The 119,338-nt window shown below is 33.0% G+C and overlaps 6 protein-coding genes across 8 annotated transcripts; 1 reads left to right on the forward strand and 5 right to left on the reverse strand.

Moving 5' to 3' along the window:
- Window positions 1-1,328: 1,328 nt before the first annotated feature.
- Window positions 1,329-27,560, reverse strand: LOC149418501 (uncharacterized). Of its 3 annotated transcripts, none has more exons than XM_089638531.1 (5): window positions 27,480-27,560; window positions 6,011-6,068; window positions 3,633-3,739; window positions 3,113-3,182; window positions 1,329-1,888 (listed from the first exon to the last, which is right to left on the reverse strand). In XM_089638531.1, exons 1-5 carry the CDS (start codon window positions 27,489-27,491, stop codon window positions 1,575-1,577), a joined length of 561 nt encoding a protein of 186 aa, XP_089494657.1. In that variant the 5' UTR covers window positions 27,492-27,560; the 3' UTR covers window positions 1,329-1,574. The 3 variants fall into 3 exon arrangements, with proteins under 3 accessions (XP_089494657.1, XP_089494658.1, XP_089494656.1); XM_089638532.1 differs by lacking the exon at window positions 27,480-27,560 and adding an exon at window positions 9,054-9,130 and having other exon boundaries at window positions 1,329-1,885; XM_089638530.1 differs by lacking the exon at window positions 27,480-27,560 and adding an exon at window positions 9,054-9,130.
- Window positions 9,892-12,850, reverse strand: LOC149418502 (uncharacterized). Its single transcript, XM_089638529.1, has 4 exons — window positions 12,760-12,850; window positions 11,574-11,652; window positions 10,770-10,805; window positions 9,892-10,126 (listed from the first exon to the last, which is right to left on the reverse strand). Exons 1-4 carry the CDS (start codon window positions 12,820-12,822, stop codon window positions 9,942-9,944), a joined length of 363 nt encoding a protein of 120 aa, XP_089494655.1. The 5' UTR covers window positions 12,823-12,850; the 3' UTR covers window positions 9,892-9,941.
- Window positions 27,561-29,570: 2,010 nt separating the features above from the next.
- On the reverse strand, window positions 29,571-32,122 carry LOC149418503 (uncharacterized). The gene is made up of 4 exons (XM_089638533.1): window positions 32,050-32,122; window positions 31,281-31,359; window positions 30,444-30,479; window positions 29,571-29,813 (listed from the first exon to the last, which is right to left on the reverse strand). Exons 1-4 carry the CDS (start codon window positions 32,059-32,061, stop codon window positions 29,623-29,625), a joined length of 318 nt encoding a protein of 105 aa, XP_089494659.1. The 5' UTR covers window positions 32,062-32,122; the 3' UTR covers window positions 29,571-29,622.
- Window positions 32,123-37,251: 5,129 nt separating this feature from the next.
- LOC149418504 (uncharacterized) lies at window positions 37,252-41,708 on the reverse strand. Its single transcript, XM_089638534.1, has 5 exons — window positions 41,621-41,708; window positions 40,620-40,704; window positions 39,324-39,350; window positions 38,241-38,270; window positions 37,252-37,360 (listed from the first exon to the last, which is right to left on the reverse strand). Exons 1-5 carry the CDS (start codon window positions 41,630-41,632, stop codon window positions 37,299-37,301), a joined length of 216 nt encoding a protein of 71 aa, XP_089494660.1. The 5' UTR covers window positions 41,633-41,708; the 3' UTR covers window positions 37,252-37,298.
- A 6,650-nt stretch (window positions 41,709-48,358) lies between these two features.
- Window positions 48,359-53,522, reverse strand: LOC149418505 (uncharacterized). Its single transcript, XM_089638536.1, has 4 exons — window positions 53,444-53,522; window positions 51,062-51,199; window positions 49,763-49,896; window positions 48,359-49,217 (listed from the first exon to the last, which is right to left on the reverse strand). The coding sequence occupies exons 1-4, from the start codon at window positions 53,474-53,476 to the stop codon at window positions 48,887-48,889; spliced, it is 636 nt and encodes a 211-aa protein (XP_089494662.1). The 5' UTR covers window positions 53,477-53,522; the 3' UTR covers window positions 48,359-48,886.
- A 10,948-nt stretch (window positions 53,523-64,470) lies between these two features.
- LOC149418506 (uncharacterized) lies at window positions 64,471-70,628 on the forward strand. Its single transcript, XM_089638537.1, has 2 exons — window positions 64,471-64,816; window positions 67,025-70,628. Exons 1-2 carry the CDS (start codon window positions 64,793-64,795, stop codon window positions 67,577-67,579), a joined length of 579 nt encoding a protein of 192 aa, XP_089494663.1. The 5' UTR covers window positions 64,471-64,792; the 3' UTR covers window positions 67,580-70,628.
- The last annotated feature ends 48,710 nt before the right edge of the window (window positions 70,629-119,338 follow it).

A 119,338-nucleotide genomic window follows, 5' to 3' on the forward strand; every position in this document is an offset into this window, starting at 1 on the left:
TATCTGTGGCTATGTTTATACACGAGGGAGCGCGTCAACTATCTGTGGATATATTTATACACGAGGGAGCGTGTCAACTATCTGTGGATATATTTATACACGAGGGAGCGCGTCAACTATCTGTTGATATATTTATACACGAGGGAGCGCGTCAACTATCTGTGGATATATTTATACACGAGGGAGCGCGTCAACTATCTGTGGATATATTTATACACGAGGGAGCGCGTCAACTATCTGTGGATATGTTTATACACGAGGATGCGCGTCAACTCTCTGCGGTGTGTTCAACCAGCATTTTGTATGACATGCTCGAATTTCAGTCGCTGCAGCTCAGAAGAGAGGGGTATGCCGCTACCCACTAGTGCTGACAGATTACCAACATGACAAGAGAGTGTCATCATTCTATCTCCTGCCTGTAAGACCTGTGGGGAGGAGTATATTGATCCATTGATCTGTTCTGATATCGGCTGTTTAGCGAGAGAGATTCAAAAGAAAAATCCTACTAGTTCTTGAAAGAATCTCGCCTCAGTGACCTGATTTCCACCACTGCCTGCCATACACGGTGTCCGGAAACTCGTAGCACAAGCGGGAAACTCATGATTCTACATCAAATTTGTCGATTTTGTAGAATCATTTTTATTATTTTTATATTTGTAAATCTCTGTAACATTCGTGTTGTATCTTACATAAAATAAGAAATTATTGTCGGAGCGTAGCGAGGTCCTGTTGAAGTCGACCATTTGGCATTTTTTATATCATGATTATAAATATCAATGCCTGTAAACTGTAAACGTTGTCCGGGGACAAATGAATAAGTAAAGAAACCGAAGTTTCAAAATTTTATAAATGCCAAAATTTTTTGTTTTTTTTTGTTTACATGTGATGTAGATTCACCAGTTACTCAATCTTACTACTAGTTTCAGGACACCATGTATAATATGTGGTACATTATAAATATTTATGCTCACGTGGATTTTCCACTACTCGTTGCTTTATAAGATAACACTTGTGTTAGGATTTCATCATATCATCAATATTTAACCTTCAATATTGTGCAAGCTAAAACCCACCATACGTCAGCTGATACTATTTTCGTAATAACCTTCTTATTTTTGAATTATTTTTTTTAAATTGTACCGTTTTACCAGACAATGTGTTTAAATATTTATACAAATCGTATTTACCTATCCTGAGTAGTTTCCCCAAGATAGCTACTTATATTCAGACTTTTTTCTCCTCTCTAATGTTATAAAAATAAATTATAATAATAATGAACGAAAATAATCTTGAATTTTATTATATTTTCCAGCTAAATAAGTTTTTTTTTGTAGTAAAAATAAGTCATGGGAGGTTTTCCTGTAAATAAATACATAACTATGAACTTTTAACTTATACAGTACTATTCCAAAACATAAAAAGGTAAAATAATATATTTGATGGTTCCTGCATTGTCGGCAGTACCTACTCTCCTTTGTGTTTTAGTAATCGGTGCAGTTGAGGAATATACTGTAATTCTTTATGTTCTTGTATCGCATCCACTACCTATTATATAAGTTCTGATAGCTGCTTCATCACCATCGCCATTTACCCCAGTTTCCCCAGCTGCCGCTACCTCCACTGCCTCCACGGCTCACACTGCTACCGCCGCTGCCGCTGCTGCCGCTGCTGCCGCTGCTGCCGCTGCTGCCGCTGCTGCCGCTGCTGCCACTGCTACCGCTGCTGCCGCTGCTGCCGCTGCTGCCACTGCTACCGCTGCTGCCACTGCTGCCGCTGCTGCCGCTACTACCACTGCTTCCGCTGCTATCGCGGTTTCGGTTATTTCCACTGTTAAACCTGGTTACACCCTTTCTTCTGTCTCCATTATCTGTTCTGCTTCCAGCGTCTACTGCAACAATATTCATTACCAGTAGAGTTAAATCATTATAAAGATACCAGAAACCCACTTGTGTAGCGGTGTACTAGATGGATAAAAAAATAATTTATTTTGACAATCATTATTTTTGTTAGGAAGTTGAAATGAAAAAAAAAAACATAAAAATAACATTGTCCATTGAACTTTGGTTGTTTCCTTAATTATCTCATATTCCTCTTTCTATTGATTTTAAGTTAAGAAAAATATTCTGCTGTGAAGAAATTTATAGAAAAGCAACCCGCATAATTGTGTGTAAAAATGGAAAATGGAGGGAAATTCGTGTTTTTTTACCCACACAAACAAGATGGCCGGGAGCGAAAAGGATAACATTATTTGCCTGTCAATTATTACGAATCAAAATAGTTGAAATTTTGTTACAATTTAGAACTTAATCGTCTGACAATAACTAATTCAATTGATGTTTGAAATATAATTTATTACGTGGTAAGTTGAATAGGTTATCGGTAGTAAAAATATATATATTTTCACCGACCAATTTAATTATAAGCACAGTGTGAAATTACTGATGCGATTTGAATGCATCTGCAAACATATTATCTACTTAGTTACTTGTCATTTTAATACATACAACGGCGAATCATGCTTTCACCACGATTTAGTCCATAATATGAAGTTTTTGGCTGATATTATATAATGCTGTACGTCCCAAATTGGTCTGTCAGTGATATAAAGCAGATGGCGACCATTACCATCAAAGCGAACTTGGCTTATAATAAGAATAATTTAAACACCTATTAAACCTTGGTTTAATTCCTAGATGCGATCGAATATTCTTCTGTTTTTCTGTTTCAAATTTTCGTTTGAGAGTCGTTAATATTGTCTTCGATGATTAAATATTACAATGTGAGATTTTACTCATTATGTTATTTAAAAATAAAATATTCATCCTAGTCTAATAGAAAAAATTATTTATTTTTTTTAGAAATATATTAAATAGACTTTTAGAAAAAGTTAATAGATGTCGCACACAAAAATTGGATATATTTATCATAAATAAGAAGAAGAAGCTAATAAAGTTAGTAAAAGTATGATGCAGTTAAATATGACCAATGGGAGATTGGATCGAATTAGCTTAGTGGTAGAGAATAGCCCCGTCAAGGGTGAGTTCCTGGGTTCAATTCAACACTAGGTGAAAGACGCCGATATTGCCTTCAATGATTAAATAAACATAATAACCTGGCAGGATCTCCATAGACCTCCGGTCACAACAAACGACTGCAACAGAGCCAATGTGGTAGCAAATATCCTGAAAAAACACAAGTTCAGTAAACAAATTTTATAAAAAAAACTACATCGTTTTTTTACTCTCTTTTATTGGCCGAATTAATACGCTATGGAGGAAAATCCGAAAACTTCCAGGTTTTGAACCTTTCATAGACGTAAGTACCTACGGGAACTCTTAGGGGCCTTTCGAGTTATACCAAGATATATGAAACAATTCAGTACCTCACAAGGTCTAAATATCTTTCAAATTCGGCGCAAGTAGATACGATTGTGTTTGCTTCTTGGAATGTTGTCGGCTGATGATATTGACTTTTACATGGAAACCAGATAAAATGTCTACGGATATGAGGATCATAATCAAATAAGTACACTAGTAGAGGCGGACTGAGGAAAAGATGGACGCTTGACAAAGGTTGAAAACAAATATTTTATAGCAGAGCTTCACTCGCTTTATTATGTATGTATTACATACCTCTGGAACTGTTCCTGTCATGGCTGCGTCTAATATTGGTTTGCATTTGGAAATATGAACACACTCTCCGGCTGCATCCGTCGACGTCACGGTGCATTGCTGATAATCTAAAAATAAGGTTCGGTTAGGTTACCAATAACAAGCTATTGTGTCAGACCACGAGGATTCCAAGAAGCCAATGAGGAATGAGGAGTCAAGAAACTGCACATTGGTATGAAATTGAGATATTAAGTTTCACAGTTAAAATCCCGAACAAAATACTAACACTTGAAATTTATGGAAAAGTGGATACGTAGAAAATTGAATTATATTTATGTTTAAGAATATTCTAAACAAATAAACAACTGAAATTTAGCCAAACAACTAAGCAAAAAAAACAGGTAGAACAATGTTGCTTTGAAAATCAGCTAAACTCGTTTCACGATTGTTTTAATTAGTTGTTTTTTTTTTGGCCTACATGCCAAATTTTTTGATAGAATGTTCTTAAAACTAAAGATAACGGAATTACAAAAAGATTTCACTTTTAATAATTTTTCTTTTTTTCTCAGTTTCACGCAATTGGTAGATGGATTCAGATGGACAGATTCCAGTACGGAATCACAACTTACTCCCGTTCACCACACAGAATAAGACATATTATATGCAATATAAACTGGTCTCAGTAGAATTTATGTCGGCAAGCAAAACAACAACAAATCTAATCAAACAAACTGCCTAGCTCTGCTTTGACTTATTTAATTTATTTATTATAAATTAAATTTATATCGGCAAGCAAAACAATTTATATCGGCAAGCAAAATAATTTATATCGGCAAGCAAAACAACAAATGTAATCAAACAAACTGCCTAGCTCTGCATTGACTTATTTAATTTATTTATTATTTTCCCATCTTGCATTGTATAGTATTTTGTTTTAATTGTGATGTTTTGTTCATTTAGACGTTATTAATAGTGTTATGTCATTTAGATGTTATTTGTTTAGAAGTTATTTATTATGATAAAAAAATACATGTAAAAGCACAGCTGAGCGCACGGAGAAAACTTACTGACATAAAATACTGTTAATTTATTCAAATTCTGGACAAATTATTGGTTTTCCTGTTTAAAACGGGACTGAAGGCATTTAACGAATGAATTGACAGAGTTCCTAACAAAGTATCAGTTAAAATTAAATGTTTTATCAGGACGACGGAAGACGCGTTCATACAAATATTGAAATTGACATACTGATATTGTCGCATTCGGTCATGATATTCATTAGGAAAAGAACACGTGTTCTCGATATATTCTGAATGACTAATATTTTGTCAGGAAATTGACAGGATATCACTTTTTTAACATGATTATTTTTCTCATTAGTAAAGTTTAAAATAAATAATAATATACTGTGCATGTGTAAATAAACAAATAAATACAATATTAATTCTTATTCTACGGCTTAGCTTAGGGTTATAAATTATTAAACGTCAGTTGCGAACACCTAAACCAGATACACTGTTTGTGTGCTTTGGCGAGGGGGTGCCTTAAAGCTACGCCACTGATCTTAACCAACTTATTTAATGATCCACAATAATTGACCCTCGACCAATAATCTTTTGTTTTAAGCGAAACAAACTAAAAGGCGATTAAAATGTTTTACAATTAATGAAATACACGATAAGACGATTTATTGTATATATCAAATAAAATAAATGCTTGTTACGCATTATGCAAAATTATTTGGAGCACTTTTCCAAAACACATACATCTCATGAACAATTGTCTGCGCATGCGTCGATCTAACTCCACTGTTACTTGCTCACATCATAATACAGGGTTTTCCAATAAGAGGTGTTATTTTGAATAGCCCGCTATTTCGGTAGATGTTACTTTTGAAGCTGTCATTTTTTGACATTTGACAAGTATAAACTACGCCATTAATAAAAATGGAACGATACACGCTTCAACAACGCATTGAAATTATTAAAATTCACTTGAGTTAATCAAAAGCACATCATCTTGAGTGATGAGACTCATTTTCACCTCGGTGGCTTTGTCAACAAGCAAAATTGTCGCATCTGGGGCTCCGAAAACCCAAGAGTTATTGTTGAAAAGCCTCTCTATCCTCAACGTGTGACTGTTTGGTGCGGTTTATGGTCCGGCGGAGTCATTGGACCTTACTTTTTCGAAAATGAGGCTGGAGCAACAGTTACGGTGAATGGATTGCGCTATCGAGAGATGATTAATGATTTTTTATGGCCGGAATTAGATGGTATTGATCTGGACAACGTTTACTTTCAACGAGACGGCGCAACGTGCCACACAAGCAACGAAACATCAACGAATATCAAAATAAAACCTCTTATTGGAAAATCCTGTATAATGTTTTAGGAACATACCCTGAGTTGTCCTACCGCAGGCAAAGGCTAACACCATCGCCAAGCAGGTCGTAAATAACTGAAACATAATCAAAAATATTTATTTGGGTTGTGAGTATGTGATTGTAACTCTCATACAAAGAACTCGAATTTATTTCGAATTTAAGTGTCATTAGTATTTACCTATGTTATAATATTACAGTAAATTATTGTAATTATCATTTTCAAAATTGGAACTCATTTTTAAAGGATTCAGATAAAGGATACAGTACCTACCTACTCTCGACTAGCAATTCTGAGGTCGCGGGTTGAGCAAATCCCGGCCTGAGCAAGTAAAGTTTATTTGATGTTTTTTCGGTGTTTTCCATAAAAAAAACTTATTTAATTATTCTCGAGAACTTTTGAAAAACCACATTTTTTACAGATTTGTAAGAGTTAGTTATAGAGTTGAAAAGTGAAAAAAAACTAAAAAAAATAAAAAACCAACTGATCCCCGCTAATTGATAATTGATTGTATTTTGCAAGGCTGAATATCGTGGGGAGAGGAAGGATATGTGGAAGAGGAAGGTGGGGAAGTACCTGACTATTCAGATCTGGTCTCCAAACACGGCTAAAGTCATTTCAAGCAACAAAAAATTCTATTATTAACTGAGATTATTACACTTTTGCTATAATGCTATTTTATAATAATTAAATTCGAAATAACACAATTAACTTTACTCACGTTCGCCGGGATGTGAACCCGTGACCTCCGGATTCTAACATTATTAGCTGTATGAATTGATTGCAAACAACAATTAGATTAAATTAAATTTACTTGCGTTCTTTGGGATTCGAACCCGCAACCTCGATATGTAGTCGAGGACCTTACCCCTCGACCACGAAGATCGCCGAGTTGTACGATGTAGGAATAAACCAAAAAATGTAGTCATCGTAAACACAAAAATTATAAACGTTTTCCGATTTTTAATTCACTTGTACATCGGAGTCATAAAATGTTTTATATTGGAGATTCCGAATGCATGATGCAACAATATACCAATATGATCTCATTTTTTACGGTAAGGTCAAGTGGAAATTTAACGATTCAAATGCAATTTCGCATTTAATTCATTGTTAAGCTGATTTACATTATTTTATTACCACAGAAGTTTGCATTTCTGAGTAAATGATCTATAAAGAGTATAGTACGAGTATACATCGTTTATAAATTAGAATTAATGAATGCGCGGCCCTTTTCGTATAAAACTTTAATTCGGATTTGAGGACAAAATACTTGACTAAACTGAAAAATTATTTTTTAATCAAAAGGTATAGAAAATATCTAGTAAGTGTATGTGCTACTTCATTTATTTGTGTTTTTAATTATAAAATAGAGACTATTAAATAATTAAATTTTGGGTGATTTTAGAGGTAATTTTAGCTTTTATGGGTTATTTATGTTTTTGGATAGAAATTTAGTTTATTTTCTACCATTTTTTTAATTCATCGTAAATCGGATTAAAAAAATAATTATGTAGTTTGGTTGGGTATTTTGGCATAAAATCCAAAATTAAGTTTTGTATAAAAAAGGCAGCGCAGCCGTTCCCCTTTAGGCGATGCACCACGTCGTGTGACAATCTGGCCTCCAACAATAACACTCCTTATGTAGATGGCGATAAGGTCTAAATTCCCGCTTAGCACACAACTCCCTGATTTGATCTATGCAAAGAAAAAAACATCGCCAAAAAGTGTGTTTTTTTCTTATTTCAGCTACAAATATTTAAATGTTTATTTTTTTAAATATACCATACTATTAAAAAAAAACTATACTTAACCGAAAAAGTATTCTTAAGTTGGAGATTTTGACCTTTGAAGCAGTTTTTATAGGAACAATACTAATTATTTAACCCGATCTAACATATTTCTAAGCGATCTAATATTCAAATCAAAAACACATGATTTAGCACTCCCCATATTGCAGCTATGTTTCATTGAAAATAATTTTTCACAAAACCTAGATTAAATCTATTTTCAACAACCTCTTAATTTAAATCACGATGAAAGAGAAAAGAGGCCTTTTTTGCCCGGAGCTCTGTATGCCATGATTTCAAAAAGTCATTCAGCAATACTTCGTTGTGCTTCGCCTAAAGTATGGGATTAACATGGCAAACATAAATCAGACTTTATTATTATTTTGCTTGCGAATCAATGTTGTGATGGGAAACGAAACAAAAGAGTGGAACGGTATTATAAAAAGAAGAAGATGATGGTTTGAGAATGGCATAAAAATGGCCTAAAATGTGTACAGTTTCAAACCTTAATTTTAAGTCACTTGCTGATAATCTTAGTTAAAAGCCAATAGTTAATAGATTAGCTTAGTGATAGGTTAAATGTACAAATTAGGTTGATAAGCGCCCTTGAAGTGATTTTCTCACGAAAATGGCGCCATAGACATGATCCAATCAGTATTATTATTTATTATTATTGAAATGAAGAAATGTTACTACGAATGTAAGAGAGGTGCGCCATTATAAAAAAAGCGATTTAATTAATGGCGTAAGCGAAAATATTTAATACAGAATGACTTATTTAAAATAGAGAAACATCTCTCGACAAATGTCTTAGTAGAATTTAAAGATACACTGTAATTTTTTCATACCTACAACACGTTAAATAACAGATGATGGAGGGAGAGCGCTTATATAATAAACTGACGTAAGCAACTTTTGTGAAAATATTGAATAAAACACGTCTAATTTAAAATAAAGCAAAAATCCCTCGACAGCATTTAACAAGAAACACACAAACATTTTCGTAGCGTAGATTTTTTTCCAAAGAGGGAATTTCATATAATTATTTTTTCAACTCGGCTATTGTGAGGAGATTATCTTCAAAAATACATAATATATATATATATATACAAATGTAATTTAAAAACAAGTCTTAAACAAGGTAAATATGTTTTAAATCGGTACACATTCGGAATGCGCGTTTAAGAAATCGAGAAATGACACGTAACAAACATATTACTTTGTAAGGTTTGATTTCAATTAAAAGTATTTAAATATTATATGAAACTTACCATTAAATTCATAACGGGTAATAATTTATCTCACCAACAACAAATAATAAGACACGTTTATGTCCAATGGATAGTTTAACTACGTCTGAATATTATTTAAAATATTAAAACATTCTATCACACGTAAATAATATATCTATAATATATCGTCTGAATATTATTGTTTTAATATTTTAAATAACAATAAAATGGTACTTAAATAGTTTATTCTCTCATTTCATACAATAGATTGGGAAGTCTTATCTTCTGAATGTAGTTTTAAAATTATGGATGACAAAACGATTTTGATTATTTTAATAATCTAAAATTTTTTCGTTCGTGATTATGTAGGTAAGTACTTTTTTATTTCTTTTATTTAATCATCAGTACATGTATGGGTTAGTACAAATGTTGAACACCTCTCTAGGAGAACCTTTGCTGAGGTGTTGGCGCGGTTTTTAGGTAATATGTAGACCTGTATGTGTTTTGTGAACACTTTACTAGAAGAACCTTTGCTGATGTGTTGGCATGTTTTTTAGGTATGGTGTAATTATGAAAACACAGCATCGTCCTAAAGATACTCAAGGAGGGTACTGTGGTTCCACCCATGGTGGAAGTATTGGCAGAACGCAATACTATATTTTTAGGCTTCGACATGTTGAGCTTAGAGCTTAGCGTTGGGTATTTATTAAGACATTCGCTGCCAAAAGCTTTGCTATCATTCAATTTAGAAATTATTGATATGCCTATTGGAGTGATTGGCGCTAAACCGGTTATGCTTCGAGCTTCGAGTTTCCAGCTTCGGGCTTCGAAGAGAAGAGGTGGGAAATCAAGGAATTCACACAAAAATGCACAAATGTTTTGTTTAAAAGTACTTATTTATTATTTCTGTGTATTCATCAGAAGACCCTAATGATGACTGTGGTGGTCGCATGCATGTCCGTCGTGACCTTTGTGTCCTTCATGTCCTCCATGATCTCCGTGGCCGGTGAGGGCTCCATGATCATTGTGTCCTCCGTGACCTCCTTGGTCGGTGAGGGCTCCATGATCATTGTGTCCTCCGTGACCCCCATGGCCTACGTTAGGTCCGTGACCTGAGCACGAAAATAAACAAAATTAATCATTAATTGTTGTCAGTTTGACATTTGAAACAGTTTTTGACCAGTGACCAATATTATTTATCACTCTTTGCCAAGTTACAAAAAAAAACAATCTGTTGATAATAGTAGTAGTAAAAAAAACTTGTGGTACCCGTGGAAAAATAAGTAATGCTGATTTATTTAAAATCTCTTAAAATTATTATTAATCCCGTTAAATACGGGACTGCAAGCCGCCTACTGATAAAGTTTTGATAAATTCGGAATACTATCATTAAGACTTTTATAAACTCGTAATCAAGTTAGGACTTTTATAAACACGTGTTCGGGCATCGTGACATAACATTAATACAAGAATTATAGTTTTTCAAGTTAAAGGACATTCGTTAATGTCCCAGAATCCAGTTTTTGACAGGAATACAAAGAATTTGAAGAGATTTTTAATATAAAAGCAACACTTTTTCTGGAAGTTTTCACCGTGTTGTTACATGGTACCGTAACAACAATATAGTGAGATTGTGGAACGATTTAATACTTCATAGAAATTTATGTCATCAACATTAGATTATCATGCGAACTAGTATGGTTTATGCGGTTCATTTTGGCTAGCAATGTTAAAATATAGTATTCATATATTTACCTCCAGCGTGATGTCCTCCGAACTGGGGACCATGATCTTTAAAAACAAAAAATCATTTGTAACAATTATAGTTCAGAACACAACAAAACGGTAACAAAATGGTAATCAAAGCATCTCTAACCATATCAGCTACTAGATGCACTCAATGAATTTATAAAAGCTCAAATTTTTTAAGTTTTTCCTGTGACTGTGTCATTTGTCAGTATTTTTGATGAATCAATTCCTTCTCTAATTTCAAATCAAAATCATGAAATAATTTATGAGTTTTGGTATGTATAAACTACGTAGTAAAGTATAGACACTATAGAACTGGTTTGGAACAACCGCCCGTAGTCCCCTCTTACCCCGAAAATGATACTGGATGCGTAGATACATATAAAAATTTCGTTCTATTTTTTTGTTTCAATCTTCGGCTTCGTTCAATAATTAATAAATGTAATTATTTTTAAATATATCTATTTAAATTTCACTTTCGTTTTCTTTAATTTATGATTGAATGTACTTTACAATATCCGATCGAGCTGAAACTCCGTAGATAGACTAACTGTCGATGAAAATGCATTCTATGAACTTTTGGTGGCAATCACGCATACACACAGGGATATATACGCATTTATCTGAAATTGGATAACATTACAGAAGTTGATATAATAAATAAATGTCGGTCCAACAAATTAAAATATAATTTCAAATGACATTTTAAAAGCACCGATATTAAGAGCGAGTTCCTGGGAGGAAGGTTCAATCCTGATCAAAACAAAAAAATCTGCTTTATACCTAAAAGAGTATTTTACTATATGTTACCGTTCTTGGGGTAGGATTCATGATGTCCGTGAGGGTTGCCGTACACGAATGCTGCCAGCACGAAGAAGGTTATCAAGAACTGTAACATACAATTAAATTATAAATACTATATACGAATGTAAATGAAGCAAGGAATGTGTACCGAGACAGAGTTGTGGGGCGATCTATACTTCCTGTCAACCACTTGTTAGTTAGATAAATTAGTTATTCGAGTAACGTTTCTCTCAACTTAAAGTTATCGAATTTAGTTTAGTTTATCGAATAAGTTTTTTTTAGTTTTAAACATGAAAATGTGAGATAAAATAAAATATTCAAATCACAATATTTACTAAACTAATACGCTTAAGGGTACGTGCAAATATGCGAGTCGAACTGCCGAGCTGAACCACGACTTATGGGAAAGGAACGAAGCAACCGCAAATGGCTTTTCTATACGCAGCATAAGGCGATACCTCACATCGTGTAACATTCATTTTTTTATTTTATGGCAGGTTTAATTTTTTTTTCAATTAAATATTCATCCGTCATCCTATCGTTTTTCATGCTGATTTTTCTTGGTGTTGTTACGCGAGTTTGATCGCGAATTGCAAACGTCAACTACTTTTGGAGTTTTGTGAGCGCAAAACATACGTCCTTGGCCCGAAAAACAATGTGTGAGTTAAACAGTAATTTGACGTTTTCACGGCCAAAAGTACGAGTATTATATTATATGGATTTATTTTTGGGAATTATGCCGTGTTGCAATACCTCCTTCATCAGGGCAGATGTGAAGAATTTCTAATATAAAACAATTTAGGATAATGATAGCTAACTTTCGATAGGAGAAGACTTTGAATTGTTTTAAAAACATGTATTATTGTCGAAACTAGTAGTTCTGTGAACAGTAGATCTCGCGTCCTAAAATTACGGACGAAATGCAAAACGGTCGAGTTTAAACAGACTTCGCTAGGCTCAGTCAATAATATTTTCTCGAATCACTTTGCGTTTTTTAATAAGTGAAGGGCTTTTTCATGATCGTTCAAATTTAAAACCTTTTTTATGAAATTTTCCTAAAATTTTTATAGTTTTCTGTGATATTGATATTAGTGAATAATTTTGAAAAATATGCCTATAGATAAATAATATTAAAAAGTTGTTATTTGTATAAATAAAAATAAAAATTGTAGTAATATTTAAGAAATCTTACCAGGAACTTCATTTTGATTGCTGTCTGTGTGAGTGAAACAAGACTATTCTGACCGAGAGACATGTTGGAGTTTATATACCTGATTCAGCTGTTTATTTGGGACTTTACGTAAGTTTTCTTGAATTACATAGTTTATCACAGATACCCTACTATTATTATGAATTATCCCAAATCCGCGTTAAACAGGGATGGCACAAAAAGCCGATTTAAATTCATCAATTATGGCATGGATGAAAAGCCAAGCCATATTTGAATAACAACGAAATGATTCGAAAAAAGCTCGTCTTGGTTGGAAAAACGGTCCAAAAAACAAGTGCTTTCCACACGATTTTGCTCGTGGGTTTCCATCAGCATTTTGGTCAACCAACGAGCACAAATCTTTGCATACCCCAATTTTCCATTAAAAATCGTTTGTACGGAACAGTTAGTATGGGATCAGAGGGTGATCTTCACGAACTTTATCAAAGATTTCTTCAACTAAGCGTCATCAATTGAGGATCTACTTCCTCTCCTCTCCTCATCATACCCACTCGTTCTACCACACGAAAACTCCACCACCTTCTTTGATTCTGCAGGTTCAAATGACCATAAATGGATGTGAGACGACGATGGATTTCAACAGTGCGAACGTGGTTGATAATGATTGAACGCACATCGCATGCGGCGGGTTTCGATAGTTTAGCGTCCATCTCAAGGGAGCGCAAAGGTCACACTAAAGCAGCTAACAAGCCGTTCTGTTTGCTTTTATCCGTAGATATTTTTATTAAAAATATAAATATATTTCTCCATCACACATCGCCTCTGGATGATTGGGTACAGCTTAGAAGGTCATGTGATACGCACTCTGTCTCGTTCCAGCCGCACGGTAACAGACGAAACAAGTCACCTATCACGTGACAGAAAATTTACTTCTACATTATGCTCAGGGATCGCTAGTTAAAATTCTTCGGGTACGTGCTGTTACACCCCTATAACGGTTATTTAGAAATACCACAATTCGATTTTCGGTATTTGGTGGTTTCGGCCGAAACAAGAACAGAAGCCGAAATTTGGTCTCGGTTTCGGCTGAGAAACATTCTCAGTAAGTAAATTGCGTGATGGTCGGTTTGAAAAAAAAAAAAATATATATATATATATGTTATGGTTAAGGTTTTCACGGGTGTAAGATGTAGAATAATGTTCTCGGTTTACCCGCGTAAAGTAGTCCTTAAAAGGACTTTTTAATTTCTGACGTATCGGACAGATCTCACTGTCCATCTTCAGAGGCCTTATGTCCTGAATTTCGTCTCAAACTGAACGCTTTCGCGTATCTGTTCGGTCTTATTCTACATATATATATATGTAGAATAAGACCGAATATATATATTTATATATATATATATATATATAAATATACTGACAAATAAAACATCGGCAATGATGTTTTATTTGTCAGGCCCTGAAATATAACAATTCGGTAGTTTTGCTATCGAGGGTCAAAGAGGAGCGATTGCTCCACTTACTTGGTAATAAGATTAGTCTACTTACGTCGTACGCAAGAAGTAATTTATTTTTTGTAATAAAAATAAACCCAAATATGGTAAACAACAATATGGCTATCATTCACAGCTTATCTGTTTTGCTAACAGCAGGAAGTAGTTTGGTGTGTTTTGTCTTTAAGTTCTTAAAAATTATCTTAAATAGAATCAATGTTTATATCGCTTGTACAAATGTATAGAGTTAGAAATATCTTTAAAGTAGAAAACATAAAAAGGGTGTACTATGTAATTTATTCTTCAATTAATATTACAATATAGTGTAACAGTGGACCCCGCAATGTTTCGCTATTTATAAAAATATTTAGTCGACAAAAGCATTTTGATACAAATATGTATGGACGAAGGACGGACAAATCTTACTTAGAAAGAGCGACGACTCCCCTATAATACGTATAAAAGATGCAAACGACATACCACTGCAATAAGCATATACTGGAAAAGAAGGAAGAATTTTTATACCCTGTGAAAATGGATCCCACTGACGATTATACTTTAATAGACACAAAGGTATGTGAAGATACTACAGAACTAAAAAACTACATAAGTGAAGGAATTACTGACTTCAACATAATAAATTTAAATATCCGCAGTATTTACAAACATTTTGATGAATTTTGTATCTTCCTCAATTCTCTAGGATTTCAACCAAATGTGATTATACTTACGGAAACGCAAATGCGTGAATTTATCCCTTACTCCATCTCTGATTATATCACTTACTCACTTCCCTCTAAACATACTACGCATGACGGTCTAACGATATTCTATAGTGCACATAAAATAACTGATGTAATAGTAAATATCCCTAAATTTAAGTTTTCAAATGCCATACATTTATCATTTACGCTAAGCAATAAAAAATATTCTATAATTGCTGTTTATCGCTCCCCTTCCTTAGATTCTAAATCTTTTATCACAGAATTAAAATATTACATAAACGAAAATAACTGCAACCAATCAGATTTCTCGTTTATAGTAGGGGATATAAATATTAACATAGAACATTCTATCCTAAGCCCAATTGCAAATGAATATCTTAATGTTATATATAGCGAAGGATATCTATTTTATATAGTCAGCCCTACAAGATACGGTTCTTGTCTTGATCATATATTTCTCAAAACCAATAAAAATTTTATACCTAGATCAGCTGACCTAAAAATTGATATAACCGATCATTTCCCAACTTTTTACGGCTATAGTACCTTAAAGTATCACTATCCAACTAAAGAACAACAAGTGGGAAAAAATAAAATTAACTATCAAACCCTAAACAGTTTTCTAAAAAAAGAAAATTGGAACACATTTTTATCCAATGATGACCCAAATCAATCACTAAACACCTTCTATTCAATATTAAATGATAATATCAAGAATAGTCTTGAACCAACATCAACACCTAGAAAAAAAAATAAAAACATGGATCACGCGTGGATTGATAATTGCAAGCCAACACAGGAATAAACTGTACAAAATTTACAAAAATCATGAGAAGTATTGTATGGCAAAAAATATTCCACCTAATGGAAATTTACGACAGCAATACATCACTTATAGATTTTTTTTCAATATTCTTATAAAAAATGTAAACATGAGTACTATATTAAACAATTACAAAAAGCTGATAATGATTCTAAAAAAACCTGGCACGTCATAAATGAAATAACAAATAGTAAAACATAAAGTAAAAAATTCCCTGAAAAAATTGTTACAGATGATAAGATAGTCATAACGGATAAAAGAAATATTGCAAATAAATTCAATGATTTTTTTACAAATGTTGCCTCAGATATAATAAATAACAACCCCGCATTTCAAAACCATATACATCAACCCACTCAAATGGACGAACACTCTGAAAATTGTCCTAAATTATCTCAATTTAAACCGTTACCGAATCTGAAATAATAAAACACATTGACAATCTTAACACAAATACAGCCAATGGTCCAGATGAATTGAGCGCCATCGCTATCAAGTCTACTAAACAATACATTTCGAAGCCCTTGCAACACATTTTTAATTTCTGCTTTGAAAAAAACGTTTTCCCAGACGCATTTAAGCTCTCCAATATTGTACCAATACATAAATCTGGATCAATCTCTAAACTAGACAATTACAGACCAATATCGCTAATATCCCAACTAGCAAAGATATTAGAAAAAAATATTAAAATACAAGTACTAGAGTTTTTAGAATCAAATGCACTTTTGTCCACAAATCAATATGATTTCAGAACAGGTCTTAGTACAGATGATGCTTTATTTAATCTAACAAAAAATATATACACCAATCTTGACTTAAATATGAAAAGTTTAACAATCTTTTTAGACCTGAAAAAAGCGTTTGATACAGTTAATCATAATAAACTGATTAGAAAACTCAATAATATAGTAATTAAAAATAATTGTCTGTCACTTTTAACAAATTATTTACTTGATCGCAGACAATGTACAAAAATTGGTGATATTATTAGTAAACCAGAATCTGTGAGACATGGGGTTCCACAAGGAACAGTTATCGGTCCGTTATTATTCCTAATCTATATCAATGATCTGTGTAATATCAGTATTCCGGGAAAACTATTCTCGTATGCTGATGATACTGCAATCACATTCGATGGTAAATCTTGGAAAGAAGTCTCTGAAAATGCAAATAAGTGCACATCCATTGTCAAAGAATGGCTAAACCAAAACCTTCTAACCCTGAACTGTGAAAAAACTATTTATATTCCATTTTATAATACCAAAAAGGACGGCACCCTTAACTCACCTAAATATAAGGTTTCATAACAATACTTGCAACCCTGTTTCGTGTTCTAACTGTGTAGAAATGAATTCGGGGAACACAGTTAAATACCTAGGAATTACCATAAACAGCCAACTAAAATGGACAAGTCACGTAGAAAAGCTTGTAAATAAACTTAGGTATTTAAATTACATTTTTAAACGATTAAATAACATAGTTGATATCAAAAGAATGAAACTGGTCTATCATGCATTGGTACAATCATCAATATCTTATGGGAGTCACCGAACCTCGGAAGTGTGCAGTCGTGTTTAACAGTGCTCTGTGTTTGACGGCTTACTGACGGCGGCGCGGCGTACAGATAAGATTTATTTATTGTTACCTTTTCGTATTCATTATTTTTGTTTGTGTTATTGGTTTGCGACGAAGTTGCGTATATTATTTCTATCATTTATTATTTCTAAAATAATAATTATTGTTTAATTTTTTTTTAATTTGTTGAAATTGAGGAAGATGAAAATCGACCTCCAGACCCTGAGCACATTTCTAATATTGTAGACGACTACGATTCTGATGATACCCAGACTTCTGTAACCATTCCTTCCCGAAAACGTCGACCTCCGCTTTGCCTTAATATACCTCCTAAAATTAAATCTCTTTCACAATCAAACGTAGCCCCAATCTCTCATGGAAGTTATAATGATACCATTCCTCCAGAAGCAAAAGCCATTAAGCTTATGTATTCTATTTCATCTTCAGCTCCATTTATTGTCAATGTCCAAAGGACTGAACAGGGGAAAATAATTCATCCCCTGGATTTTGGTAAATTTATTTTTAGCTCAAAACTCAATAACCTCGGTATTATAAATGGATCAATAAAACCGGAAAGTCGATACAAACTATCCATAAAATTTAAATCAGCCATATTAGCTAATGATTTTGTTAAAAAAATAGGTTCTCTTTCAAATAATAAATTTAAATCTTTCATTCCTACTTTCAATTTAACCAGAATGGGCAGAGTAAGAGGTATCCCAACCGATCTATCAGAAACAGAAATAGTAGACGCTCTTAATGACTCTCAATTAACTCCAAAAGTTTTAAAAGCACGTCGTTTGAATTTCAAGGATACTTCCACCGGCACCACTATATGGAAACCTTCCCAATCCGTTGTTATTACTTTCGAAGGTCAAACATTACCATCCCGTGTATTTATTTATTATAACGCTCTTCCCGTTGAAGTATACAGATTCCCGACTATCCAATGTTTCAACTGTTGCTGTTTTGGCCATTCAAAACCTATTTTTCGTTCCCCTCCTCGTTGTTTCCATTGCGGAGAGGATCATCCCTTTGAACAGTGTCAAAATATAACGAATAACCCTATTTGTATTTATTGTAAGGGCAACCACACTGCTGTTAGTGTGGCCTGTCCAGAGTTATCTAGACAGAGAAATATCAAACAGTGAATGGCTGTAGACAACATTTCCTACTTTCAGGCCTCTAAATTATTCCCTCCTACAAAAAAATCTTTTGCAGAGATAACGTTTAACGCTTCTCTCTTTCATTTTTCTTCCCCTAAATCCCCTCTATCATAAAATATATATAAAATAAATATAGATAAAATCTAATCCAAAATTTATTCCTTCTTTCGATAAAAAACTACATAATGAACTTTTACTTAACCCGAATGGGAATAAAAAATCCCAGGCTCCCAATGGGACTGCCTTAAAAAACTGTTCCACTTCCGATATCTTCTCTAAAGTCACGATTGAAAATTCTTCTTTTATTCAAACTTTAATTACCCTATTAATTACGATCCTTTCAAATAACAATAAAGTACCGTCCAACGCTGCCGATTATATGAAATCTTTACTCTCTAGCCTTCCCGATGTATCCGCAACTGAGCAAAATACTTCAATGGAATAGTAGAAGTCTATTCGCCAACAAAATTGATCTTGTACAGTTACTTGATGAACATAATATTTCAGTTGCTGCCATCTGCGAAACGTGGTTAAAACCCTCATACCAATTTAAGATTCCTGGATATCATTGTCTAAGACATGATAGACTGGATGGCAAAGGTGGCACTGCTCTTATTATACATAATTCTATCCCTTTTAAACAAATTATTTTCCACACTCTCTCCAATAATTTTCAGATAGTAGCTGCTGTTATATCTGATATTACATTACTATCAATATATATCCCTCCCTCTACAATTTTTGTTGAAAACGAATGGTCAACATTTATATCTCAGATTCGTCCCCCGTATATGATACTTGGGAACTTCAATGCTCATTCTCCTTCTTGGGGCAGTGAGTTAACAAACCGTTCTGGCCATAATCTATTAGATTTTATGGATACCTATAATTTATGTATACTAAATGACGGATCTCCAACTCGTTTCACTGCCCCTCAACATCGGAAAAGTGCAGTCGATTTATCTCTTTGCTCATCTTCGGTGATTCCCATATGTTCTTGGAACATTCTTAAAGATCCCCTTTCCAGTGACCATTTTCCTATAATAATAATTATTTATATAAATAATTACCTTCCACCATCTATCTTCCACGCATTCCTTTTCGATAAACAATAGCTTTAAATTCAAAACGAAAGACGCGAATTGGTGAATTTTTTCTTCAGAATTAGACTCCATTGTTCAAGCATCGAAGTCTTCCCTTGTCAACACTAGTTTACAATGTGAATTATTTCCTAACATGATAATAAAAGCTGCAGAAAAAACATTTCAAAAACGTAATGTTAACATTAAGATAAAACATTCCACCCCATGGTGGGATGAAGAATGCACTAGTGTCGTTAAATCCAGAAGAGAAGCAATTTCCATTTTCCGTAAATGTATGTCTTTCGAAAATTACCTTTCTGAGAAACGCGCCCAGGCAGAAGCGAAACGCGTTTTGAAAAACAAAAAGCGGTCTGGATGGCGAAAATTCTGTGAACGCTTGTCTCCTGAATCTCCCCAGTCATCCGTATGGTCCAATTTAAAAAAATTCGGTTCGTCATATACTCCGCAGCGTTCTAAACATATTCCAGAAGAAATTATTATAGGTTTTGCTGATAAGATAGCTCCTCCGTCAGTTGCCAGATGTGAGGAAATGCCTTCCTTTATTTCTTATCCATCTCACTCTAGCTGGCTGGACTCTCCTTTCTCAGTAAGTGAATTAAATCGAGTAATCAATTCCCTTCCGGACTCTTCTCCTGGCCCTGATGGAATCTTATATAGTTTCATTAAAGCATTCTCAGACATGTCGGTTGAATATTTTTTATCCCTAATTAATTACATGTTCGAAACGGGATTTATTCCGGAAGTCTGGAAAGTTCCAAAAATCCTTCCGATTTTAAAACCAGGCAAAAATCCATCTGAAATCTCATCCTATCGTCCTATTGCTCTATCGTCATGTTTAATGAAAGTAGCAGGAAAGTAAAGAATCGATTGGAATGGTTTGTTGAAAATCACAGAATTATCTCTCCTAATCAATATGGCTTCCGGAAAAAGAAATCAACCATGGATAATTTAAGTGTGTTAACAACAGACATCCGTATATCTCAGTCCCTTAATTCTTGCACTCTGGCCACATTTCTTGATCTTTCGTCAGCTTACGACGATGTATTAACTAACATTTTGAAAGAAAAATTAATTAAAATAAAAATTCCCTTAAAACTAGTTCAATTTATTATTAATTTACTAACAGACAGATCCATTATCCACTTTTCCTCAAAAACGATAGATCGCAAACTATGGAAGGGGTTACCTCAGGGGTCCGTAATCAGTCCATTATTATTTAATATATAGATAAGTGATTTAGACAGTGTAATTCCTTCATCTATCAAGCGAATTTATTTTGCTGATGATTTCCTTTTATATTTATCACACAAAAATCTATCGCGTGCTGCGAAGGAATTGAATTTGGCTTTACATAATATTAAAATTTGGTTGTTGACAAATGGGATGAATTTAGCTACGTCTAAAACCAAAGTAGTGGCCTTTACGCGCAAAAGAAAAATACCCCCCTTTTCTATCTGCTTTGATAATGTCCCTCTTCAAATCGTTAAGCAAATTAAATTTCTTGGACTGCTTTTGGATCATAAACTTTCCTGGCTCCCGCATATTCAGAACATTTCGGCTAAGGGTGAAAAGGGGCTAAATATTATGCGAGCTGTTTCCAGAGTGTGGTGGGGATCTCATCCTACTACTCTTAAATTAATGTATGGTGCTCTAGTGCGAAGCCATTTGGATTATGGAACATTTCTTTTTGATCCTCTTCCTAAATATTTGGACAAAAAACTTGAAAGAATTCAGTCCAAAGCGCTCAGAATAATTATTGGAGCGATGAAATCTTCTCCAATTAATTCTCTCCAGGTAGAATGTGTTGATCCCCCCTTAATTTTAAGGAGACAATTCCTGGCTGATAAATATATTTTTAAATCTTTTTCTATATCGCGTCACTCTTTAGAACAAAGCCTTGATTATTTGTTCAATAACTTAAACAACGAAAAAAGATCGACAGATAAAAATCGACTTCCTCTCCTTCTAAAAAGTTTTCTTTCATTCAAATCTCTGTCTTCTTCCCTCCAAAATCTACAAAAAGATCCTATCCTTCCTATTTTCTCCATCCCATTTGATTCTATCAATTATATCCCCAACGTTATAACTTCAGAATTCCGAACTGATATTTTAACCTCATCTAATCAAAATGTTGAGGAAAAATTTAAAAACATTACATCTTCTAAGTTTCCAGAATTTTCACTCATTTACACAGATGGTTCTAAGTCTTATAACAAAGATTGTGGAGCTGCGGTACACATTCCCGAATTCGATTTAGATTTGTCTTATAAATTGCCTAAAGAAATTTCTATATTTACTGCAGAATGCTTCGCAATTGAACAAGCTTTGAGCCAAATCCAGCTTTTCAATATTCGACGAGCCTTACTGTGCACTGACTCATTTAGCGCAGTGTTGAAAATTTCCTCAAATATTCATAAACCAGAAGACTATATTATTTATAATATCAGAAATACACTTAAATCTTTAAATTAATTAAATTTCGAGACAATATTGGTTTGGGTCCCTGGCCATTTAGGAATTGAGGGTAACGAGAAAGCCAATTCCTAATTCCAACCTTTCAAAGGCATTTATCGTTTACTTATAAAAATCACCCACCAATCTCCCCTTAGTATTCCTTATTTACTTTCTCTCAACAATTCTCGCATTTTCTCAGTTCTATACAAGTTCATAGACTTGAATGACTTCAATATTTGAGATTTTCTATTCCCGTATAGATTTCCCATAAAATTATAACCATTTCTCTTAACTTTAACGGCACATAGCACTCTCTTTGGGGTGAATTGCCTAATACAAAAAAAATATATATATCTTATGGAATAATTGGATGGGAGGGTATCTATAATAACCACATTAAGCCGCTAGAAACAGCCCAAAAATTAATACTAAAAATAATGATGCAAAAAGATGTTACCTACCCCTCCTTGCAATTATTTAAAGAAGCTAAACTCTTAGATATAAGAAAAATTTACTTTATGCAATGTCTGAAATATATATTTTCACGAAATGTACATTTTACAAAAAACGAAAATCGTTCTAGCAGTAGAGTAAATAATTCATAAATATGAGGTTCCACCATGCAAAACTAGGCTTGCGCAGAGACATGCTTTTTTCATTTCCCCAAAAATCTACAATGCACTCTATCAGACTATAGAAATTAGATCTAAAAATATATCGTCTTACAGCATATAAAAAAATGTAATAAAGACTTGGATCACTACCATTGACACAAATACTTACCTGCTATAACATCCTACCTTTTGTAAATTTACAAATCCTTAATTTTTCAATTTTTTAACCTTTTTTTCTTAATTATAATTTTGTAAAAACGGAATTATTTGTTTTATAAACTGCACTAAACAAAATAAGTATACCCACGAACTGGCGATGCCTATGTGGGATTTTTTTTTGGTATATATGCATACTATTCTATTATATTTTTTATTTAATTGTATCATTTTATTTTTCTTATCTTAATGCTACCTTTTTTATTTTTTATAGTACCTTATTTACCTGTGAACTCTTAATGAAATGCTTTTTGTAATACTATAATAATTTTAATAATGTAATACTTGTTTTTGTAATACTTGATTTTTGTAATTATATTTTTATGCATGTAACAAAAGAAAATTATTAATAAAAAAAAATAAAAAAATGTCTTTCTCCACAATTCACTACTGTACACCACAATGTTAGTGTTAAAAACTAAATTACATCGACTTTAATTCCACTCCGTATCTTATACCAGTGCAGAGATTTTGCAGTGAGTATTCTTGGTGCGTCCCCGACTTCTACCATTCAAATCACTGTCTAAACACTTCTGGCACAAATAGAAACAAACAACAGTATAGTTTATAATACATTTGTCTAATAAAATATGTTTTCTTTGTTGTTGTTACCTTATCCCAATTTAGTTCAGTGACGAAAAAACGTAAGGTGAGCCTTTTAAAAAACTTTTTCATGTTTGATTTAAAAATTTTAATATTTAAAAAACTAGGTATATTTTTATTTTTAATAATACAATTTGACAAGTGTATTTTATCTCCTTTCAAAAATAGTTTCTTCTATCCCATTTATTTGGATTGTATTGAGAAGCGAAAAACCACATTAACTCTCCGACTTTCTGACAGAATCTTTTAGAAATATAGCGGTCAATATGCCAGAGGCCTGAAGGATTAACATAATCCAAAGATTGAATAATGTCATCTTGAAATAAAAAAACATCAACGATTTCTACTGAAACCCTCTAGAGAATATTTAATGTACCTACAGTAAATAAAATGTTTAAAAAATATTCAAAATTTAAATAAAAAAACATTGAAATCCCAAAATTTAAACGAAAACATACGAAAATCCCAAAATTTAACTCAAAGCGTACTCAAAATATCTACCTCCGTCTACTCCGTCTAACGAGTTTCATCTAAAAATTATAGAAAATAAAAATTTCAGTTTAATTGTATATGTTACCTCCATATACTGTAGCAGTCCTGTACTGTTATTATTAATTGACAATAACGCATTAATAATAATAATATTTAGATAATTTGTATGGCGCCGGGCGTTATATAACATATTATGAAGACAATATTAGCGATTCCTAAACGAAAATCTGAAACAGAAAAAATCAGAAAAAGATTCGGTCACATCTAGGAAATCAGGACCCTTGCCTTGCTGGAGCACCGTTCTACCACTGAGCTAATAGGACCTTATCTCCTTCGGTCATATTTAACTGTATCATACTTCGAATAAGAACTACCAACATTGCTATCAACCCGATGCTAATACTGTCTTCAATAATTTAATATTATAATTTGATGCTTTACTCACTCAGTTATTCCAAAAAATAAATAAACTTATATTTTGAGTTCCTAGGCTCTATCTAATTTTATTTAACACAAGTTTTTTTCGTTTACAAATATTTATTACTATCCCATATTTTACAGAAATATATCGTATTTTTTTCTACTGTATTTTAAAAACATTTTCTCATCATATGATTTTATTATTTGAATGAAATTATATCGACTATTTATAGTGAAGAACAGCTATGATGTCTCCTGCGAACTTTTCCACAAACATTACTTCAAACATTACCAAAAACATTGGCTGGTAAGGGGGCGTACATCCACATTTTTGGTCGAAAACGCAATGTTTGTGTTTTCCGTGGCCAATGGAAAATATTCTCCTTGCATTCGAAAAAGGAAAAACAGGGGAGGGGATTATTACATTTGCGGTTTTTGCGGTCTGTCACGGAGCATAAATCGTACGAGTTTTTGAGGTTATGTGCACCGAGCGAGCTTAATAATTATGAGTTTAATAAATTGTAAATAAATAATGTCATAATGGATGATTGTTTCTATCATGAAGTCACCTTTAAATAAAGTCTTTTAAGTCTATTGTAGAGGGCCCGAAAGAATTTTTGACAGCTGCTGTTTACCTCGGAAATAGGTAGGGAGACTGTTGTATAGGTCTCGCAAGTTAAGTTGGCTTCATCACAGTACTCACACAGATGCAAAACTTACATACAGCGTGTTTCGATTTAAGATTGAAAAAAAAAACAATTGATGATTATTTCAAAATTGAGAACTCTAAAGCCAAAGCGTGTTGAAGTCGGTCACATAAAACTTATTTTGTTTTACGACATCGTTATTGAAATATTGAAGTTCATCATTTTTTTTTCTAAACTGATGTGATAATTTTCAGGATTGAATTCAAATGGGTAGGTATTCTTAAAAAAGACAATGGTATTGCTAACAATTCTTAGTCATTTATGTAAGAATGCTGTACATAACAAACTTCCATCGATAATGACCCTAATTCACGGAAATTACGGCAATTGGAATTTATACCTAATTGTTTTTCGGGGAATAATTATTATTCTGACCAGAAATATTTATTTTACAAAGCATGTTTAATGTTAATTTGATATATTTCCTAGAAGTATAATTAACCCACATTTCCAAAATTTTATCGTTTCCTAGAATATTTATTTATCTATTTTAACGAAGGGATGGTTTCTTTATGTCTTTGAAAGAATCGCAAAGATGTGATTTTTTTTACAGGGTCATTTCGGAAAACATCAATAATTGCATTCAGAGTGAATGAGTGGTTTCTTCAGTGAGATCATAAGTAGGAGATTCTTTCCATACCATTTTTTAGAGAACATTTATAATTGTATAATTAGAATGTACACATTTATAAACCAATATATTTATGACATATGAGTTCCCAATGTTTATATGACTAGATATTTAATTTTAAATAAAGTACTATAATTTTTAGAATTTCTTAAGTAGTAGATTTTACACATTTATAAACCAAGTATATGACAAATGATTTTTTTTTCAAGCTCGTTTTGGAGAACATTAATTTGTTAGTTGTTTCTTTATTTATTTTGTTTTGCGCCCAGAGGGCTTTTACATAAATAATAAAGGCAGTACATATTAACATGATAAAATACTTTAACATGAGAAAAAAATAGTATAAATAAAGTTATGATGGAGATAAAAAGTATATAAATGAAATGAAAATATAAGCAACAAAATTTTTAAGAACAGTGAGATAATATCAATAATTTACGATAAAAACTATCCCACTGGACCTTTAGCACATTAGTCAGAATCATCTAAAAGTTCACCTATACCACTTATTTCCCCACTGATTGAAGATCCCAAAGATGATCCAACGGAGGTATCTTCATCTGATTCCCCAAGATGTATTGTGAATTCATCAGTGTAAGTATCGATCTTGGGTTCTAATTTTTCGTATTTATTTTACATTTATTTTATTTTACAGGTGTTTGGAGGGAAATCTATCATGCCGCGAAGCAAAGAAGGAAAGAAAAGAGCTCCGGTAGACGAAGTTTCTTTGAAAAAGGCTATTGAGGCTGTAATCTCAAATGACCCAGAAAAGAAAATGTCCTACAAGGGCTAAAAGTGCTGAGGGGCAATTTTATATGATTTGGCGATAGGCATTACTTGATGTTATTATGTTATTGATATATTATGCTATGCACAAAACATTGTCTTTTAAACATTAGTTTATCATTAAAAAATATATATATATATATATATATATATATTTTACAAGTCAAAAATATTTAACCGATAAATGAAGATATAAAATGTCTCGACGCCATCTTGTGAGAAATTTAGCACTAACAAAGCCTTTCCTACAAAAATAAAGTTGGTTGTTTACAGGTGGAAAAAATATAATAAGCAGTAATTGTTGATTGAGGTACTAGTACATATTGAATCATTTTTTAGCGAGTTGGAAATAAGCCGACATAGCTCAGTGGTTACAGAGCACCTGAAAAGACATTAAAAGGCACGGTTTCAATTCCCGTTGGCGGCATGTATTATTACTCGGGAGATATTTTCAATTTGTATTGGTATTTCAGGAGACTAATTATTGCTTATAATTATTTGTTATCCTTTATGCTATGCATGAAACCTTGACTTATAAACATTAGTTTATCATTAAAAACAAAAATAATTACTTGATGTGTTGTATCATACAAAATTAATAAAACACGTATAATTTAAAATAAAGCAAAAATCTCTCGACAGCATTTAACAAGAAACACACAAACATTTTCGTAGGGTAGATTTTTTTCCAAAGAGGGAATTTCATATAATTACTTTTTCAACTCGGCTATTGTGAGGAGATTATCTTCAAAAATACAACTTATATAGATTACAATTAAAATTTAAAAACCAGTGTTAAACAAGGTAAATATGTTTTGAATCGGTAGACATTTGGAATGCGCATTTTAATAAATCTGACATTAATAAACAAACATTACTTTGTAAGGTTTGATTTCAATTAAAAGTATTTAAATATTATATGAAACTTACCATTAAATTCATTACGGGTAATAATTTATCTCACCAACAACAAATAATAAGATACTTACGTTTATGTCCAATGGACAGTTTATACGTTACGGATTTGAGTTCATTTATACCGGGGAATTATACATCATCAGCAGCGCAGAATGTTGATATTCCTAACATCACTATGATAAATCACTAAATCTGATATGTTAGCTGCAGTTAAAAACTCAAAGCGAAAACATCATTTGGACCTGATTTTATTCCGTCATTTTTATTAAAGGGTTGTATATAGCATTTATTGATACCCCTACTTTACATTTTTATTTTTTCTCTTAGCACGGGAACATTTCCTAATTTGTGGAAGATTTCTAAGGTTACACCACTGTATAAGGATGGGGATAAATATTTGGTCTCTAACTACAGACCAGTAGCGATCCTCTTCTCTCCGGCTAAATTGTTCGAACAATAATTCATAAATATTTCTACGCCCAAGTAGAACCTTATTTAATAGACGAAAAACATGGTTTTAGATCTGGCAGATCGACTGTGACAAATCTGATAGTCTTTACGGAATATGTATCTCAAGCTCTTGACGGTAACAACCAAGTTGACGTATCATACAATGACTTCGCAAAGGCATTTTATACCGTAGACCAGCTGATACTCTTAAATAAATTAGATCGTTTTGGATTCTCGGTAAAATTTTTAAATTTATTTGTGAGCTATTTATCATGTAGACAGCAATACGTAACGTATGGTATTTCTAACTCGACGTACTTTCCCACAAACTCTGGGGTTCCTCAAGGTTCTAATCTTGGTCCTTTACTTTTTTCCCTTTTTACTAATGACATTCATCATGCCATAAAGTTTGCGAAATTTTTGTTATTTGCAGATGACTTGAAGCTATTTTTAAGAATCCGGACCTTAAAAAACTGCGCACAGCTCCAGAGAGAACTTTAAGAAATGCGTAATAATGTGCTTTACTAGAGCAAACACTGTGATTTACTTTGACTATAGGATGTCCCAATGTTCTCTTAAACATATTTCTGAACCGAAAGATCTGGGAATAACCTTTGACCCACACTTAACATTTCACGTTCATATTGAAACGATATGCAGCAGGGCTTTGAGAATGTTTAGATTTGTGCTATGTAACTCCAGGCATTTTTGCAGCGCTGCCGTGGTTCGCTTGCTATATTTTAGCCTAGTACGTAGTATTTTGGAAATTGGCTCAATAATATGGGGACCCGGTGATGCAACGTACACTTCAATGGTAGAGAATGTTCAAAAGAAGTTTCTACGTTATCTTTATCTTAGAAACTTCGGGTACTATCCCTATTTATAACCATCAGCCTTCCTTTCTGGAATGCAAGGTATCGATAGTGTTGTTAACAGGCGGAAAACTGCGTTGCTGATGATGGCCTATAACTTGTTGAACGGTCATATCAACAATCCCGAAATTTTGAATAAAATTTTATTTTACGTCCCTGTTAACTTCGCAAGAGCGCGTAGACACAAACTATTCATTCTTCCGAGATGTAGGACTAACTTACCATTAGCAATGCCTCTCGGAAGAATGATAGTCCTTCTAAACTCACTAGCCTCTGACATCGACATTTTCCACCTGAGCATTTATAAATTAAAATCCATAATTAGGCAATTATGATTGTGTATTTGTATAATGTATCTTTGTTATTGGAATTTTTTATTCTGTAAATATGCATTTAAAACATAAATAAATATAAAAGTGTTGAACACCTATCTAGGAGAACCTTTGCTGAGGTGTTGGCATGTTTTTTAGGTATGGTGTAATTATGAAAACACAGCATCGTCCTAAAGAAACTCAAGGAGGGTACTGTGGTTCCACCCATGGTGGAAGTATTGGCAGAACGCAATACTATTTTTTAAGGCATCGACATGTTGAGCTTAGAGCTTAGCGTTGGGTATTTATTAAGGCATTCGCTGCCAAAAGCTTTGCTATCATTCAAATTACAAATTATTGGTATGCCTATTGGAGTGATTGGCGCTGAACCGGTTATGCTTCGAGTTTCCAGCTTCGGGCTTCGAAGAGAAGAGGTGGGAAATCAAGGAATTCACATAAACATACACAAATTTTTTGTTTGAAAGTACTAATTTATTATTTCGGTGTATTCATCAGAAGACCCTAATGATGACCGTGGTGGTCGCGTGCCTGCCAGCCGTGGCCTCCCTGACCATGTCCGCTGTGACCTCCGTGTCCTCCATGTTCTCCGTGGCCGGTGAGGGCTCCATGATCATTGTGTCCTCCGTGGCCGGTGAGGGCTCCATGATCATTATGTCCTCCGTGACCCCCATGGCCTATGTTAGGTCCGTGACCTGAGCACGAAAATAAACAAAATTAATTATTAATTGTTGTCAGTTTGTATCTACGGTTCCTGCTTTGACCCTTAAAACATTTTTTGACCAGTGACCAATATTATTTTTCACTTTTTGTCCAGTTACAAAAAAAAATATCTGTTGAGTAGTAGTAAAAAAACTTGTGGTACTTATGCATTCACTGAGAAAAATAAGTAATACTGATTTATTTAAAATCTCTTAAAATTATTATTCATCCTGTTAAATACGGGACTGCATGCCGCTTACTGATAAAGTTTTGGTAAATTCGTAATACTATCATAACACGTGTTCATCCACCTACGTTGAATATCATGACGAAATGCAAAGAAGTTAGGTCTTTTATAAACATGTGTTCGGACATCGTGACAAAACATTAATACAAGAATTAAAGATTTTCACGTTAAAGGACATTCGTTAATGTCCCAGAATCCAGTTTTTAACAGGAATACAAATAATTTGAAGAGATTTTTAATAAAAAAGTGAGATTGTGGAACGATTTACTACTTCATAGAAATTTATGTCATCAACATTAGATTATCATGCGAACTAGTATGGTTTATGCGGTTCATTTGGGCTAGCAATGTTAAAATATAGTATTCATATATTTACCTCCAGCGTGATGTCCTCCGAACTGGGGACCATGATCTATAAAAACAAAAAATCATTTATAACAATTATAGTTCAGAGCCCACAAAATGGTAATCAAAGCATCTCAAACCATATCAGCTATTAGATGCACTCAATGACTTTATAAAAGCTCAAATTTTTAAAGTTTTCCCTTTGACTATGTCATTTGTCAGTATTTTTGATTAATCAATTCCTTCTCTAATTTCAAATCAAAAACATGAAATAATTTATGAGTTTTGGTATGTATAAACTACGAAGTAAAGTATAGACACTATAGAACTGGTTTGGAACAACCGCCCGTAGTCCCCTCTTACCCCGAAAATGATACTGGATGCGTAGATACATCTAAAAATTACGTTCTTTTTTTTTGTTTCAATCTTCGGCTTCATTCAATAATTAATAAATGTAATTATTTTTAAATATATCTATTTAAATTTCACTTTCGTTTTCTTTAATTTATGATTGAATGTACTTTACAAGATCCGATCGAGCTGAAACTCCGTAGATAGACTAACTGTCGATGACAATGCATTCTATGAATCTACGCATTTATCTGAAATTGGATAACATTACAGAAGTTGATATATTAAATAAATGTCGGTCCCACCCAAATGGGATTCGGCTCAGATAGTAGCGCAGTTGATTCCAAACCCGGGGGAGGAAGTTTCAATCCTCAGTTAAACCAACAAATTAAAATAAAATTTTAAATGACATTTTGAAAGCACTGGAATTAAGAGCCAGTTCCTGGGAGGAAGGTTCAATCCTGATCAAAACAAAAAAATCTGCTTATACCTAAAAGAGTATTTTATTATATGTTACCGTTCTTGGGGTAGGATTCATGATGTCCGTGAGGGTTGCCGTACACGAATGCTGCCAGCACGAAGAAGGTTATCAAGAACTGTAAAATACAATTAAATTATAAATACTTTATACGAATGTGAATGAAGTAAGGAATGTGTACCGAGACAAAGTTGTGGGGCGGTCTATCCTCCCTGTCAACCGCTGCGGGGAAACGGAATTTTGGTTAGTTAGATAAATTAGTTATTCGAGTAACTAAAAGTTTCTCTCAACTAAAAGTTTACAAGGATTCATTATGTCTATTGTAGGATTCGAAAAAGAATGTCAATTTTATCGAATAAGTTTTTTAGAAAAATTAAAATGTTCAAATCACAATAGATATAAACTAGGGTATGTACTTTTACGAGTCGAACTGCCGAGCTGAACCACGACTTATGGGAAAGGAATGAAGCCACCGCAAATGGCTTTTCTATACGCAGCATAAGGCGATATACATCGTGTGACATTCGGATTCGGGCAGGTTTTTTATTTTTTTTCAATTAAATATTCATTCGCCATCCTATCGTTTTCCATGCTGATTTTATGGTATTTATTGCCGGACGTATGCTTTTTCATGATCGTTCAAATTTAAAACCTTTTTTTTGAAATTTTATTAAAATTTTTATTGTTTTCTGTGATATTGATATTAGTGAATAATTTTGAAAAATATGCCTATAAATAAATAACATTAAAAAAGTTGTTATTTGTTTAAATAAAAATAAAAATAGTAGTAATATTTAAGAAATCTTACCAGGAACTTCATTTTGATTGCTGTCTATGAGAGTGAAACAAGACTATTCTGACTGAGAGACATGTTGGAGTTTATATACCTGATTCAGCTGTTTATTTGGGACTTTACGTAAGCTTCCTTGAATTACATAGTTTATCATGAATACCCTACTATTATTATGAAATATCCCAAATTCGCGTTAAACAGGGATGGCACAAAAAGCCGATTAAAATTCATCAATTATGGCATGGAAGAAAAGCCAAGCAATATTTGAATAACAACGAAATGCGTTACAAAGCTGCGATTCAATTAGTTTGGCCCTGTGTACATAGATAATTATCATAAATTCCCAACAATGTTTTTGTTTTTGTCTTAAATTTCTAGATCAACTATTTTCTACTCGCGATGTTAACTCACACGAGTTATGGATCTATTAACCAAAGTTCATAGAATCCAAAAAAGCTCGTCTTGGTTGGAATAACGATCCAAAAAACAAGTGCTTTCCACACGATTTTGCTCGTGGGTTTCCATCAGCGTTTTGGTCAACCAACGAGCACACATCTTTGCTTACCCCAATTTTACCTTAAAAATCGTTTCTACGGAACACTTAGGACGGGTTGTTTCGGAGTATTTGAACAATTCATCAAATTTCAACGTTCATTTTCAAGGTCTGTGAAAGATTTTTTCAAGTTCTGTTTTTATTTCAGTTTTGTCAAGCAATTAGCCTATAATGATATAATAACAGAACTTGAATTGGACTTTCACAGATCCCAGAAATGAACGTTGAAATTTGATGAATTGTTCAAATACTCTGAAACAACCCGTCCTTAGTCTGGGATTAGAGGGCGATCTTCACGAACTTTATCGAAGATTTCTTCAACTTAGCGTCATCAATTGAGTGTCTACTTTCTCTCCTCTCCTCATCATACACACTCGTTCTACCACACGAAAACTCCATCACCTTCTTAGATTCTGCAGGTTCAAATGACCATAAATGGATGTGAGACGACGATGGATTTCAACAGTGCGAACCTGGTTGAGAATAATTGAACGCACCTCGCATGCGGCGGGTTTTGATAGTCTAGCGTCCATCTCAAGGGAGCGCAAAGGTCACACTAAAGCAGCTAACAAGCCGTACTGTTTGCAGCTATGTAACATATGCGTAGATATTTTTATTAAAAATAAAAATATATTTCTCCATCACACATCGCTACTGGATGATTGGGTACAGTTTAGGAGATTACGTGATACGCACTCTGTCTCGTTCCAGCCGCACGGTAACAGACGAGACAAGTCACCTATCACGTGACAGCAAATTTACTTCTACATTATGCTCAGGAATCGCTAGTTAAAATCCTTCGGGTACGTGCTGTTACACCCTTATAACGGTTATTTAGAAGTACCACAATTTCGGTATTTGGTGGTTTCGGCCGAAACAAGAACAGAAGCCGAATTTTGGTTTCAGTTTCGGCTGAAAAACGTTCTTAGTAAGTAAATTGCGTGATGGTAGGATAGTAGGCAATGATGTTTTATTTGTCAGGCCCTGAAATATAACAATTCGGTAGTTTTGCTATCGAGGGTCAAAGAGGAGCGATTGCTCCACAAATATATGGTCTACTTACGTACGCAAGAAGTAATTTATTTTTTGTAATAAAAATAAACCCAAATATGGTAAACAACAATATGGCTATCATACACAGCTTATCTGTCTTGCTAACAGCAGGAAGTAGTTTGGTGTGTTTTGTCTTTAAGTTCTTAAAAATTATCTTAAATAGAATCAATGTTTATATCGCTTGTACAAATGTATAGAGTAAGAAATATCTTTAAACTAGAAAACGTAAAAAGGGTGTACTATGTAATTTATTCTTCAATTAATATTACAATATACTGTAACAGTGGACCCCGCAATATTTCGCTATTGATAATGTCATTCTCCACAATTCACTACTGTACACCACAATGTGTATCTCCATATCTCATACCAGTGCAGAGATTTTGCAGTGAGTATTCTTGTTGCGTCCCCGACTTCTTCTATCATTCAAATCACTGTATAAACACTTCTGACACAAATAGACACAAACTTTGAATGTTTGCGAGCGCAAAAGTACGCATGACGATTTTTTTATATATTACGTTTGGCTAGGAAGGTACTTCAAAATATTTGGACTAATTTCTCCGGTTTTGGGAACTAACAGCTATTACACCAAGAGTCAATTTGTTCGCTGTTCAGCTCATATGGTCTCATAGAAATCGTTTGTGTCTCCCTTACCGTCAATGTTAGAAATATGAACATATTCAAATATAGAAACCGTTGTGTCTCCCTTACCGTCAATGTTAGAAATATGAACATATTCAAATATAGAAATCGTTGTGTCTCCCTTACAGTCAAAGTTAGAAATATGAACATATTCAAATATAGAAACCGTTGTGTCTCCCTTACCGTCAATGTTAGAAATATGAACATATTCAAATATAGAAATCGTTGTGTCTCCCTTACAGTCAAAGTTAGAAATATGAACATATTCAAATATAGAAATCGTTGTGTCTCCCTTACCGTCAAAGTTAGAAATACGAACATATTCAAATATAGAAATCGTTGTGTCTCTCTTATAGTCAAAGTTAGAAATATGAACATATTCAAATATAGAAATCGTTGTGTCTCCCTTACAGTCAAAGTTAGAAATATGAACATATTCAAATATAGAAACCGTTGTGTCTCCCTTACCGTCAATGTTAGAAATATGAACATATTCAAATATAGAAATCGTTGTGTCTCCCTTACAGTCAAAGTTAGAAATATGAACATATTCAAATATAGAAATCGTTGTGTCTCCCTTACCGTCAAAGTTAGAAATACGAACATATTCAAATATAGAAATCGTTGTGTCTCTCTTATAGTCAAAGTTAGAAATATGAACATATTCAAATATAGAAATCGTTGTATCTCCCTTACCGTCAATGTTAGAAATATGAACATATTCAAATATAGAAATCGTTGTGTCTCCCTTACCGTCAAAGTTAGAAATACGAACATATTCAAATATAGAAATCGTTGTGTCTCTCTTATAGTCAAAGTTAGAAATATGAACATATTCAAATATAGAAATCGTTGTGTCTCCCTTACAGTCAAAGTTAGAAATATGAACATATTCAAATATAGAAATTAACCACAGAATAATTCAAATGTGTACCTCTAAGAAACCGAGCGCAATTTGAGAAATATTAAAAAACTTTGTGAATAATTATTTTTATATGAAACGACAAAAGTGAGATGCCAGTAAAGTTTATAATACATTTGTCTAATAAAATATGTTTTTTTGTTGTTGTTATCTTATCCCAATTTAGTTCAGTGTTAAGACGAAAAAACGTAAGGTGAGCCATTTAAAAAACTTTTTCATGTTTGATTTCAAAATAATAATATTTAAAAATCTACATTTTTATTTCTTATAATACAATTTGATAAGTGTATTTTATCTACTTTCAATAATTGTTTTTATTTTTATCCCATTTATTTGGATTTTTTTGAGAAGCGGAAAACCAAATTTTGACATCATCTTTAAGAAATATAGCGGTCAATATGCCAGAGGCCTGAAGGGTTAAAATAATCCGAAGATTGAATAATGTCATCTTGAAATAAATAAAAACATCAACGTCTTCTATTGAAACACTTTACAGAATATTTAATTATTAAAAATTGAAATAAAAACACATTGAAATCCCAAAATTTAAACGAAAAACATGAAAATCCCAAAATTAAACTCAAAGCGTACTCAAAATATGTTCCTACGAATAGTCTGTCTAGGAATAACTTATTTCATCTAAAAAAAAAAATTATAGCAAAATAAATTTTCATTTTAATTTTAATATCTATTGACTATAACGTTTCAATAATAATAATAATAATTAGATAATTTGTATGGCTCCGGGCGCTATACAACGTATTATGAGTTCCTAGGCTATATCTAATTTTATTTAACACAAGTTTTTTTCGTTTAAAAATATTTATTATTATTCCAAATTTTACAGAAATGCATCGTATTTTTATCTACTGTATTGTAAAAACATTTTCTCATCATATGATTTTATTATTTGAAAGAAATAACCTCGACTATTTATGGTGAAGAACAGCTATGATGTCTCCTGCGACCTTTTCCACAAACATTACTTCAAACATTACCACAAACATTGGCTGGCAAGGGGGCGTACATTATGTTTGTTGGAAAATGCAATGTTTGAGTTTTCCGTGGCCGATGGAAAACATTCTTCTTGCATTCGAAGAACGAAAAACAGGGGAGGGGATTATTACATTTGCGGTTTGTGCGGTCTGTCACGGAGCATAAATCGTACGAGTTTTTGAGGTTATGTGCACCGAGCGAGCTTAATAATTATGAGTTTAATAAATTGTAAATAAATAATGTCATAAAGGATGATTGTTTCTATCATGAAGTCACCTTTAAATAAAGTCTTTTATGTCTATTGTAGAGGGCGCAACAAATTTCCGAAAGAATTTTTGACAGCTGCTGTTTACCTCGGAAATAGGTACGTTCAGTTATATTCCAATCCATTGCCGTTTCTAAAAGCGTAATGAGGTAATAGCTGACTGGGATAGCACTATCTCCCCAGTCCTACTGGATTAAAAACTTATATAAAAAATAAAACGAAAATTCGGGAGACGTTTCATTTTTTCGTCCCCACTGATTTGTAACGTGGGCAATATCGCCCACCAGTGAGCGTTTTCACCAGCTTGTGCGGCGATCAATGGCTAAAAGTGTTGAGGGGCGATTTTATATGATTTGGTGGGCGATAGGCATTACTTGATGTTTTGTATCATACATAATTCCCAAATGTATACATTATAACTCAACAAATATTTCAATATTTTGCTACAGAAAACCGTATTTTATATAGGGTTTTCCAATAAGAGGTGTTATTTTGAATAGCCCGCTATTTCGGTAGATGTTACTTTTGAAGCTGTCATTTTTAATTTAAATACATAATAAAATAAAAGAAGTGATAAGAAAGTGATAAGTGATAAGAAGTGATGTGTATTTTGTGGCAAGTGTGAGTTTATGAATATAAAATAAATAAAAATTTAATTTATATACAAAATAAAATAACACCTCTTATTGGAAAACCCTATAGAACCTTGAAATATTTTTCCATATTTTTAAGAAGAGCTGACGAAATTAAGGAATAGGAATGGCATAAGAAAAAGTCATAGTGTTTTGGTAAAAAACTTATTTATTAGATTTTAGCTTTTTCAGAAGACCCTAATGGTGACCATGGTGATCGCGTGGCTGCCAGCCGTGGGCGCCTCCGTGTCCTGGCTGGCCTGTAGATAAACAAAGTGAAGGTTATTTACAATGATATTTTTTAAGAATGGTTCTACCACAGAGACCTCCGCTGTAGCTTCTCTGTTGCGTGCGTCGATTGTAAGAAATATGGAGAGGTTACAATTACAATGAATACCAGTCGTATATCTTTTAAAACGGGACTGCAGAACTGACGAAAGAATTGACAGATGTCCTAATAAACTATCAGTAAAACACAATTTTGTTTTGGCGATAGCGAAACACGTGTTCATAAAAATTAAAATATTTCCGGGTTTCGTCATTATACTCGGTTATAACAGGATAAACGCAGCTGCACAAAAACGTATTCCGATAAATTATGAAAGTACTAATAGTTAATAATATTAAGAAATGGCCTGCTGTCACAATTTAATAGGATTTTAATAAATCAGCAATACTCATTTTACTTCATTTTTCTCCGTGTATTTATGTTAATTTTATGAAAACTTTTAAAAAGATTTTTTTTAAAACTGTGTTTAACTTGTTCTATGTTAAATCAAGTGTTTTTAGTAATATTAATGTGCTTTCGAAGTAAATAAACTTTGAAGTTGTTTGTACAACTCGACATTCACATTATATCTTCTAAATCTCTACATACTCGTACATTGGATCAATGTTCCACCAAATATTCGTACATTGGCTCAATGTTCCACTTAATACTCGTACATTGGATCAATGTTCCACTAAATACTCGTACATTGGATCAATGTTCCACTAAATACTCGTACATTGGATCAATGTTCCACTTAATACTAGTACATTGGATAAATGTTCCACTAAAATACTAGATTTTTAAGGCGTGAATCTTGTGTCATTTTTGCCATTAATCAAGAAAAGCAATATCAAAATAAGAAAATTTACCTCCACCGTGGCCACCGTGGGATCCGTGTTCTGTAAAAACAAACACACATTATTTTTAAACTACAAGTTCATAAGCTCCAAAATAGACTAAGCGTTGGAGTAAATACCATAACAATGTTCGGATAAAACAAGTTTTAGTCATTCAACATCTTTCTCTTAACGAAAATATGAAACAAATAAAGACACAGAAAATAAAAATGTAACGGTCGGAACTGGGACTTGAACCCCGGTCCTCTTGTCTAACTGTCTCTACCAATTGACCTATTGAGACCTTATAACGTATTACATTCAGTCATTTTAATCGACCTCATTTTAAGAATTACTATCATAATACTCAATTAATTCCCTTATTTTTTGACTGTCATGTTTTTGGCATAATTGGAAAGTTCTGCCAAAATATATTTACAATCTAGGTGGTGTCTCCGATACACCTATCCGATTTCATTTATATGTGATATCTTTTGACTTTTCTGTATGTCTAGATTTTAAATATGTAAAATTGGTTAGTTAAAAATATGAGTTTGCCTCAGATTTAATACTTTAAGGGAAACAGAATAAGTCACAACATTGACAAAATATAACATGATAAAGTTATTATACTAGTCCATAAGGCTAAGTTAGGTGTTTTATTTTTGCGGTATTATGCCGTCTTGCACTACCTCCTTCTTTAGCCAACGTTTCGGACAGCGTTATAGTGTCCATCCTAAGGACAGATGTGTAAAGTTTTCTTTTTCTAGTATTTCATGATGTGGTGAATCATTTGAATTTACTGAATTTAAAGTTAATGTTAACACTAAAATACTTTTTGGCCATTAAAACCTGAAATCTTACTTAGGTTAGATTCGTTTACGTTAGTTATTCATTTATTATGGCGTAATTTTAAGATGACAGAATTAGTGTTTTAATAACGTAGAAAAGAAATTGTAGGTACGGCTTGACATGTCTGTATCGTCCAAATCTATATATTATATTCGTACATTGGATGAATGTTAGATAAAATTTTCAAGGAGTGAGACTTGTAGCTTTTAGTCAATTTATTAAAAATGGCCAAAATGTTTATTAAAATACGGAAAAGTGTGTTACCTCCACCGTGGACAACAGCACCGTGTCCTGTAAAAACAAACACACATTATTTTATAACCATGTCAGTTCACAGGTTCCAAAATATACTTTGATTTCGAATTAATTTTACCAGTTTCAGATAAAAGAATATAAAATCAATATTAACAGATAAAACAAGGAAATGGTCGCAACTTGTACTTGCAACCAGACCCTCAAGTAATACATATACCATCGTCTATACCAAAAGAGTGATCCTCATTACATTCGGTCATTTTTATAAATTTCATATTTCAATTTAAGAATAACAAAATAAATTGTTTCCATGTTTTTTGGCTACCATCTTATCGGTGTGATTGCAAAGTTCCACCGGAATATATTTGCAACCTAGACGGTGTCTCGTATACACCTACACGAATTTATTTATTTGGAACATCTGTTGAATTTTGCGTAAGTCTAGATTGTAAACAGTGGAGAGTTTTTGATCCACATTTAAACCGAATAAAAAAGAACATGTTGGTTATATTAGGTAAGGTTAGGTTTTTAAAAAATTTACCGAAAGAAAAGGTCTCAAAATTGCAAGAATTTCACATAAGTATATAGTGAAATGTCACCAGTGATTTTTAGTAAATATAAAAGTAGAAAAATTTGAGCTGTGCTTAATAGATGGACAGTCAATTAGGACGGGTCGGTTCACAGAATTTGAACAATTCATCAATTTTCAAAGTTGATTTTTAAGTTTTATTCAAGTTCTATTATTATTTCATTTTTTTAAACAATTGGTCAATTATGATATAATAACAAAACATGAATAGAACCTTCACAGAACTTGAAAATCAAACTTTGAAATTTGATGAATTGTTTAAATTCTCAGAAACAACCCGTCCTGAAAGGATGAGTTTATCATTATAGGTTGGTTGCTTGACAGTATTTAATCTTAAGTAATGCTTGACAGAACTAAAATGATAACAGAACTTGAAAAAATCTTTCACAGAACTTGAAAATTAACTTTTAAATTTGAAGAGTCGTTCAAATTAAGTAAACTGTACCTATTTCCTAAAAATAAATTTATCTCCATAACTTTAGATTATTGTAGAAATATATTCAATTGATTGTCGTGTGACAGCTTTGTATATCTTCCTATTATTGTGAACGATAAATAATATTCATGGAATTATGTTTGTTTCTTTGTACGAATACAAAAATTAGTTTAAATAAGGTTTGATTAGGTAAGATTAGGTTAAGTATGTTTATTTCACTTTTCTTCAATGCACTTTTTTGAAATGGGACCATAGATAAGACAGAAGGCTGATTTCTTACCACTCTTGGCGTGAGGGTCATGGTGTCCATGCTGGGGAGGATTGGCGAACACGAATGCGGCCATCATGAAGAAGGTAATCAGGAACTGTAATAGTCATCAAAAAAATATTAACACTATTATTATAAGGCATTGTTGAGTTTCCAAGTAACAATCCAAGATTGTTTATTCATATGTATATTTTAAATTAGTACAAAAAAACGGATCGTGAAATCGAAAAAAAAAATATGCTTTCAAACGTAACATAGAAAAAAGTAGTAAATCGTGATTTACATTAAATTTAAACCAAAATAGAAAATATACAGATATAAATAATATTTAATGTAAGAATATTTTTTTTATTTAATAAAATAATAAGTTATAATGTATTATTCCCAGTGAGTTTACAAATTATTTCGGAAAAAACAACATTATTTATTTATTTTATTTTACGCCTATTAAGGCTTTTACATACATTTATAACAATATTTAAGAAATTAAACTCGTAAATAGTGCAGGAAATGACTATATATATGTAAATAAAAATATTGTTGAATTTGATCCTCACAGTGTGTAGGTACAAAATATAAAAATAAAAAATGTAAAATAATTTTTTTCTTTCAGCCGAAAAAATACTGTTATCGTGCAAAATACTGTCAATTTAAATAGCTTTACCAAAATATTCCCCTACTTGATAAAAAAAACTTCAATAAGGTATGCTTATATAAAGAAATTGATGTACTAAAAATATCAACAACATCGGAGTATTTGTTTCCTAGCTGTTGATTATATATTAAAGACAAGACAACATAGAAACCGGTTTGCATCTATACGAATATTAAAGACATTTTGATTTATAAAGGGGCGTTTAAGAATTGAAGGGTTTTCATATTTTTTTAAATCTTAGATTTTTTAACTTGTTTTTTTTAGAATATTTAAAAAAACAATTATTATAATGTTTTTAAGTTAAAAAATATTATTGAATATTTTTAAAAAAATTAAGAAGAATATTATAAAATCTTACCAGGAACTTCATTTTGAATGCTGTCTTTGTCAATGAAATAGCAAGAAAGACTGTGCTGAATGAGAGATATGGAGGAGTTTATATACCTGATTCGGCAAATGTATAATTTGGGAATTTACGTAAGTTTCCTTGAATAACAGTGTTATCGGAGATTCACCAAAATACGTAAAATTATTAATAAAACAGGGTTGATAAAACACGTCGATAATTATTTATTAATAATATACATTAAGTACTGTATTTGCGGCATGTTTAAATCTGAAATATACTCTCAGTATCACCCTGATGTAAGATCACTATCCCCATATAGGGAAATACTACTATAATCAATCTTAAACAAGTCCAAGTTATACAAAACGCAATTGTAAAATTACTAGTCGTCCCTAATATTTTCAAACAGAGACATAATACACCGTTGCTGTTTCAGAGTGCCAAAATTTTACCTGTTAAGGCCATACCATGGCAAAAAATCATAATTCATCATATATTTACCCCGCAGCATAAAGAAAAATTAGAACATAAATACAGTAATTTAATAATAAATACGGACAGAGAATGTTTAAGATATTTAATTTATTACCTGACACTGAAGCAATGTAAGTCTATGAATAAGGTTAAATATATGGTGAAAAATTGAATCGGAAAAAAACATTTACTTTAATTTGTATGAAAAAATATTGATTCTGTAGATATAAGATGTAAATTATAACTTATAAAAATGTATATGTAACTAAACTTTCCAAGCCAATTCAATTGGCTTAGCAGGACTTGTTTGTTGATATGTATTAACTATTTATTCAATAAAAAAAATAAAAAAAGAATTGAAACATTGCTTGAAATAGCTTTACCCGTGTTCGGTGACCAGATCTGAATAGTCAGGAACTTCCTCTTCCCCTTTTATTTCCCCTCCCCACTACCTTCAGCCTCACAACATCCATTTGAGGATGCCATAGTCTCACTAGTTCCTGATGGTTGGAAGCAGTTGCGCAGTATTCGCATAAACAGAAGAAAAAAAATTGAAGGCTGAACATCTACATAATGTTTAATATCTAATTCTGTGGCCTTATAAGCATTATGAAACCTTTACAGGGTATCGGGGGGTAAAGTGCGTTAACTTAGGGGGTGATTCTACATGATTAAAGATGATAGAAGTAAAAACGATGATTAACTTTTTTCGGGATTTCAACGTTTTACGGTAGTTCTTTATTTCTACCATCATGTAGAATCACCTCCCGAAGTTAGCACACTTTACCCACGGACACCCTTTTTAAATATATTTAAAAAAAAGATATTATATTCTAATAAGCAAATGGTTTTCCGTAAATCTAATCATTTAAAATGTACGACCTACCTTGTGTTGAACGATTTTATTTTTTAATATATGTTTCATTGTATTTCAACAGAAGGTTGTTAAAGGTTATTTTTTTAAGTTACCTCTAAAATCGTAAAAAATGAATTCTTAAATGGCCTATACTTTCTAATTTAAATCACAAATAAATAAAGCAGCCCATATCAGTACTAGATATTTGCTGTACCTTTAAATTTAAAAAATAATTAGTTAGTTTGGTCAAGTATTTTGGCCTCAAGTCCAATTTTCTATAATGGGACATTTTCAAAAACTACGGATACCGTTAAAAACGTGTGGAAGATTCAAACATGTTTTTTCTTATTATGTTTATCGTACTAAAAATATGTGATTTTAATATTTACATTCAATTATTGATTAAAAAAAACCATCTAAAACCGCACATTCCCAAACTGTTCCAACTGGCTACAACGTCATTATAACAGAAAACGCCAATGTCTGGTAAGACTGCTGTTACCCAAGCCGTGCGGTGTGAATTTACGAATATTTCGTTTGGGCGGTAAACCGAAAATGACACATTTTAAAACGTTTTAGAAAATTTATTCGTCAACATAAAAATAAAACAAAAATGCCTAATTTTTTTCATGACTTATTTATGTCCTCACTTACGTGAGAACTGTCCAGTTACAAAAACTTAAGTTAAGTTACTCAAAAAAAAAAACCGGAGCAAATGCGATTTCGGGAGTAGCAGAGATTTTAATTTTAGGGAAGTTCGTCTAAAATAATACAACCCCATTGCTATTTATTAACAATATTATTTATTTATTTTGAAAAGATACATTACATTATAACTATTATAAGGACTGTCCAACTTGGACGGTTTCCCGTTTTAGGACAGTCAAATTAACAGGTTTTAAATTATCATACATGTACACAATTACAATTACATAATAGTAACATTATATTTGGCTAATTTATACAACGCCGTTTTCGTGAGAAATCACATCAAGGGCGCTGGGCGTGGGCACAAAATACATAATAGTAACACAATTACATAATAGTAACACAATTACATAATAGTAACACAATTACATAATAGTAATACAATTACATAATAGTAACACAATTACATAATAGTAACACAATTACATAATAGTAACACAATTACATAATAGTAACACAATTGCACAATAGTAACACAATTACATAATAGTAACACAATTACATAATAGTAACACTATCTTGTTGAATAATATGGCAAGCAAATTGAGTAGGTAATACACTAATGGCGAATATAAGAAAAATAAAATATTGGTTAAAATTTAAAATTTAAGAGAAAATAAGTATGCAAAAGCTAAGATACAACTACGCGTTCGTGATAAATAATTATCAGATTACATTTTTGAGTAATATTTCGGAATCAGTCCTGCCTACATCTAATAACCATTTTGTTATTTTTGGACCGAAGGATGACAATTCACACAGTTTCAGCTGTGAAGGGATTTTGTTATATATTTTAGGACCGAGATATGAGAATAGTTTTTGATAGTCGCTCTGTTGGTTGTTGGAATGGAAAGGTCATTTCTTCCCTCACTTCTGGCTTGATGTTTGTGTTCGGTTGTTTTCATTTTGGTTTTATTTTTATAAACGTGGATTACTATATTTTTATATAACACTGTCGGACATCTAGTAAATTCAATTCCTCGAAGAGAGCGTCGCTCGAATATCTGAAAGGTTTCTTCATAATAACACGTAAAATAGATTTCTGTGCCTTCAATGACGGGTTTAATGTTGTTCTTCCTGTACCTCCCCACCTAATGCAACCGTAGGTTATGATTGAGTTACACAGCCCTTAAATTTAACACACTCGAGGGCTTACATGGAGATTTATTATTTTCAAAGTTACAGTTAATTTTATGTATTGTAAGGTGGTGAAGTGTTTGGGGTTGCCCTGCTATAGTAGAGCTGAATGTTGGGTATTTGGTTTTTGATACGTTTAATGTAAGCAAAATGATGTCCAGCCATTGTTTCACTCTGTTTATACCAGTGTTAGCAAGGTGGTGTGTTTCCTTCCAATCATCTCCTTCAAACAATATAACGGTATCATCTGCGAACGTAATAATTTTCCCACCTATATTTGTTTACAAATATAAATCTGTGTCCATTGAAAAGCTTTTCCCGTTATTCCTATACTTTTCAGTCTTCGTGGGAGTATTTTATGAGATATTGTGTCGAAAGCCTTGGTCAGGTCCAGGAATAAGGCAATGGTTTTCTTGCCACATGCATTACAACATGATTGCCACATGGTATTATCGATACGATAATTATGTACACACGGAGAAAATTTATGAAATGAAATATTCCTGATTTATTAAAAATCTCTTCAAATTATACGTATTCCCAGAACCGACACTATGCGGGCGCAATTGGAGCAGTCTGCTCCGGCGCCTAACTATCAAGGCGCCAAGGCGTTGATAATACCTAACACTTAACAGTCCTAACACATCGCCCTCGATATTATTTTTCATAAGAACGGCGCTACACAAAAATACAAATCATTTGAATATTATTGATATCACCTACCTAGGCTTCTACGGGTCGAAAAACAGTGTTCGTAAAAATTAAAATATTTTTGCATTTCGTCATCATACTCGTATAATAACAGAATAAACGCAGCTGCATGAACACGTATTCTGATAGATTATTATGGTAATAATAGGTTATTAGGTAATGACCTGCTATCACCTTTTTATCAGGATTTTAATAAATCAGCAATACTCTTTTTTCTCCATGTACGCGGTTTCCAAAAACTCGTAGCTGAAGTTTGTGACGTCATATTTGATTTCGTGTCGATTTTGTGGGTTGATTTGTGTTTTATTTTTCGAGTAAATCAAGCCCGAATGTGAAATTTTTCTGTAAAAACTGCCGCTGTAGAGTATTTTTTTAAATATGTTGAAGCGTAACTCCGTTCCAGAAGTTTTTTTATACGTTTAATTGGCGAAAAAAGAAACATAAGTTTTTTTGGGTTATCTGCGTTATGAAGATTCCCCAGTTTCCCGCTTGTACTACAAGCTTCCGGACACCGTGAATATACATTTTGAGAAGTGTGATATTATTATATTGCCAAGGTCGAATACTAGAACTTGTTAGTGTTTTCAATGTTAAAAAAAAACTAGAACTTGTTTTCATCCATAAATATTTTCGGTAGGTATGTAACTACTTATACAAAAATGGTTTACGTGACAAACTCACAGATAACGAAAAACCCAGAAAAAATAAAGAGCTGAACTGCTGAATTCATATTTTGACCTCTGTGACGTAGCTTGATTAATTAATCCAAACTGAATGCGATATATTACTATTATCAATAGCGGACTTTTTACGTACACTTTGGTCTACGTGTCACACCACACTTCGTTCCAATACGTGCTCCGAAATGTACGTATAATAGCAGTCGACCGCAGTCTGTACAGTCAGTTTACCAGTCAGTCCGATCTGTGCGATGCTGCAGCTGTTGGCCGGTTGAACAATTATGGGGCTGACAGATTAAGCTATAAGTTTCATGACAATCCCAATGGGATGTATGAAATAGGCCAAGCCACGAGAATATTGCGCGCTTATAGCGTGGTCTGTCATATGCTAAACACGTTTTAGCGCACGTTTCGCATCAGATGTCTTCGAAATGTTTGGTTTATTTGTTTATGGAAAATCAAAAGTAATGAATTAATATATTATCTACTATCACACCAAAATAAACGCAAAATGTAGCATATAATAATATGACGACCTTTGTAAAGGAATTGTTTTTTTTCCATATTTTTAAAAAAAATTCTATGAGAACCGGAATTTGTTGGCAGAAAAAAAATTTCTTCCAAGCAGCTGCATCATAAATTGCTTTGCACGTTTCTGGAAAAAATAGTATTGGTAGTTATTACTGATAAAGAAATACCGGTACTAAATTTAAAATCTTCCAAATAACAACAAAAAATTAATGTGACCGTGTGTATTGTGAGCTAATTAATTTATATCTTCTTATAACAGAATGAGTTGATTTTTTAACAAATGATTATCGAAATTTTATGAGGCAATTCTTTCAAAATTGGTAAATGGTTCTCTTAGTGAATTGTTCGCGAAACACAATAATATATTTTTAATTCAAACAGTACACATTTTAGGACGGATGCTGGACAATAAGTAGGAATAAAATTATCTGCTATAAAATGTACAGACTAGACCACGAACAAGATGTAATTACTGCAGCCCCCTTACTCATAAACGTATTTTGAATATTACACTACTGATGAACCACCATACATTAATGGTTGTACGAAATATAGTTATAAGAAGGCTATAATAACATACCTCAAACACAATAATCAATGTCAGGAATGATAATATTCTTGTACATGGATCCTTGACATCTTATAGTATTAACTAACATAAAAATTATTATTGTTAATTTATAAGTATCATTGAATCGCTGACAGTCCTGAATGTTGCGATGCCTACTCGGCTATTCCAAGTAAAATTAATTTTGTAGGTAACAATAAACTCACTACTGACTATTATCATAGACACCTCATACTTCGAAATAAGACAGGTCTTATAAAAACCTAGCATAAAGTAGTTCAACTATTGTTACACTGGTGTATATTTCTTTTCAATTATGCATTATCTTACAGCACTTATATTAATAACTGCATCACTTGCATTAGTGTTTTTGTTTACACATAATTGTTCTTTAATTTACCTATTGCTATTATTATCCTGTTTACCACTGTACGCTTGTAATTTCTTCTAGACACAAGCGCCAGCTTCTATAGAAGAGGAACATTAAAAAATCAAAAGCAGTAAAACTAATTGTACGAATTATTTTAGCTAACATTATTGATTATACTCTGTAAATCGACTAATTATTTAATAAATATTTAATAAAATTAAAATAAAATGAAATAAAAAATTTAATTATTACTGTATTGTAAAAGCCATTGTATGGCGTTTGAATAAATAAATAAATAACAGTTGTGTAATATTTAAAATACGTTTGTTAGTAAGGCCCCAAATATATAACTTTCAACTCAATAAATCACTTTAAGGGGTCAAACATTGATTGATTAGGTTAACATATGATAAACATTATTTCATTTTTACTTTACGCAGTAAAATAAGCAAGTCAAAGAAATGCCATATCTTTTTTTAAAACAGTACCCACTTTCATGTTTTGTCAAACTTTCTTTTTCGAATGATTTTCAAAGTATTTTTAAAGTATTGCTTATTTTACCAAAATGCGACCCTTATGTTGCCTGCGTGGGTAAATGGAAAATATAAAAAAAGATAAAATAAAATAATTTTGATTTTTAATTAAAAAGTTAAGAAATTAAAAAAAAACATGATTTATTTTACTTCTAAATAAATACTTAATAATATTGACGAGAAGCAGAGATGATGTCAATGCTATGGTAAAACCCTTGGGAATATCTGAAATACCTACATAGCGCTCATTAAGTGAGGCATTATAATAATGTTTTTAAAATGCAATTAAAAAACATTGTCAAAGACAAAACATCACCGGAATTCATGTTGGGAAGCGGAGCAATTCGGGATCACCATTCTTAGATAAGAAAACAAGTAGTCAGATTTGGACAAGTTCAGTGAGGTTAAGTTGATTATCACAATATTTGACAATTTGCTTTCTTATCGAACACAAAAACACATTATTTGTATCGTTAAAGATTCTGGAAAAGTTTCTCACAACCTACAGTATTTTATTTCAAGTGGGTTAATTAACATCTTGGTTTCTTATCCTAATTGCAAGTTTTTTTAATGCATACCATTTTGCAGACACGGAAAAACATTCACGTACCAAAAAACATAAACAAAGCTATCATAATGTTATATTCTGTGGTGTCTCCTGCACAAAATTTAACAGTCCGTCATGTTTACTTTTCAGTGAAGGGCGATTATGCGGAATATGGTGCAAATTCCGCGCCTGGGGAACCGGGACCATCTTGATTGCTTTCTTGGGGTTGGGGGTACGGATACGGTACGTTATACTCCTGATGTGGTACGGGTGCTGCGGGAGCCGGAGGGTAGGGCAGAATAGATGCTGGCGGGTAGGGGTGCGGCTCAACCGGTACTGGGTAAGGCTTATGCCCGTCAAAAGATTCAGGGATCCTCTCAACGAATACCGTAGGGAACTCCAAGGGGATTTGAGGATCCACGATCGCATGCTCCTGTGTCGGGTAGTACTGCACCTTCTTGTAGTGAGAGAATCCTAAAGATGGCCACACCCTACAAAAACAAATTAGTTTTAGATTACACTCTACTATCATAGATATCATAAACAAATATGACCTTGTCTGCGTTCCGCATACGATTCTCTGTTGTGTTTTGAGAGTCGCTAAACTGGTTAATTTAAATAAATATAATAGTTCTACAACATTCGGAAAACAGGTTTTGATTTATATGCAGATAGATGAGACTAGATAAGGATAAGCAAGTAGGATGATGTGAAAGGGTTTCTATTTTGAAATTAATTTTGTTTTTTATTATTATCTGGTCGTTTTGTGTTTTCTCTTTCGTTCGGGGTTTTAAAATAGTTTTTTTTTATTTGTTCCGAAAAAAAAAATTATAGTACATTCTCACAATTATTGTAAATACATATTATATTTAAGAAATGCCTAGAATCCCTGCATTTTTCCCACAAAAAGGTTCTCCCCGCAAAATACCCAATTCTTGAAAATTTTTAAATTCTACGTAATTTGGGAAATTCCCCAAGAATTGGCAACCCTGGATATAAAGCATATAATGATATACAACATCTTATGTGAACGTACCTATAGTCTGCAACTGGAACCGGAGCGGGAGCAAACTTCTTGGTGAATATCTTCTTCAGTGGAACGATGGTATTGTCTTTTACTTGACTCCACAACTTAACGATCTGGCCGGGCTCATCATTGATAGATTGTACCTAAGAATAAAATAAACAATGATTATCTTCCGTTAGCTTTTTTGCAAAACGAGTTTTGATTATCAACAATTAATATCATTCGATTATTGAAATATTTTGACAAAATCCATCAGCAAGTTGATTACTAATGGAATAAAAAAATCGATTTTCTTTTAAACAGCCAATGGGCGCTTTCATAATTCTTACGGGAATGTCACGGCAACAGCATAAATCCACTCATTATACAGGGTGTATCGGCACGTACCCGAAAAACTTTAACCAGCTATTCCTTAGCATATTTGGAGTAAAAAATCTTATGTGCACTTTGCTGTCCGGTAACGTTTTTTTTTAATAAAAAATTTACTAATCATATTTTCACCACATGTCACCACTGTTTTATCCTTTTTCAAAGTTTGAAAACTCATCTGGCAATATTTTATTCGAATTCCGTTGAATAATGTACGAGTGTACCTATATTGGCGCGCTTTTACAATCACAACGAAATGGCACGGCACCATTCGTCTCATTTTTAACTATTATTATTTAATGTGTGCAAAAGAGCGAAGACGCTTTTCGACATACTTGCTTATAACAGCTGTTAAACACGAAAAGCAATGCCAATGACAGTGATGTAGTGTGGAAATTTTTAATTTTTTTGTTTTTAATTGAAAAAAAAATGCTACCGGCCCATAACATTTTTTACTCCAAATGTGCTAAGGAATAGCTGGTTAAAGTTTGTCGGGTTAGTGCCGATACACCCTGTATATACACATATGACACCAATCGCTTGTGTGGATAAAGCATGAAACACCCGTTCTTCATCACAATAACGCTGCAGCTCTTTCAAACACACTAAATAATAACGTGTAAGAAAGAGCCGTTGAAAATGAGACAAACGAAGTGGATTAGAAAAATAAACTACATTAACTCCACAAAGGAAGCCCTGAGGAATATAATTTCCATTAGGGCCTATGTCATTTTTGGAGATGCTGTGTTGATGGTCTAGATAGGCTAGTGAATGTTATAAAGGGTATCTTATGTTATATGGGTATGTCTCCTCTCCCAAAGGAAAAATCCAATCATTATCATAAAACTCTCGTTGTCTCTGCCGTCGCCGTGTGAATTATGAAACCTCCCGATCAATATCAATTAGCGGAAAATAATTAATAATGAAGTTAACCCTTACCTGAGCTTGTTCCACGTGGTGCACGTGCTGGACTGGCTGCACGGTCTGCAGTTGTATGGGAACTACCACTACACCTTTGTCCTTGGCGTTCCACTTATGCCACAGCGCGCTGCCGGGCGCGACAGCTAGCGCTAGCACCTGAGAAAAAAACTATTATATTTTATTCCGCCTTTCAATAATTTCTCGTACAACGATCGTCGTGGTCATTTCTGAAATATCTCGCGTGAACAACGATAAATCGTTTGCTGGCGTCCAAAAGGTTATATTTTGAAACAATAAGGAATTCGACTGAAAATTATTATGACTTTAAAAACGTGTTCTTACAGATTCACAGACGCTTAAACATGATTATGTATAAATATCCGTCGAATTAATAAATATTTACAGAAAAACGCTTTAAACCATGATATCGTGTTGCGACGGTTTTTTTTTTAATTCTTGCAAATTATTTATTTTGAAATTTGAGAATTTCATGGTGACCCGTGTGGGAATAGCCTTACTGTTAACCGACGACCTTACTGTTATGTCGGGGTATGACGTCAAGCGTACCTAGTCAGATTATTGGTCGTTTTGGCTGGATTTGAAAAGTTTAAATAATTCAATCACATAGCAACTTTTTTTTTCAATTTACTAGAGTTCTAATCATTCTAAAATGATACATTTATGCAAACTTATTCAAATAGATTGTATTTAAGCCCCCAGCTAAACATTTGACTGTTTAAAAAAATATATTTAAATTAAAGTTAAATTCATGATTTTATTTTTTGAAATTACACTAACAATATTTATTTTTTAAAGATTTGGGTGCTACCGAGAATCGAACATGAAACTTGTAAGATAATTTCCCATCGTAGAAAGACAATTTCTCAAGACAGCAAAACAAAACAAAAAAAGAATTGCTGTTGCTTTTGTACACTGTAAACTATGTTTTTGTTTAATACTTATTATAAAATCAAAAACATGTTTTTCATCATACCACTCGAGTGATTTTTGGCATATTGCTTGCCATAATTTGCCAAATTTATAAAACCAAAAAATATGGGATAGGCGGTGAAATTTAGGAGAATTCATTGGCTTTAAACCGCAGTAATCAGTTTTATATGTTTCTGTGTTAATATGTTGAGGAATAGAATTAATTAAATAATATTGTAAATGTAAATATATGACACAAATCGCTCGAGTGGGTAAACGGATTGTTATTATTTACTATCGTGTTTTCACTAAAACTGGCTCACATTTTAGATAAAATAGATCAGAAATATCAACTGATTTTTACCTACTTTTAGATAAAATAGATCAGAAATATCTACTGATTTGTACCTGCGTCCAAAAATGGCCGCACATTAAACAGAAAACGTATATTTTAATTTATTTATTGTTATTAAGTTTAATTTGTAGAACTCCATTTTATTATTTTATTTTTTATAAACCCAATAACAATATTATTGAATATATAAAAAATAAAAATAAAAATAAATAAATAAAAAAGTATATTTTAATGCTGTTCAAACCAGCTAAAAAAGACCTGATTGTGACTTAATTTGTAACGATTTTAACTTTTTTTTATATAGGTAAGGCTTATAGAAATTTAAATACTAGAGTTAAGGGACACCTAAGATATTTAAATAATAATAATTACTCTGGATTTTCCTAGCACATTTTTGAAATAAATCATTATTTTGATATAAAAAAGGTTTACAATTTTTACATACTGAGTTCACAATCTTTGAAATTTTAGAAAACAGAGAAAGTGTTTATGGTTGACTAAATATTATTAATAACCAAATTTTTTTTAAAAGAGTCACCCTTAAAATTTATTTTAATATTATACCCATATGGACAATGATAGATGTTTTGTTATTTAGACATCTCAGAAACTACTTGAATCTCTTGTGTTAATTTATATATACTCGTTCATACCAATATTATAATAATTTTATTAATTTCATGAAATTGTTTTTTTTTAAATTATAGTAACTAATCATCGCTCAATGTAATTTTTTGTTATAGTAACTAATCACCGCTCAATTATTTTTTTATTATAGTAACTAATCACCGCTTAATGTAATATTGAAACCATTGGATATGATTTGAGATTTTTACGGCCAAAAGCATTATAGTGATTTTTTGGGTATTACGCCGTGTTGCGCTATCTCTTTCTTTAGCCAACATTTCGGACAGCATTACAGAGTCTATCATCAGGGCAGATGTGTGATCACACATTTCCGAAATGTTAGCTAAAGAATACCCCACAAATAAATCACTATTATCACTAATCGCCTTTTAGCGTACGACCCTCGATATTAAAATGGAATTCCACCATTAATTAACTCTTTCAAAATTAGAAATAACACTATTATTGTCTATCAAAATTACACTCACCGCAAACACGACGGAATATTTAAAGTTGTTCATGTTGAGATAATATGTAGTTTGTATGTCAATATGATCCGATGCACTAGTGAACTGACACTGATGATTTCTAGAAAAGGGTGTTCCCTTTTATATTTTGGACGCTCGATCATTTGCGAAAGAGCTGTCAAAAGTAATTACAAAATGTCAAAAATTTAAGGTGGTTCAATCGAATGTGTCTCAAGCGGGGAAGACTGCTAGCGATTACTTTGTATTATTAATTTCAAATATAACAATGCGTAACGGATTAAAAATATTACAGTAGCAGTGCTTCTGCACGGAGATAAATGAGTATTGCTAATTTATTAAGAATCTCTTCAAATTATTGGTAATCAGGATTGCAGGCCGTTTCCTGATATAATTTTCAGTTTTATGAATTTTTAAGAACACGTGTTCTGACATCGTGATAATACATTCGTATTTTACCAGGAAACGTTAACTATTCGTTAAGGGCCTTCAATCCCGATTTTAGCCGGATTACGCATAATTTGAAGAGATTCTTGATAAATTAGCAATGATAATTTTTCTCCGTGTGTTAAATATAGATAATAACCAATGTTATTATCGTGCCTTCTCAAATTTACCAAAATTGTGATTTTATTTTTAAATTTATTCTGATGATGTGTACCGCCGATATAATAAAAAAAATCTTTCCGTTCTGTTAGAAATGCGTCAAGGTAGGGGGAGCCATTTAATCTCTCTTACAGGACTTTCTCGACACCTACTGAAAGAGATGGACTTATATTATATATACCGTTGGAAGAGTTCCCACATCTCATACCATTTTTCTTTCCCAAAACTTCCTCCAAAGTATCCCCAATTATGATATAGGCCCTGAAATAAATTATTTTCCTCAGGGCGTGCTGTGTACTGTTTGCTTTAAAAAAATGTGTCATATTCAATATTTCAGTCGTATAAATTTATTCTGATAGTGTGTACATTGACGTGAGCTGTAAATTTGATGGCCTCCGTCTTCGAAGGGTAAGGCTCTCGACCAGCAAGTCGGAGGTCGCGGGTTAAAATCCCAGCGAGCGCAAGCAAATTTTATTTGACTAATTTGTGTTATTTCGCAATTAACTATTTTTAAATAATATATAGTATATCTGAGGCACATTCCAGAGTAGAAGTATAGCCCTGGTGTAAGACCGACTTTCAGAATAGAAACGATGCTTGAAATGGCTTTTGCCGTGTTTTGTGACCAGATTTGAATAGCCAGATACTTCCCCACCTTCCTCTTTCCCATCTCCTACCCATCACCATTACCTTCTGTCTTACAACATACCCCAATTGGGGATGCCATAGTCTCACTGGCACCAGTCGGTTGACAGCAATCGGGACTATTGCGCGGTTTCAAATTAAATAAAAATTACTGATAAAGTTGTACACTTTACAGAATCTATTAAATATTATGAGTTCCGACGCAGATTCTAATGATTTAATGATTTGGAACATAAATTCATAATACCATGCAAAAAATTGAATTACTAACAAATAAATAACATGTAGGTATGTACTTATCGTTAGTATTTCTCCACCGGGCGGTTCGAATTCAATGGTTAATAATAAATAAGTTAATGTTATTATGAAATATTTCCATTATCGGTTAATGACAAAGAAAGTATGAATGTATCCGCATACTATATGCGTAATTAGAAATTATATGCTACTAATAAAACTATTGGGACATTATGAAGACGTCTGAAACGGATGTTGGGATTTAAACACCAGTATGTCGTTCTGTGACTCACCCGTTATGATATTTCTTAATTATACGTAAAACTATCGACCTGAACCAACGGGCCTGGCGCGAGTAAAAATTTTACTCCTCTTGTTGTGGTGTTAGGTATAATTCGGCGCCCGGAGCTGACTAATCTAATTGCGTCAGAGTAGGTACAGTTATAATGTATATTTATAAATAAAATTGTAGAGTGGGTCTGGAGGTTTTTTTAAAAAATAATGTATTGTTTGCCATCGGTAATCATATTTTTTGTTCATGAGCATATTTTTTTGCGATAGTGAACAATATACCCAATAAAATTGGTTAAAATTAATTGAAAGTGTGTTTTCTTCTTAAACAATAAAATTTTTTTTGCCAGTTAAATTAGTTTTTCTAAGCTGAATGCTTGTGATCACATTGGTGTACCGTGAAATTTTTTTAAAGTTTTTTTTAAATTTTTTTTTTGGAGTGTGTTTGAAGGTTTGCCTATTTTCGTTTATTGAAATATAATTCTTACATTTTCATAGAAAAAAAGAAAGTAACATTATTAGAAGAACGATTAGGTAATATAAAAATAAATAAAATAAAATAAAACAGAAATGCAAGACATATAAGCAATGCAAAAAAAAAACAAGTTCTATGCTGTAAATTTTATTAACACCCCCCTAATTGAGGGGTTAAATGGACTTATTAAGGACCACAAAGAAAATGTTGTACAAATTTCATCACACCAATCCTTACTCTTGTTTTACAATAGCTCCACACAGTAGGCCCTGAAGTAAAAAAAAACCTCCAGGGCCTATGTCATCTTTGGGGATGCTGTGTAGAATTTATTTTTAGAGAAAGAAAGGAGATGAAGTTCTGGGAAGGAATTATGTACGAGGTGTGGGTAGGAATCTGAAATTCAATGTGTCCAGGAGTGACGGACGTCTGGATCCATCCTTCATATTGCGGTGCAGAGCGATGGGTCGAGAGAGTCCTGTTGGAGAGGTCAAAAGTCCTCAACCAGTCTCTCCCGATGCGACCCGCCGATTTACAGATTTATAAAATCCATCCATTCTATGTAGTTAGTTGAACACAATCATCATCAACAAATAAAATTATTATTATAAAACTATCCATAAGTAACGAAAATGACTTATTATCTATTTTTATATACTTATCATATTGTTTTAACACTATGTTGTTGTTTATTTCGTTATCCGTATGTTCAGGAAAACATTTTTCATAAAAATCATAACAGTTCTAACTGTAGCCTCCTAACTTGTTTTGGATTCTATTTTTGTAGTAGATAACCTACTCTCCAAATAATTGGTTTGTTTATGTTTGATAAGTACACCTAGATAAAGTATTCCCTAAAATATTTGTAGTAAATTTAAGTTCATTGTGGCAGGTCAAAGTGCATTATATATAAAAGCGATGTTTAATAAATCCAGACAAATTTATTTTGAGGTCCACTATCTTACACTTAAAATAAATATTTTGCACATATTTTGATAGATTTATGTACCAATCTTAAGAAATAATATTATTATCATCGGTCAAAGAGGTCATTATGTTTTTAATTGCGGCTAAATGGTAAATTGAACTACAATATTATAACTTCAGTAGTCAAATACTCAGAATAAATAATTGGATAGTGTTACTGCCTGACTTTAAACGAATTTTAACATTATTTTTCTTATTGCCAACTTGGTATGATAATAAAAATTCATTTTATTGCCGAATGTGGGGAGATTAGTGCGATCCCACACATCATATAAATTATAAAGAAAGTAAAAATAGGATATAAAAAACGAAGTTAATGGTCTGTAGCATTATTCGAGATTGGTGGAGCCAGTTTCTTCAGTGTTCTTCGATGCTGAGATCTGGACTCTGGACTCTGGACTCTTGACTGGCAGGATTCTATAAGGTGTTGAGGGACGAACTTGACTAACTTTAACCAGTGATTCCTGACATTATTTGGAGTAAAAAAATTAGAATGAAATTATATAATCCTGCCACCCGGGCTCTTATGAGGCTGCAAAACCGGGTACTCGTCCCTTCGTAAGTATGTAGAAGCACTGAAAATTACCTATCATCTAGGCATCTCATATGTTTTTATTTTTATCTGCGATTATGAAAAAAGTTACTAAAAACAAAAATAAATTATATTCTTTCGTTCGTTTCTCTTTTGACCGCCTGCAAAGATATTTTTGAAAATCTAAATAGATGTGCAAACTTATCTGTGGAGTCTGGGACGACGACACTATCGATACAGTGCTAAATAATAGCGTTCGAACGTTCCACTTTTGGCCGTCTACACAGAAAAGTTGATTTTCACTAACTGTTTTTTTTTTATGTTACGGTCATAAACGTACAATAAATTAATTTTCCACCGATTTCAGTAAATACCTGCATTATATTTCTTGAACATTTTAAGAAAAATGTATGGGCAGCCTACAAGATTCGAGTTAATTAAGGTCTCACCTCAATGTTTAAGATTGTTGATATACGGAGAAAATTAATACGGATTTTTGTATTATCAAGATACTGTTAAAATGTGACTGCATAACCATTTACAAATAAAATGATAGTCATTCAGAATATATCTGAACACGTGTTCACACAGGTGTTATAGTCCGAATAAATATAATGGATGAGATGCGTCAATATTATTATTTTTAAGAACACGTGTTCCGACTTTCTCATAACATACTCGTACTTTGCTGATAGTTTGTTATGAAATTTGTCAAAACATTCGTTATTGGCCTCGATTCAGGTTTTAATAGGAAAAAAATAATTTGACCAGATTTTTAATAAATTAACAATATTTCATAAGAGTAATTACTCGTAAGAATTGATAGTGCGTTATGCTTGATATGGAGAAATACATATTTGTTGAATGAGCATCGCGAATTACTGTTCGCACTCGACCACTTTGCATTTTGTCTGTCTGTAAATTTGTTCGTGTTTTCCGGGTCCGACCAATCCTTCCGTGACCTGTGAAATCGAAGTATTCAATATTACGCAATGTCACCGAACTACATATTATCTGCGTTACTGCATCATTTATAAAATTATGACTTTATATGGCACATTTATATTTATTTGCGTACTTAGGTTACTTTTGTGGTTAACCACTTTTTTATCAGAAAAAAAGAAACATTTGCAAAAGAGGAAATACATCCGAATTTACCCATTTTTGTTTGACGTTCCGCGTAAACCCTTTCAGACCTGAATTAAAACTGGCAGTGGTAATGCATATTTTTACCGCGTTAACCATTTCAGACCTGAATAAAACTGGCAGTGGTAATGCATATTTTTACCGCGTTAACCATTTCAGACGTGAATAAAACTGGCAGTGGTAATGCATATTTATACTGTATTTAACACTTTTAAACGTGAATTACAACTTTGGTAATTACATAATTTTCCAAAGAAATTATTATTTTAAATTTTCTTCAGGCCGGTAGGTACCTACCACTATATTTTTTATTCCAATTTGACAGCTCGCAGCAGGAACTACGATTATGCGTACATTTACACATTTATACCACCTCCCTGAAACCATTTATTGGATAACCAACACTTCTGCCATAGATTACCCCAAATAAAAGTTTATTAGGAAACCTATCAATTCATTCGTTAAGGGCTTGCAATCTCGTTTCTAACCGGATTACGAAAATTCAGAAGAGATTCTTAATACATTAGCAATATTCATTAATTTATTCATATTCAGTCATTGTTCTGGCGGGATAAAATGGTACTATACATTACGGGACCATCTTGAACCGGAACAGGAACGTAACAAATCTGACAGAAGAAATGCCAATTGGTCGAGTTAAAACAGGATCTCGGTATGATGAGTCAAAAAACATGTACCTAGTTAACATTCAGTTAACAAGAAAACCAAAGGTTCTTAGAAACTATGGTTAGAAATTATAGTTTTTATGTCTGTATGAGGAAGAAGAGATGTAAGAGAAAGGTTGAAGCTTAGTAGTTACTTTTACGAATCCCAAGCATCCCATATATTTTTTTGTATTTATTAATTTTCGTAATTTGTACATTTACGTTTACAAATTACTAATTAATTTGTTACATATAAATATACTGTATTTTTTCTTGCTTGATGTGCTTCCTACACAACATCTTGAACTTTCCAATTGGGGCAGACTTTAGGTTTTCCGGCAGCGCATTATAGTATTTCATCCCTTTATATAGTATACTGTTCTGAGTATTTGCCTTGTCCTTTTTTGGTAGCCTGATTTCATTGCACGTCCTTGTTTTATGTTTGTGTATGTCCTTGTTGTATACAATTTTATTTGAAAAATATTTGGGTAGCAGGTTGTTTATTATTTTGTGAACAAATATCATCGTGTTCTGTTTCACCGTTAGCCAATTTAGTTCCTTTAACATTTTATTTACTTTTGAATATCTATTTCGTCTGAGTATGTATATATAACACACCTTTGGGATTGCATTATAATCATGGCTTAAGCAATTGCTCGATAAATAACTATGATTCATTTCCTCAAGAAGGAACGTACGTAGGTACCGATGATTATAAATAAAATATTAAGCCTTGAATTTATTCTAGAAGCTCTAAACCAGAGTCATCAGTTATCACCGGAAGTGATTATTCATAATGTCAAAGAATGCAGAACGCAGAATGCAATTTATCTGTACCTACGTGTATTATGCATGTGAATCAAAATGTACAGTGGGGCGTATAAGTGTACATTACTTGTTTGAGAATTTTCATATAAAAACCTAGCAGAAACCAAATAGAAGATTAAACATTACTACAATTTTGTTCATCTTCTTTAGGATTTGTTGGGTTGGTTAGATTAGGTTAGGTAAGGTTAAGTTGTGTTGGAAACTGCACACGGAGAAAAATGAGTATATTTGATTTTTTTTTAAATTGTCCTGTTGATATAAATACAATAACGAAATGCGAAATTTTATGATTTTTATGAACACGTGTTCCGACGTCGCGAGTAAGTAAGGCTACCTAGTAAGAGTTCAAAGATGGTTTTAAAGGTAGAAATGTAAATACGAATGTTAGAGGGAGCAAAAATCTCTTGACAAATGCTAAAGTTGCGTTTAAAGATACCTATGATTTTTTTCATTCCTATAACATATAATAATTAACAGAACTAAACGTGTTTTTAATAATTTTAATTTTTCTCTCGAGAGTAATTCATATAATTACCGCTTCGGCTTTACAAATGTATAAATATTATCTTAAAAAATAACATATATTTTTTAAAGAACTTAAAACTTAAAGTGTTAAATAGAAATACGTTATAAATCGGTAGAAATTCGGAATGCGAGGGCTTAATACATTCCATTTTTACTGAATGTTTAACATGAAACCTATCAATTCATTTATTCAGTTCAGGGCCTGCAGTCCCGTTTTTAACAGGATTACAAATAATTTGAACAGATTTTTAATAAAGTAGCAATATCCATGCAGTGATTCTGTATTTGTAGATTTCCAGTGTTAGGTATAATGTAATATATATTTATTTGCAATTAACGACACAAGTGCCATTATTATAAGTGATAGTTATTGCCAGTCAAATTACAATACAGAAAAAATAAAGAAATGAAAATTTATAAGATTTTATAAGTAAACAAGATAAAAGATAAGGACAGGATAAACATTAGTTCAAAGCTAATTGAAGAAATGAAAAACAAACAAAAACCTATTGTTCAGTTACCTCCTCAAAATATGCACTGTTAAAATGTTTGATTTGTACAGCTTTATACTTCAATAGATTAGCATATTAAAAACATCAGCTAACATAGCATAAGAGTTATTAATAGTGTGTAACCGATTTTGTGAGGCTGAAGATAGTGGGGATGAGAAGAAGATGGGAAATTAAATAAGTAAATTAATATAACATTATCGTCAAAAGGCTAATTATCGCCTTTTTAATTTTTTATATCAAGAGTCCCAAAAGCACCCAACCGTCTACCGTGAGACTATGGCATCTTCAATTGATGTATGTTGTGAGGATAAAGGTAGTGGAGAGAGGAAATAGATGAGTAAGAGGAAGGTGGAGGAGTGTCCGGCTATTCAGATCTGGTCACCAAACATGGCTAAAGTCATGTCAAGCAACGTTTCAGTTCTGAATGGTGGTCTTACACTAGGGTGATACTGAGATTATCTTCTACTTAATATGTATTATTTTATATGAGTGAATTGGAAATAACACAAATCAATAAAAGTGTGTTCAATTCGTTGGCCTGCAAATTTTTCCGCTTAATGGGATGGTAGTAGGAGATTTTAAAATATTGTCACGTTATTCGTAACCTGGGAATGTGTGTTTCTTAAAAAATATAAAAATAATAATCAATAAAATTGCCTTGCGCATGCCGGGATTTGAACCCGGTATATCCGGCTTGAGAGCCTTATTCGCCCTTATGAGCACTATGCTGCAATATTTTTTGTGCAATAATGCCAAAACAATATTTTTCTATAATGATACACAAGGCATATGAATCCGTAATAGTCGGATAAAATATTAAACACCCACAATATGAGATATATAATATATCTCATATTGTGTAATACACAATATATAAAATTGTGAGGTTAAGTAAGTAAGTAAGAAAAAGATAAAAATCTAAATTTGGTACCTATATTTTATAACGATACTACGAAATCATAGCCGTAATTTTATCATACAAAACCCCATAAGGAAAACATTGACGATACATTGGTATTGTGAGATTCTATTAAAATTCAGGTACACATTATTAATTGGTGCCACACAAGAGGGGCTATTCTGCCGCTCAGTGCTTCGCTGTTAACTTTCTAAAGATGAAGAGGTTTTAACGAAGCTATCAGGGGTAAAGGCAGGTATTTACTTTAAAAAATCTATATACATACATATGATTTTCTATGTTGTTTTCTTGAATCAATCAATAAGTGAATGAAAGAAATGGATTCTTGGAAATGGAAATTAACCGACTTCCTGAAATCCGATTGAGCTGAAACTCGGCAAATATACTCGTTGGAAATGAAAATGAATTCTATTAACTTTTTGTGGCACTCATGTAGGCATACGCGCGCCCACACCCATTTTTCCCAAATTGGATGACTTTGTATTTAAAAATTTACAGCAAATAATATACTAAATAAATGTGTCTACTATCCAATTAGGATTTGACTTAGGTGTTAGCGGTGTTGACTTCAGGGGAGGAAGGTTTAATTCTCAGTCAAACAAAAAAAACCGAAATAGTTTAAACTCTCTTTTTTACGGGTAATTTTAGCCAATAGCGAGTTATCAAAATAAATTTAAAATGATGTATTATTCTTCGCGGCTATCAAATTAATGACACAGTTGCAGATGGATGACGTTATCAATGTTTTATTTTGAATTGCTTTGACCCAAAAAAATAATAATATTTTGTTTATGAATAATGATGACATCACGTAGGTACAAATGTCGGCCAAAACAAAGTGATTATACGTTGACTTTTTAGAGAACATTAATAATACTTATTTATCTAATATATTATTTTCCTAATATTGTCAATATTATGATGAACATACATAAATAATATTCTAAATTCTCGATTTTGACTATGATTTCAGACAAACGTGACTTGAAAATAATAGTTTTAAAAAAGTTTATGTATCTGCTTGGTTTATGTTTCAATTTCTAATTTTATTTAAAGACAGTCTGTCAAAAATTACATTTTGTCACTCGAACATATACTTTTTAAATAATCTATTGGTGTATAAGCCTCAAAAATTCCGATAACAAATGTGTATTGTAACATTCCTGTTGATTATGTGAATCGCACGTTGCTATTTCATTATTATATGCAATTATGCGTAATGCGTTACTAATTGCATATTAGCAGTGGCGTAATGTCAAACTCCCTATTCCCGGCCAAGATTGTAATCCTCCATTTGTTTTTGTCGTAGATATATAAAAAAATAAACTTAATGTGATTGGTTTCTACAAAAAAATATATTTATGTAAATTAAAAAATTAAAAAATATATAGTAAAAAAAAATATATATATTATTATATATAGTTTACATTTAAGAATCTAAGTAAGAATCGTGGCTCCCTTCTCAGGCACAAGAGCTCCTCTTTTCTGATAAGGTATACATGACCAATTATGAACCTAAATATTATATTTTGCAAAATATGTATGTATTAATGTAACCCATATAATCTATATTAAAAAAATATGTGTATATGTAGCTATTGTGCTAATACGAATGTTATTGTTTGTATTTGTTTTGTACAATGTATTTTATCGCTTCATATACCGTGAATAGTGTGTCGTTAAGAATTAAATTCTATTTAAATGATAAAATATTAAGATCAATCATCAATATCACTCAATATTAGCTGAAATATTTGTATACATTAATAGCAGGTCCAAATTATGATGGACTTAAAATATTTTAAAATATAACCCGATAAAAACGACATACCCAGAGACCGGAGTCAATCGCGCAACCGACCCTGCCAAAACATATATGTCAGCTTTAGTGTAATTGATTGATACCAACAGTATTGACAACGAATCTACCAGAAGAGTTTCAGCACGATCGGATATCGGGAAGCGGCTTAATTTCCACTTCCAAGATTTGCATTCATTAATTTATTCATTTTTTCCCGAAAACAAAGATGAAATTCAAATAGACGTATTTGAAAATTGCTGTATTAGATTCATACTAAAAAAAACATAAACTAAATTGGTAACTTTCAGATTCAGAGTTAAATTTAAAAAAATGGATTTAAAAAGGGAACAAAAATACGAGGCATAATATAAGGCTACGAAACTGATTGATGGAAGTCTGGTGAAGGAATACACTTCACCTCTTGGCTGGTACGACAGCAGCTTTAAGCTGTAACCTACAGAATAAACATTGACCTGGATAAAAGTCAGCCTCATTAGAACACCAAAAAACTGAATCGTGATAAACTTTCATGTTAAATATATATTTTATAAAAGAGAACAGCGAGAAAACAGATAACGATAAATCAATAGGTTAGATAAGGTTAGGTGTGTGTGTTTTTTTCCTTCACTTATCTTCTCTTTTCTTCCCCTTTCTATTATGTCAAGGAACCAAATATTTTATATAAACTATGATCCACGAATCACGGCGGGCCCCTTTAGTATCCGATTCCTCGTCCGGCTGCCTGTTTTGCCCAGACCGTCGCTACGCCACTACAGATTAGGTATCTCAGATTTCACAGCTCGCCGCTGATCTTCGTAAGAAAACGTGTCGAGTAAGTGCTAAATTCCGTTTACCCTTGTCACTTGAGATGATTATTTGTGTACAAACATGACTTTAAAGCACACATGAGTGATATTGTGCTAGTGTGATAATTTCACATGGCGGTGTCGAATCTTTTTTAATCCATTCACCGGATATTCCAAGTACTTAATGGTAGCCGCTAAGCTTATAAATATGGAAGTAAGAATTCCAGAAGGTTAGTGTCTATAAAGTTTTGTGTCAATACACACTCGAATGCGTCACATCAAGTCCTTAATCTTTTCAAGGAAACCGCAGTCCGAAATTCTTAAATTCCTCGTATTTCCGCGAACATAACACAGGAATATCAATTATCAAAGCCCCTACAATGAACACGTTTTGGACTCTCGTGGTAAGTGTTTTGCAAATAAAAATGCTGTTGGCTTAATAACAATATCAAACACCTCTATTGGTTCATATTTGATATTTATTCGAAATTTTGCACCTCAATACACTGTGTACAGTAATTAGCAAGAAAATGTCATTTCACTGATTTCTATTCTGATAATGCTCGACGCGTTTTGAAAAAAAATAAGGAGCGTTTTCACTACGACAAATTTCTTCCCCAAACGGTTTTATTTTATTTTTTTTTATTTTGTATTCTTATTTTCCATGTCTAATATAATGGCTAAAAATAATATATTTACATGCATTTATTTCTACAAAAATATTATATATATATTCTACAACATCTACATATCTACATATATCTCAAACTGGGTAGTTAATTGAGTTTATTATCTAAAAGTGGGTAGTTAATATATTTCTTAATCTAAAAGTGAGATAACTGGATAGTTAATATATTTTATAATCTAAAAGTCAGATAACTGGGTAGTTAATATATTTTATAATCTACAAGTGAGATAACTGGGTAGTTAATATATTTTATAATCTTAAAGTGGGATAACTGGGTTGTCAATATATTTTATAATCTAAAAGTGGGATAACTGGGTAGTCAATATATTTTATAATCTAAAAGTGGAATAACTGGGTAGTCAATATATTTTATAATCTAAAAGTGGGATAACTGGGTAGTTAATATATTTTATAATCTAAATGTGAGATAACTGGGTAGTTAATATATTTTATAATCTAAAGGTGGGATAACTGGGTAGTCAATATATTTTATAATGAAGATCCATTATTATTCTTATTTAATGTATCTGAGTAGGCCCCCGGTTATATGAGTATGATCCCATCAAAATGTTTGCTAGATATTACGCGTTACAATACAATTAGGGAGGCGGGTTTGGGTACCGCCGCCCCGGGAACCATTTATTAGATAACCAACACCTCTGCTGTAGGTCAACCCAAGTGGTCCGCTACGCTTATTTTTCAAATTCATACATAAATATTTCTCTTGCAAAAATCTGACTTCAACTTCAACAAAAAAAACTTTCAACTTCTTTTAAAAAAAATATGGCTTTTCTAAAATGTATTGAGTATTTTTATAACTCATCAGTTAATTGAATGTACATCATCAAATTAAATTAAAAAGCATGGGAAGAAATGACCTTTCCGTTCCAACGAGCAACAGAGCGGCTTATCAAAAAATATTCTCATATCTCGGTCCTACAATATATAATAAAATCCCCTCTCAGCTGAAACTGTGTGAATTGTCATCCTTCGGTCCAAGAGTGACAAAATGGTTGTTGGATCTAGGCAGGAATGATTCCGAAATGTTACTAAAAAATGTAATTTGATTATTATTTATCACGAACGCCTTTATGTATCTTTTTATGTATCTTTTATGTATCTTCGTTTTAACATACTTATTTTATCTAGTCTTAAATCCTGTATTCGTCTAGGATAACTTGAAACCTGTAAATTTGACTGTCTGAAACGGGAATTCTTCCTAGTTGGACAGTCAAAAGCATAAAATGAAATCCATATATTAATATATTAACCCCGAGGATTATTCAATTAAAACTGTCTAAAAAAACCTTGTAGATATTATTTCTCTGCGAGAAAACACTCCTCAAATAATATGTGCTGACGGATAAGCAAAGCAGAACAATAATTCATTGGAATAACATTATTCTATTGTAATTACTTGTAATTTTATTATTTATAATAAAACGAAAATGCGGTCCAAATTAAAAAAATATATAAATGCATTACCCTGAGATGAGTGGGTACATCGCATCTCCACATAGCATAACATTGTTTTTTCACATTTTTTTCTCATAACTATGTACGCATCAACTTTGTACCAAGAAAGATTATCAATGTAATAATAAATTATTGTAAATGACACTCGTGCCGTGGAATTTTAAATGCGTAAATAAAATTGATTTACGCATGAAATTTCAATAATAATTAAATATAATGAATAATCATTTTAAATTTTCCATTCATCATTTATAGGTAGATATATTATTTATTTGAGGATTTTGGATTATCCCAGAACTTACTTATTTACATAAAAATACTCTCCACACAGCATCCCAACAAAATGATATAGGAGGCCTTTTGGTGATGCGTTTAGGGTCCCCAAATGGTTAAATTAGCACCTTTATGTATTTGTGTTCATTGCATTATTAAAATTGATTTTTTACAGGTGTTTGCTGTGATCCAAGGATTGTTGAACGTCCATACGCAGCAATTACGACAAGAAGATATCGACGACGTATTCAATCCGGGACGGGCTCAGGATGACTCTGACTTAAGTTACAGATCGATGGACAAAACCATCAGAATCATACCTAGAGGACGAGAAGACAACACGGCAAATGATGAGAACCTCAATTCTATCTCAAAAGAAGATAACGTACCGGAGCGGCCATCATTTAGGAATATACAAAATGGTGATGACACCGATGACGCAGTCGCAATCATTCAAGTCTCGGGGAAAAGTGTACTCGGTGATGAAGATTACTCGGACCCTGATGATGACATGGAAACTGCAGAAACCATCGTCTTCCGGCCTCTGTTCCGATACGGGAAGAAGAGTATAGCTAAAAAGAGGGTGTTCAAAGACAGTACTGGAAAAGTGTACGCCAAGCCTTCTCTTGTGTCAGATGCACCTCTAGCTCATAAGAGGAATCCTCCTGCAATCTTAGTCTACGACAGAGTTACGGGTGGTTATTATCCCGTTAAAAGCTACAATAATTAATCAATATAATATAGTGATTTTTTTGGTTATTATGTCGTGTTACGCTTCCTCCTTCTTGAGCCAAAGTTTGCCACAGTTTGTTACAGAATCTATCATTTGCCCTGATGATTGACACTATAACTCTCTCATAATACGGCATAATAACTCAAAAAATAATAATAATCATTCTTTTGTCCGTGAAAATCATAAATCAAACTCATAATCAGATATTTTTAATTTTTTTATTAATTTAATAATATTATTACTTAGTGTTTCTAAAACAAACTGTCTGTTCAGCGATGTATTTACTATTTTTACGCATGACAGCTGTTTCGCCTTCCGAAGGCATCTAACTAAATAAGAATATTATTAAATATAAATAACTTAAAATAAAAATAGAGTTCCACCAATTAAACTGGACAACAATAAGTAATGTTTTTAAAAGTCAGTTTCATTTTAACTTGCCAATTAGATGTGATTTTATGTTATCCTGCACCTGTAATAAGTTCACGTTTTAGTAATAATTTATTTAACAAGTTAATTTAACTAACAAAACTATAGGATAAACATTAGATTTTTAGATGTTAATCTGATTAACGCATCCATTTAAGATAATGTACCTAAATAGTTTTCTCTTATTCACAAAATCCTGTTTTTATAAATTTATTTTTCTCTTTTCAAAACCAGCCAATGCCGACATCAATTTATCTTTTAAGGCGACATAAAACTTTAATAACGGGGTGTCGAGCAAACGACAGTCACATTTGATTTGTTTTTGGTGAACGTATTACTAAAATCTCAAATGTTTCTAGAGGGATCCCTACGGATGTATGTAATTCATATTTAAGATTAATAAAAACAGGACCTTACAATACAAATATTTTATTTAAAACGGTTTGAAATTTTTATAAAACGTCTTTCAACTATAAAATTAGCGGTAAGTACCAGATTTTAATTTTTTCGACGATGAGTTAGTAACTTCCCGAGGTATCCCTCTAGAAACATTTGAGATTTCAGTAATACGTTTATCCGAAATAATTAAAATAAACCCCACGGATAGATCGATTTTCTAGGCCTGCTAAGGCAACGTCCACCGTAGGTCAGTCGATTACGCAGAGTCGCGCGACGTATATTGTTTTTACACGGCTTCATCAGTTATGAAGTTAAGATTCTTACTTTATTTTAGAGATTTGATAGAGAAAATTCAACTGTAGGTCTGTCCAATACACAGGGCCGCGCGTCACATATTTTTGTGCACGGCTGCTTCACTTACGTCGTTAAGATTCTGGCTTTATTTTCTGGGTATTGTCTTGTCTTAATATTCTCTTCGGTTGACTTATTTGTGATTATATGTATAACTAATGATAACATATTTGTTGGACAATCAAAGAGATAAACAAATATATTTTGGGTACTACATACGAGTAGTACATAATGACTGAAATTTTTTAAAGATTATTGTTTTGAACGCTTATGTACTAGAACTTATTACCGAACTAAAAAATGTAAATTTTATTAAATTTATATGAAAATTGGAGACGAAAATGTTTATATACCCCTTTATTTATTTTAGTTTAATTTTCGTACATTTTTTTTTGTAATAAAATGTATCAATTTATTAAAAGTTTTATTTTATTTTATGAACCTGCTCTCAATCTTCATTTTTATTGATATTTTTTTTCGTTACTATTAAAAATAACAAACAATATTGCGTCATTTTTTACTGCTACACGGATATTTCAAACTCTATAGCTCACGACTGAAATGAGTTTGCGAGCTGAAAATTGCAATAACCTATACATTTCAGACGGAAAAAAAATGTGCAAAATTTTTCACATCAACAATAGATGAAAACAAGCTCTAAGAAATAGTTTGAGATTTGTTGCTGCTTTAAAACAAACAGACTAACAGATATTCTAATTCATAATAAATATATATTATTTTAACTTCTTATTTACCTAAATTTAATATAATGTGAAGATCCTCTTTTGTTAATTCCACAGTAGTTTGATGTTTAGTGAAAGGAGGAAATTGTTTTCAGTACTATGTGTTCGCACTTGTGGACAAACAATTATTTGCAGAAAATTTCCCGTTAAATGTTCTGTTATTTCACGTACTACTTTTCCACCCATTCTGCTTTCTCTTGTTTTTAATATAAACTGCAAGACGCTATTCCGATAAGTCATTCATCTCGTAATACCTTCAAAGTAACCTTGCTGATTTGCCAATACTAAACCATCATGTTTTTGACCCGAGTATTAGCCGTAGTGTTAAGTGTTTGTTATTTGGCGGTGTCATTGCCAGTAGCTGATGAAATCACAACAGAAGAAATTTCAGGCAATCTTCTGAAATCAAACCAATCGGTAAATGTTTTAAACTTGAATCAATCATTAAACGATTTGAACTCGAACCAATCAGTGAATGATTTCAACTCCAACCAAACTATTTTAGAATTAGAATACCCAGACAACGTGCAATCGAATATTTCTAAAATTGATATAAAAGATACAAGTGAACCAGAGATATTGACAAGTTATTTCGAAGATATTATAAATGCCGAAATAGATGACATCATTACTCCAATGTACACTTCACAGCTAGAAACCCAACCTGTTGAAATAGGTATAAGTAATAATATTATAAGTGAAGTGAAAGCAGATACTACATATTACGACTTATATAATGACGATGATGATGACGAAATTGAAGATGACCAAATTGAAGTTGGTGAAATATTGACTGCTGCTGAAAACGGCGTGGTATTCACGCCATCTCTGATTTTCAAAAAAAAGCAAACACTGAAGAAAAAGCGGCGAAGACATCAAACGACTACTGCAAAACCCAGCAATACTGTCACAAGCAAACCCATCAAACCCATAAAACCCATGAAACCCACCAAACCCGTCAAATCTTCCAAACCTGTCAAGTTTGTCCAACCAATGTACATCTACTATTATTACCCCAGTTATTATCCATATAGTTCGTCGTATTATCGCAGGTATTCTTACAGAGATTTCGATGAAAGAAATGGAGTTTTATTTAGTGTTGTCAATTGATGAAATAAGATAAATCAAACCTTATTATGTTTATATTTTACAAATAAAAATATGTATTATTTTACATACATTGTAATTATTTTTTAACTCATTTTATAAATCTATTCCATCAATGACAGTAGGTAAACAAGTTGAAGACTTCATGGAGAAAAAATTATAAAATCCGATTAAAAACGCTATTGAAGGCCCTTGACGAATGAATGGTTTCTTAACAAACTTTTAGTTACTATCAAGATGTCGGAACACGTGTTCATAAAAATCCTAATATTTTCGCATTTCGTCGTTATATATTATCAATGCAAGTGCAAGTGAGGAATTTACTAAAAGTTTACTAGGAAACGGCCTGCCATCCCGTTTTTGACTGGATTATTGACCAATAATTTGTAGAAATTCTGATTTTTCTCCGTGTGGTCTTAAACTTGTTTACCTACTGTATGAGATTAATGTGAATGAGGATGTATGAATCAATATGAATGTGAATCAGGCAAGGAGTGTGTGCCAAGACCGGTACGTCCTCTCTGTCTACCTCTGCGGGAACTTAGTAAACAGTATATAACTACTGTCAGTTAGAGTTGGGGCACTAATTATTACAAAATATTAGGTATACAACTTGTTAATCAAAAATACTAATTTCGGTTGTCTGTGAATGCTTGCGTGATGTGACATATTCCGGCGTAATGCATAAAATAATTCATTTTTAAAAATTGGAGCTGTTTAGGGCTTGAGATCACAAAGTCGCGTAGCCTATGAAACGGTTTCCCAAACTATAAAAATGGTAATAGAATATGTTCTCATATATTTTTAATTCATATAAAATATAATATAATGATATTCACATAATTGATATTAATTTTTTTTAGGAAAATTTCTAAATACCGATTTTTGTGAAATATGAAACTGACAACTGAATGCGATAGATAATGAGATTTATGAATGAGGAAAGAAATTAATATCACGAAGGGTTTGAAATGTTAAAATGAAATGTTAAATGAGTGTCAGAAGAAGGTTTCATCGGAATCAGAATCGGGTCATGCCAACAGACAGTATAACAACATAGTATGGGCCAAGAAAAATTTGTGTAGCGGTCTATTCTCTTTGCGTACCCTTGTAGGGAAATGACACTGTATATATACGGTATTCGGAAACATGTAGTACAATCGGGAAACTGATGAATTTAGAAAGAGAACCCAGACAAAATAGATCTGTGCACTTAAATATTTATATATTTTTACTTTTTTCAAATATTTTTGGAATCTAAAGAGTTCAATAAAACTGTATATGATAAGTCGCATTTTAAAAGACACTAAAACAGCTGATATTATAGATTTTTTTCAAATTTGATTGAAAAATGAACAAAAGTTATCCTAAAAAATCGACTCAAATATGACGTAGATTCACCAGTTTCACGCTTGTGGCGCGAATTTCCGGACACCATGTAAATACATATGTTGCGTGATGATATGAAATGATGGAAATCCTAGTTTTGTTGAAGAAATGGGCCAAAACGTAAAAACAGTAACTATAAAATTATGAAAACTCCCGGCTTGTCGGGATTGAAATGGACGATAAGAAACCTCATTCTCCAGTCATGCTATTCAAGGATTTATTTTCCGCTTCGATAGTCATCTTTATTTATGAAACGATTCCTGCAAATTAAATAAAAAGGACACAAAAATATTTAATTTTTTTTTATTAAATATTTTTAAATATAATAATTTAACATAATAAATATTTACAGTGTACACAAAGTTAACATACAAATACTATACAAAGCAATGCTTAGGTCAGATGTCATAAAAAATTTTTTTTTGTTCTTTATTTCATTTCTACGCCATAAATAAGTTTTATTATTTCACAAAATCTACTCATCACAATATCTTTTGTTGATTAACGATCGTGGATCCATTTAAAAAATAATAATATAAAGTAATTAGAATAGATAATTAATTCGGTGAGTTTATAGTTGTCTCGGGAATTTAAAGCACCATTTTACCACGGCGAATAAGCGGGTAGTTATCCTAAGAAAGCTGGAAGAACCCTGATACGTCTGTTCCTTCCTTCCAAAGCGATATCATCTCCAAATGCTGAGTTTTCCTGCTCTCCTGGGGATGGAAGAAGATCATCGTGGAGATTGATGTTTACGTCTCTGACTTTAATGGAATGCTGGACTGGAGCCACTGGAGCAACGGGCTTCTGGACACTGGAAACTTTGGTCTTCTGTCCAACAACTGGTTTTCTGACTTCAGTAGGGGGGAGTTTAGCTTCGAGGGTCTTAACTGGAGAAACTGCTGCAACAGCTGGAACTTGAGCTTGATGGATCTTATGGTCGTTTTCCGGAGCGATGAATGTTCCAGGGTTGGCAGCTGGCTGAAGGGGGTGTTGTTCAGACATGGCTAATAGCGTTGTCACAAAAACAAACGTGATCATTGAAATCATTTTGGTTGATTTGTCAAAACACTTTTAAATCACAAATAGAACTGTTTGATAGCTTTGTCACTGGGTGTATCTGATCGATGTTGCACAGTTGGAATGTTTGTAAGGATTTCATTTTTGTCCTGGCATTTATACGGATTGTTCTGATTACTTAAGGAATTAGGTTCACCACTTCATTGTCAGCAGGTCCCGTGATAACAATTTACTTTGGCAAATTCAATTAACAAGTATCATAATGGGTGGAGGTGTGTTCGAAAACAATCAGTGTGTAGGATGCGTCGAGTTCAAAAACATTTCTTAATAATATTTACGCATTCCGAATAATTCTCTTTATTTTGCCAATTATATAATTTGTACATGCAAATGAAATAGCTACATACTAAATACACACCCAGACATATATATTTTACATACATTCTGGATTTTCATGATATTTTGTTTACATTTGCACTATCTCCAAATTTCTTAAAATTTGAATGACAGAATTTAAAAAAATTAATAAAAATGTTAATTTCGATTGTGATTCCATCTGTCTGCCTGAATCTCCGGTTCAATGGACTTTAGATCGTTTGCTTTGAATTTAGTTGTTATCTGTTTATGTGTTAGGTGTTTAGAAGAACTGAGCGCACAAACAGATAGACGCTGATGGCGACTTTATTTTATGCTATTTAGAGATTATCGATAAGATATCAAAAAGAATAGCTGTAAATTTAATGTTGCTAAGAGAAATAAAAGAAAAAATAAATCCATGGATTAATGTATATTTTGCTTAAATTTGGGTTTCTTGATAATTTAGATTTTTTGCAACTTATTGCTTAGTTCGTTGATTTATTCATTAAAGCTTCATGAAATTGGTCATTGGTATGGAGGGCCGTTCGTTTTCAGAGATTCCGTTTCATTTCAGACCATATATATGTAAATCAAATAATACAGTTAATTTCAAACGCATCCGCCGCCAAGACCTAGATAGACCTAACTTCATGAACTCGGGCACCCCTGCTAAGTCACCAAACTTAACAAACCACTTTGGGTGACCACGATAGAAATGGGATAGTGAACTGAAAATATTTCATCAAGAAATTCTGTGAAAAGCTGTGAATATACGCCGAAACACATCGTTCTTGATTTTTACTGTCTCAGAAAAGAACACAAATAAATATTCCGCTTTGAATGAATGTTTACCTGCAACCGAATTGATTTAAATATGTATATACATACCCATTCGCAAACATTTCGTATATTTTCCTTATTAATTTATTCCAAGAATTCATCACCTTGCAAACAAACGCTGTGATCTTATTGATATATTTGGTGGTAATAATTGTGTGGGTTTCAAACGGCCACTAATTTCAGACTTATTATTTCTTGTCTTTTTTTAATCATGTATACCTACTCGTTTTTAATTTTATTAGTTTTTAACATACATATGAACGACTGAATGCATGTACGAACATACTTGATTTGTATATTATACTTTAATTATTTTACCATTACTTAGTTATTTTAAGATGACTTATTAATTAGATACAACTGATATTATTTTTCTTCTTTTTTTAATTTTTCTCTTTTTTATTATTAATATATACCTTGTTTTCAGTTTTACTGGTTCCCTCAATATTCAGGGACACTATTTTAATTGTTCCCCGATATTTCTTATATTCTTAGAGTTACTTTGGACAGGATCTTGAACTACCGGCAACACATGGAAACAGTGGGTAAAAAAACTAGAACAAGGCTTAACTTAGTTAATAAGCTAGCTGGAACTAGCTGGGGATGTGACGCCAACACGCTCAGAACAGCATCAACGGCTGAATACTGTGCTCCAGTATGGGCTAGAAGCGTCCATACTTCCATGGTAGACGTTCAGCTTAATGCCACAATGCGAACCATCAGCGGGACTTTAAAATCTACTCCTCTCCCTTGGCTCCCCGTACTTGCAAACATAACCCCGCCATGAGGCGAGAAATTGCAACACTGAGGGAATGCAAGAAGGCGCTGCAAAAAAGCGCAATACCTTTGCACGGAGATGTCGTCTCCCACCCGGCATGCCGCTTGAAGTCCCGAAAGCCGTTCTGGGTAGAGGGAGAGAGGCTCCTCCGATTACCTCTCACCCAGAAGATAGGTGGAAACTTGTGTGGCAAACGGCCAACGTGATAAATGCCCATCTCATACAGGACCCCACCGAGAGACAGCCTGGGTTCTCATTGCCTCGCAAAACCTGTTCCGCCATCAATAGGTTAAGGTGCTCCCATAGCCGCTGTGCCCACATGATGCACAGATGGGGCCTTAAAGAGTAGGCGATGTGTGAATGTGGTGCGGTTCAGACCACCGAACATGTGGTCAACGAATGCCCGCTCCATTCATTCATTCATTTACAATATCAGGTGGGTTATTTTTTGGATGTGATGTTAATCACAGTATTAGTAAGTATTTTAATTATTTTGTTTATATAGTTAAGCTATTATCCTATCCTGTTACACATGAATTCATAAATTGTCAAATTGTAAAAGCCCTAAAAAAGGCGCTTATGAATAATAAATAAATAAATAATTATAAAATTTCCTATCTCATGATGATCGTACGGAGTACAAAGTATTTATTGACGTATACCTACAACATAAGTTGACAAATTCATTGCTCACGTTTAGCATAATTCTTGGCAACAATATATTAACTGCAAACTTCATCACGACCTTCATCATGAACTTCAATGCTAGCTTCAGATGCTAATCCAATTAACATATTCTCAAAATAGTATAAAATAAAGTCGACATCCTTGTCTGTCTGTTTGTGCGCTTAGTTCTTCTAAACTACACAACGGATTTTGTGAGCGTTTTCACCATCATTTAGAGATTTTTTTCGGAAGTTTGTCATATCAATAATACATGTATATCATACTTATATAAAATAGAGAAAAGTCGATGTTTTGTATTCAAGTCGTAAAATAAAATACTTTCGGGCGCTTATTGCTAACCCTGGATAAAAGCCTTGTGATCTGTATCTACATAATATAATAATAATAATATGGCATTTATATAGCGCAGTTTAGTGTCATTTCACTTCAAGTGCTAATAATAATGTACGACGGAGTTGTATATCTTGAAAAGGCATACCTAAAGAAAAATTCGCCATGGCATATGTCTATCTCCTAAGGGGTTCCATGGTAACTCAACACAGTGACTATTCAACACACCTTTAAAAGTGATATAAAGTCATTAAAAATTATGAAAAAAAATAATTTTACCTAACCTAACCTAACCTACTTAACCCAGTTAATAAAGTTTTTGTTTCATCACTTTCCATGACTTTATATAACTTTTTAAAGATGTGATTTATTATCATTTTGATGATTTATCCCAAGGCTGCCCAACCCCAGGCCCGCGGGCCACAATGTGGCCCGAACGAATTATAAGTGGCCCGCGTGAACCATTTTCAAAAAACCCGCCAATTTGAAAAAGTGTCGCGGGCCCGCGGTAAAACAAACATTGCAGCTTGCGCGCGGTCACCAGTGTTGCCAACGAAGGCGATTTATTAAATATTTGATTTCGCGTCCGAAATGGAATCTTGTAGCCACCCCCCCCCCCCCCCCCTCCCATGGAATTCGAAAAATTGTTGTGGGGAATCACACATGATGGTTTTGGGTGCGCGGAATTTTATTTTGTGGGGAGCACTCATTTTGAATTTTTTTTGTGGGGAATTATGTTTTATAGAAATTCTCTAACAACCCCCCCCCCCCCATGGAAATAGGAACCGTCAGGTATTCAGTGGCCCGCCAGTGATTAAAAATCGTCAATTTGGCCCAACTGTTAAAAAGGTTGGGCAGCCTTGATTTATCCGGTCACCCTCCTAAGGATAGCCCACAGCAACGCCGGGTACGCGTCAGATAGTAATATATAAAAATTCCGCCTGCATATGTTTGTGCTCGCAAAACTCGAAAAGTAGTCAACCGATATCGCTGAAAATTTCAAATTTTGCTGTTATTAGTGCCAGAAATGTTTAGAGAGTGGTTTGAGTGATAGAAGTAGTCGGGAACGCCCGAGGAATACTTAATGCGATATCTTTGCACCGGAATGAGATGAGGAGTAGAATTAAGTCGATATAAAGTAGTATCTTTAAACAGTAACCTTGTGGTATACGGTAGTGAATTGTCGAAGAGACGCCCGAGAAAGACTTTATGAAGGTTCTATTTTTTATTTATTAGCCCCAACAGGCTTCAATATCCTTATCAGTCTTTTCACCTCTCGAAAACATACTTCCCAAATACTTTTTTTTCTTAATATGAAACTCCATTATTATTATTTATATAGCCGCGTTCTCTTCAGGGCAGTAGGTAACAAAGTGTACCCTTTTTATAAGAATTTCTAACGAATTACGAATAACCTGACAAAGTTCTCATTCCTCCTTCTACCATCATTATAGATGGAAAATATTCTCGTTTACTGAAGGAGGACTTGGCTGGAAGAGAATTGAACCCGTGCCTTGAAAAACATGATCAAACCAAGGCATCTACTTTGATTTTTTACAGTTTATCCATAGCTCGAGATGAAAAAAATAGAAGCCTAGAAAATCCAGGGTAAATTTTGTGAGGCCAGATATTTTGCAGCTTTATCATGAAGATATTATATTATCATTCATCTGACTTTAAAAAATCATGTTTTATTGATAAGTTGCGTATTTTTCGTCAATTCGCCAATTTCGTTTTATGAGTACGTTTTATTGTTTGGGAGGCGGGTATGCCGGGAACTACCTATTGCATAACCTACACCACTGTGATAGGTCACCCAGAGTGGTTCGCTACGTTTGGTGACTTAGCAGGGGTTTGTCTAGGTCTTGGCGATGGATGCGTTTACCCACCTACTGCGTACAGGGCGGGATCAGGAGAGAGTGTTTGAGGGAGACCTTTTGACCTCTCCAACCGGACTCTCTCGACCCATCGTCCTGCATCGCTGTGGGATGGATTGATTAATACTCCTGAACACGGAGAAAAATGAGCAGTGCTTATTTATTAATCTCTTCAAATTATCCGTAATCCGGTTAAAGACGGGGTTGCAGGCCCTTTGATGAATTAATTGATAGGTTTCCTGTTAAACGTTACTCCTGTACTACTGTTTACTCCTGTTAGTAAAAGAGGAATGTACTATCACGACGGTAGAATATGTGTTCATAAAATCATAGTAATATGTATTATACAAGGCAAATGCAGGTGCATGAACACGTCTTTGGAATTTACTAAAAATTTATCAGGGAACGGCCTACAATCCCGTTTTTGACAGGATTACGAATAATTTGATGAGATTTATAATAAATCAGCAATACTAATTTTTGTCCGTGCTCTGACCCCAGATTCCTACCCACCCATCATACCTTTTTTCCCAGGGTCGGATTGAGCCAAACGGCATTTGGTGATAGTAAAAACCTTAAGGGTGCTGTGTTATATCTTATGTTATTATTAGCGCCTTGGTTCTTTGGCTCCTTGGGAAGTTGGCGCCTGGAGCGGACTACTCTAATTGCGCCTTTTTCCTTCCCAGAACTTGCTCTCCAGAGTTTTCTCAGGACAGGGTAAGTTAATGTACATTTCTATCATTATCTGATAGGTATATTCCTTATTTTATTATACAGGATGTATCAACACGTACCCGACAAATTTTAACCTGCGATTCCTGAGCATATATGGTGTAAAAAAAAATAAAGCCACTTTGCTGATCGGTAACGTTTTTTTTTAATAAAAATTTATTATTTATTATTCATATTTTCACCACATGTCACCACTGTTTTATCCTTTTTCAAAGTTTGAAAACCCATCTGGCAATATTTTATTCGAGTTTCGTTGAATAATATACGTATGTACCTACATTGGCGTGCTTTTACAATCACAACGAAATGGCACGACACCATTCGTCTCATTTTTAACTATTTAGTGTGTACGAAAGAGCGAGAGCGCTCTTCGACATACTCGCTAATAACAGCTGTTGAACACGAGAAGCAATGCCGATGACAGTGACGGAGTGTGGAAATTTTTTATTTTTTTGTTTTTAATTGAAAAAAAAATGCTACCGGACAGCAAAGTGCCAATAACATTTTTTACTCCTAATGTGCTAAGGAATAGCTGGTTAAAGTTTGTCAGGTGCTTACCGATACACCCTGTATAATGTCCAACCACAAAGTGATAATCTTCAAAGAAAATGATTATTTGAGTGTTACACCACAAAGTTGCTATTCTGATGTCATTGTTAAAAGGTTTAGCCAGCGTAAGCAATATAAGCGGGCGAAAATATACAGCCCGATCACAAAACATCGACTTTTCTCTACTTTCTATTAGTATAATATGCATGTTGTACACATATTTAAACCTTCTGCAAAAATTTTTCTAAATGATGGTGAAAACCCTACCAAAATCCGTTGCTTAGTTTAGAAGAACTAAGCGCACAAACAGACAGACGCTGATAGCGAATTTGTTTTATACTATTTAGAGATTATAGGTAAGTTTTCAGGAGACCAATAATAACAGCCTTACAAAAATACCTTACAAAAATAAACATGAACAGTTTGTTGTAAAGCATATTTATATTTAGCAAACCTTTATTTCGCCAGATTGGGTATTTTATCCAACGTCCTAAATTATCCATAAAACACAAAATATGAAAGAAATATTAAAACAAATTATATTCGTTTTTCTTGTGCTGTGAAATAAAATTGTGTGTATACCCCAAAAAAATTCCAAGTGCCCAGAGCCTGCGTGACAAAGTCATCCCTATTTGGGTATGTTGCGAAGATAAAGGGAATAATGGTATTTCTAAAACAAAATAAATAAAAATGAGTATTCTTTTTAAATATGTTTAAATTTTAAATGGTCCTTCTTTACCAAATTTAATAAATAAAAATGTATTTTTAATTCCAAACATCGAATAACAAAATAGTAAGACATTGGCACTATTATAGGTCTAGACAACAAAATAATAAATTAATTTATGAAAACTTACATTAAATGAATTCTTGTTTGTTTACAAACAGTTAAGTAATCTATGTTGGGTTTTTACCGGTGACATAATATTAATTATTTAGATGTGTGTAATGTTGTTGTTATTTAATGTCTACATAATTACTATGCCATTAAACTTGTTGTTTTAAATTTTTAGTATTGTTAGTTTTTATAGTGCTCGTATGAATAACATGTTATTTTGTTGAACGTCTGATGTTTTTTTAACTTTTTGGAACAAAAATTAAATAACGGTTGTTGACACGATCTGGTTTAAAATTATGTAAATTACGCAATATATTAACTTATATAATATACTTTACTATAAATTATTACATGTTACATAATCAATTTAAAAACATTAACTATTTATGTAGCGATGTATTTCTTCAAATGTTTCGGTAACCATTTTTGGAGCATATATTTACTTAATTTAATTGTTTACGAATTCTTTCTAATCCAATACTAATACTACTGCCTTAAATTAATATTAATCCATATTATAAGGAAAATTTAAAAGAAATAAAGTATAGGTATAAGGTATAGGTATTAGGTACAAGGTATAGATGTAAGGTGAAGGTGTGAGATAGGTATTAAATATGGGTATGGTATGTTATAAGTTGTATGTTTAAGGGATTGGTATAGTGTATAGGTTTAAGGTAAAGGTATCAGGTATAGGTACGAGGTATAAGGTAAGGTTTATCAGGTGCAAGTATAAAGTATAGGGTATAGATATATGTATAAGGTATAGATGTGAGGTGTAGGTGTAAGGTATATGTTTAAGGGTCAGGCATAAGTATAGGTGTAGGTATAATGTATAGGTATATAATATAGATGTAAGGTGTAGGTGTAAGGTAGGTATAATGTATATGTATAAATAAAAGGTACAATTTATGGGTATAATGTATAGGTAAAAGATATAGGTATAAGCGTAGTGAGTAGGTGTAAGTATAGGTATAAGGACAGAACTTATTTTATTAATACTCTACAATTATACTCCTATCTACATATATCATATACTTATTATATTAAATACAATATTTTGCCCATTTGTATAAAATGTTATGATTTTTATATGACATTCCACTGTTGTACAAATTTTTAAGTTTTATTTTTAGTTTTAAGAAATAAAAATAATAAAAAATACAATAACAAAAAAAACTACAAGGCTGCTGGTCGGCAGACCAAGAAATTCTTTCCTTTGGGATAATCTAGACTACTGTTTTTCGTTGGTTTCATTCGTGTACTCGATGACGTAAAATTTAATTATTTTTATTTAACTTTAAATCCGGTTGCCTGGCAATGCTAACAATCTACTAATCGACCCCAATCGTATGAAATCATTCCCGTTCATGTTCCTTGTGATGTAATTTTAACGAAAAAAATCGTCCACAATTTCCATGACTGCGACGAACCCTCTAAGAGCGCAACGGCAGACGAACTTTTTTAAGGATTACTAAATGTCTATTCTCACTACAAAGTAGTTTCATCTGTGTACTCGATGACGTGTTTGTTGTATCGGGATCTTAAACTACCAGTAATACCACAAATTTCAACAGCAAAAAACCCGTAAACAAATCCATACCTACTTAATATTCATTTATCACATGACCAGTTGATAACAAAGTTACGTTCATACCATCTCGCGACAGATCAGAGAACTATTGACAACAGAATGTTGTTTATCATAAAAAAAACGTTCTAGGTATTTAAATTTAGACTGCTAGGTATATGATTTACATAATAATGCTGCAAAGGATAATGCGAGGGCGCCAATGGCAATATTATGTGTCCATCAGTTGACAATATCGGCAACAATCAACCATTGTAATGATATCATACAAGAGTTTGCACAGGGATCGGGGGAGGTAATGGAAAAGGGGATATGAAGGTTGGGAAGAGTTTGGTTAGTCAGATCACGAATGCAAACAATACGATTCTGAATGGTTAATGGCGGTCTCTCACTCTCACCAGGATATTCTGGAATGAGGTTTAAATGTAGGTACACGAAGAAAACTTACTGATATAAAATATTGCTAATTTATTAAAAAATCTGGTAAAATTATTCGTATTCCTGTTAAAAACGGGACTGCAGGCCTTAAACGAATAGTTAATTAATAAAAAAAAGTAATTGACAGGTTTCCTAAAAAATGTCGTTAAACACGAATATGTTATTAGGATGTTGGAACACGTATTCATAAAAAATATTATATTTATCAGTAGCACCTACATGGACACGTATTCATACATATTCTGAATGGACAAATATTTTATTAGGAAATTAATTGCAATCACGTTTTTAACTGGATTTCAATAAATCAGCAATACTTATTTTTCTCCATGTATATGTGTAACTTTTACATAACTTAAATTGTATCTTTATTACGAGTTAACTGATATAACTGAAATACTATTTAACTTACATCATATTTATCTATCTATTGTAGTCAGTGAATGCCTGAAATTTAATTCAATTGAAATGAATGAATTTAAAACGATTTTTAATTTAAAAATGTGATTACGTATATCTGAATAAAGATATAGCAGCGTCGGGTATTTCAACCATAGGATCTTCTACTAACCGGATGACTAATCTAAACCACCAAGTTATCAAGCAACCTTCTTTATTGTTGTGGTCAAAACACATATTATTTAAAAAACTTAAATCTTAAACATTGTTTTATATTTGGGTTGCTTCACTCTAGCGGCATTGGTATTATAAAAATTATACTAGAAGAATGTTTCTAATTTTCTATTATTTAATAAATAATAACTAGAATTTCCTTTGAAATCATAAGATTTGTAAGTAGGTACTTAAATACCTACCTATTCATATTATGTTATATTTTTGTAGAGGAAATATATTTCCTACAAATTGTGAATTTAGCCGTTCGCGTTCCGAGTTACCGATAAAGCAGAACTTTTGAACTGACAGATGATATACTACGTGGAAAATAAAACAAAATGAAAATGTGAGTGGTTTATTTATGACGAAAATCAATATGGCGGTATTGTATCAAATTTTTTACACGGTTAAAGTAACCAAACGTGAATGGTTTATTTATGAACAAAACCGATTGTTAAAAAGAAACTGATTTAATAAACTTCAATGACGTCACATCGTTTTTACAGAGCGACACAAGTGTTTTATTCAATCAATTGAAAAGGAATTAAAGTTAAATGTTATATATTGTACAATTTGTCCAAAGAAATGTCAATATCTCAACAACACTAAAATTGTTTTTCTAACATTCTTCAGGCAGGTAGGTACCATAAAATTGAAAAGCAATCAATCAAAGTTATCCATCTAGCCAAAGTAAGATTTGCTTGAATAATAAAGTGGATGCAGGAGATTTTCGATTTTGGAAACGGAACGTACAAAAAAAATTACAGACATATTTGCCTCGCTCAGTCAATAAGTATAGCTGACGGTGAAGGGTCTATCACAGTTTCAAAATCAACTTTGACGTTACCGACTGAAAAAGCACATTTCAAAATGGTGACCTTCGATGCTATGTTTAGGTTTTAAATATGTTTGTGTTGTATTTATAGTAGGTATTGGATGAATAGATCTGAAAGATTGAACTTTATATATTTTGATGCAATACCCAGATACCAGTAGTTGCTGCGGATCTTTAAGCCGAGACTCGAGAACACGTGGAACAAACAATATGGTATAGTTATTTTTAGATATAAATAGTTACTCTTTTCAAAGCTCATCAGAAAAGCTGTGTAATTTTATACATTACATTAGATACCTACCTTCGAAAGTCGTCATTTTGGACGTGATAATAATCCCAGAAAATGCTCTGAGGTTCTTTTTAATTCCCTCCTAATTGGGGCGTAACATACTACATTTTTGTGTTTGTCAAAACCCAACTTTCTATGGGAAGTGTAGGTATTTCGTTGATAACATTCACAGAAAATTGAATTCGATATTTCACATAAATTTAAAAAAAAAATAGAATTCTTGAATACATCACATCTGATGGCGCTACTCCCTGGTAGGTATTTGACGTGTTCCACAAAATCTTTCCATCTAGCTATCAACATCCAGTCCTCATTTCAGATCTTCCCATCCTGCCCCAATCCTTTTCCACGGAGTCCATCCACCTAGGGCCGGACCTGAGCCAGACGACTCCTGGCGCTAGTGAAATCCTCAAGGGCGCTGTATTAGGAGTTATCAGCGCCTTGGCTTCTCGTCTCATTGATGCCTTAGCAAGTCGGCGCCGGGAGAAGACTGCTCCAATTGCACCTCCACATGGCCGGCCCGGCATCCACCTCTTGGTTTGCTTGATATAAAACGCATTACACATACAAAGTGCAATAATAATAATACTAACAAGGTACCCTACGGTGTATTTTTATAGCGGGATTTATGATTTAGTCGATAACACGCAAATTAATTTTGCACGAAAAGTAACATTTCCTCTAATTCTAATAAAGTGCAGTCAACTTGCCACCGGATCTGGGGATCAAGGTGTTCTCCATGCGCTTAACAAATGTCAAGATCTCAATGATATTAATAATGGAAACAAATGGAGGGTTCTTGAAGTCCAACTAATTTATTGAGTCAACTAAGGAGATAAACTTTGTGGAGTTAATCAATTTGTTTTGGCCGAACCGGTCCGCTCGCATTTTCAGGAGCGTGCAAATATGTTGTCTAAACAAGTCACGCGCGAATTTTCACGTATTTTCCTACCATTGCTTGAGTGTGTTGAAATAAAGTTTCTGAATCTGCAAACAAGTGTGTTCATCCTACACTATATAAGATAATTTCTTATATGAATGTGTTGAAGTGTTTTCTTACCACTGCTAAAGTAAGTTGGCTTTTGAGTAAATTGTATATTTGACAAATTTGCTGAAAATCGTGGAAAACTTCTGTGAAAGTTAACCAAAATATTGCGAATATATTTTAAACAATAAGAACTTGATAAATTAACGTTTTCATTGCAAAACGTGAATCGCGAAAGACAATCTAAACAAAATGTCGAGAAGATCTTCAGTGAGTTTGATATTTGTGACCCTCTTGAGGTCTTCCGTGCAAATGCCCTCTGGACCGTTGAACACCTTCCAGGAAGACACAGATGCAAATTTGAGACAAATTGAACTAGTTCAACTGAACTCTGACGCCCTTCTCTCAAACCTGAAAGAAATCAACTACGTAGCTGTTCCAGATGATAACCGCACAGAAAGCAGAGAAGAAAACAACAACGATCTGGTCGAATATCCAATCGAAGAAACTTTTGTCCCGAATCAACCAGATTTGAGTGACGGGATAAACATTGGACTTTTTGGTGCAAACGATTTCATTGTTCCAAAAAGAGATATAGATATCTATCACAGAATTCACAAACGCCAATCAGATGACCTAGAAGGCTTGGATTACAATTTTGATCTAATTAGTGACTCTGAAAAGACCTTTGATCCTTATTATTCTTATTTCGCTGGAAGGAAGAGGATAAGAAGGCCATTGCCCGTTTTCGGTGGATAATCTCAAGTGATTATATGCTTCGTGAGAAAACAAGCTATCACGAATCGCTATAGCAAAGATAGGACGCTGTGTGAAGCTGTCGAATATACGCACTGCTTTTACTGAAGATACGATGTTAATTTAAAATGATGAAAAGATGGACAGATTTAAAGAGGTGGGACAAAGACTGAAACAGCCAACCAAGCAAAGCAGTACCTTCGAGTTCACAAATGAAATTGCTTGTAATGCATTGATAATTTTAATATTCACTGTATCATTAAAAGCCAAATTATTTAGCACCAGAAGTTAAAAATATTTACGGTTTTAATCGAGGGTTACGTAAATTCAGCTATTATTGGTTATATAATGTCATTTGTAAGTAGGGACTTTCTATGTACCTTTAAACGAGAAATATTAATGGCATAATTTCTCTCAATTATACTTATTTACCTTTCTAAATGTTTGATAAATTGAGCATATAAATTTAATTAAGTTTAAACAAATATTTGATTTTTATTAATTGTTCTTAAAAATTATTATCCTGTTAAATTGCAATTAAGAAGTTTTTCAACATAATGAATACGTTTATATTATTATACTAATTATAAATATACAGTAGTTATGACTAACATATCTAGGGAAATTAATACTAATATTATGAAACTATACCTATCTACATATTACGTTAAATTAAAGATATTGGTGGGAAACAAAGTAGAATAACATGCATTGCATTAGAAAACAAACAGAAATGTTTCAACTCAACAGACGGGATTTTATAAAGTTTGCGCCGCAGCGGGGACCGTCCACCCAAATGCGGACTCCGGCAGTCAATTCCAAGTACGGGATCGCCACAGGGATGAAGAATTTTCATCCCTTATTCCTAGCCGCTAACTAATAGTCGATAACAAAATATTATGGATTTTGATTTGATTTGATTTTATGGATTCTTTCATAATCCTCTAACTAGCTAGGGCTTATAACAATACCCTTTCATGTTTTTAACTAACTAGTACTGCGGCTCATTTGACCTTATTACTATTACCATTTGATGGTTGTATTTACTTGACTGATTTGAAATGAATGTGTTTTATGAGGAAAAACTCTTAGTTGGATAAAAAAACTACATACAAATGACAGGGAAAACAAAAATAATAAGTTCTGAACTTTTTACTCAATTTTTAAATATTAGATTTTTATATGTAAATATAAATAAATATGTAAATTTTAAATATTAGATTTTTATATGTAAATATATATAAATATAAATATGTAAATATTAGATTTTTGCATCGTTGGGCTGCATCCTTTTCGCTTTGGTAGTCCTGCTGCACCTACATATCTGTGTTTACTTGCATATCTACCTGTTGGGAGAAAACAGTTTATAACATGTTACATTTTCTATAAAAAAACAGTACCTAAATTACCATTATTTTTTTGTAAAAAAGGATACAATACACAGGTCTGCGACTTTTTTCTTTGAAATAAGAAGTAATTCCCATGTACTTTTGGTTGCTGAATTCGGAAAAATTATCAAAAAAATTCCATCACGTAAGGTTTTTCCGCAAAACGCAAAATACTGTGGGATTGCCTATCTTAATGCGCAAAACGGGGTTTATTGCCGAATGTTATGTTTTATAGACTGAAACAAAACATTTATTATAAATAAATGAAGTAAAAATAATTATTCTTTGAATGAATACCTTACATAAATTAAATACCTCGGTTTTTTTATTTTTATTTACACACATTTGTTAACATTTAATTGTTGGGTTATGGAATATAATGTGTATTTTTTGGGTTAGCTGGAAGAAATAGGATGTAACCTATAAGCTATACCCTTTGTACTCAGTATTTTTGTGCAATCAATATTTTTATGAATTTTGAATTTTTTAGTAACTCATAACGATAAAATTAGTAAGCGTTGAATCATATATATCGGTATTTTCTATAGTAAGTATGATGAGAGAATGCCGGAATTCCCAAGGTGCCCACTCCCTTCAATTTATTTATTTCTGTTGCAACTTTCGTAAAGTGCGTTTCAAAAATGACTTCAAGAGGTTGTGTAAATTCTTCTGAGAGTTTTTGTTATATTTGTGGGGTGAATTTGTAGTGATTTTATTAAAAAGGTGTATTTTGCGTATTTTGGTGTGAATATAGGGGACCAGGACAAATCTTGGGCCCCGCATGGAGTTTTTTCAGGGTGTGTTGAAGGACTTAGAATGTGGTCAAAAGGTAAAGTTAAATCTTTTCGTTTTGGTGTTTCCGTGATCCGGAGAGAGCCTCGAAACCACTGCGATGACTGCTACTTTTGTTCGTGCAATGTGCAAGGGTATAGTACCAAAAATAAAAAAATAAACAAATTTGCTACTCAAACATGGGCTTTTGTACTGTGGTCTTAAGAAGTCATTTTTTGAAAAACTTATTTTGGTATCAACAATGTAATTTTTCAGAATAGCCTCATTCACTTCCCCTCTACCTTCAGACGCAGAACATACCCCCTTAGGGATGCCATTCTCTCACTGGTTCCAGATGGTTGGAAATCTTTTGCGGTTTCACATAAAATTCTCTTATATCTCTCAATCTGGGCACCAACTTGGCAATTTCAATTTTTTTAGAACAAATAAGGTATGCTTGACGAGAAGTCTGTACTATTATCACAAGTAAAATAGTACAAAAATGCCCAAAATATATGACAAAATTCGTGCTTTTATGAAATGTTGCTTATAAATTCTTCTTCACAGTAAAAATGAAGATCTGCAGAATTCGCCCAAAAAAAGGTAGGGGTAGGAGAAATGGTAGAATACTTGAAAAATACATGTTTACAAACTAGGTCGAGTGAGGTATCGTTTACTATGTGTACATTCACGCTGAATCCAATGAGACCACTTTCAAATCGATAAAACAACATTTTCACATTCAATCAATAAATCTAAATATTTTTCATTTGTTCTTAGTTCAGTTTACTAAATGTATATTGGAGAAATTGAAATCAAATTGTTAATTACGTGCCCTCTCCCACTGCTGTGTGTAAGATATCCAAGATATCTCAGTTATTTTCATTTAAGTGTTTTTTAGTAATCTTGGTACTATTTTACTTGTACGTAGAGCGTAAGCGCTAGTTATTAGGGGACAGGAATTCATTTAATTTGTTAGGACATTAGTACCAAGTAGTTTAATCTGTCTACTCTATGACGTAGTGTTTGTTATATTGGGATTCTAGGCTACCAGTAAAACCACAAATTTCAACACCAAAAAAAAACCCGTAAAAAAATCCATACCTACTCAATATTCATTTATCGCATAACCAGTTTTTTTTTTCTTTTATTTTATAGATTTTTAAACATTAAAATTTACAACTACCATAGTTGGCTTATTACCGTGTTGTGGTAGCCATAATAATAATAATAATAATTGGATGACTTGTATAGCGCCGTTTTTGTGCAAAATCACCTCAAGGGCGCTGTACAAACTTATAATACATTTCTACCGTGAACTATGTTATTAGTTAACTGTTTATGGAGACAATATACAGTACAATACTTACCTGGTAGGTCACTTGAGATTAACACTATCTAATTGGTTATTAGCGAAATTTATATAAGGATTTAGGACATAATTGTAAAATTGAATATAACTGGACTTTCTCTTAGGAATGGTATATTTAATTTAAGGGTACGACAGCTTAAAAAGGTAAGTCTTTAGTTTAGACCTGAATTCTGTTGGACTTGTTATGGATCTTAGTTCCGGAGGGAGTTTATTCCAAGCCTTCGGCCCAGATACTCCGAAAGCGCGATCACCAAACTTAGTATTTGGCTTGCGCATAGGTTCTATCAGTCTGCCTACAGCTGCTGATGTTGCTGATCTAAGCGTTGACTGCCTCAGACCAGTGTTTTCCGGGAAACATAGTTCAGAGATGTAGGGTGGGGCCATTTCATTGATGGATTTAAACACCATCCAGCACAGTTTGTACTGGATTCTTTCGGGGCACTTAAGCCAGTGAAGGTTACGAAGGTGTTCTGAAATGTGCGAATATTTTGAAACCCCGGTTATGAGCCGTGCTGCTGCATTAAACACTGATTTAAGTTTGTCAATTTGATATTTTGGAAGGCTGGCATAAATGCCGTTGCAGTAATCGAGACGTGAGACTACGTAAGAGTTGATTTATTTGACTTTTAAACGAAAAGTCTGAATCTAAATTGACACCGAGAAGTTTCACTGTGCAAATAATATAATTTGAAAAATAATATATATATAGGTGAAGATATATATTTTTAAATAGTTTTTGGAAGTCTTTAGAAATTCTTTGAAGAATTCACGCCCCTTACAAATATTCAACGTTGAACATTATTTTGGAATCATTAGTAAATGTAAGTCTGTTATGTCTTCCATTTTTTGGTTTTTTGCTGTCCATTAATTATTAATAGTCAAGGTGATAAGATTTCTTCCCAGTGTCCAGTAAATATTTACTATTATGGTATATCGTTTGCATTCCTAATTCGTATTATCCTCGTGCGGGAGTCATCGCTCTTTCTTAGCAATTTTGTCCGTCCATACAAATTTGTATCCCAAATCTTTTGTCGACTTTGCCAACCACAGAAGCTGCTTATTTTGTGGGGTTAGCTTGTCATTGATGAAGATTTTCTGCGTTGACTCCAAGTATTTAATTTCTTTAGGGGTGAGAATTCCTTTATTTGTTTTTGTTTAATGACCTTCTCCTTTGCTTCTTTTGAATTGAATTGTATCATTTTTCTTCACTTCGATTCCTTGTATTTCGATAGAATATTCAAGCGCGCTCTGTTGAATATGATTTACAGATAGTTTGAGGATTTTAAAAGGTTTTTTTTGTAACAGAGTTACGTTCATCCCATCTAGCGACAGTTCGGAGAACTATTGACAACAGAATGTTGTTTATCATAACAAAAAACGTTCTAGGTATTTAAATTTAGATTGCTAGTTAAATGATTTACATAATAATGCTGCACATGACAATGTGAGGGTATCAATGGCAATATTATGTGTGATTTTTAAAAATGTGAATGGATATATCTGAATAAAGATATGGCAGAGTCCGGTATTTCAACGCTAGGATCTTCTACTAAATGGTTGACTAATCTAAACCACTAAGTTATCAAGCAACCTTATCTACCGTTGTGGTCATAAATAAACCACTCACGTTGTGGTCAATCTAGCGGCATTGGTATTATAAATTATACTAGAACATATAGTGTCTCACATTCAAAATTAATTAATAAAGTAAATAATATAGGAATTACTGGCAAAGCTAAAACATGGTTAAAAAGTTATCTCTATCAAAGAACTCAACAGGTTAAAGTAAACAACGAATTAAGTGAAATAGAAAATATAGATTTTGGAATTCCACAAGGAACTATTTTGGGACCTTTACTTTTTATATTATATGTTAATGAACTTTTTCAACTCCCAATCATTGGAAACATCATATCTTACGCAGATGATACAGTTATAATTATTGAAGGAAATTCATGGAATGAGGTCGTAGTATCAGCTAATAATGCAATAAATATCGTTAAACTATGGTTTGACGAAAATTTATTGACACTGAATGTCGAAAAAACCCATTTTATACCTTATAGCCTAACAGGGAATAACTCAAATGTAAATCTAAACATAAAAATTCACGAAAGAAATTGCCTCCTTAAATTCGCACCCTGTAATTCAAACTGTATAAACATTAGTAGTAAAAAAGAAATAAAATATCTTGGAATAATTATTGATAATAACATTAAATGGAAAAGTCAAATAAATTCCACAGTAGACAGAATGAGAAAACAAATCTATATATTTTTTAGACTAAGAAATATTGTATCATTAAAAATACTAAAAGATATTTATTATGCACTGGCGCACTCTGTCCTACAATATGGAATCGTAGCTTGGGGGGGTGCATATAAATCATCCCTACTCCCACTGGAAACTATTCAAAAAATACCAATAAAAATCATCTTAAAAAAGCCATATTACTACCCAACTATAAATGTTTTTCAAGATTTCCCGGTTCCCCCACTTACAAAAATTTATGACAAAATTGCACTTCTACAAATACATAAAGATTTCTTTAGTAAAAATAATTTACCACAATTGAATATTAGCAAAAGAATAATATCTGTTGGAGGACTAACCGTACCACTAGCACGAACCACAACAGCACAACATCACTATATATTCAAGGGTGTAAAATTATTTAATAAATTACCCCTTGATATACGATCGGAAGAAAACTACGAAAAATATAAAAAAAAAATTAAATTAAAATACTCTTGTACCACCTCATAACTTTACTTATTGTTTAGAAATATGTTTTTGCCTTTTAAATTCTTTGAATCATTTATTAACTAACCTATATTTTTATTACTTTTATTGTTATTTTTTGTGTTATTTTTTGTTTTATTACTAATATTTTTTGTTTAATTTAAACAAATGTAAACATATTTTTGTTGTCCTCTCCTAAACACAAGCAGCTGCTTTATCAGGAGAGTGATTGATATATTGGTGTTTATATTGTTAAAAAAATTGTAACCTTGTTTAAAAAAAAAAAAAAAATAAAAAAAATAAAAAAATAAAAAAAAATAAAATAATAATAATAATAATATACTAGAAGTTCTATGAATCGTAAACCTCGGGTCCAAAAAGTATGTTTCTAATTTTCTCTTATTTAATAAATCAAAATTAGAATTTCCTTTGAAATCAAAATTAATACTTGCTTGAATAATAAAGTGAATGCAGAAGATTTTCGATTTTGGAAACGGAACGTACAAACAAATTTACATACAGATTTGATTTAGTCAATAAGAATAGCTGACGGCGAAGGGTCTACCACAGTTTCATAATCACCTTTGACGTTACCGAGAGAAAAAGGACAGTTCAAGATGGTGCCCTTCGATGTTATTCGAAGGTATTTTCTGGAGGTAACTTCGTCATGTGTTGTATTTATCGTAGGTATTTTATGAATATGTCTGAAGGTTTGACCTTATTTATTTTTATGTAATACCAGATACAAGTTGCTGCTGCCGATCTTTGTCTGGGTCCTGAGACTCGAGAACACATATAATAAACAATGTAATATCATGATTTTTGGGTAGAAATAGGTACACTTTTCAAAGCATCAAAGTATTTTCATTAGTAATCTGTGTATTTTTCATAACGCCAGAAATCATTATTAGAGATAAGTTTGCAGATATGTTTTTATCTGTTTTAAACCCACCTAGTTAATATGATAATTTTTTTGAGTGAAGTAACAGCTTTCCTAAAAAAATTGAAAAAAATTATATCTTTTAGGTACTTTTAAAAAAAAACTTGACCATAATAGTCAGGAAAACCTAGGTTAAAGGGTCTCATAATTTTCAAAGTATTATTTTTGTAATGCATACCCTCTCATTTTTATCGTTTTTTGTCAAAACACTCTTAGAAAAAATTTCACTAACTTTGGACTTCGGAAACCCGTGCTGATTTGCATCGAAATATGTCATTACATGATTACTTAGATGAGCGCGCTCTTACAAGCAGATTTTTATTTTATTTACCTTTTTTTCTATAAAATATGTATTGTTTTGAATTTAAATAAAGTCAGTGACAATGCAAAGCTAATAAGGGTATATTGGGTTACGTGAAACATCAAATTGATAAATGGGTCAAAATTTCCTTCTAAAGGAGAAGTTCTCGCGGTTTTTTTTTATAAAATTCGAAAAATGGGATTAACTGTTAATGAAATCAGCTGTTGCACTTCAATTAATGACAATATAAGAAGATAAGCCCTTTGTGCAGCGTCAGAGAGAACCAGATCAACCTGGTTATCTGTCTAGAGCAGGATGGCATTCTGTAGGATGACTTGAATTTCTGGTGAAAGTATGGACTTACAAGAAGAATTATCCTCAATTATCAAAAAGAAAATTTCTGTAACATAGAACATACAATCTTAGACCACAAGAGGAAAAAGGAAATATTTCATTACTCCAAAATTGGTTGTAGCTTTAGACAGGTGTCAGATAAGTATGAGAGAATCTGTGTTGATTATTCAAGCTACTATTGAAGCACTTTGACTTAATTTTGACGAATTTTCAATATAACGTGAAGATTCTGTGTTGTGATACCACAGCTTCGAACACAGGTCATATAAATGGTGACCATTGGTTCCATGTCTAGTTTTGTCCACTAGAACAAAACTAGACATGGAATTGCTTATTTTTTATGGTGACCCTCATGTTTTTGAACTGGTGTTAAAAGACGTATTTCAGGCAAAAATCAAATATGTAACCGCTCTTTCAAAGGTTTTAAGTAAATTTTAAGCTGCAGGGAAGTCGTGGAAAAACATTAAAACATCTTCGATATTGAAACTCTGTTTATTTTTCACCGTGAAGAGTTGAAAAAAACAATTATGCGGCATGACTATCGAGAGATGGGAGAGCTTTCAATCATATTTTTGGTTGGAGGGGCGAAAAGGAAATTCAAAATAAGGATTCCAGGTGCTCTGCACCAAGCCGGATGGATGGCAACAGAGATCTATGGGAATTGGTAGTGAGACAGTAAAATATGATGTTGTTGTCACAGTGTTTATTGAGAGTCAAGATAATACATTAATTGAGTTGCTCAGTTGGGAGATGGGAGATGGCTCTGGGTCGAGGATGATGATGACACCAGGCGCAGTCGGCGATGAATGCGGTAGAATGGTTGAGATGCGGGTCAGTGGGTCGACACCGCATTGATGGAGATCGGACTCGTAGACTGATGATAGCGCTGATGAAGGCGAAGAGTCTTCTGGGTACTTCGGCGTGAACGAGGTAGCCGAAGGTGCGATGGACCTGGTCGGCAGATGAGCGGGAGGTACAGGCTAGCGACGATGGTCGCGGAGCCGAGGCGCAGACGGCGATGAGCTGGTCGCCGGGTCTAGGCGCGTGAGGTTAGCGCTGGCCAGGAATGATACCCAGGGCCAGGGCGTTGAGGTGAAGAAGGATCGAAGCGTGACGCGGGGGGAACCGGCCATGATGGCCGATTCCTCCACTACGCCGAGTCGGAGATCTCGAGTAGGATGATGTCGCGTCGAACTTGTTGACTGGAGTGATGTGGAATGATGACTGACGTACTTAGGTCCTCCACCGCTTATATAGCTGCTGATTCCTTTGTTCTCGTCTGCCACGGGTTGGAGTAGCGTCTGGACATTGAACCCGCAGGACCGCTGACTCGGTTTATTGTATGAGCGTTTGCATCACCCTGTATGCAAATCAGCAGTTTACGTATTGTGGTACCGATATTTTTATTCAATGTTTCGTAAGACTGATTGCTGTCTCAGCTGTTTGACTCGAGCAGTCTGGTTATGAATTGATGACCCTAGGAGCGGTGACATAACCGCTACAGATCTATTCCCTGAAAATATCGTTACTCAGTTCTCGGTTCAAAATTATCAAAAAAGAAAAGATATCTCTGCTTATTCATTATGACCCGCCATGTCAAGCCATGGTTTCAGTCTATACTGGCTCTAACATCACTGTAATGGCTCTAAATTCACCGAAATCTTACGAAAATGTGAACCAAATTATCCCTAAAGCAGTTCTGCAAAAGTTTAACCTGCTCCTGAGGTATTTAGTGAAGAAGCAGCTACCTTGTCACTAGTCGATGAGGAGGTTGACAAGGAAACAAAACTAAAAGTGGTGAAAATTTTTATCAAAAGACAACATAACGAACTCTGGTAAACGATACATCTCATCAAAAGAGGAACTTGGTTGTTCATTGCAGATACGGTAAGTCTGATTGTTAATGGTATTTACTGCTTTTTAAGTATCTGATTAGATTTTATGCTTTCTATTCTTTCTTTTGCTTCAGAGAAAAATGTTGACGATTTCATTTCGAGCAAGAAATTGTTCTCTCGCCTCAAAAACAGTTTCTTCACGGGTGTACTTCTTCATGGAAAACTAATGCCTCGTTTCTTGCAAATTATCTTAGGCTGTAAACGATAAAGCTGAAATGACCGTTTGGTTGATGCAGGACTTTCACCGTTTGATCACGAAGAACAAAAACAGTCTTTGTTTAGCTGTGTGCAGGAACACAAAAATATGTATCCTGACTGCAAAAAAGAATCTTTGAAGAGAAAATATTCACTTGGGTATTTTTAATTGTAATAAGGATAGTAAAAACCTTAAATTGAACAAAATTTTGTGGAGATATTTCATTGATAATATTCACAGAAAATCAAAATAGATATTTATTTATATATCAAAGTTTTTGAATCGGCTTAATTTATCAACGGCTTTTACATAAAGATCACAACATAAATTTAAAACCACAATAAAACACAAAGAATAAAACATAAAATAAAGTTAACTTAAACTAAGTTACTATCACAATTAACCTTAAAAGAAACTTTTTAAATTTATATACGTGTAATACAAAATAAAAATTAAAATTAAATTATGATGATCTACTCGTTATTTACATGATCCGAAAATTGCTGAACTGATTTGGATTTGTACGGGTCTAGAATTAGAACAAAAATATCAGCGACATCTATAAACTCATTGCCCAGCCTATGTACCCTCTCGATAACTGAATTGAATACAAAGTTAGTGTCGTGAAATAAAATATTCCATCTAGTATGTTTGGGAGGTTCGTGTAGTGACAGCAAATTTATAATGTCAGGGCTGTCAAACATGGAATTAATAATTTTATACAATAAAAGAAGATCAAATATTTTTCGCCTTTCTGATAATTTAGATAAATTTAGTTAACTTCATAAGTTTGCATAAGTGTTTTATTTTTATTTTATTATCTATATTACACGCCCATAGTGGCTTTTACAAACATGTGATATAATTATAATAAGTTAGCACTAATATAACAAAAGCTAACATTAATATTTATTTATGAGGTATGTTATTATAGTCTTCTTGTAACTACATTCCGTGCAGTTGAACACAGCAACTATTTCTGAGAAAACATTGCCAACTGCATGCAATCTAGATACAAGCGAGTATTTAAATGACTCAGTCCTGATAATGATTTTGTTGTAATAAAAAAGAATTTTATATCGACTAGTTCTTGCAGGTATATATATATATATATATTTTTTTTTTTATTTTTTTTTTTTTTATTATTTTTTTAGTTAGTTACATTTTTTATATTATAATTTTACTGGTCTTCCATTAAAAGCCTTAGCTTGTGGATGGAAGAAGAGTTAACATTTCACATATTATGTACAAATAAAGTCACGTGTACAGTTAATACAATGCAGTTAATACAGTTAATACATTTCATATAATTATAATTACTATTTACTATAATCATGTATTTCAATATATATGTTTGTGTAGGTATTATAGACACATGGCAATCAGACCCGTTAACTAAAATATGTAAACATATATGTATTCAGTAAGAAGAAAAACAAGTAAGATTTTTAGTGTGACATTCTCTAAAATACTTTTTGATGGAGTTCAACAATTGAATTTTGTTCCTAATGCTTCTGATTTCTATTGGTAGGTTATTGAAAAAGAATTTTCCTTGGTGAGTATAATGGTGTTGTGCAAAAGAAGTGTTTAATTTGGGGCACACAAATACATGTTTAAGTCTAGTACGATTTTCAGTTATAAATGCGTATTTATCTTTTTCTTTTATAATTTGTATAATTGAATTTTTTATAAATAAATTCATCAAAATTTTGAAACATACTACGAATATTTTGGTGTAATATGAATAGACCGTTAAATTTGTGTGGGAAAAATTCATTACATGTCTCTGTGCTTGCACATTCGTATTCATGGATTTTGTAGAAATTTTCTATTTGGCTAGCTATAAAATCATCCATTTAAAATTAATTTTAATTCATTTAGAGCAATTGATAGCACATACATCCATAAGCTTGCCAAAACTATGAAGAATTAAATTAAAAGAATTACGCTCCGTTATTATAATTATATCGGTATCGTGTCTATTAGTGAATAAAGTGTACTTATATCTGTTGCGAATGTATAACATGAGCATATAAATAATACATAACATAAGCATATAAATAATATAAAATATAAGCATAAAGAGAAAATAAAACATGAGCTTAAAGAGATTAAAAAACATAAGCATATAAAGAAAATAAAACATAAGCATATAAAGTATACCAGTGATATATGGATTTGGTTGTTGCGGATATTTAACATAAGCGTGAAAAGTATGCATAACATTGGCATAAGTATACAGAGTATGCATATAGTTGTTGCGAGTATATATCACGAGCATATAAAGCATAAGCATATAAAGCATATAAAATATAAGTATATAGAGAAAATAAAACATAAGCATAAGCATGTAAAGTACATAGGTGTTATAGGGATTTAGTTGTTGTAAGTATTTTACATAATTATAGCAGGCATATAGTGTAACTATGAATTGAAGATACATAGTACAAGATTTATATTGGTTAATGCTAAAACTAAATGTAGTGTTTGGGTAAAGAGATAAAAGAAAACTAGAGAAATACAAATTAAATAATTTAAATTCCCCTGTAACCATATACCTGTGCCCTTCTGTTTCATATAATAGGTTGAGATTAATAGTTAAAATAGTGATGTTAATGAATTTTGAGTAAAGTAAAAAATATTTTATAAACATAAATACAATAGTTACAGTTCTTTTACAAGTTATTGGGTGTGTGAGATAAGATGTGTTTGTTTTTTTCATTGATAATAATGACTGGTGTTCCAATATCTCTACGGACGTACACTTGCCCTCCACGGGTCCAGGCGAATTTATATAAGTTTTCCCGTGTAGCCTTACGTGCAAGGAACCATAAGTGTTTCGCACGAAACGTCAGGTGTTCCGAGACGTATATGTGAGAGCGAGGTCCTGCAATTCCGACGAGGGTGGTGTTGAGTTTTTCTTCTCTATTGTTAGCTTGTTTGTTGAACTTTTTTATGTCTGACAGGAAAACATCACGGTCAATACTGGTTTTAAATGATATGATTATGGGCCTACATTGGTCTTTAGGTATTTTTTGGGAGATGCGGTAAGCTGCGTCAATCTTGTTCATTTCCACGTTTGAATTAGTAGTTTTTTGGATATTGAATATGAGGTTATTTAAGTTTTCCCCATTATTTTCCGGGATCCCCCTGATTTCAGCGTTTTTAGACCTATTTAGCCTGTCTATTTGCTCCATTTGGTTTTCTAATACTTCAATTCTTGCTTCGAGACCGGTGTTCTTTTTCTCAAGCTTGTTATTAGTGTCCTCAAGCTCGTGGACGCGAAGAAGAATGTCTTCATATTGCTTGCTCATCCCCGCTAGAGTGGCAAGAATTTGCGTGTTTTGTTCGAGTAGTTTGGCGAGTAGTTCACTATCAATAAGTGAACTGCCACTGGGTTTGACAGTCGGTGTGACACAAATGCATTGTTTACATTTTATGAGGGCACGCCGCTCCTTAGAGAGGCGACGGTAGGTACTTTCCGTCACACCTCCACATTGCAGATGGAATGTCTCCTTGCAGGTTACGCACACAAAAATAGACTCGTCTGAAAGTGTTGGTTCGGAACATTTTTGACAGGTATTATTCATGTTGATGATGTATGATATGTTGATGATGTTTCACTGTTATTTTATGTTATTTGTAATAGGCAGTAAAAGTTTTGCTATAAGCAGTCACAGTTCTTAGCACAGATAAACACTGGATTGAACTGTCACTGTCAAATGTCACTTGATCGAAAATTAAGAAACTTGTAATCGCTGTAGAATTAATGAATTATAACCAAGTTTGAAGTTTGTACACTAAATGTGACCCAAGGAATCACCTCCAATACATTTAATTTTCAATATGACGGTTTTAAATATAGATTTTATGATTTTATCGGTAGAGCAAATATCGTGGTATACACTGTTTATTGTTGTATTGTTTACTCGAAATGAAAGGTAATTTGACGCAATAAATCAGGGCTGTCTATAATACCATCAACAATTTTATAAATAAAAATCATTTCAATCATTGTTGAATACCTCCCATCTGATGGCGCTACATTACAGGCTGGGCCTCCACAAACTCTTTGCACTGGCTCCGGTATCTAGCCATCAACTTCCGATCCTCAGTTCAGACCTTCCCGTCCGGCTCCAATCCTTCTCCACGCAGTGCATCCACCCAGGGCCGGCCCTGGGAGCAAAACGGCTCCTGGCGCCAGTAAAACATCAAGGGCGCTGTGTTAGAAGTTATGTATTGTCAGTGCCTCGGCTTCTTGTCTCATTGATGCCTTAGCAAGTCGGCGCCAGGAGAGGACTGCTCCAATTGCACCTCCAAGGGTCGGCCCTGCATCAACCTCTTGGTTTGCTGGATATAAAACGCATTACACATAATATTATGCCTACAAAACGAGTGCTTACAATACCCATAAAAGTGCAATGATAATAATAATACCAAGCGGTGTATTCTTATGGCGGGATATGTGAAAATTTGTGTTCGAAAACTCACAAATCAATTTTAGATGGAAAATAAAATTTCCTCTAATTCTAATAAAGTACAGTCAACTTGTCACCGGATCTGGGGATCAAGGTGTTTTCTACGCGTCTAACAAATATTCAATGTTAAGAACTCAATGATGTTAATATCGGAAACAAACGGACGCCACATACGTAGATTTTAATGATTTAGACGGCCAAAAGTATTTTTTTTTAAATCAATATAATGGTAAGGTATGTATTTAATTGGCGAGTCAACAGTTCTATGTACAATATAACATCCCCTCCCCCCTCCCTGGAAGCGCGGGAGTCGACTTTGATCAGTCGGAATTCGATAGTGAACAAGTGTGTACGTGTCGGGTCTCGGCGCTCTCCTAAACTTATAACTTTCCAAACGTGCATTATTCATTTCAAGCTAATATTTCCCTTTTAACTGTGATGGATTGCGATAATACAGGTAAGAACAATTTGTTTTCGTTACAGAAAAAATTAATTAACATTCTCTGTCATTCATTTTTAAAACGACAAACATCACTCTGTCAAAATTTTTTTTTTTTTAATATTTTTAAATTTGAGTGCCTTTTTAATGTACTTATGAGTCCGTCCCTGTATTAATTTTCATTATACTATATAGTGCATATATGTAACTAACTAATTCCATAAGAAATAGCCGCGCAAAATCGCGCTTTTTTGAGCTAAGCCCTTTTGAAAGGCTCTTTGTCAAATATAGGAAATATTGAGTGTGCGATATTTTGTATTAAAATTGTTTTTATATTTGTTTCAGGTCTACCTACTACCTCGGGTACTAAAGTAGTGACTCGTCAATACATATTTGACCAACTACAGAGTCAAAATTTACCAACTTTAAATGAAAAAATTGACTATTTTGAGAATTTTCTCCTTATGCGCTATGGGCACAACAAAGAGGCTAAAGAAGACTTTAAAAAAAGATTTTCTTATGTAAAATCACATATTAAGCAACGATGGGTAAAGGCAAATAAACACCAAGATGTTTTCCTGAAAATAAACCAATCATGGTTAGAGGGAACATTGGAGATTCCCATTGAATCAGCCTCCTCGCAAGGTCGACCACCCAAGTCTTTTGGAGAACTAAGTGAGCGTAGTAAAAGAAGAAAAACGGAAGAAATAAGGGCCTCCGCAGGTGATGAAGTTATTGTTCACGCTGCTACATCTGTGTTGCAGACAACGGGACATAGGACGCCTCGAAAGTGCTTAAAGATATTACGAACTCCCCAACACGGGCTAGTAAATATAGAAAAGCCTACAGTAGAGTTACCAACAACGATGAGGTACCTCAATTGACGCCTCTGCAAGCACTTAAGATGTTCGTTGAAGCTGATGTTACGAGACGACAGTATGAGATAGTAAGGGCAACAAATCCACAACATTTTCCTTGCTATGATCTTGTTTTGAAAGCAAAACAAGAGTGCTATCCGCCGAAAGAATCCCTAAGAATTACGGCTACTTGCGCGGAAAGTAATCTACAGTGCTTAATGGATCTAACCGTAACACGATTATCAAAATACCTAGAAGATGTGATAATCCAGCTTAACGAGCAAGAAAGGAAGTCGTTAATGATAATCTGCAAATGGGGTTGTGACGGTTCTCAGCAATACAAATTTAAACAAATTTACGATAATGAGACTGATTCCGATGCCAACATTTTTATGAGTTCCTTTGTGCCTTTGCGCATTGTTTGTGGAAAAGAAGGCAGTAAAATTGTTTGGCAGAATCCAACTCCTTCTTCGTCAAGGTTTTGCCGTCCGATTCGATTCCGATTTGTAAAAGAAACAACGGACATAACTAAAGAAGAGATAAAATGTGTGCAGGAGTCCATTAAGCAACTGAACAAAACAGTTGTTACGTTGAATGAAGAGGAGTTTTCGTTTGGGCACCAACTCAAAATGACTATGATTGACGGAAAGGTGTGTAACGCAGCCACAGACACAAAGTCAACATCCCAGTGCTACATCTGTGGAGCTACTTCGAAAACCTTTAATGATCCGCATTTTTCGCATGGATCCGCATTTTCGAAAGCATTATACACCTTTCGTATAAACTGCCAGTAAAAAAAAACAGGGAAAGAAAAACCGAAGAAGATAAGGCATTAGAAGCCCAAAAAAAGTTGGAAATTCAGGAGAGGTTTCGAAATGAAACCGGTTTGCTTATTGACATGCCAAAGGCCAACTTTGGCAACACCAATGATGGCAACACAAGCCGGAGGTTTTTTGAAAACCCCGAATTGGCTTCAGCCATCACAGGTATTAACTTTGAACTGATTTACAGATTCAAGGTTATTTTAGAAACTATTTCTAATGGCCATAAAATTGATGCTGAAAAATATGATAAGTATGCGTACGACACAGCAAAATTGTACGTAGAACAGTATGGTTGGCACCCAATGACGCCAACTATGCACAAGATATTGGTACATGGAAGCCAAATCATAAAAAGTTCGGGGCTCCTTCCAATTGGACAGCTATCGGAAGAAGCTGCAGAAGCCCGGAACAAGCATTTCCGATCGTACCGGCTAAACTTTGCCAGAAAGTTTTCTAGGGAAGAATGTAACTTAGATGTATATTATAGGCTTTTGTTAAGTTCAGATCCCTTCATTAGTTGCTTGAGACAAATAAGAAAACCTTCACGTAACGCATTTCTACCTGAAACGGTTAAACTTTTATTACCTGGTGACCCAAACACAGAGTCAGTAGAGACATCTGGACCTGAAGATACCGATTTTTAATGTAATTTTATATTTAAAGAAAACTTGTTAAATTCTGTTTCCATTCATTTGTATTTTTTAGTGAATTTAGCTCTGTTATATATTACTGTTCTTTATAACCTGACAAATATATGCATGTTTTTATAAATATATACCTTTTCTTTATTTTAATTGAACTTAGAACTAAAATAACCCCAAAAATAATTTTGGCCGCCTAAATCATTAAAATCTATCTATGTGGGACGGTTCTTGAAGTCCAACTAATTAATTGAGTCAACCAAGGAGATAAACATTGTGGAGTTAATCAATTTGTTTTTGCCGAACGGGTCCGCTCCCATTTTTGGAAGCTTGCAAATATGTTGTCTACACAAGTCACGCGCGAATTTTTACCTATTTTTCTACAATTCCTTGAGTGTGTTGAAATTTTTTTGACTCTGTAAACAAGTGTGTTCATTCTCCACTATATAAGATCATTGCATATATGAATGAGTTTAAGTGTTTTCTTCGCAGTGTCAAAGTATGTTGGCTTTTGAGCAATTTTTATATTTGACAAATTTGCTGAAAATAGTGAAAATCTTCTGTGAAAGTTAACTAAGAGATTGAGAATATATTTTGAACAAAACGAACTTAATAAACTAACATTTTATAGCAAAACCTGAATCGTGAAAGACAATCGTATCAAAATGTCAAGAAGATCTTCAGTGAGTTTAATATTTGTGACCCTCTTGGGGTCTTCCGTGCAAAAGCCCTCTGGGCCGTTGAACACCTTCCAGGAAGACACAGATGCAAATTTGAGACAAATTGAACTAGTTCAACTGAACTCTGACGCCCTTCTCTCAAACCTGAAAGAAATCAACTACGTAGCTGTTCCAGATGACAACCGCACAGAAAGCAGAGAAGAAAACAACAGCGATCTCGTCGAATATCCAATTGAAGAAACTTTTGTCCCGAATCAACCAGATTTGAGTGACGGGATAAACACAGGACTTTTTGATGCAAACGAATTCATTGTTCCAAAAAGAACTGGAGATATAGAAATCTATCACAGGATTCACAAACGCCAATTAGATGACCTAGAAGGCTTTGATTACAATTTGGATCTGATTAGTGACTCTGAGAAGACTTTTAATCCCTTTTATTCTTATTTCGTTGGAAGAGAGAGGATCAGAAGGCCATTGCTCGTTATATGCGGATAATTTCAAGTGATTATTTGCTTCGTGAGGAAACGAACCACTACGAATCGGAACAGCGAAGATAGGTCGCTGTGTGGAGCAGTCGAATATATGCGCTGCTTTCACTGAAGAAACATTTAAAAAAATTTAATTCGTTACCAACGTTAATTTCAAATTATGAAAAGATGGACAAATTTTACAAGGTGGGCAAAGCCTGAAACATGAAAATCAAGTGAAACAGTGCCTACGAGAACACCAATGAAATTGGTTATATAGCACTGATAATTTTAATGTTCATTATACCATTAAAAATTAAGTCATTTAGCCCTAGAAGTAATTTTTTTTTACGGATTTTATGGAATGTTCCGTAAATCCAATTAATGGATGCGAATACGTCATGTGTAAATAGGAACTACAGTTCTATGTTTGTACCTGTAAATGGGATACATTAATGGAAACGTTTCACTGAATTATAACTATTAACCATTTCAAATGTTGTATAAATTGAGCATAAAAGCTTATTTTTTACATTAATTTTTTGTTTGTTTGTAACTTATTATCCCACGGTTTGTCATGTTGTTGTTGTCATGGTTTCAGCAAGTATGAAAAATGAGCTTTATAACAACAAACGTATAACAAAAAATCCTGAAATTCTAAATTATGATTTTTTTATTTTACTGCCTGACTCGGCCGAGTCCTCGGTAGGTTTACCGAAAAAAAATTTCAAAGCAATCGGCGAAGAACTTTTGGAGATTTAAGATTTCGAACAGTGAACTTATTCACATAGAATATGTTGGTAGATTATAGAATACAATTCAAAAATTAATCATAAAGACCATACCGAAAGTATCGATAAGAACGATTTTGAATTTTCAAATGTTTAAACGTACCAAATCTACAACAAATATGTGCCAAAAGTATACAATTGAAACTATTCAAAACTACGAAATCCTATACTAGACCATGTATCAGTTTCAATTTGAGTGGCGGGTTTGGGTAACCATTTATTGGATAACCAACACCTCTGCCATAGTTCATTCCATGTGGTTAGCCACGTTTGGTGACTTAGCAGGGGTGCCCGGGTGAAGTGTGTTCAGGGTGCGACTGCCCACCAGCTGCGTGGCGTGTCATATCGGGGGAGGCAGGTTTGCCTCTCCAACTGGTCACTGGACCCATCGCATCGCCTTGCGCCGCAGTGGGAGGGATATATTCATATGTCCGTCACACCGGGACACACTGATCCCTAGATTCCTGCCCAACCTTCATACCATTTACATTCCCATAACTCTTCTTATTTTCCAAAAAAGACCCTGCACGCAGCATCCCAAAATATGACATTTTACTCAGGGCCTCTTGTGTATGGCTAATGTAAAAAAAAAACCATCACACAAGATGGATTCAAAATGACATAAAAACCTTCCGAGAAGGAAACTAAATTTTGTTACAAACCTCCACAAAATCCTTCCCCCAGATATAAAACTACCAGAATAGATTAATGAGTACAATTCAAAAATTAAAATCTGGTTGGAAGAGGTCCTAAACATAGAAGTAAAAAAGAACATTGAAGACGCACCTAATTAGATGAAATTAAATAAGTTTCACCGGACGCACTAGTGAGGAGCGCTATGAAACATCATTGTTATACCTACTTAAATACACCATTACATTTTGTATGTTCACATGTTTTATACAGTCGCTAAAAAAAGTTATGTTACTGACACATCAAATGAAATTTATACTAATATTATTGTATCATATTCTATATTGAATAAAAACCACAGATTGACGGGAAACAAAGTAGAACAAAACGTATTGTATCATGGTAAGTATGCATTTGCGAACTGAAACGCGAGCCGAGCCTCGACTTGCAAGAATCACGCCATTTGCGGTTGCTTTGTTCCTTTCCCGTATGTTCCGCTACCATTAGAAAACACATTTTGACACAGCAATTTTTATATATGAATACTAATTTTAATATGAGTCATGATTAAAATTACATTTTATACAGTACTTTAAAGCGGCGGGGATTCATTCGTCCACCCATTTCCGCACTCAAGTCAAATTCTAATATGGAAATCCCACGGGAAGAAAGACTTGCCGACTTTTAAGGAGAACCCCATATACCTAACCGCTAATAATATTCGAAGTGAGGTGAAATTAGAAATATATGGAGCCATGTTCAGCGAAAATGACATAGAAGTAGAAACATTCGCATTGTCACTTTTCCTCTCTGCTGCGATACTTTGCATTGGAGTTGATCTATGATTGAATTATTTCCACCAATAAATAACCTTTTGTCTCTTTTGATTAGTAATTAGTGATTATTTTCAAGGTTTATAGCTCTCAAACAAACAATAATAATAAATAATCATATGCTACTTCCAAGGTTCTACAGTGCCTCCTCGATGTTCACAGAAGGGAAGGTGCACTCATTCCCAGCGTTACTTCGCCACCGACTAGCCAGCTTCTGGGGTAGGACTCGGAAATGAACCAACGTCATTGTCGTGGCAGGATCCGAGTGGTTCAGCTCTCCGCTCAATAAGCTATGGATGCAGATGGTGCGGCAACTTCCCCCGAAGGAGGTTCCATTAATTTATGTAATGTTTTTACGTTATCTTATCTTTTTTTTCATAAATTAACATTGTAACAATTTAGTATAACTCATGCAATATGGGATTTCAGTATCCTCCCAGTCCTTCTGGGTTAAAACATTAATAAACATGAAAATCGCACTCATGTATTTTTAAACTATAATATTATAAACAACATTGTTTTCATACTGCAACAGGTATATAGGATACTTACGCTTTTAAAAATAAACTATCAACATTTCTCTAATTATTCTCTACTAAATAATCTTCGATGCTGAACATCTTGGTTTGTGTTGTTTTTCTATATCTTGCGTTTGAATGTTCTATATACCTTAAGAGGAGACAATACCCGAAAATAATCGGGTCGGATCTTAACGACGTAAGTAAAGAAGCCATGCATGAAAATATGTGACGCGCGGCCCTGGTGTGTTGGACAGACCTGCAGTTGAATCTGCCCTAGCATAATAAAGTGGGAATATATAGACCAAATCTCTATAATAAAATAGGAATCTTAACGACATAAGTGATGAAGTCGTGTACAAACAATATTCGGCGCGCGGCCCGGAGTAATGGACGAACATACGGTCGAATTTGCCCTATAATTTGGCCTGCGCCTAGAAAATTGATTTTTCCGTTTATTTTAATTATTTATGATGAACGAATTACTAAAGTCTCAGATGTTTATATGGGAATCCTTCGGAAAGTTACAAATTCATCGTCTAGAAAAATAAAATCTGGTGCTTACCTTTAATTTTATAGCTAAAAAATGTTTTATAATATTTTCAAACCGTTTTACGTAAAATATTTTAATTATAAGGTGCCGTTTAATTAATTTTATATATAAATAAATGACGTCCGTAAAGATTGCTCTAATATATATTATCGTTACGAAATCTATGAAATTAGTTAAAATGTGAACCTCGTGCAAACCCCTGTTATCAGAGTCGTGTGTCGCCTTAACTGTTATATTATTATAAGTTAATAATAATACTCTTCTGTGTAAGATCTGGAGAGGACTGTGTAAGATTTGGAAAGTTAACAGCTTCCCTTGTATTCTCTTGTACTGTGGACTTAGCAAGTTGTTTTTTTTATACTCATTTTGGTATTATAAATCTTTTTGTTTTTCAGAATACTTACAATATTTCCATATTCACCCCCTTCCCCTCCCTACTACCTTAAACCTCACAACATACTCCAATTGGGGATGCCACCGGCTCCAGATGGTTGGGAGCAGTTGGGACTCGTGTGTGGTTTTAATTTTTTTTTAAATATCATATTTCTATATGAAATTGATCCATTTCGAACAAATCTCTTAAATTGTCTCAAAACTCACAGTGGGTGCCAACGTGGTAATTTACTCTTTTTGTGAACAAGTAAGGTATGCTTTCTGAGAAGTTTGAGCTAGTAGTACAAGTAAAATAGTACCAATAATGTACAACAATCGTACATTCATGAAATGAAGATATGCAGAGTCCGCCCAACTGGAACACTCTCGGTAGGGGAAAGGGAAAAGGGATAAATAAACATCTAAAAAACATGTTTGTGAACATGTTTTTTTACATCGTTTACCATGTTTTAATTCGTGCTGAATGGAATGAGACCAATTCCAAGTCGATATAATCAATATTTGGCTAGATTTTCAAAGGATTTTAATAAAGAAACATGATCATAACAAGGGTTAAATCCCGTAGAGGGGTGTTCCATACCTTTATTTTGGTCGAACTCTGCAGATCTTAATTTATACTGTTAAGATGAATGTATGACCAAAGTTTCATGAATGTTATTTATTGAACCCTATTGTAACTGTACTACATCAAGTTTTTCCCTAAAATGTAGCTTATTTTTAATTTAATAACACGTTTCTGATTCAGGCCCCGTAGTAAGCGTTCAAAGATGGTTTGAAAGGGAGATATATAAATACGAATGTTAGAGGGAGAGAAGTAATATTAAAAACATAATAAATTAAGCGAAAATGATGACAATATTTGATAAAACACGACTCGTTTGTAATAGAGCGAAAATCTCTCGACAAAAGCTTTAGTTGCATTGAAAGATACACCGCGCATTTTTTCATGTCTGTAACATTTTAAATAACAGCACAAAACGTGCTTTAATAATTTTCGGAGCTTACTTTTCGGTTTTTTTCTATCGAGGGAATTTCATATAGGTAATTAACGTTTCGGCATGACAAATGAATAGATATTATTTTCAAAATTAATATTAATAGCCTACAAAATGTTTTCCAACTGACTATTCAGGTGGCATAATAGACCTAATTAAATATTCATTACCATAATAATAATTTTAAAAATAATAGTAATAATAATACTTGGATGACTTGTATAGCGCCGTTTTTGTGCAAAAACACCTCAAGGGCGCTGAAAACCTAAAAAATATCGTCCAAATTAATTGGTTATTGAGCCTTCTATGATTTCATTAGATTTGCAGCTGACATGTGTAATATCAATTTTTTAAATTCCCTTACGAGTCCTCCAAACACAGCACCAAAACAATTAGTGGCTCTGGTACTAATTCTTATTAACCGAATGGTCCTAATGCACTACATTGTTTGTTTTTCATATTTCATTCGTTTATTTATGAGAAATATGGAAAACAAGTGTATTTTTTGAGGTAATTGTGATTAACACGGCTAAAAATACAAAAAAACATCGAAAACGTATAAATATAAACATTCCCTTTGAAGTATATCAAGCAGTACATGTGTCGAATCTTAACACAGCAGACGTTCAAACTGAGTTCCTGAATATAAAGCAATATTATAGTTTATTTCTCTGAAAATAAAATTAAAACCTACATAATAATCTTCATGCTATCATGAAATAAATAAAACTTTTATTTTGTTAAGAAAATTTATTAACCGATTTAAACCTGATTAAAAATAAATTGTGACATAATGGTGAGTTAATATTTTTGTTTAATCAATAAAAACAATTGAAAATAGAATAATATAGTGAAATAAAAAGATTTTATATCTGCCGTTTTTAGAATGATTACAAAAATTATGAAAAAATAATTGAAGATAATGTTAGCTAATTGAAGATCGATATAAATGACTGAATATAATTAGGTATCGTAGCTCAATTGATGGAGTGTTGGTCCTAGTAGACTAGACGATCTGGGTTCGAATCCCAGTTGCAACCGTTATCCTTTTATTTTCGGTGCTTATTCTATTTTAAAGTTTTTATTAAGAACTGTAATATTATTTTCATTAGTATATGAAGTTTCTTCAATAAGTTAATCCTAAAAAAATAACTATTTTTACAGCGAATGTGATTCCGATTATTTTTTATTGATGTAATTTACATTTGAATTGTTTTTTTTTTCAGATTACAAATCTAAAACTGTTGTTCCTTTTTAGTATTAGTTATTGCGAGATCTCATGCCACGTACTGTCAAAAGTTCTCAATCAAAATGATACATCAGCAATACAAGACAAAGAATTGGCTTTAGATCCGGAGAAAAATGATGAACTCAAAGAGAATGAGCAGTTTAAAAACAAAACAAGTGAATTTAAACGATTGATACCACCGAATACGACTGAAGAACATTTTTCATTGATAACGACTATTATAGAAAAAAATGGCGCTGAGAAAACTATAATAATTGATGAAATATTGCAGACCGCCGAAGACAATGTGTTCAGGCCACTTTTCCTTTATAGACTGATAAAAAAGAGAGAAAATGAAAGACGAAACAGAAGACAAAAACTTAAACTGCTAAATGGTGGACGAGTGACGAGAAGTGAAGAAGAGGATTATTTATACAAATATTACCCATATTTAACACTGTTTGCAGAAAAAAACTTCGACTACCTATAAGTCATTAGTCATCATCATACTTTGAAGGCTCTTAATCGCCTCTGGGAAACGCTTCCATTCCTGCCAATCACCGCTGTTTCTTTAACAATTATTTATGCCCTGGCTGTACATTCTGTACAAGGCCAGTGTTCAGCAAAGTGATCAAATGGCTATTAATGTTATTATACTTACCACTAAAACTCAAACGGTGCTCTCAATTGAAATGTCACTAAACACTGGCCTCTTGTAAACAGGCCATTGGGATCATCCTAGTTTTCAAAACCCTAATCACTAAAATGTTTGTAATATCATTAATGTATTATATTTAGATGAGACGTGAAGCAAAAAAAATAGGTTCCAATTTTTACCTCCAACGCTCTCTAACTCTATCTATCGAATCCACATTTAATAATACACATCTTGACGAGATATTATTAATTAGTTCGCAATAGCGCCTCTAATTATGTAGCTCTATGTGTAATATGAGCTTCGTACAATTATGAATCATTTTGTGAACAATAATGAATAAAAATGTTAAAATTGACACGTTCCTGTTATATTATGACTCTCTGTTATATTATGAAAAGGTTTTTTGGAGTGGGGGGAGGGGAGGGGGTTAGATTAAATATATTTCATATGAATAAGAAGCTAATACTAAAAAAATCTAAACGAAACATGAAACAGAACAAGACACAGAAAAATAAAAAGACAACGGTCACAACTAGTAATTGAACCCAGGATATCTTATCTTACCAGGACAGGCGTCGTAAACCACTCGTTCATTGGGACCTATTTATTAAGCGCCATTTTTGTCGATATCGTATTTCAAACTCAGAATTAAAATGTCATCATGCAAGTAATTTTTGTTCGAGTCGAGTGTAGAAATAAGACAAGAGATCCAGTATAGTAAATTAAGGATGTTTCCAGAAGGTTTCTCTCAAGGTTCCCTCGACGCCTATTTCCTCTTTGGGGAAGCTGAGCAGAGGATCTGTTTAAGAAGCGAAAGGAGTGAACCTGTATCATAAAGAGTCCTCTTCGATATAAATAATAATTAAATAATATCATTATCTACATCATCACGTCTACACAATGCATTACAAAAACAAACCGCAAGATTTTTGGCTTTACCGGGTTACTAAGGAGATTCCGCTATTTAAACATCGATAAAATATGCATACATTATTCTCATTACACAAAAAATGGAATAATTGTATAGATAAAATACCTACCTGAATTTAAGGTTTCCTTCCTTTCCCGATGCTCTTTATTAAATTAATTACATTAAATTAATCCATGGTTTCCTCTCTATAAAAGTCACTTAAACATAATAACTTTAATATATTTGAGTGTGACTTATTTGCATACTTCACTGAGGTGTAAAATTTGCAGCCAACAGAGGCCTTATATGCGTTTTAAGGTGCCAAAATGCCCAATTACCATACAAGTGAAAAATTAACACTTCGGAACATCTCATAATATCCTTGTATATAAAATACGTTACAATGCTAATCGGCTCAAAGATCCATTTGAGTTGCCTGCAGATACAGTAAAGTTTATCAAACGTACGTTAAAGCTTTAAAAACATCCCCTTTAGATAAAATAATTATATTATAAAAATCTCTAAAAATTCATTAAAGAAAATTAATATTGTCTTCTCTCAATAACTAAATATGAAGGTAAGAAATGATTTTATGCTCATAAATTATATTTCCATTGCTTGCTATAATAATTTGAAACACTTTGCTTTAAGCAACTAAATTTATTTCCACTGTACACTGGATTCGGATAAACTTTCCTTAGTAAGAAACTAATGTTACCTAATATATTATAACCGATGTCCTGATTGGGGTAGGTTCTTCGGAACATAGTCGTTTAAACTTCGAATTGTTTTACAATATCTAATAGCAATCAAATTAATTTATATGCGTGTGGAATTTTGTTGTAATATTCATGTATATTCACGTATACACTGCGTTCCACGGGGATGATTTTTAGTGAAAAGCTTATCAAAAAATGTATACTTTTTTTTCATTACTGCTCAAATAAAAAAGTTTACGAAAAAAATTATAATTTTTGTGGGGTTTAAAAAGTGTTTGTGTAAACACACCTTTATAATTATTATTTCTTCGCGCTCGGTCAGCTGTTCTATTTAAGATTTGAAATGTTAAGGTAGCCATTTTGTTAACTGAATGCGTGCATTACTCGCAAAAGTAGAGCGACGATTACTTTGCTTTGATTAAAACTTTATTAAGATTTCTTTTTTAGATTATCGTGAATAACCAACCCCCAAAGTTTTGCGGTATGAGCTTTGAACACAATATAGATATAAAACCATGTGCTTAATCGTTTTTTCTATTTATTTCAGCAATTAAAATTTGCATGGAGCATTTTATATTTGGTTCATTGTGCTTTTTCAAAACCAACAGAAACCATTATATCTGATAGTTCTGAAATATCTTCGGAAGGTTCTGTGATCGCTGACACCTACGACATAATATTGGAAGAAATCAATGTAACTAACTTGCGAAATAACGAAGAACAATTCAACTATTTGGAAAGTGGTGTTGGAAATGCCGATAGTGACGAAATATTAGAAACGGCAGAAGACAACATTGTCTTCAGACCTTTATTTGCTTACAGGCGCTTACAGCAGAGGAGACTTGCTTATAGATCGAAAACACGACCTAATAATAACGGTAACAGCTATCAACAAAGTTATGAACCAAAGAGAAGACTCCCGCAGTATTGGTTTTACGATTTCTAGATATTATAGTGATTATATTTCGATCGTTTATACATTATTTTATTTATTTTTGTATGTAAACACCCCAAGATCATTTTACGGATGATATTATTTATAATATAGGCTTTTCACGATGGACTTAAACTATTTTCTGTAAAATTTTTTTTGTTTGTTTTTGTTTTTAACTTTAACCCAACACAGGAGACCCTGAGGAAAATAACTTCCTTCAGAACCTATGTCATCTTTGGGGATACTGTGTGGACAGTATTTTTAAGGAAAATAAGAAAAATAAGTTTTAGTAAAAAGGCATAAGGGGTGAGTAGGAATCTTGGGATCAGTGTGTTCAGGAGTGACGGACTATCCCTTAAATCTATCATATAAATCTATATGATAGATTTAAGTGCAATGCTGCTGCTGTGCAATGCCAAGAAAGAACAGTTAGAGAGGTCAAAGGGTCTCCCCAAACCAACCTCTCGCGAACTGGCACGAAAACGCAGATGGTGGACAGGCGCATCATTCGCCCAATGAACCCGGGCACCCCTTCTAAATCACCAATCGTAGCGAACCACTTGGAACCTATGGCAGAGGTGTTAGTTATATATGGCGGTACCCAAAACCGCAATTAAAGCACATTAACTTTGTGTGAATCACTAAATTATTTTATGATAAAATTTGTCGCCTACCTGTTCTGTTTCTACCAAAATTTCATCTGGTTGTATTATTACATATAATCCATATAAATAAAAATGTTAATGTTCGTTTGTTCAAAATCTTAAGTCTCCGATAGTTCTTCAACTATTGCGTTGAAATTATGACACAACTTTGCATTCGAAAACGCGTGTGTTTTTACCGATATTATATAGAAATCACCTGCGACTGGTAAAAACATAATTTTTTGAAAGCAACACGCTCTATTTTGTCTCTATCTGCACAGACAGACTGAGCCACAGCAACGCGTGGCGGGGTACAGCTAGTAAAGAATAACAGAAGAAGTGCCTTGTGGGTGAGTTCCGTAAAAACACTATTTGCCTAAATGAACTAAATGGGGGCTAAACGGAACATTCCATTCAAATTTTATTTTTATATTATGTAACCACTTAAGCTAACAAGAATAAGCGATATATAATAAAAATAATAGTATAGGTACCTACTTTGGACCTAATCCATACTCTTAGATACCTATGTAAGCATTAAATAGTGCCACAGATTAAAAATTATAGTATACCTGCTTTGGACCTAATCCATACTCTTAGATACCTACGCATTAAATAGAGCCACAAAGTAAAAATTGGCACCGCTGGGCGACAAAACTTAATACCTATGAATAAATTAATGGTTCAAGTAAAGCGATTATTTTACATAATTACCCATTGATGTCTAACCACAAAGTGACTGTCACTAAGAAAATATTTGATTGTGGTTTATTATAGCTTTTATCATTATATAATTTTTTTGCGGTACTTTACTTACTTGCGTCAACCAGTGAATTTTCCACCAGTAATATTTATTTACAAAAATATGGCAATCGTAAATGATTAAAAATGGAAAAAAAAATTTGAGAGTAAAACTGAAAAAATTATTTATTTATTCATTGTTAATAATTGAACACCTAGGCTTAGGTTGTGTGTTCGCGAAACACTATAATATTTTTTAGGCCCGAATACCCAATTTCTACCTATTGATAACAAGTTTCTCGCTAACTCTTTAAGTTTTTAAGTTCCAAAAAAAATATATGTAATTTTTGAGAAAAATATCCATACATTTGTTATGCTGAATGGTTAATTATATGAAATTCCCTCAACAGAAAACAATCGAAAAATAAGCTCCGAAAATTATTAAAAACACGTTTTGTTCTGTTATTTAATATGTTATAGGCATGAAAAAATTCACAGAGTATCTTTAAATGCAACTAAAGATCTGTAGAGAGATTTTTGCTCTATTTCAAACGAGTCGTGTTTTATTAAATATTTTCACAATTTTCGCTTAATTACCGTTTTTTAATATTAGCGCGCTCCCTCTAACATTCGTATTTAAAATTCTCCCTTTGAAACCATCTTTGAACGCTTACTACGGGGCCTTAAGCCATTTACAGTAGATAACCATATCATCTATCTCTATTTCTGTTGTCTTTCGTATAACGTCTTATAACATTATTTGACATAATTATGTAATCGTTGCACCACAATATACTACTAACAAAAAATGTGAACACCTCAGAACAGGTTCATCTAGCAAGGTATTCATGTAACACTAAAATACTTAAATTATTTACAGAAAATATCGTTCTTAGTTTTATAATATTAGGTTACAAAATCTATGTACATATAATATATGTGTAACGAAATGTTAATATAATTTTTTACATGTAGCAAACACTTTGTGGATATACAAAATTATAATAAAATAACTTTGTTTTTAATACCACTTTATTGTATATATTTGTAATATATGCAATAAATTGGTATTAAAAACAAATTAATTGTATTCTAAGTTTATATAATTATTATATGTAATTGAAATAATTTAATTGTTGAAGACAATATTAGCGATTTTTAAACAAAAAACTGAAACAGAAAAATCAGAAAAGGATACGGTCACATCTAGGACTCGAACCCAGGACCCTTGCCTTGCCGGAGCACCGCTCTACCACTGAGCTAATGGGACCCTATCTCCTTCGGTCACATTTAACTGTATCATACTTCCGTAGAGCGGTGCCCCGGTAGCCTTGGTAGAGCGGTGACCCGGCAAGGCAGGGGTCCTGGGTTCGAGTCCTAGATGTGACCGTATCCTTTTCTGATTTTTCTGTTTCAGATTTGAAGAAAAGAAATAATTTAACCGTCCAATAAATAGAAATAAAATAATCTAGCTTATATGAAACACTGCGTAATTAAAACAAATTATAAATGCATATATACGAGTACTTGAAGCAAGTATATCAAAATAATACAACAAAATAATGTAAAGAAAGTGATAAATAAACAAAATTAAAATAATTTGGAGGAAATGTATATAAATATAATATGTATGTAGTCATTATTAATAATTAATTAGTCGGTGCTTATAATTAATCCATCAATAAAAGGCAATAATTATTCAAATGATGAAATTGGACACACTCTGAACCTTTCTCCTTTAGAAGACCATGGGAAAAAATTGATCTCATCTGTCTCCTCAAAATTATTAATTGTATTATAGATTTACCTAGTTTACCACAACTCGTCCCTCTCAATATACCCTCTCGTAGACTCAGAAATAATGAACTGCTCTTGCTCAAACAACAATCAACATTGACTATTATCCAGAATGTATAGACTGGTCAACTCAAGTCAAGACCTCGAATTTTTGCTATAAGTCTAATTTTTATGTCACTAAGCAAGTGAAGAAATATTATAATTATCATGTCTTCTAGCGAGGTAATGACTTCAATTGCCACTTCTATTTTCTTGTAATGTTTTTTGTCTTTACTTTCGTATGCCATCCATTACTCTTGTAATTGGTATTTTAAATTTTTATTTCATGTTAGGTTAGGCTAGGTTTTGATCTTGCAAATTGGACGTAAGTCCGTTAGTTAATAAATTAACAATAATTATTTTCACTCTTCATAAACTTGTTCACAATATTGTCCCCATTTCCTAGAAGGCTTAAAGAATCAAGGTAGCCATTGAAAAACCTTCAGTTTCCCATAGATAACATGATGTGTATGGGTTTTCTGTACTTGATCATTAATATAGCTTGACCCAGGAGTGGGGTGAAAGTTCAAGAGATCAATGGAAAAGTGTTGATGGAAAATGAAAAACAAATACTTATATACGACCGGTCGGTGGCTGACTTAACATCGCGTTTGAGTACCACCCAGGCGTAGTGTGTTAAATACCTCGGTTGGCTAAGTCCTCCATCACAACACGAGCAACATTTTCCGCTTACTGTGGTGGTAGTAGGATTTTTTCAAATATTGTCAGAGCACTCGTAACCCGGGAATGTTTCTTTCTTTTAAAAATGAAATATATATTAAGTGGAAATAATGGTCTAATAATATGTATTACTTTTGTTGATATATATTTATTTAAGTTAACACATTTTTTCTCGACACTTCGACGGGTTTTTTCCCGATGTAAATGTCAACCCTCAACTGAAATCATCGCGGTTTGAATGATCAGGATTCACGTAAGGTGATTGTGAGTCATATATTTAATAATATCCGGCGTCTAAAATTAATAAATGAAATAATTAAATGCGCAAATCAAAATGGCTGAATAGTTTCAGGAAACCTTTGGAATACTCGTCAATAACTCATTTTATTGACATAAGTAATCATTTATGTCAACACTTCTTTCCGTCTACAGAAAATTGTGGTATCACGATCTGCGATGCATTGTTGTGTGCCTGTTCCACATTTTCTGAAACGCAATACAGATTCGAACCACCTCCTTTTAAGTGACGCATTATTGATTTAGAAAAACCGTAAACATAATACTTTCAAGGCCATTGTCTTTAAATTCGTTTATTCTTTAATTCACACTATTTTGAAATCTTATATGGCTAAAGAAACCTGAAATCTCTCTGAAACTTTGGCTCAAGGAGGTAAAGGAGGAGAAAAAATAAAACAATCTGAACACAAATACATGTTATTTACCTACTCATTTTTACCTGAAATCGAAATTTAAATTATATTGGAATATTTCAGTAACCTAATCTAAGTAGAATTAACCCAAACAACAAAGTCGCCAAAACAACCAACAAGATTCTTTACTATTCAATTGAATTTTATTAACCCAGGTATTTGATTTTTGAGTACTTTCGGTACAAACTGGGATGGAAACATAAAAGTCGTGAGATATATGATTTAAGGATTCATATGAAGAGGCAACCACTTTTTATTTTCATCTAAAAGCTTACAATAAAATTTTGGAAGTTTGCGAAAGTTTTTTCAATGTTTTGAATTACTTTCAAATTAAACGAAGAAAGGGAAGTGATGAAAACCTTTATAAAATGCTTGTGTAATTAAATACGTTTTTTTATTTTTATATAAAGTGGTATATATATAGAAAAATAGTCTGTTAGCGAAAAATTTTTTAATATATAATTTTAATCTATTTTTTAAATCAGAATTTTAATCAATTGCAAACAAGGGGGGGTTTAGGGGTTTCATCCCCCTCCCCAGCCTAAGTATTGCGTAAGAAAAAAATGATAGTACTCGTAGATTGCATTCCTGAAAAATACAACAAAAATATAACCTGAACGATTATTGGCACGTCTCTTTTATCAAATTGATGTAAATAATAAGTTTTGGTAAGTTGAGATCCCAAAAAACTCTAACAAATTTTGCAATCCCCCTTTTCTCCATTTTTTGAGAATTTTGAATGGTAATAATCTCTATAGTAACAACCGAATTTGTGTTATCTATTGTAATTTTCTTTCATTATAATATCATCGCTGCAGCTTCGCGGTCTGCCCCTTTGGCTTTGATTCGGGAGGTTTGAGGTTTGATTCCGAATGCAGTGCAAAATTTTCCATGAATTATAAAATTCCTTATATAATGATTTGCTGAAGACCTTACAATAACTGATATAAAATAAAAAATAGGCGTGGTTAGTAAAATCACATTATTAGACCACTACATAGACCTTACAGCGTTCATCACAGACCACAGTCTACCGTGAACCTGTGACGACATGAACATACATTTCCCAATGATGGCCAAGACCTTGGATAAAGCCATCGAAGAGCGGGTATATGATGAGGTGATAATTGCAGCTGCACACCATCAGAAGTCAGAATTGTCACTGCCATTGAGGGGTGATAAATGCTACAGTAAAGAAACAAATTGATTGGGATGCTACGCATCTAGTACAAAAGCACGTAGGCTTTTCAAGTAAACACATCTTAATTTGAACAATGTAAATATTTTTTATTGGTGCATGACTGTTATAGACGCAAAATATAATCGAACATTTTCTAACCTAATCCAACAGAGGGAGACAATTTAAGGATCGGCCAAATGGATCAATTGAAAAATAGGAAAACGCTGTTGTTTTCTTTCAAATAGAGCATATGAAAAGTGAAGGAAAAACCTAACCTAACCTAATCAAAACTTACCTAACCTAATCTATTATTTTATCATGTTCTGTTTAGTCACTGTTCTGTTTTATCCGGTTAATGTTAATTTGTTTATTGAGATATTTACTACGCGACTTCGCTAGAGATTTCGAGTGAAAAACATCGAATTAAAAATATATTAGTATATCACTGAAAATTGAAAATAGAATAAGACACAGATAATAAAAACATTTCTAACAACTCGACTCGAACTCAGATCCTTT

Source organism: Hesperophylax consimilis, chromosome 13 (genome assembly GCF_061612785.1).
Source record: "Hesperophylax consimilis isolate HC1 chromosome 13, BYU_Hcon_1.0, whole genome shotgun sequence".
NCBI lineage: Eukaryota > Metazoa > Arthropoda > Insecta > Trichoptera > Limnephilidae > Hesperophylax > Hesperophylax consimilis.

Coding starts and splice junctions, on each gene's coding strand:
- LOC149418502 (XM_089638529.1), bottom strand. CDS start 12,822: ATGTCTCTCGGTCAGAATAGTCTTGTTTCACTCACACAGACAGCAATC. Junction 10,806..11,573: donor TGAATCCTACCCCAAGAACG/GTAACATATAGT, acceptor TTGTTTTTAAAG/ATCATGGTCCCCAGTTCGGA. Junction 10,127..10,769: donor CGGAGGACATCACGCTGGAG/GTAAATATATGA, acceptor TTTCGTGCTCAG/GTCACGGACCTAACGTAGGC.
- LOC149418501 (XM_089638531.1), bottom strand. Junction 3,740..6,010: donor CTGCGGTAGGACAACTCAGG/GTATGTTCCTAA, acceptor CCTTATTTTTAG/ATTATCAGCAATGCACCGTG. Junction 3,183..3,632: donor TGACAGGAACAGTTCCAGAG/GTATGTAATACA, acceptor GTGTTTTTTCAG/GATATTTGCTACCACATTGG.
- LOC149418503 (XM_089638533.1), bottom strand. Junction 30,480..31,280: donor TGAATCCTACCCCAAGAACG/GTAACATATAAT, acceptor TTGTTTTTATAG/ATCATGGTCCCCAGTTCGGA. Junction 29,814..30,443: donor CGGAGGACATCACGCTGGAG/GTAAATATATGA, acceptor TTTCGTGCTCAG/GTCACGGACCTAACATAGGC.
- LOC149418504 (XM_089638534.1), bottom strand. Junction 39,351..40,619: donor TGACCCTCACGCCAAGAGTG/GTAAGAAATCAG, acceptor TTGTTTTTACAG/GACACGGTGCTGTTGTCCAC. Junction 38,271..39,323: donor TGCTGTTGTCCACGGTGGAG/GTAACACACTTT, acceptor TTGTTTTTACAG/AACACGGATCCCACGGTGGC.
- LOC149418505 (XM_089638536.1), bottom strand. CDS start 53,476: ATGAACAACTTTAAATATTCCGTCGTGTTTGCG. Junction 51,200..53,443: donor AATATTCCGTCGTGTTTGCG/GTGAGTGTAATT, acceptor TTTTTTTCTCAG/GTGCTAGCGCTAGCTGTCGC. Junction 49,897..51,061: donor ACCACGTGGAACAAGCTCAG/GTAAGGGTTAAC, acceptor TTTTATTCTTAG/GTACAATCTATCAATGATGA.
- LOC149418506 (XM_089638537.1), top strand. CDS start 64,793: ATGAACACGTTTTGGACTCTCGTG. Junction 64,817..67,024: donor ACACGTTTTGGACTCTCGTG/GTAAGTGTTTTG, acceptor GATTTTTTACAG/GTGTTTGCTGTGATCCAAGG.